The sequence below is a fragment of the Argopecten irradians genome, chromosome 11 (assembly GCF_041381155.1).
Source record: "Argopecten irradians isolate NY chromosome 11, Ai_NY, whole genome shotgun sequence".
NCBI lineage: Eukaryota > Metazoa > Mollusca > Bivalvia > Pectinida > Pectinidae > Argopecten > Argopecten irradians.
The window spans coordinates 35,875,868-36,016,673 of record NC_091144.1 but is presented as its reverse complement, the minus strand read 5'-3'; the positions used below and the strand labels follow the sequence as shown (position 1 = coordinate 36,016,673).

Genomic DNA, 140,806 nt, shown 5'->3' with positions numbered 1-140,806 from the left:
CTCTCCGACTGGACAGTTTAGGATCAAGTGTAGGTTGTATTTTTAAACAGTTTATTGTTTGTTTCGGTAGACCACCTTTGTTGCCAATGGTGTTTAATAGTGACTGAATGTAAGGTTTGGTGTCGGTGTGAGGTAATTTCAAAAGTGTTTGTGCTAGGCGAAGAGCAGTGTCTTAGCTGCTTTATCGGCCTATTCATTTCCCTTTATACCCACATGGCTGGGAATCCAGAGATAAATAATTTGAGTTTTAGAAGACAATCGAAATGTTCGAATCAAAAGATTTTGGATTAATGTGTTTCTAGGGTTTCTTGATTTCAAAGCCTGAAGAACAGGAAGAGAGTCGGAACAGATGATTGCCTTTTCAATGCGGTGTTCTTCGATATGGTCAAGCGCCAGACCGATAGCACATGCTTCCGCAGAGAAAATGGAGGCAACATCCGGGAGTCGGATAGAGGAGCAGTATTTAGATGTACAGCATGCTGCCGCAACATTATCGCCATCTTTTGAGCCGTCAGTGTAGATCTGAACATGATCAGGGAAAGCCCTAATGCACTTTCGAAAGGAGGATTTGTGTTCTTCGGGTAATGCACTGGATTTTGCCCTCTCATGTAGAGATAAATTGATATCAGGTGTTTGAATGAGCCATGGTGGTACATCCGATTCGGTATACTCGTCTATGGTGTCGAAATATATATTTAGTTCCAGCAAATATTTTGAAATTCTGATGCCAAAGGTTGGTATAAGCTTTTGATTTCGTGTAAATATTTCATGCTGTTGTGGATTGAATACAAGGTTAAATGCGGGATTTTGGGGTTGGATTTCAGTTGAGCAGCATACTGTAAGGATAATTTCTTTCGTCGATCGTCTAGAGATGGCTCATTAACTTCCACATGGAGACTCATTAACAGGTGTTGTTCGAAAAGCTCCAAGTCCGAGACGCAGTCCCCGATTCTGTATAGGGTCAAGCATCTATAGATAGGAGCTGCGAGCATAGACAATAGAGCCGTAGTCAAGTTTTGATCTAATCAGTGCCCGATAGTTACGTAGACGCATTTCACGGTCTGCATTTTGTTTGTTTGTTTGATTAATTAACGTCCTATTAACAGCTATGGTCATGTAAGGACGGTCTCCCATGTATGAGTCGTGTTGCGTGTATGTTGAGCGAGGTGCGTGTTTTGGGAGACTGCGGTATATTCATGTTGTGTCTTCTTGTATAGTGGAACTGTTGCCCTTTTTATAGTGCTATATCACTGAAGCATGCCGCCGAAGACACCAAGCAACACACCCCACCCGGTCACATTATACTGACAACGGGCGAACCAGTCGTCCCACTCCCTGTATGCTGAGCGCTAAGCAGGAGCAGAAACTACCACTTTTATAGACTTTGATGTGTCTCGGCCAGGGGACAGAACCCAGAGCCTTCCTCACAGGGGCGAACGCTCAACTCAAGGCCAAAAGTGAGGCGGTGCCAAGGGAGGCATTAGGAAAGATAAAGTCAGTTAGGAAGAAGAGAAAAGATAAGATCCTAAATTTAGTCGCCTTTTACGATCATGCAATAGGGGCAGCAGGTACAATTCTTACGCCCTATCTGCAGGGCCATCACGGTCTGCACCCCAATCAGAATGGGAAAGAACTCGTAGAATGTTCCGCGCCTTCGATTGGCCAAAACATTCAGTTATGCTGTTAAGTTTTAATCCAAAAAGTGTGGCGGACAGGATACCACCCTGAGGAACGCCCATTTCATGTGTTTCTGTTTTAGTTGAGCGTATTTTAACGTATACGCATTTAAAATAGCTCCGAGGTATTTGAACTGGTCTGCTCTATTCCAATCTGGTCGACTATTGCCGATATTGACCATGTGATACGGCTTGGGAGGTTCCAATCAATAAGGGTATCGCCGATGTCGATCACGTGATGCAACTCGGTTTTCCGATATTACCCGAAAGTCTAAATTCAAAACGCGTGATATTTCGTGCGACATTTACCTCTATGTCATTAGTATATTGGCGCTTTCATAGATCTGAATCATCATACATAAGCATTCATATTCACACATTGTCCTGTTAACAGAGATTTTGTGATGGTGAAAATTACCAGAAATACAACTTAAAAAGTAACGTCCTAATAACAGCCAGGGTCATGTAAGGACGGCCAGCTAGGCATATGGTGTGTTGCGTGTATGAAGTGTTGATGTGTTTTAGAAGACAGCGACATACTGCCCTTCTAAAGCGTTATAATGCTATATCACCGAGGCATACTGCCGAAGACACTAAGCAACACCTTCCGCCCCCTTTATGCTGAGCGCTTAGCAGAATTAGAAACTACCACTTTTAAAGACCTTTGCTTGTTTTTGTTTGTTTGTTTGATTAATTAACGTCCTATTAACAGCTATGGTCATGTAAGGACGGCCTCCCCATGTACATGTATGCAGTGTGTTGTGTGTATGTTGTGCGAGGTGCGTGTTTTGGGAGACTGCGGTATATTCATGTTGTGTAAGACTTTTGCGTGTCCCGACCAGGGGACAGAATTCAGAGCCTTACATGGGCCAGCTCTCAACCAAAGGCCAAAAGTGAGGTGGTGTCAAGGAAGACGTTGGGAAGAAGAGAGAAAAGATAAGATCCTAAATTTAGTGGGCCTTTTACGTCCATGCAAAAAGGTCAGCGGGTACAATTCTTACATCCTACCTTACATCCACCAATCTATAGCTACCAACTTGTAGCCTTGTGGTATTACAACGGAAGTTGGCTTTCGTTTTAAACGGTAGGTATACAAATGCCGTGTTTGGTGTGGAGCATTAATAAAACAAATTCAATATTTTTTTTTTGGTCATAACACAAGGCTTTAAGTTGGTAGATTAGTTGCCAAGAAAAAATCTCTATAAGATTTTACCTCTGGCAATTACTCACCAACTGTAGGCCGATTAGTATAATATTATAGTAGACCAAAATGAACACACATGATCTTTCAGCCAGATTCTCAAATGGATATCTGCAAATCTGCATATTTGTTTACTGAACTTATTAAATTGATAACTGCAAAATTTATGGTAGCCATTTTGTGTTTATTTGTTTACTGAAATTTTATTACTCTTGTGTTTGCAGGTAAATTTCTTCTGGATTGCCATATCATCAGGAATGTACATTTCCGTTTGCCTTGGAATAGCCGTGTAAAAATTTTACTCCTGGGGTTACATTTTACTGACCAACTCTATAATATTAGTGATAGCAGCTATAAGCCCATGTGTATATTTGTTTACTGAACTGTTGTCACTCTTGTGTTTGCATGTAACCTTTATTAGACTGGCAGTATTCACGGTAACATGTATCATCATATGCGGTTGCCTTGGAATAGCCATGGTAAGATTTTACCCCTGGAGTTACATTTTACTGACCAACTCTAGATCACATTATTCATTACCATGAAATAGACTCACACGCAGTGATTTTAAGTATCTACATTTTTTACCAGATGACACCAGTTTAGTATATTTTGTGTTAAGTGTAAAGGAGGTGAACAATAAGAATCATATTTTACATTTTACTGACCAAAATTTGTTTGGTAAGTAAAATGGTATTTGTTTCTTGCGGAATTTATTGAATTAAAAACTGTTGCATATGATATCTTACGATGTTGTGAACATATTTGCGATAGATTTGTGTAGTAGAGGTGTTTCCGGGAGTAGTTTCCGAGGTAAGTTCCATTAGGGATATCATATATAGATCAAGAGTAATTCAAGCCGTGGTATTTGACTCTCGACTGAATTAAGGTCTTTATTGATTAAAAAACACCTTACGATGTTGTGAAAATATTTGTGATGGATTGATGTGGTATAGTTTATTTGATTAAATGACGTCCTATTAACAGCCAAGGTCATGTAAGGACGACTTACCATGTATGCTTTGTATTGCGTGTTTTGGGAGACTGCGGTATATTTTGTGTTGTCTTCTTGTATAGTAGAACCATATATAACTGAAGCATGCCACAGAAGACACCGAGAAACACACCCCACCCGGTCACATTATACTGACGACGGGCGAACCAATCGTCCCACTCCCTGTATGCTGAGCACTAAGCAGGAGCAGAAACTACCACTTGTATAGACTTCGGCGTGTCTCGGCCAGGGGACAGAACGCAGTGCCTTACATGGGCAAGCACTCAACCAACCGAGGTGGTGTCAAGGGAGACGTTATTAAGAAGAAAGAAAAGATAAGATCCTTAATGGTCTCATTTTACGATAATGCAGTAAGAGCGACAGCATGTACAATTCTTACACCCACCAATCCACCAACTTACAAGGAACAAAGTTGGTGGCTACATCTGTTGAGTTGATGGCCGCTTATCTTTCGTTTTAAACGGTAGGCATTCAAAATGTCATGTTTTAATGGTGTAGAGCATTAATGAAAAAAAATAAAGGCTATGAGTTGGTAAATCGGTAGCCATGAAATTTGCTGCATAATATTTTACCCCTGGCAAGCACTCGCCATTTGAAGGCTGATAAGCATGATATTATACCAGACCACATGAACATTCATGATCTTTTTATTGTTTACTGAACTTTTGTCGCTGTTGTGTTTGCAGGTGGCGTATATTTCAATTAAACGTGTAACACAGCATTGACATTTCCGCTTGCCTGGGAATACCATGTTAAGATTTCACCCCTGGGATGGCTTTTTACTGAACAACTCTAAATCACGATATTCCTTACCATGAAACAGACTAAAATTGAGTGATTATAATAATGTATATTTTTTAATGGAAGGCACCAGTTTGACACATTTTGTATCGGTGTAAAGGAGGTGAACAATTAAAATCATCCTTAAAAATATCGTTTGTTTAATTATTTTAACGTCATCTTAACAGCCAGGGTCATGTACGGACGGCCTCCCATGTATGCAGTGTGTAGCGTGTGATAAGTGCGAGGTACATGTATATGTAAAATATTGATTTTTAACGTTTGTTTGTTTGAGGTTTACGGCTCATCGACAACTAAGGTCATTTAGGGCCAAACTACAGGGCAGGCATTAGTACCAGGATATAAACAAGGACTGTATCTAAAAGATAAGAATAAGAAAAAGGCAAGTAAAAACTAAAACAAAATTATAAATGTTGATTTGATAAAAAGAGTTACAGATTTGATAAAAAGAGTTACATAGGATAAAATAGTTTTGGCTAAAACACATGAGAAAACTCATGCACTATGTTGACGAAACGATGAGTGTTGCGTTGATATGTATTTAAGATGAAATGAGAAAACGTTCGAATTTTGTTAAAAATGCCGATCTCTTTGAGATAATTGAAAATACGATTGTCTCACGGCATGAAACAAAGTGTACATGTCGGAGACATCATAGTAATTATCTCGTATGTGTTTAAAATCAATACAATGCAATAAAACATGCTCCACTGTGAGAGGAGAATCACATGCATGGCATGTAGGAGGATCCTCCTCTTTCCATAGATAGGAATGTGTTAAATATTTGTCCAAGTCGGAGCCGAGAGAAAACAACTTCCTCTCTGCAGTCTCTCCGACTGGACAGTTTAGGATCAAGTGTAGGTTGTATTTTAAACAGTTTATTGTTTGTTTCGGTAGACCACCTTTGTTGCCAATGGTGTTTAATAGTGACTGAATGTAAGGTTTGGTGTCGGTGTGAGGTAATTTCAAAAGTGTTTGTGCTAGGCGAAGAGCAGTGTCTTAGCTGCTTTATCGGCCTATTCATTTCCCTTTATACCCACATGGCTGGGAATCCAGAGATAAATAATTTGAGTTTTAGAAGACAATCGAAATGTTCGAATCAAAAGATTTTGGATTAATGTGTTTCTAGGGTTTCTTGATTTCAAAGCCTGAAGAACAGGAAGAGAGTCGGAAAACAGATGATTGCCTTTTCAATGCGGTGTTCTTCGATATGGTCAAGCGCCAGACCGATAGCACATGCTTCCGCAGAGAAAATGGAGGCAACATCCGGGAGTCGGATAGAGGAGCAGTATTTAGATGTACAGCATGCTGCCGCAACATTATCGCCATCTTTTGAGCCGTCAGTGTAGATCTGAACATGATCAGGGAAAGCCCAATGCACTTTCGAAAGGAGGATTTGTGTTCTTCGGGTAATTGCACTGGATTTTTGCCCTCTCATGTAGAGATAAATTGATATCAGGTGTTTGAATGAGCCATGGATGGTACAATCCGATTCGGTATACCTCGTCTATGGTGTCGAAATATATATTTAGTTCCAGCAAATATTTTTGAAATTCTGATGCCCAAAGGTTGGTAAAAGCTTTTGATTTCGTGTAAATATTTCATGCTGGTTGTGGATTGAATACAAGGTTAAAATGCGGGATTTTGGGTTGGATTTCAGTTGAGCAGCATACTGTTAGAGGATAATTTCTTTCGTCGATCGTCCTAGAGATGGCTCATTAACTTCCACATGGAGACCCCCCCCCCCCCCCCCCTCATTAACAGGTGTTGTTCGAAACGCTCCAGTACTGCGAAAGTCCGAGGAGACGCAGTCCCCGATTCTGTATAGGGTCAAGGCATGCCTATAGTATAGGAGCTGCGAGCATAGACATAGAGCCGTAGTCAAGTTTTGATCTAAATCAAGCCCGATAGTTACGTAAGACCGCATTTCACGGTCCTGCATTTTGTTTTTGTTTTGTTTGATTAAATTTAACGTCCTATTAACAGCTATGGTCATGTAAGGACGGTCTCCCAATGTATGAGTCGTGTTGCGTGAATGTTGAGCGAGGTGCGTGATTTTGGAAGACTGCGGTATAATTCATGTTTTGTGTCTTCCCCTTGTCATAGTGGAACTGCTGCCCTTTTTAATAGTGCAATATACCACTGAAGCATTGCCGCCGAAAACACCAAGCAACACACTCCACACCCGTCACATTATACTGACAGACGGGCGAACCTAGGTCGTCCCCCAATCCCTGTATGCTGAGGCGCTAAGCAGGAGCAGAAACTACCACTTTTACTAGACCTTTGATGGTCGCCTCGGGCCAGGGACAGAACCCAGATCCCTTCCTCACAGGGGCGAACGCTCAACTCAAGGCCAAAAGTGAGGCGGGTGCCCAAGGGGAGGCAATAGGAAAGATACATGACATTATAGGAAGAATGCGACAAAGAAAAGATCCTAGAATTTTAGAGACGCCCATTAACGATCATGTGCCAATAGGGGCAGCAGGTACAAAATTCACTTTACGGGCGCCACTAGTCTGCAGTGCCATCACGGTCTGCACCCCAATCATAACGTCGAGTAGAATGTTCCTCGCCTTCGATTGGGCCAAACACAGTTCAGTTTATGCAGTTGTAATTTTTTTTTATAATCCATAAAGTGTGTGCGGACAGGATACCACCCCTGAGGAAACGCCAATTTCATGTTTTTCGTGTTTTAGAGGGTTAGCGTATTGTATAACGTATACGCATTTAAAATCGCTCCGAGGTATTGTTGAATCTGGTCTGCTCTTTTCCCAATCTGGTACGACTATTTTTGAGCCGATATTGACCATGAGTGAAAAAGCGGCATGGGAGGTTCCAATCAATAAGGGTAACGTCCGATGACGCATCACGTGATAGCAAACTCGGTTTACGCCCCGATATTACCCGAAAGTCTAAATTTCAAAACGCGTGATATTTCGTGCGAACATTTAACCGTCATAAGCGTCATTAGTATCTTGTGGCGCTTTCATATCGATACTGAATCATTCATAACATACTCATTCATATTCACCACATTGTATGTTTAAATGAGATTTTGTGATGGATTGAAAAATTAACCGAGAAATACAAACTTAAAAAGTAACGTCCCAAATAACAGCCAGTGGCATGTAAGTGTGGCCGTGGGGCCATCTAGTCATATGGTTGTGATGCGTGGTATGAAGTGATTGAATTAGTTTTAAGAAGACAGCGACATACTTCCACTACTGGCCCATCTAACAGCGTTTTATCAATGCTATAACACCGAGGCATACTGCCGAAGCACACTAAGCAACACCTTCCGCCCCCTTTAAGGCTGAGCGCTTAGCACTAGAATTAGAAACTACCACTTTTAAAGACCTTTTGCTTGATTTTTTGTTTGTTTGTTTGATTAATTAACGTCCTATTAACAGCTATGGTCCATGTAATGGACGGCCCTTCCCCATGTACATGTAAATGCAGTGTGTTGTGTGTATGTTTGTGCGAGGTGAGCGTGTTTTGGGAGACTGCGGTAAATTCCCCCATGTTGTGTAAGGACTTTTGCGTGTCCCGAACAGGGGACAGAATTCAGAGCCTTACAAGGGCCAGCTCTCAACCAAAGGCCAAAAGTGAGGGTGGTGTCAAGGAAGACGTTGGGAAGAAGAGAGAAAAGAAAAGATCCTAAGAATTAGTGGCCTTGTTACGTCCATGCAAAAAGGTCAGCGGGTACAATTCTTACATCCTACCTTACATCCACCAATCTATAGCTACCAACTTGTAGCCTTGTGGTATTACAACGGAAGTTGGCTTTCGTTTTAAACGGTAGGTATACAAATGCCGTGTTTGGTGTGGAGCATTAATAAAACAAATTCAATATTTTTTTTTTGGTCATAACACAAGGCTTTAAGTTGGTAGATTAGTTGCCAAGAAAAAATCTCTATAAGATTTTACCTCTGGCAATTACTCACCAACTGTAGGCCGATTAGTATAATATTATAGTAGACCAAATGAACACACATGATCTTTCAGCCAGATTCTCAAATGGATATCTGCAAATCTGCATATTTGTTTACTGAACTTATTAAATTGATAACTGCAAAATTAATGGTAGCCATTTTGTGTTTATTTGTTTACTGAAATTTTATTACTCTTGTGTTTGCAGGTAAATTTCTTCTGGATTGCCATATCATCAGGAATGTACATTTCCGTTTGCCTTGGAATAGCCGTGTAAAGATTTTACTCCTGGGGTTACATTTTACTGACCAACTCTATAATATTAGTGATAGCAGCTATAAGCCCATGTGTATATTTGTTTACTGAACTGTTGTCACTCTTGTGTTTGCATGTAACCTTTATTAGACTGGCAGTATTCACGGTAACATGTATCATCATATGCGGTTGCCTTGGAATAGCCATGGTAAGATTTTACCCCTGGAGTTACATTTTACTGACCAACTCTAGATCACATTATTCATTACCATGAAATAGACTCACACGCAGTGATTTTAAGTATCTACATTTTTTACCAGATGACACCAGTTTAGTATATTTTGTGTTAAGTGTAAAGGAGGTGAACAATAAGAATCATATTTTACATTTTACTGACCAAAATTTGTTTGGTAAGTAAAATGGTATTTGTTTCTTGCGGAATTTATTGAATTAAAAACTGTTGCATATGATATCTTACGATGTTGTGAACATATTTGCGATAGATTTGTGTAGTAGAGGTGTTTCCGGGAGTAGTTTCCGAGGTAAGTTCCATTAGGGATATCATATATAGATCAAGAGTAATTCAAGCCGTGGTATTTGACTCTCGACTGAATTAAGGTCTTTATTGATTAAAAACACCTTACGATGTTGTGAAAATATTTGTGATGGATTGATGTGGTATAGTTTATTTGATTAAATGACGTCCTATTAACAGCCAAGGTCATGTAAGGACGACTTACCATGTATGCTTTGTATTGCGTGTTTTGGGAGACTGCGGTATATTTGTGTTGTCTTCTTGTATAGTAGAACCATATATAACTGAAGCATGCCACAGAAGACACCGAGAAACACACCCCACCCGGTCACATTATACTGACGACGGGCGAACCAATCGTCCCACTCCCTGTATGCTGAGCACTAAGCAGGAGCAGAAACTACCACTTGTATAGACTTCGGCGTGTCTCGGCCAGGGGACAGAACGCAGTGCCTTACATGGGCAAGCACTCAACCAACCGAGGTGGTGTCAAGGGAGACGTTATTAAGAAGAAAGAAAAGATAAGATCCTTAATGGTCTCATTTTACGATAATGCAGTAAGAGCGACAGCATGTACAATTCTTACACCCACCAATCCACCAACTTACAAGGAACAAAGTTGGTGGCTACATCTGTTGAGTTGATGGCCGCTTATCTTTCGTTTTAAACGGTAGGCATTCAAATGTCATGTTTTAAAATGGTGTAAGAGCATTAATGAAAAAAATAAAGGCTATGAGTTGGTAAATCGGTAGCCATGAAATTTTGCTGCATAATATTTTACCCCTGGCAAGCACTCGCCATTTGAAGGCTGATAAGCATGATATTATACCAGACCACATGAACATTCATGAGTCTTTTTATTGTTTACTGAACTTTTGTCGCTGTTGTGTTTTGCAGGTGGCGTATTTCAATTAAACGTGTAACACAGCATTGACATTTCCGCTTGCCTGGGAATACCATGTTAAGATTTCACCCCTGGGATGGCTTTTTACTGAACAACTCTAAATCACGATATTCCTTACCATGAAACAGACTAAAATTGAGTGATTATAATAATGTATATTTTTTAATGGAAGGCACCAGTTTGACACATTTTGTATCGGTGTAAAGGAGGTGAACAATTAAAATCATCCTTAAAAATATCGTTTGTTTAATTATTTTAACGTCATCTTAACAGCCAGGGTCATGTACGGACGGGCCTCCCATGTATGCAGTGTGTAGCGTGTGATAAGTGCGAGGTACATGTATATGTAAAATATTGATTTTTAACGTTTGTTTGTTTGAGGTTTACGGCTCATCGACAACTAAGGTCATTTAGGGCCAAACTACAGGGCAGGCATTAGTACCAGGATATAAACAAGGACTGTATCTAAAAGATAAGAATAAGAAAAAGGCAAGTAAAAACTAAAACAAAATTATAAATGTTGATTTGATAAAAAGAGTTACAGATTTGATAAAAAGAGTTACATAGGATAAAATAGTTTTGGCTAAAACACATGAGAAAACTCATGCACTATGTTGACGAAACGATGAGTGTTGCGTTGATATGTATTTAAGATGAAATGAGAAAACGTTCGAATTTTGTTAAAAATGCCGATCTCTTTGAGATAATTGAAAATACGATTGTCTCACGGCATGAAACAAAGTGTACATGTCGGAGACATCATAGTAATTATCTCGTATGTGTTTAAAATCAATACAATGCAATAAAACATGCTCCACTGTGAGAGGAGAATCACATGCATGGCATGTAGGAGGATCCTCCTCTTTCCATAGATAGGAATGTGTTAAATATGTGTCCAAGTCGGAGCCGAGAGAAAACAACTTCCTCTCTGCAGTCTCTCCGACTGGACAGTTTAGGATCAAGTGTAGGTTGTATTTTAAACAGTTTATTGTTTGTTTCGGTAGACCACCTTTGTTGCCAATGGTGTTTAATAGTGACTGAATGTAAGGTTTGGTGTCGGTGTGAGGTAATTTCAAAAGTGTTTGTGCTAGGCGAAGAGCAGTGTCTTAGCTGCTTTATCGGCCTATTCATTTCCCTTTATACCCACATGGCTGGGAATCCAGAGATAAATAATTTGAGTTTTAGAAGACAATCGAAACGTTCGGATCAAAAGATTTTGGATTAATGTGTTTCTATGGTTTCTTGATTTCAAAGCCTGAAGAACAGGAAGAGAGTCGGAACAGATTATTGCCTTTTCAATGCGGTGTTCTTCGATATGGTCAAGCGCCAGACCGATAGCACATGCTTCCGCAGAGAAAATGGAGGCAACATCCGGGAGTCGGATAGAGGAGCAGTATTTCGATGTACAGCATGCTGCTGCAACATTATTACCATCTTTTGAGCCGTCAGTGTAGATCTGAACATGGTCAGGGAAAGCCCTAATGCACTTTCGAAAGGAGGATTTGTGTTCTTCGGGTAATGCACTGGATTTTGCCCTCTCATGTAGAGATAAATTGATATCAGGTGTTTGAATGAGCCATGGTGGTACATCCGATTCGGTATACTCGTCTATGGTGTCGAAATATATATTTAGTTCCAGCAAATATTTTGAAATTCTGATGCCAAAGGTTGGTATAAGCTTTTGATTTCGTGTAAATATTTCATGATGTTGTTGATTGAATACAAGGTTAAATGCAGGATTTTTGGGGTTGGATTTCAGTTGAGCAGCATACTGTAAGGATAATTTCTTTCGTTGATCGTCTAGAGATGGCTCATTAACTTCCACATGGAGACTCATTAACAGGTGTTGTTCGAAAAGCTCCAAGTCCGAGACGCAGTCCCCGATTCTGTATAGGGTCAAGCATCTATAGATAGGAGCTGCGAGCATAGACAATAGAGCCGTAGTGAAGTTTTGATCTAATAAGTGCCCGATAGTTACGTAGAAGCATTTCACGGTCTGCACCCCAATTGTTTGTTTGTTTGATTAATTAACGTCCTATTAACAGCTATGGTCATGTAAGGACGGTCTCCCATGTATGCGGTGTGTTGCGTGTATGTTGAGCGAGGTGCGTGTTTTGGGAGACTGCGGTATATTCATGTTGTGTCTTCTTGTATAGTGGAACTGTTGCCCTTTTTATAGTGCTATATCACTGAAGCATGCCGCCGAAGACACCAAGCAACACACCCCACCCGGTCACATTATACTGACAACGGGCGAACCAGTCGTCCCACTCCCTGTATGCTGAGCGCTAAGCAGGAGCAGAAACTACCACTTTTATAGACTTTGGTGTGTCTCGGCCAGGGGACAGAACCCAGAGCCTTCCTCACAGGGGCGAACGCTCAACTCAAGGCCAAAAGTGAGGCGGTGCCAAGGGAGGCATTAGGAAAGATAAAGTCAGTTAGGAAGAAGAGAAAAGATAAGATCCTAAATTTAGTCGCCTTTTACGATCATGCAATAGGGGCAGCAGGTACAATTCTTACGCCCTATCTGCAGGGCCATCACGGTCTGCACCCCAATCAGAACTCGTAGAATGTTCCGCGCCTTCGATTGGCCAAAACATTCAGTTATGCTGTTAATTTTTAATCCAAAAAGTGTGGCGGACAGGATACCACCCTGAGGAACGCCCATTTCATGTGTTTCTGTTTTAGTTGAGCGTATTTTAACGTATACGCATTTAAAATAGCTCCGAGGTATTTGAACTGGTCTGCTCTATTCCAATCTGGTCGACTATTGCCGATATTGACCATGTGATACGGCTTGGGAGGTTCCAATCAATAAGGGTATCGCCGATGTCGATCACGTGATGCAACTCGGTTTTCCGATATTACCCGAAAGTCTAAATTCAAAACGCGTGATATTTCGTGCGACATTTACCTCTATGTCATTAGTATATTGGCGCTTTCATAGATCTGAATCATCATACATAAGCATTCATATTCACACATTGTATGTTAAATGAGATTTTGTGATGGTGAAAATTACCAAAAATACAACTTAAAAAGTAACGTCCTAATAACAGCCAGGGTCATGTAAGGACGGCCAGCTAGGCATATGGTGTGTTGCGTGTATGAAGTGTTGATGTGTTTTAGAAGACAGCGACATACTGCCCTTCTAAAGCGTTATAATGCTATATCACTGAGGCATGCTGCCGAAGACACTAAGCAACACCTTCCGCCCCCTTTATGCTGAGCGCTTAGCAGAATTAGAAACTACCACTTTTAAAGACCTTTGCTTGTTTTTGTTTGTTTGTTTGATTAATTAACGTCCTATTAACAGCTATGGTCATGTAAGGACGGCCTCCCATGTACATGTATGCAGTGTGTGCTGTGTGTATGTTGTGCGAGGTGCGTGTTTTGGGAGACTGCGGTATATTCATGTTGTGTAAGACTTTTGCGTGTCCCGACCAGGGGACAGAATTCAGAGCCTTACATGGGCCAGCTCTCAACCAAAAGCCAAAAGTGAGGTGGTGTCAAGGAAAACGTTGGGAAGAAGAGAGAAAATATAAGATCCTAAATTTAGTGGCCTTTTACGACCATGCAATAAGGGCAACGGGTACAATTCTTACGCCCTACCTTACATCCACCAATCTATAGCTACCAACTTGTAGCTTTGTGGTATGACAACGGAAAATTGGCTTTCTTTTTAAACGGTAGGTATTCAAATGCCGTGTTTGATGTGGAGCGTTAAGAAAACAAATTCAATATTTTTTTTGGTCATAACACAAGGCTTTAAGTTGGTAGATTAGTTGCCAAGAAAAAATCTCTATAAGATTTTACCTCTGGCAATTACTCACCAACTGTAGGCCGATTAGTATAATATTATAGTAGACCAAATGAACACACATGATCTTTCAGCCAGATTCTCAAATGGATATCTGCAAATCTGCATATTTGTTTACTGAACTTATTAAATTGATAACTGCAAAATTTATGGTAGCCATTTTGTGTTTATTTGTTTACTGAAATTTTATTACTCTTGTGTTTGCAGGTAAATTTCTTCTGGATTGCCATATCATCAGGAATGTACATTTCCGTTTGCCTTGGAATAGCCGTGTAAAGATTTTACTCCTGGGGTTACATTTTACTGACCAACTCTATAATATTAGTGATAGCAGCTATAAGCCCATGTGTATATTTGTTTACTGAACTGTTGTCACTCTTGTGTTTGCATGTAACCTTTATTAGACTGGCAGTATTCACGGTAACATGTATCATCATATGCGGTTGCCTTGGAATAGCCATGGTAAGATTTTACCCCTGGAGTTACATTTTACTGACCAACTCTAGATCACATTATTCATTACCATGAAATAGACTCACACGCAGTGATTTTAAGTATCTACATTTTTTACCAGATGACACCAGTTTAGTATATTTTGTGTTAAGTGTAAAGGAGGTGAACAATAAGAATCATATTTTACATTTTACTGACCAAAATTTGTTTGGTAAGTAAAATGGTATTTGTTTCTTGCGGAATTTATTGAATTAAAAACTGTTGCATATGATATCTTACGATGTTGTGAACATATTTGCGATAGATTTGTGTAGTAGAGGTGTTTCCGGGAGTAGTTTCCGAGGTAAGTTCCATTAGGGATATCATATATAGATCAAGAGTAATTCAAGCCGTGGTATTTGACTCTCGACTGAATTAAGGTCTTTATTGATTAAAAACACCTTACGATGTTGTGAAAATATTTGTGATGGATTGATGTGGTATAGTTTATTTGATTAAATGACGTCCTATTAACAGCCAAGGTCATGTAAGGACGACTTACCATGTATGCTTTGTATTGCGTGTTTTGGGAGACTGCGGTATATTTGTGTTGTCTTCTTGTATAGTAGAACCATATATAACTGAAGCATGCCACAGAAGACACCGAGAAACACACCCCACCCGGTCACATTATACTGACGACGGGCGAACCAATCGTCCCACTCCCTGTATGCTGAGCACTAAGCAGGAGCAGAAACTACCACTTGTATAGACTTCGGCGTGTCTCGGCCAGGGGACAGAACGCAGTGCCTTACATGGGCAAGCACTCAACCAACCGAGGTGGTGTCAAGGGAGACGTTATTAAGAAGAAAGAAAAGATAAGATCCTTAATGGTCTCATTTTACGATAATGCAGTAAGAGCGACAGCATGTACAATTCTTACACCCACCAATCCACCAACTTACAAGGAACAAAGTTGGTGGCTACATCTGTTGAGTTGATGGCCGCTTATCTTTCGTTTTAAACGGTAGGCATTCAAATGTCATGTTTTAATGGTGTAGAGAATTAATGAAAAAAATAAAGGCTATGAGTTGGTAAATCGGTAGCCATGAAATTTGCTGCATAATATTTTACCCCTGGCAAGCACTCGCCATTTGAAGGCTGATAAGCATGATATTATACCAGACCACATGAACATTCATGATCTTTTTATTGTTTACTGAACTTTTGTCGCTGTTGTGTTTGCAGGTGGCGTATTTCAATTAAATGTGTAACACAGCATTGACATTTCCGCTTGCCTGGGAATACCATGTTAAGATTTCACCCCTGGGATGGCTTTTTACTGAACTCTAAATCACGATATTCCTTACCATGAAACAGACTAAAATTGAGTGATTATAATAATGTATATTTTTTAATGGAAGGCACCAGTTTGACACATTTTGTATCGGTGTAAAGGAGGTGAACAATTAAAATCATCCTTAAAAATATCGTTTGTTTAATTATTTTAACGTCATCTTAACAGCCAGGGTCATGTACGGACGGCCTCCCATGTATGCAGTGTGTAGCGTGTGATAAGTGCGAGGTACATGTATATGTAAAATATTGATTTTTAACGTTTGTTTGTTTGAGGTTTACGGCTCATCGACAACTAAGGTCATTTAGGGCCAAACTACAGGGCAGGCATTAGTACCAGGATATAAACAAGGACTGTATCTAAAAGATAAGAATAAGAAAAAGGCAAGTAAAAACTAAAACAAAATTATAAATGTTGATTTGATAAAAAGAGTTACAGATTTGATAAAAAGAGTTACATAGGATAAAATAGTTTTGGCTAAAACACATGAGAAAACTCATGCACTATGTTGACGAAACGATGAGTGTTGCGTTGATATGTATTTAAGATGAAATGAGAAAACGTTCGAATTTTGTTAAAAATGCCGATCTCTTTGAGATAATTGAAAATACGATTGTCTCACGGCATGAAACAAAGTGTACATGTCGGAGACATCATAGTAATTATCTCGTATGTGTTTAAAATCAATACAATGCAATAAAACATGCTCCACTGTGAGAGGAGAATCACATGCATGGCATGTAGGAGGATCCTCCTCTTTCCATAGATAGGAATGTGTTAAATATTTGTCCAAGTCGGAGCCGAGAGAAAACAACTTCCTCTCTGCAGTCTCTCCGACTGGACAGTTTAGGATCAAGTGTAGGGTTGTATTTTAAACAGTTTATTGTTTGTTTCGGTAGACCACCTTTGTTGCCAATGGTGTTTAATAGTGACTGAATGTAAGGTTTGGTGTCGGTGTGAGGTAATTTCAAAAGTGTTTGTGCTAGGCGAAGAGCAGTGTCTTAGCTGCTTTATCGGCCTATTCATTTCCCTTTATACCCACATGGCTGGGAATCCAGAGATAAATAATTTGAGTTTTAGAAGACAATCGAAATGTTCGAATCAAAAGATTTTGGATTAATGTGTTTCTAGGGTTTCTTGATTTCAAAGCCTGAAGAACAGGAAGAGAGTCGGAACAGATGATTGCCTTTTCAATGCGGTGTTCTTCGATATGGTCAAGCGCCAGACCGATAGCACATGCTTCCGCAGAGAAAATGGAGGCAACATCCGGGAGTCGGATAGAGGAGCAGTATTTAGATGTACAGCATGCTGCCGCAACATTATCGCCATCTTTTGAGCCGTCAGTGTAGATCTGAACATGATCAGGGAAAGCCCTAATGCACTTTCGAAAGGAGGATTTGTGTTCTTCGGGTAATGCACTGGATTTTGCCCTCTCATGTAGAGATAAATTGATATCAGGTGTTTGAATGAGCCATGGTGGTACATCCGATTCGGTATACTCGTCTATGGTGTCGAAATATATATTTAGTTCCAGCAAATATTTTGAAATTCTGATGCCAAAGGTTGGTATAAGCTTTTGATTTCGTGTAAATATTTCATGCTGTTGTGGATTGAATACAAGGTTAAATGCGGGATTTTGGGGTTGGATTTCAGTTGAGCAGCATACTGTAAGGATAATTTCTTTCGTCGATCGTCTAGAGATGGCTCATTAACTTCCACATGGAGACTCATTAACAGGTGTTGTTCGAAAAGCTCCAAGTCCGAGACGCAGTCCCCGATTCTGTATAGGGTCAAGCATCTATAGATAGGAGCTGCGAGCATAGACAATAGAGCCGTAGTCAAGTTTTGATCTAATCAGTGCCCGATAGTTACGTAGACGCATTTCACGGTCTGCATTTTGTTTGTTTGTTTGATTAATTAACGTCCTATTAACAGCTATGGTCATGTAAGGACGGTCTCCCATGTATGAGTTGTGTTGCGTGTATGTTGAGCGAGGTGCGTGTTTTGGGAGACTGCGGTATATTCATGTTGTGTCTTCTTGTATAGTGGAACTGCTGCCCTTTTTATAGTGCTATATCACTGAAGCATGCCGCCGAAAACACCAAGCAACACACTCCACCCGGTCACATTATACTGACAACGGGCGAACCAGTCGTCCCAATCCCTGTATGCTGAGCGCTAAGCAGGAGCAGAAACTACCACTTTTATAGACTTTGATGTGTCTCGGCCAGGGGACAGAACCCAGAGCCTTCCTCACAGGGGCGAACGCTCAACTCAAGGCCAAAAGTGAGGCGGTGCCAAGGGAGGCATTAGGAAAGATAAAGTCAGTTAGGAAGAAGAGAAAAGATAAGATCCTAAATTTAGTCGCCTTTTACGATCATGCAATAGGGGCAGCAGGTACAATTCTTACGCCCTATCTGCAGGGCCATCACGGTCTGCACCCCAATCAGAACTCGTAGAATGTTCCGCGCCTTCGATTGACCAAAACATTCAGTTATGCTGTTAATTTTTAATCCAAAAAGTGTGGCGGACAGGATACCACCCTGAGGAACGCCCATTTCCTGTGTTTCTGTTTTAGTTGAGCGTATTTTTAACGTATACGCATTTAAAATAGCTCCGAGGTATTTGAACTGGTCTGCTCTATTCCAATCTGGTCGACTATTGCCGATATTGACCATGTGATACGGCTTGGGAGGTTCCAATCAATAAGGGTATCGCCGATGTCGATCACGTGATGCAACTCGGTTTTCCGATATTACCCGAAAGTCTAAATTCAAAACGCGTGATATTTCGTGCGACATTTACCTCTATGTCATTAATATATTGGCGCTTTCATAGATCATCATCATACATAAGCATTCATATTCACACATTGTATGTTAAATGAGATTTTGTGATGGTGAAAATTACCAGAAATACAAGTAACGTAACTCTAATAACAGCCAGGGTCATGTAAGGACGGCCAGCTAGGCATATGGTGTGTTGCGTGTATGAAGTGTTGATGTGTTTTAGAAGACAGCGACATACTGCCCTTCTAAAGCGTTATAATGCTATATCACCGAGGCATACTGCCGAAGACACTAAGCAACACCTTCCGCCCCCTTTATGCTGAGCGCTTAGCAGAATTAGAAACTACCACTTTTAAAGACCTTTGCTTGTTTTTGTTTGTTTGTTTGATTAATTAACGTCCTATTAACAGCTATGGTCATGTAAGGACGGCCTCCCATGTACATGTATGCAGTGTGTTGTGTGTATGTTGTGCGAGGTGCGTGTTTTGGGAGACTGCGGTATATTCATGTTGTGTAAGACTTTTGCGTGTCCCGACCAGGGGACAGAATTCAGAGCCTTACATGGGCCAGCTCTCAACCAAAGGCCAAAAGTGAGGTGGTGTCAAGGAAGACGTTGGGAAGAAGAGAGAAAAGATAAGATCCTAAATTTAATGGCCTTTTACGACCATGCAATAAGGGGAACGGTTACAATTCTTACGCCCTACCTTACGGCCACCAATCTAAAGCTACCAACTTGTAGCTTAAACTAGCTTTGTGATATGACAACGGAAAAGTTGGCTTTCTTTTTAAACGGTAGGTATTCAAATGCCGTGTTTTTATGTGGAGCATTAAGAAAACAAATTCAATATCTTTTTTTGGTCATAACACAAGGCTATGAGTTGGTAAATTAGTTGCCAAGAAATATGCTGCATAAGATTTTACCTCTGGCAATTACTCATTAAGTGTAGGCCGATTAGTATGATATTATAGTAGACCACATGAACATACATGTTCTTTCAGCCAGATTCTCAAATGGATATCTGCAAATCTGCAAAATTAATGGTAGCCATTTTGTGTTTATTGTTTTACTGAAATTTTGTCACTCTTGTGTTTGCAGGAAAACTTCTTCTTGATTGCCATATCATCAGGAATGTACATTTCCGTTTGCCTTGGAATAGCCGTGTAAAGATTTTACTCCTGGGTTACATTTTACTGACCAACTCTAATATAATTTATAGCAGCTATAAGCCCATATGTGTATATTTGTTTACTGCACTGTTGTATCTCTTGTGTTTGCAGGTAAACTTAATGAGACTGGCAGTATTCGCGGTAACATGCATGAGCATTAGTGGTTGCCTTGGAATAGCCGTGGTAAGATTTTACCCCTGGAGTTACATTTTACTGACCAACTCTAATATAATTGATAGCAGCTATAAGCCCATATGTGTATATTTGTTTACTGAACTGTTGTCGCTCTTGTGTTTGCAGGTAACCTTAATGAAACTGGCAGTGTTCACAGTAACATGTATCAGCATTTGCGGTTGCCTTGGAATAGCCATGGTAAGATTTTACCCCTGGAGTTACATTTTACTGACCAACTCTAATATTAGTGATAGCAGCTATAAACCCATGTGTGTATATTTGTTTACTGAACTGTTGTCGCTCTTGTGTTTACAGGTAACCTTAATGAGACTGGCAGTGTTCACAGTAACATGTATCAGCATTTGCGGTTACCTTGGAATAGCCATGGTAAGATTTTACCCCTGGAGTTACATTTTACTGACCAACTCTAGATCACGTTATTCATTACCATGAAATAGACTCACACGCAAGTGACTATAAGTATTTACATTTTTTACCAGATGACACCAGTTTAGTACATTTTGTGTTAAGTGTAAAGGAATCATCTTTTAAAATATCACACAATTTTCATATTTCGGAAATGGCATGATATCTGTACTGATCATGTTTTTTTTATACCTTATTGTTAGGAAGAATAGGGATGTTCTTGTTTGTTTGATTAATTAACGTCCTATTAACAGCTATGGTCATATAAGGACGACCTCCCATGTATGCGGTGTGTTGCGTGTATGTAGTGCGAGGTGCGTGTTTTGGGAAACTGCGGTATATTCGTGTTGTATCTTCTTGTATAGTTTAACTATTGTCGTTTTATATAGTGGAAAATCTGCGATTTTCTATAAAACTTATATTTAATTAAAAATCAAATTATATTCATTTAAAACTTTGATTTTGAAATAAATTACAAAATGATAAATAGCAAATCAATGTTACAAATTAGAATTATATTTTTCTCTGTAATTTTCTAACAATTACATCGTATTAGTGTCAGCTTAAGGAATTCTGTGAAATTTCCATTTAGCTAAGTTCTCAAGTAAATAACTCAAATCTGTCTCTATAGACATAAGGATTTACCTGGTACCTGAGAACATCTCAAATAGGATGTGTAATCTGGCAAATTGTATAGAGTAACCTTTTTCTTAATGTATCTTTTGTACGCGTCACTTTGTGGCTTTTAACCATGACAAACAAGTTATTGTTTACGGTCGTTGAGAACGGACTGTCCACGCTACGTATTAAGTAATAAGCCAGTACGCTGGTCAATTAAGCTAAAGGTGTTAAACCCACGCGGTCTTATGATAACTGACCAATCAGATTCTCACCTGACCAAGATCGCAAGTTTGTATATACGCGTTCCTGGCCGAAATACTTCACTTCTTACCAGGACGCCAAATAAATTACATCAAACTTAAGAAGCTGTCTTGCTGTATTTTCAGATCAAAAAGCAACATAATAAGTTGGTGAGAGAATGAGCGTAGATCCCCGCGCCTAAACAGCTAAGTGAGAATTTTCCCCAAAAAACCGCAACGAAGAACAACGCCGCGTTGGACACCAGCATGGCACGCTCTGCAAGTTTTTGGAATAAACCAAGAATGGAAGGAAACCTACGTGTATGTGTAGATTTGGGACGACGTAATTGTTAAAGATGTGGAGGACAATTTCTCAACAATCATCTCAGCTTTTGTCTTGCAAAACACGTTTATTGTTTTCGATGTGGAAAGATTGGACATTTTGCAAATGTGTGTTTCACCCGGATTAATTCAACAGCGGTGAGTGAACAACTGTGTGACGTAAACACCCGTGATATCAGCCAGTTCTTCACGACCTTTGCAAAAACGAAAATCCCGCGCCAAGCAGAGGAGAGATTTATTGCGACTAAAAGAATTCAAAGAAAGAAAACAGGTACAGTTATTTTTACCTTTTCACACTCTTTCGAACGATGAATTTTTAAAAGTTATGGACACTGACCAATGCCAAATTCAGCTGAATTCTATCACGAGACAAAATACACTAATGAAAATTACAGTGAAAAGACTTTCGGACAAATGTGAAAAACTTCAACGAGAAAAGATTAACATGAATGAAGAAATATGTAAACTTAAACAGCAATTGGACAATTCGGATAACATAGAAAATAAACAGAATGCATGGGCAGCTCAACACAAGGAATTTGAGAAAACTATAGAGAAACGCGACAAGAAAACGAAAGCAAAAGACTTCGAAATAAGTATATTAGGAATAGATTTAGACCAGGCCAGAGAAGACAACGCTGGAGCCAGAAGGGAGAATGACAGATTGGCAATTGAAAACTACCAGCTTCAAGACGAAGTCGCATCTTTAAGAAGAAAACAAAATTTCCTTGTGATAAAGCATGCCGCCGAAGACACCAAGCAACACAACCCACCCGGTCACATTATACTGACAACGTCCTACAGTCAGGATAACAAAATGTACGCATTGTAATACAATGTAATGTACAAATAAAACGAGTTACATTTTGTGACGCCTATGTAGATTATTCCTATCCCCCCTGTCCACGTTTTCAAGAGTCTTATACATTTTTTACCGATATCAGTTAACTACATGAATATATATGATCATTATTTCAAGTAAACTCTTACTTCTACAGTTGTATATCCACCGCATATTGTGTTATACGCCTTTTATGGTTACTAAAATGTTGCACATGTTCTTGCAGTTTGTGTACTCCAACACAAGGTTTCAATGACCCGGCACCAGCAATAACACCAATTCTGCCCTCAGAGACATAGTACCGGACCAGGGAATTTCGCGAAAAACATTAGCTGTTCTTTATACCGCGAAGTAGTAGGTCCGGACAATGTTAGACAGCACTTTTCTTACTTTGGGGTGGCATACTGAGGAAGAAAGAACTAGATCCAATAAGGAAAACTACTTGACACGGTACGTATATTTCTTCCCTGAGCTGAAGGATGACCAGATGTGGAAATGTCAAATTGTACCAAAAAACGAGTTTCTTCGGCGAAAGTGAATAATCCCGTATTTCTGTGTACGTTATGAGGACACGAATATATAGAGGACAATTATTATTTGTACAAGCTTACATTTGTAATGTTTGTCATGTAAATTTTCACGAAAAGTAGTATTTAGTTTTAGTGATTACGCACTTACTTTATATTCAAAGAGATATGGTATATATGAACATGCTATTTTTGTAAATTATTTCATACATTTGAATGGTATTGTTATGTATTTCAAGTTGGTGCTAAGTATATATTAAAGGTGCTCCACCGCCGATAGAACTTTGTTTTGTTTGTTTGTTTGATTAATTAACGTCCTATTAACACCTATAGTCGTGTAAGGACGGCCTCTCATGTATGCGCTGTGTTGTGTGTATGTTGTGCGAGTTGTGTGTTTTGGAAGAATGCGGTATATTCATGATGTGTCTTGTATAGTGGAACTGTTGCCCTTTTTATAGTGCTATATCACTGAAGCATGCCGCCGAAGACACCAAGCAACACACCCCACCCGGTCACATTATACTGACAACGGGCGAACCAGTCGTCCCACTCCCTGTATGCCGAAAGCTTAGCAGGAGCAGAAAATACCACTATTATACACTTTGGTGTGTCTCGGCCAGGGGACAGAACCCAGAACCTTCCTAACAGGGGCGAACGCTCAACTCAAGGCCAACACAAACATTGTGCATTATAGTGTTTAATTAACACAAAAATACATATAAAATGTTTTGCTTTTGTTGTCTTGGCAATTAGTACCTAATTCCATATAAGGCATCAAGCCATATTTTTTCGGATTTATTTAATTATTGTAAATACATTTATTCTGAAGTAAAATAAGCTCAACCGTTAGCAATGATTAAAGTAAATAACCTTTGTAACTGAAAAATAGCAATAAGCGGTGTAACAACTTTTAACAAAAGGATAAAGAGAAGAGGGGGAAAATGGGGGCTCCTGAAAGCAGGGTCCACGGGAATACGTCAATATCTTGTGTAGCGGATGCTTTTGATCGTAGATAAGATTTTACCCCTGGAGTTACATTTTACTGACCAACTCTAATATTAGTGATAGCAGCTATAAGCCGATATGTGTATATTTGTTTACTGAACTCTTGTCACTCTTGTGTTTGCAGGTAACCTTTATAAGACTGGCAGTATTCACGGTAACATGTATCAGCATTTGCGGTTGCCTTGGAATAGCCATGGTAAGATTTTACCCCTGGAGTTACATTTTACTGACCAACTCTAGATCACATTATTCATTACCATGAAATAGACTCACACGCAAGTGACTATAAGTATCTACATTTTTTATCAGATGACACCAGTTTAGTACATTTTGTGTTAAGTGTAAAGGAATCATCTTTTAAAATATCACACAATTTTCATATTTCGAAAATGGCATGATATCTGTACTAATCATGGTTTTTTACTTTAATGTTAGGAAGAATAGAGATGTTCTTGTTTGATTAATTAACGTCCTATTAACAGCTATGGTCATATAAGGACGGCCTGCCATATATGCAGTGTATTGCATGTATGTAGTGAGAGGTGCGTGTTTTGGGGGACTGCGGTATATTCGTGTTGTATCTTCTTGTATAGTGGAACTATTGTCGTTTTATATAGTGCTATTTCACTGAAGCATGCCGCCGAAGACACCAAGCAACACAACCCAACCGGTCACATTATACTGACAACGTCCTACAGTCAGGATAACAAAATGTACGTATTGTAATACAATGTATTGTACAAATAAAACGAGTTACATTTTGTGACGCCTATGTAGATTAGTCCACGTTTTCAAGAGTCTTATACATTTTTTGCGGTTATCAGTTAACTACATGAATATATATGATCATTATTTCAAGTAAATTCTCACTTCTACATTTGTATATCCACCACATTGTGTTATGCGCCTTTTATGGTTACTAAAATGTTTCACGTGTTCTTGCAGTTTGTGTACTCCAACACAACGTTTGAATGACCCACCACCAGCAATAACACCAATTCTGCCCTCAGAGACGTAGTACCGGACCAGGGAATTTCGCGAAAAACATTAGCTGTTCTTTATACAGCGAATTAGTAGGTTCGGACAATGTTAGACAGCACTTTTCTTACTTTTGGGTGGCATACTGAGGAAGAAAGAACTAGATCCAATAAGGAAAACTACTTGACACGGTACGTATTATATTTCTTCCCTGAGCTGAAGGATGACCAGATGTGGAAATGTCAAATTGTACCGAAAAAACGAGTTTCTTCGGCGAAAGTGAATAATCCCGTATTTCTGTGTACGTTATGAGGACACGAATATATAGAGGACTATTATTATTTGTACAAGCTTACATTTGTAATGTTTGTCATGTAAATTTTCACGAAAAGTAGTATTAAGTTTTAGTGATTACGCACTTACTTTATATTCAAAGAGATATGGTATATATGAACATGCTATTTTTGCAAATTATTTCATACATTTGTTATGTATTTCAAGTTGGTGCTAAATATATATTAAAGATGCTCCACCGCCGATAGAACTTTGTTTTGTTTGTTTGTTTGATTAATTAACGTCCTATTAACACCTATAGTCGTGTAAGGACGGCCTTCCATGTATGCGCTGTGTTGTGTGTATGTTGTGCGAGTTGTGTGTTTTGGAAGACTGCGGTATATTCATGTTGTGTCTTGTATAGTGGAACGTTTGCCCTTTTTATAGTGCTATATCACTGAAGCATGCTGCCGAAGACACTAATCCACAAACCCCACCCGGTCAAATTATACCGACAACGGGCGAACTAGTCGTCCCACTCCCTATATGCCGAAAGCTTAGCAGGAGCAGAAAATACCACTATTATACACTTTGGTGTGTCTCGGCCAGGGGACAGAACCCAGAACCTTCCTCACAGGGGCGAACGCTCAACTCAAGGCCAACACAAACATTGTGCATTATAGTGTTTAATTAACACAAAAATACATATAAAATGTTTTGCTTTTGTTGTCTTGGCAATTAGTACCTAATTCCATATAAGACATCAAGCCATATTTTTTCGGATTTATTTAATTATTGTAAATACATTTATTCTGAAGTAAAATAAGCTTAACCGTTAGTAATGATTAAAGTAAATAACCTTTGTTACTGAAAAATAGCAATTAGCGGTGTAACAACTTTAAAAAAAAAAAGGATAAAAAGAAGAGGGGGAAAATGGGGCTCCTGAAAGCAGGGTCCACGGGAATACGTCAATATCTTGTGTAGCGGATGCTTTCGATCGTTTTCAATTGAAATAAAATGTTCTGGTGGAAGTAACTTTTGGAACTCTTGTTTTTAGTTTTAATGTGTACCGTTTATACTATATACATTTAATATAGTATCTTGTCTATCCTTTTTTTCCTTATTAACATTTAATTTTGGATTTGCATTCACCGTCAGTAAAAGTTATCATGTTCATAGTTAATAATGATATAAGTATTAGCCGGAATAGCTTGTGTACCGACACACAACCTGTTGTTGGCGAGGAGATGTCTTTCATCAGATCAAGACGTCCCCGCGGCTAGACAACCTGCTCCGGCCCCAGTAACTCTCCAAATATCTGAGCGAATTCGGAGAATAAGATAGCTATTGCCTCTCTGATAACAATCGGACATACTTTGAATCGTTGTTTGTTTATTTGATTGATTAAAGTAACGTCCTATAAACAGCCAGGGTCATGTAAGAATGGCCTCCCATGTATGCGATGTATTGCGTGTATGTTATGTGAGGTGCGTGTTTTGGGAGACTGCGGTATATTCGTGCCGTGTCTTCTTGTATAGTGGAATCCTTATTCTTTTTATAGTGCCATATCACCCAGAGCAACACATCCCACCCAGTTACATTACACTGACAACGGTCGAATAAGTCGTTCCACTCCCTTTATGCTGAGCGCTATGCAGGAATAAAAACTACCAAAGACTTTTGTGTGTCTCGACCAGGTTCGATCATGGTGACATATGTTATAAAATCAAAAAGCCTTATCAAAAAACTATAAGAACGTTTCTCACCAAGTATTAACACGAGGCATATTACTCGGGTAACGTAAGCTTTTAATAGCAATAACTAAACAGGTATAGATGTAAATATAGCTGTGTTGTGAACCACGAAACCTGTGACGTCAGCGAGTCCTGCGGACGAGGGTCACGTGTGGCATGTGCGCGCTCTTTTCTTACCTTGCTGGTTAACTGAACGGACGTTTGTTATTCCGGTGGGTCAATCACTGTGGTTGTTGATTATTGTTGTAGATGACATGCACTGTAGATGAATATGCAACTGTAGATAAACTTATATGTATCATTGTAAACCACGGTTTACAATAGCTGTAATAACTGAAAATGCTATGGAATATTCTATAGAAGAGATATGAAATATATATATATGAAGATGTTAATCTTCGTGGTGAATATGCTAAATGTGCATATAATGCCGATATGGGCAGTCGTAGTCTACGCTCACACGCGAGTATGGGTTCGTATGATACGCCCGAGTACTAGCATGACCAGGTGTAAACTACGCCGATAATGGTCACGGACTTCAGAGCATCATCTTTGGGCGAGTTGACTCCCGAGAGGTGAAAGCAAACTCCTTAGAACCCCACTCGCCCAGTGTTGATGCTGTGTTATTGTATCCAGTGACAATTGTCATTACTTGTCTGTATAATTTTCTTCTTCTGTGTAAAGTTTCAGTATTTTAAGGCCATCTTTTGCATTTTTTTTACTTAAAAACTTGAAGAAAAAAAAACAAATGTAATTTCAGTAATAAAAGATTATCATTTTTTACCAGAATTCATACCATGTTCAATATATATCAGTTGACAGAGATGTGTATACAATTTGAGTTTTATAACGTCGCAGGGTTCTGTGCTATGCCTAAATTGAAATTGCATAGGTGAGGTGTACGACAGGGTTCTCTTTTCTCTCTACAAACAGTTTCCCGATCAATCTACTTAATTGTATGAAATTAAACATACTCTCCAACAACATTCTTTCATTTTCTTTGTTGTCTACTGTCGTTTAAAGATGCTCCAGCGCCGACAGAGCATAAATGATATTCATCACTTGAACAATAACTGGTGTTTAATTCTGTATAAATATGCCTAATTAACACAAAAAATTATATAAAATAATTCATTTCGCCTTCGATGCATACGCAATCAATACTTCATTCCATATAGGATTTAGTGCCACGGATTTTTTTCGGGACGCAATTAATTATTTTCCATATCTTTAACTTCATGTAAAATTAGAAGCTCAAACTTTTCAATGGTGGTAATGGTGTACATTAAGACACTTTTGTAACTGAAGAAAACTACTAAATCGTCTGCTCCTGTTTTTGATGGTGAAAAATGCCATTTGTCAGCGGTGGATCATCTTTAACTTCAAATCGGTTAGTTTAAAACACCGCTTTTACTTGATCATTGTTTTCATACCGTTTGTATTAAAAACCAACCGTCAGGCTACTTGCCATCTGAATGCAAAAAATGAGAGTTCCAATTTCACAAGTGATTGTTATAATATTAAACATAGCGTATTTTAAATACGTTGAAATGGCTTCTAGCAAGAAAGAAAAACAAGAGACCCATGGGCCTTAACGGTCACCTGGTATTTGATACAAATTGGTCATGTAATTTACTAGCTAACTGATGTCTTTTGTTCACGAAATAGGAACATACATTTAATAGGTCTTTATACAAAGTTTCATTAACAGTATTCACAAGATTCAATAATTATAATTGCAAAGGGCAATAACTTCGTAAGTTACAATCTACTCAGGTCGATTTTCGAACTTCAGATATTTCTCCAATTCTAGTCTAAATACAAAGTTTCATGAAGCTGAGTGCATATTTATTCAAGTTATGTTCACAAGATGCAATTATTATAATTGCAAAGGCCAATAACTTCGTAAGTTACTATCCAGACAGGTCGCTTTTCGTAATTATCTGAGATCTTTCCAATTTGAGTTTAGTTACAAAGTTTCATGAAGCTGAAAGCATATTTATTCAAGTTATAGTATTCTTTGTTTGTTTGTTTGATTAATAAACGTCCTATAATAGCTATGATCATGTAAGGATGGCCTCCAAGTATGTTTTGCAAAGTGCGTGTTTTGGGAGACTGCGGTATATTCATGTTGTGTCTTCTTGTATAGTGGAATTATTGCCCTTTTTATAGTGCTATATCACTGAAGCATGCAACCGAAGATACCAAGCAACACACCCCACCCGGTCACATTATACTGACAACGGGCGAACCAGTCGTCTCACTCCCCGTATGCTAAGCGCTAAGCAGGAGCAGAAACTACCACTTTTAAAGACTTTGGTCTGTCTCGGCAAGGGGGCAGAACCAAGAGCCTTCCTCACAGGGGCGAATGTTCATCTCAAGGCCAAAAGTGAGGCGGTGCCAAGGGAGACATTAGGGAATATAAAGTCAGTTAGGAAGAAGAGAAACAGGACAGGTCCAATAATAAATATTAGTGCAAAGGGCAATAACTCCGTAAATTATCGTCGAATCAAGAGGATTTTCTAACTCATCCGAGATATTTCTAATGTTACATGCAAAAGCTCTGTTAATATTTACTTAATTTATCGCGTTCACAAGGTTCAATAATTATTATTGCAAAGGGCAATAACTCCGTAAGTTACGATCGAATAGGGTCGATTTTCATATATGAGAAACGCACATCAAAGCTGCATCCGTCGTCGGGTACCGACAACATTTGTTTCAAACAAACAACGGGAAAAAAGTATTGACGGTCTTGGTTTATACCACAAGTGGAAGGCGAATTCTTGTGACTCGGAAATAAAATAAAATGAAAAGCTCGACCAATACTAATTACTGCCCCGCTAGTTAATGCGGTGTATATTGGAATAGGACTCTCCGTCTGTCTGTCTATAGACACAAATTTGTCCGGCGAACTCCCCCTAAACCACCAAAGTAGTTTAGACAATCTGATTAAAATATAGATCCTTATAACCACTCCGTTCAATAGGTGACAATCTTATATCCCTACTTATAGACAGAACCGTGTGATAAAGGGGAGTTGATTAAACTGTATAGGGTTCTGCAATGTCCCCTATTAATGGAGAGGTATGACTAAATGCAGACGGAGGATTTTATCAGCCGGTCACTCTGGCGACAGTTCCTGGTTTACTCTATCGATAAACTTACCGAAGTTGTAACAACGATCATGGAGACTCCGGGCTTCATAGGTTACTTCAGAAATCACTCCCTTCGTGCAACCACAGAAACGAGGTTCAATAAAACTTATGGTCTCCGTAGCAACGCGATAACGACATACAAACGGACAAATATGACCAGGAAAAATATATCTCTGGAAAAAATGAAGCAAACAAAACGTGAAATACCACGAGACAGACGCGAATATAACCAAATGCGAAAATGAATCGTGTTCCTGGTTCTGCAGGAAGGGCGTTAAAAATGTACCTGTTGCCCCTAGTGCATGATCGTAATAGGCAACTGAATTTAATCTTATCTTTTCTCATCTTCCTAAATAACTTTCTTTTTTTCTGACGTCTCCCTTGACATCGCCTCACTTTTGGCGGGGTTCCGTCCCTTGACCGAGACACACTATAGTCTATTAAAGTGGTAGTTTCTGCTCCTGCCTAATGCTCAGCATACCCGGAGGTGGACGACTGGTTTACCCTTTGTCACGATAACGTGACCGTATGGGGCGTGTTACTTTGAGTCTTCGGTTGCATGCTTCAGTGATATAGCACTGTAAAAAGGACAAGAGTTGCACTATACAAGATGACACAACACGAATGTACCGCAATGTCGTAGAAATCGCTTCTTTCACTTCTCACAGGACACACACAACACCACATCCATCCTTAAATGACCCTGGCTGTTAAGAGAACGTACATTTAATAAAACTAAATGTAAATAGCTAGAAAAGAGCTACTAAGTATGTCGAACCTAATGTGAACACTTCCTTAACAAAATACACGGAGGTCTATAAAAGTGGTAGTTTCTGCTCGCGCTTGGCGCTCAGTGTACAAGGAGTGGGACGACTGGTTCGCCCGTTGTCAGTATAATGTGACCGGGTGGGGTGTGTTGCTTGGTGTTTTCGGCGGCATGCTTCATTGATATAACACTATAAAATGGGCAACAGTACCACTATACAAGGAGACACAACATGAATATACCGCAGTCTTCCAAAACACGCACCCCGCACAACATACATGCAACAAAGCATACACGGGAGACCGTCCTTACATGACCATATAATGTAGCTGTGAATAGGACGTTAATTAATCAAACAAACAAAAACAAACTTAACAAAATGGGCAACTTTGCTTGAAAAATCAATTTGTAATTCAAACAAGCAAAAGCCATTATAAATAAATATGAAATAAAGAATGAATTTTATTAGCTTAAACGTTACATGTGCCTTATTTTTAATACTCACGGATCAAGATGAGCTTTTAATATCGTATTCATCACCCAAAGTTACTAACATTTTGATGATTATTGTACTTTGAATGTTAAGGTTTTGATTTTACATGTACAAATAAGAGCTGAAAATGAATTTTAGCAGTACCGTAAAAAATTATAATTACATGTAGCCAGATTTTGGTCTACAATTCTAATTAACATTTTAGCAGTGTTATTAGTTATGGAGTATATTAAGTTATTTCTAGCTATATTTCCAACTAAACATACAAAAGGCATGAAAAACAATAATTTCAAAATAGATACTTTCTGTGTTGTAACTAACGTTTATAAGGTAATTGAGCCATTTAAATGATTTCCACAGCTGAATTCATTAAAACTTTGGTTTTCAATGAAGAAATTAATGAAGAAAAAATAACACGTTGATTTTTTTGTTCAAATACGGCACGTATCACGTAAAAAAAATATGTTCAAAAGGTGCCCCCTTGCCACATACCCAGAGTATTGCGAGATAACCTCATAAAGACAAAAAAAAATCAAAATCACACATTAAAAACTGCACTTAAACCATTAACACAGCACAATTTAAAGATGCTCCAACGCCGACAGAGCATAAATGATATTCATTATTTGAACAGTAATCCGTCCGTCCGTCCGTCTGTCTGTCTGTCTGTCTGTCTGTCTGTCCGTCCGTCCGTCCGTCTGTCCGTTTTTTTTCTTTTGCACATTAATGATGGAAGGGAGTGGAGTATTTTCCCCATATTTTACATGATGATTCCCCATCCATCCTAGATCTGCTTGGTAATTTTTCAGGCTGAAATTAAATTAAAAAATCGGCCATCTTGGATTTTAACATTTAAAAAAATCACAATGTTGTTGCTCTTAACTGATAAACATTTTGTTATAACATTATGATGCAAAGTTGTTCAGAATTAAACAAGGAGTTGACTGTCCAAAGGTAAGGTCATGGGCCAAGGTTACTAAGTCAAAGGTCAAGGTCAAATTTAAAAAAAATTATTTTCTCATGAACATTTTGCTACAACATTTATAATGAAGCAGAGTTGTTCAGAATTAAACAAGAAGTCAACTCACCAAAGGTTTGACTGACCAAAGGTAAGATCATGGGGTCACTGCATCAAAAGTTGACATTTTCCATTTTTGGACTTATTAACAATTTGTTATGACATAATAAATAAAATTATTCATTGCTTAATATATTAATTAAAGTCAATATGATTTGAATCAAAATGGCTACATGATATGATTAGATATACCATTCCACAGAGTTTATTTGCAGATACAACTCTTATGGATAAAAAACTTTTACATGATTAAAATATTTGAGCAAGACCTTTATTCCCTTCCTTTCACATTTGTTATGTGTTTCTTCAGCAAACTATGAGGTTTACCTTGTTTCAAAGGGGCATTTGAGTTAATTGTATGCTCTTAATGTAATGTTAGCTTGGAATCAGGATTCAAGTTAAATACTTGGAAGACTTTTTCCAAAGAATTATAATAATGTACCATCATCGGTTTCCCAATTAATGTTGACATTAATTATTTATTAGCAACATATAGCTAACACGGAAGAATTCGTTGTCAAAATACTACTTTTTCACTTAAGCACGTCAGACACATAGCGGGGCCCTTTCTGACGTGTCAGTGTTCTAGTTTGAACAGTAATTGGTGTTCAATCGGATGTATGTATGTCTAATTAACACAAAAGTAATATATATATTTTCATTTCGCCTTTGGTGCATGTGCAATCAGTACTTCATTCCATATAGGATATAGTGCGTCGAAATTTTTTCGGGATGCAAATAATTATTTTTCATATTTTTAACTTGACGTAGAATAAGAAGCTCAAACTTTTCAATGGTGGTAATGGTGTACAGTAAGTAATTTTTGTAACTGAAGAAAAATACTAAATCGTCTGCTCTTGTTTTTGATAGTGAAAAAATACTATTTGTCGGCGGTGGAGCATCTTGAAAAAAAATCGGGGGCGTTGGTTGATTTTACAACACCATCTTAGTCTTAACAATTCTTTACGAACCAACCACGTTCTTAGTCATCGCCGATACTCCATGGGTTCTTATCACTTACTCTGCACCCCTGGGATAGCTCAAAGTAAAACTTAAGGCATATTAGACAATAATCTGAACAGCTAGCAAATATTTCTTTTGAAGACTACAGAGAGAGTGACACTCAACTTCAAAGCCACACGGTCAACCTTGGTATACCGTTATTCGGCTCTTTTTATATGCATCAAAGGACTAGACTACTTTTTCTGTTCTGTTGCCTCTAGTTTAACTATGAGATAGTCCAGGGGTGAAGAGATCGTTAGTGATTGGAACCCCAGGAGTATCGAGGATGCTTCTAAGTAAACACTATTCAACATGATATGAACACCATGATAAAATCTGTTTGTGCATATAGTCCTCATGTTGGACCTGTTATTGCCCATACCTTATTATTACATGACCTTGGCTGTTAAAAGGACGTTACAATAATCAAACAAACAAACAAACTTATTAATGTATATGTAAAAGGAGCATTTGAATTTTAACTGATGCCCCCATTGCATGATCGTAAAAGTCGACTAAATTTAGTATCTTATCTTTTCCATTCTTCCTAAGTATCTTTTCTAACGACTCATTTGACACCTTCCTAACGTCTCCCTTGACTTTTGGCCTTTTCTTTGGAGTGCTCGCTCATGAGAGGTAGGCTCTAAGTTCTGTCTTTGTTTGTTTGATTTATTAACGTCCTATTAACAGCTATGGTCATGTAAGGACGGCCTCCCATGTATGCGGTGTGTTGCGTGTATGTTGTGCGAGGTGAGTGTACTGGGAGACTGCGGTATGTTCGTGTTGTGGCTTCTTGTATAGTGGAACTATTGCCCCCTAACCGAGACACACCAGATTTAATTAAAGGTGGTAGTTTCTGTTCCTGCTTAACGCTCAGCATACAGGGAATAGAACGATTGGTTCGTCCGTTGTCAGTATAATGTGACCAGATCGGATGTGTTGCTTGGTGTCTTTAGCGCAGCATGCTTCAGTGATATAGCACTATAAAAAGGGTAAGAGTTTCACTTTATAAACGACGACACAACACGAATATACCGCCTTCTCCAAAAACACGAACTGTGCACTACATACACGCTACGCACAGCATACATGAGATACCATCCTTACGTGACCCTGACTGTTAATAGGACGTTAATTAATCAAACAAAGATACCTTGTTTGTTTGTTTGTTTGTTTGTTTGTTTGTTTGATTAATTAACGTCCTATTAACAGCTATGGTCATGTAAGGACGGCCTCCCATGTATGCGGTGTGTTGCGTGTATGTTGTGCGAGGTGCGTGTTTTGGGAGATTGCGGTAAATTCATGTTATGTCTTCTTGTATAGTGGAACTGATTTTGCCAATAGGTTGTTTGGATGTAGTACAAATATATACACATAGGAGCGGGGTCGGTGTTGCTTGTACAAAGTGAATACAGTTTAGCTTTGTCACTCAGCTGGCAAAGCGTGCGTCATTGACTTAGTCGGCAGAGATAAATATCCGGAATCACAAGGGATGAAATATCCGTAAAGTATCTAAGCTACCACTTAATTTCGTAGAAACTGTTACACGAGCACTGGAATGACACCACCCGTTTAAACTGCGTACTTCTTAATCTTTCGCAAAGGAAAAGCATCAAATTTTAATTTTAAGCCTATGGTTACTCCCATGGATGTGTTTCTGAATGCTGTTTCCGTTGAGATAGTACACTTACTCGACTTTATTATCATTCTTGCTTCACGTCTGACTATCCGTAGGTCCTTACACGTTCCTTGGTGCATTTTAACACGGAGGGGTTTGTTGGTTCGCCAATAACGCGATTGGATTGGGTTGTTGGTTGTTGTCTTCGGCAGCATGCTTAACAAGTACTTAAATGATTTTCCAATTTGATTAAAACACCTGGGAGCCAGTGGGAGGCTGTCCTTGCATGACCTTACTGCAAATAGGACGTTCATTAATTAACGTAAGTCTACATGGGAGGCCGTCCTTACATGACCCTGGCTGTTAATAGGACATTAATTAATCAAACAACTAAAAAATAACGTAGACCGTCCCTTCTGTAACGTCATACGTTTGTAACGTCGCTTTCCGGATCCCGACAAACATAGTTTATTTCTCCGTACCCACCTATTATATCTCGCTTCGGATATCAGCAAATATTTCGTCTGTCAGCTTTCCGAGTGTTTACTTGACGTGTACCAATCTAAATGTGTGAACTGTGTGCTAATCGGTAAATATAGATAATTTTGAAGATCCGTGCATGAAGTAAATTCCTTCAGCGACCAGCCAGACAAAGACTACCTCAGTGTCAAGATCTCCTTTAGCGACCAGCCAGACAAAGACCACCTCGGTGCCAAGAGCTCCTTCAACGGCCAGGAAGACAAAGACCACCTCAGTGTCAAGATCTCCTTCAGCGGCCAAGAAAAGACCAACAAAGGAGTCACATGTACCATCAAACAATACTATTGACAATTTCTTGTCCAGTGGACCAATTCAAGAAATATTGATATATTGTGACAATTTGAGAATGCCACTACCACAAAGTCCCAAAAAGATGATGTATGCAGCACAGGAATCAGCATCCTTATCTTTCTACTTCAAGTATCAACAAATGTTTCCCTCTTTACTTAAAGAATGTGGTGACAAGCTTTTGCAATGGTTTATTGACCATGGAAATTCCATACCACTTACTCATCCACCAACAACTGTGATGCTGGCATCTGCTGTGTTAATGGCCATTGTGAGAGATGGTATGGAACTTTCAACAGTGTTTGATACATTGAGTGACATTCCATTTCAAAAGGAACACTGAAGTCTTTTCATGGATTCCAGATACCCAAACAGAAGTTTTCAGTCGGGAGCGTCACTTTAGACCCCTCTGATATGCGGACACTACTGCCAGGGAAGTGGATAAACGACTTGGTTACTTTTTATTCAAAATGTTAAAAATTCCTGAAAAAAAGTTTCCATCAGTTTCAGTTTGAAAATAATAATTCTGTCGAATGAGCAGTAGATTAAATAATTACCAAATCAGATAAATGTTGTCTGAAATGGACAACATTATTGTATCTTTAACGATAAAATATTAAGACTCCATGCAAGTGAAATGAGAAGTTAACCACTTTATATTTGTAAGATATTAATTTCTGCATATTTTTTAATGTTTTCAAACATAAATTTAATCGAATAATTGCAAAAACATATCTATATGCATACAATCTAATTAAAATTAGACTTGTTATTCCACTCCTACGCTGCCCTACGATATGCTCTAATACTAAGTCTAAAGTATTGTATTTGTATTGGGAGTGTATCATGGAATATTGAAGAAGAATGGAATTACAAGTCAAATTTTATTTTAGGTTGGTATGCATTAAAATAAGACCACTAGATCGAAAAATTGATATATTCATTATTAGTACTGTACTAATTCAGGTTATTTTTCACATAGGATATCCAGTTATCAGACATATTGCATTTTATTCTACACATTACACTTTTTACTTGATAATTTTGTGGATATATTGTTTGTAATTTTGTATCTTCTGCTTGATAGGTAATCCATGCCTACTTGGGTCTGTTAGATAGCAGTGCAAACTATGTTCTCCCAAGTTTCATTGCGGTTCACTGGGAAGCTGGAAATTTCAAATGGATTTATCCAAAGGTAATTAATCATCCAATGTTGATTCTGAAAAAAGGTGTTTTGTTATATATGAATGAAAGATGATATAATGTACTTGAAGCTTATCTGATCTTACGCCTGTCAAATCTTAACTACATATTTCCATGAAAGATAGTCAACAACAATATAATACCCGACTTTTAGGTCATTCTTTCCAATCAAACCAAGAGTTTTGGAACTTATTTTATATAATGCTCAAAATTAGTATATCACTTCATTAAAAAGAACTCCTCAGATGCACAGAACATCTTTTCAGAAAATAATTACTGGTTATATATAGCCTTCTCAAAACCTATTTAGGCCAAAATTAAACAAAAGCATCCTTACTTGCATTTAAAGTGAATTTTTAACTATTGCAGATCCCACTCCATCAATATGACCATGTGCTTGTGCCAATATGCCATCAGCACCACTGGCGTTTGCTTGTTGCTGACATGAAAACAGGAATTGTCAGTGTGTTCGACTCACTTCCGAACAACTCCACAGCCAAAAGATTTGTTGGTCATTGGAGGTAAGCTTACAACACATCAGAACAATGTTTTTACCTTCAATTACTTATTATTTAAAAACGTCAATGGATATGCAATTTAAGCAAAAATATATTTAGAGAATCAATTTACAGGCACAATGTTTTGTTATGTTTGCATCCATTTAACTTATTTCAATTTGAATCTCATATCCTGAAAAAGATAATGTTTCTCCTTCATCTGTGCCACTTTCTGATCAAAAATCGTATGTTATATGCATGATATCGGTATTAAAAAAGGTACCACAACAGCTTTTGATCAATCGCTTAAACACATGTCTAAAAACAACACACTAAAATTATTACTTCAGAGTGGTCTCAATCCAAGGCATATTAGCAAGTTTATGGTTCATGTGATTCTTTTTTTATGAAAACCATACTGTGGAAGTGCATAAGATTAAACATTATTATTACTCCATGTACAGTATTATTTGCATAGAAAATTCATGGAGACCAGAGAAGGAATCTTGAATGAGCCCCCAACAGCATGGAGGTTTGGAAGCAATGAGTCAGCAAGACGACAGCAGCTCCTGTGGTGTATTCCTACTGATGGTTAGCTTTGAATCTAATGTGCAACATTTAAGTATTTCATGTGCCAAGGAAATACTTCATAAATGTATATAATTATTATAAATTATTTATATCAATATAAATGCATATAGATAAATTCCACAAAAATGTTGAAAGTGACAAGGCATCCCTGTTTTAAATGAGACTAAACATTTATGCATGGGCAAATCCTGACTATTATGTTTTTTAATTTTTTATTTTTTTTTTTCAAAATTTATCTGTAATTATTCTATACATTTAATTTCAAGACCATAGAAAAACGTAATTTGAAACTACATTTATTCAATCCTGTTTCAGAATGCTGAAGCCGTATCACTAGGTAAACCAGCAAGCATCATGAGGCAATGCCATGTGGTAGCGTACCGAAAACATATCATTAGACAACTTCTTAAGTTCGCCAAACCACTTAAAAACAACTGGGACCTACTGTTTTGTCACAACACAGGAGATAGAAAATGTTTCAATGTTTAAGGTGCAACCGAATGTGCCACAAGGCATGTCTTGGTGTTTGTGATGGGGCCGACATCCACACATGTATCTTGTGTGTGTAATATAACCTACCAATATGGCTATTCACGCAGACAATGTTAATTCATCAAGAACTATGCTATTATCTATACTAAAATGTAATTTGGCAAGTTTATCAGTCTTGATAAGTGTGTTAAACTTTATTCACGAATTATTAGATAAATAAAAGCGATTGTTATTATTGACACTTAATTTATTTATCAAATGGACATGATATTTGTTGTTGTTACATTCAGTCCTACCTTAATTGTTGCAGAGACTTTCACTTTATAATAAATATTGCTGTTACAGTTTGTCTCATGTGGTGTTTTTTTACATATGTCTATGGCAACTTTGATAAGGGTTTATTTTACCATGGCTGTGGTATTTTCATACACATACACTCCTCCTTTTCCTCCAACAAACTTCTAACTATTGAAATCAAATAATCACAAAATTTCTATTGCACCTTATTGTAATCAGTTGTATGAATAGGCCAAATCAATTTGAAAATCATAGCCATGGTGATTTGAACACCCCTCCCCCCAAATAGTCCAGGAAAGATAACGTGTTACCCCAAAATAATTGCAACAGAATTTTTTCTTTGTTTTTCATACAGATCTGACTTTGTTTTATACAAGAAAAAAAGTCGCCACAAATAAAAAGTTGGGAAAGTGTATTTCTTGACCCCCCAAAAATCTGAAAAAATAGGGATATTTACATAATTTGCCAACATTGAAGCCAAATATCAACTTACATGGTTATCATGAGATACTAGAAAATTAATGTATGGCAAAAACGTTATAAGGACAGCACAGACTGCCAAAAACATAAGTTGATATATAAATATGAAATATTAACTACCAAAATGGGTGGTTTGCCAAAAATCTAAGTATAAAAACAATTCACATTGGCACGATCAGTCAACTTGACAAGTTAATATTTAGGTTTTTTCTAGCTAATGTATTATCGATCATGCATTAATATCAAAAGAAAATGTAATTCTTTAAGGCATAAAACATAAACTGATATAGTTCAGGGTAAGATTTTATAAATGTTTGCATCTAGAAAGAACAAAAACGGTAATGCTAGCTAAATTCTATTTTTGAGACGTTTTCATCTTTCTTCATTTCTTGGATTGACTGAAATTATTGTATCATTTCAACTTATTTGTACTAACCTAAAGTTTGTCTTACTATATACCAGATTTCATATTTCAAGTGTTGCAAAAATAGCAGACATTGTACTTTAAAAGTGATCAAAAGTGTAATTTCTTTATATTTTCTTATTTTTCGGGTGTTGAAAAAAACGACTTTCCGAACATATGATTTTTGGCGACTTTTTCATGGTAAAATACTAAGATCCTCCAACCCAAAAAGCAGAAAACAAATTCTGTTGCAATTATTTGGAGGTTAGGCCTCTATTTTTCGTATTTTTTACTGGATTTACATGTTAAGTGTTGTTACAAGGAAGAAATATTATTTAAAGATCCTTAAAATCCAGAATATTAAGTCGTTAATACATATCTCTAAGCAACCCTGGAAAAAAATAACCCGGTGATATATTATTTTTATGTGGTTTTTTATGACCAGGGTATACCTAAAATCAAAATATCAAAAAATGACCGAAATCCCTGAGAGGAAACTGGAAGGGATGATCTACCTTAAACAAATAAATATTATTGTAATACAGATTTTCACAACCATTCCGTTGCAATGTGAGGACCCAAAAGTTTCCCCGACCCCTGCGGCCATATGTCAGGGACATTAAAATAATATTTTGTTAAAGATGCTCCACCGCCGACAAAGCATAAATGATATTCATCAGTTGAACAATAATTGGTGATTGATCATGAATATATATGTCTAATTAACACAAAAAAATATAAAATAATTTATTTCGCCTTTGGTGCATGCGCAATCAGTACTTCCTTCCATATAAGATATAGTGACACGGATTTTTTTCGAGATGCAATAAATTAATTTTCATATTTTTAACTATAAGTAAAATCAGAAGCTCAAACTTTTCAATGGTGGTAATGGTGTAAAGTAAGTAACTTTTGTAACTGAAGAAAAATACTAAATCGTCTGCTCCTGGTTTTGATAGTGAAAAAATACCGTTTGTCAGCGGTGGAGCATCTTTAAATGTTAAAAAAATAGTCGTAGTTGTTCACACCGGGGACCCAGGTTCTATTCCTGGTCGGGGCACATTTTTTATACTTTTGTATATGTATGTTATTAGAACTAGAAACAATTAAAAGATCCTCATAGGTGAATATTTATAAAATGTATGTTTAAACATATTGATTTATATATTGTAATATAATATAGCACTATAAAAAAGGCAAAAATTCCACACTATACAAGAAGACACAACACTAATATACCACAGTCTCTTCATATACGCAACACCCTGCGTACATGGGAGGCCAACTTGCATGAACCTGGTTGTTAATTGGACGTTTATTTATCAAACGAACAAAAACGAAAATGTGAAATATTTCATGAGCGATTTTTGTCGACCTTAAACATTGAAATAAGATTTCCACTGACATATATGTGTGTCAATGATGTATTTGTGTTGCCTGTGTATATTGTATTAGTGTAGCATTTCCTTTGAAATGTCTAACCGGAAGTATATAAACGGTAAATATTTATTTTATTATCATCAATGCATTGCTTTATATAGACATCGAGTATATACTACATAACTATTAAAGGTAATTATAAAGTTCAGTATCTAGTTTAATCAGTGTGTGTCAATACGGATCTCTAGGACTGAGAGCCACTTCGTACCATGTAGCTGTTCTATCCACAAAGATAACATATCTAATCAAACGCCATCACGCTTGTATTACATGCACAAAGCTTTGTCATCTTACCCATTATAATTGTCCTAACAAAAAAAATTAAGCATCGTTTTCACTTTCTTTTCGTAAAAAGCATCATGTCAGCTAGGGATATGCAAGCAAGTCTTTGGTATTCTGTTACATTCATGTCACGGGAGAATTTAACAGAAAAGAAAATTTAACAATAATTTCAGAGAAGCGTACAGGTGAACAACGGTGATTTTCCCATGTGTAGTTGCTCCATTGCTGATAACATTTATAGCTACAACAGATATGAAGTACCAATATTAATTCAAGATGACAAATTACCAGCAATATTTCGCGGTTCAATTAATTGATTTTCACAACTGTATATGATCAGCGACAGCCTTTTCCTACCTTCCAGTTTCCCTGTGTGTGTTGTATGTGTGTATATAACCATACGAATATACTGACAAGTCGACAGTGACTGCAGTGCACAATTTCTCGCGACACGGGATTGAGTACAGTATACAATATCGTCTCGAAGTGACTCTTGAGGACACAGAGGATATACATATATATCTTCGGCAATTGACAAAAACAACTATCAGTAAGGAGCTACATGATGAACTTATTAAGTGCGAAATCGCCACCTACTGTTACTTCAATGTTTGTATGCAGATGGATACTCTACTGCAGATGGCAGCTCGATTTATAGTAGGAATTATTTCATGTAAAAAGTGGTAAGCAATTTTAATATTGTGTCTTTTTCGATGCTATGGTTAACTGGTTTATTTATTTATCAATTTATTGTGAAATACTTAAACATCTTTTACTTCATCGATACAAATATGTTCATATTTCAACTGGCTTTTTTCAAAATGCTTTCTTTTGTATGATTATTTATCAATACGTTATAAATTTGTATTACAATATTACTCGAATTACTAACTTTTACCCTAATATGTTTTAAAATTAAAAGCTTCGTTGTCTTTTAAAATTAAGTTAAACTTTAACAAACAAGCAAATGTTTTTTGCAATTCGTAGAGCATCAGACCAGTAGCCTTAAAATAGATAATCTGCAATAGCCTATCCGTGCAATTACAGAAAAAAAATAGTTTAGTCTGATGAAATGAACCGGTTTATCGTTATCTAGTTACTGACACAATGTAATTATCACTTCGTTCAGTATCACAGTATGGTAGCTATAAAAAGGCAAGTGTTCACTATTACAGTGAGACTCAAAACGAATATACATGTACCACAGCCTCCCAAAACATAGATATAAACACACTAAAAACTTTGGTTTGTTTATTACTTTACGTCCTATTAACAGCCAGGTCATTTAAAGGCTCTCTACCTTTCCAAAATGGCTTTTATTTTTTAAATGGGAATGTCAGGCTATCGATGTATTTTCTTATGTAATTAATGTTAAAAAAAAACTTTGTTTTGCTCTTGAATGATATTGGGCTTTTAAGGACTGATTCCCGTGCTTGTGTGAAGTGCGAGATGCGTGTTTGGAAAATAGTATATTCGTGCTGTGTTTGTTTGTTTGTTTGATTAATTAACGTCCTATTAACAGCTATGGTCATGTAAGGACGGCCTCCCATGTATGCGGTGTGTTGCGTGTATGTTGTGCGAGGTGCGTGTTTTGGGAGACTGCGGTAAATTCATGTTATGTCTTCTTGTATAGTGGAACTATTGCCTTTTTTATAGTGCTATATCACTGAAGCATGCCGCCGAAGACACCAAGCAACACACACACCCGGTCACATTATTCTTATATAGTGAAACTCTTGTACCATTAAACCATGCATACATTGCCTTGCATGCCATGTTAATTCAACGTTAATCTTATCAACCAATACACCACTATATCCAAGATGTATTATTAAATTTTGTGAAAGAGAGAGTATAACATTACTTTTCTTAGTATTGCTTTTTGGTAATTAAATATCAGCTTGAATAATAAGATAATAAAGAAGGCGCGAGGACCTCACCCTGGCCGAGACACACCATAGTCTGTTAAAGTAGTTTTTGCTCCTGCTTAGTGATCAGCATAACGGGTACTGGATCGCTCGTTGTCAGTTTAATGCTACAATTTGGGGGGTAATCGTTTAGTGTTGCAGGATACATGCTTCCATGCTGATGCAAGAATTTCCACTATCAACACGATTACTATAGTATGCCGTAAAAACATATTGCATACAGTGAGGCCGTCCTTAAATGACCCTGGCTATTAACAGGACGTAAAAACATCTAACCCACTAAAATGAATGAATAATATAGATGAAAAACAAGTCATAATTAAAAGTCAAGATACATACAAGTACCACACGAGGGTCAAGTGTCCTAAAAAGTAAAACATGAAAAAAAATGTGCACAATCTGTGTAGGTTGCTACATCGCCTTCTTCAACTACATTGTATACAATCTAGGTTAAATCGAGAACAAAACGTCGAACTCATTGTGTCGCTACCACTGTTTTTCTCATTAAAAAATCGTGTTCCATCGCTGGCAAATGGTATTTTTTCTGTATCTAAAACAGGAGCAGACGTATCAATATTTTCTTCAGTTACAGAATTTACTTAACATTACACCATTACTACCATTGCAAAATTTATTTTTTTTTTTTTTTTTTTATTAAATTCAACATTAAAATATTAAAAAATCATTGCGGACTGAAAAAAATCCAAGGCATATATCCTTAATGGAATTTTAAAACTAATTGTGTGCTTACACCAAAGCCAAAATAAAGTAGTTTGTATGCATTTTTGTGTCAATTAGACACATACTATCAATTATACATCAGTTATTATTCAAATGATGCGTACCGTTTATGCTCTGTCGACGGTCAGTCATTTTTAATAAAAAAAAAACACATTAGGAAGAAGAAAGTCAGTTAATTTGGAAAGAAAAGGAAATATGAATTTAGTCGCCTTTTCGCGATATAATGCATAAGGGGCAGCAGGGGTAATTTCTATGTTTACCTACAAAGCGAAAGTGATCTCTGAGGAATCCAATCTGAATGACAATTCATAAACACTCTATAAATATGATTGTTTGTTTGTTTGATTGTTTAATGAACGTCGTATTAACAGCTATGGTCATGTAAGGACGGCCTCCCGTGTATGCGGTGATTTGCGTATATTTTGTGCGTGGTGCATGTTTTTGGAGAATACGGTATATTCAAGTTGTGTCATCTTGTATAGTGGAACAATTGCCCCTTTTAAAGTGCTATATCACTGAAGCATGCCGCCGAAGACACCAAACAACACACCCCACCCGGTCACATTATACTGACAACGGGCGAACCAGTCGTCCCTCTCCCCGTTCTGCTGAGCTCTAAGCAGGAACAGAAACTACCACTTTTATGGACTTTGTTGTGTCTCGGCCAGGGGACAGAACCCCGAGCCTTCCTTACAGGGGCGACGTTAGGAAGAATAAAGTAATTGAGGAAGAAAGTAAAGATAAGATAAGATCCTAAATTTTGTCGCCTCTTACGATCATGCAATAGGGGCACCAGGTACAATTCTAACGCCTACCTACAGGGCTGACTATAGATATGAATGAACTAGATTTCACTTCCGCTTCCTGTACTCTGTACACCCGGGATGTATAAATAGTGCTGCACCAGTCCACATATCATATCGACACGTATAGAACCTAAAGATATATAATGATATGTAAAGTATTTTAATAAAACTGTTTAAACAATTAAAAGATATAATAAATATTCTCATACAGCATATAAAGTAAGAAAATGTCATTATTTCATTGTTAAAGTGTTGGCTTTTTCACCATTCCCTTTCAGGCTTTGCTACCTAGAATCATGTTGAAAACCATGTCTAATAAAAATGTAATTTCTGAAACATTATAATTATCTTACACTATATACCATTGCATACTATTAATATTATCTCCACAGACATCGAGTGAGGTGCAGTTGCAGTGGTTCCCAGCATCACCATGGAAACGTCCTACTTCAATACTTCTTGGTTCTACGGCATTCATGAATATGGTTACGGGAACTCCTCATTTTTCACCTTTATTTCGGAATTCAACCGTCCATGGCAAGGACTTCAATACATAGAAGCGTTCGTGTTTTCTGTGCTTTTTATTTTCTCCATGTTTGGAAACGTGCTTATATTTTACCAAATGTTCCAGACCAACAGCACCCGAACGGTGACTAACTGTATGATCGCTAATTTAGCATTGGCGGATATTATGTTTTCATTCGGAAGTCCGATCGTAGCTATAACACGTATAACAGGTAATTGGATTTTCGGAGATGCCATATGTAAGTTTTTTGTTTACTTTTTGTTTACTTGTGCAATGGTTATGATATGGACTATGACCGTAATCAGCATTGATAGACATATTTGCATCAACAAAACTAATTCTAAGAAGATGACACCACGTGTAGCAGTCGCCATTATCATAGTTACATGGATCGTCTGTTTCTTGTGCTTTATTCCACTTGCAATGTATTTCCATACCAGGTCATTTCCTTTCGGAAGAGACTACGTCACAATTTGTACGTTATCGTGGCCAAAGACTTCTGGATTTCGCGCGTCAATTTTCTTTACTGCTTTGAGTTGTTTAGTGGGATTTGTCATTCCAATAGCCATAATGAGCATTAACTATTTCAAGATTATCAGAAAATTTGTCAGATCACGACGCGCCATATTGAATAACCACAATAGGGTGGACGTGTTACATTCAAACTCACTGAAGACCCGGAAATCTCGGGATCAACGAGATGTGAAAGTGGTAAAAACGTTACTTCTTCTTGTGGTTCTATTTATACTCATGTGGCTACCAATATTTGTGGTCTTCGTCATAATTCTAATTGACGGAATTTACGATAACATGCAGGTACCATCTCTCGCTCTCGTTGGTACTTTGTGTCTCGCCTTGGCCAACGCTTGTGTAAATCCCTTCATATATGGTGTTATAAATGACAAAGTTCGACGGGCCGTGCTCAAGTGTTTCGCGTGCAGGAGCACTGTGTCGACAAGTGGAACGGGCTCTAATGGCAGGCATAGTATCCGCGCCATTAGCTACAGTCAGAACTCAAGCAATAGTGAGGTCAAGTAGGGTCTCGGATTAAACTTGGCGTCAGCCGAACGTTCCAAATACATTCGTCACTCAGAATGTGTATTTTTTTTAAAACGAATACTAAATATTAATGTGACAAAAACGTTAGTGAAATAAGATTCGTTTTGATCTTTAAAAAAACGCCTTTTCATAATCCGACTACAATAGAGACTTTCAGCGGAAGTATTATATACAATATAGTTACGATTAAAAGTGGCATAAATATATGAAATATTGTTACAATGAGTTATGAATTCATGTTACAATAACAATGAAAAAGATACTCCATGACTTTTCAAAGTAGATTAATTTACATGAATGTTATGAACCGTGGGAAATAAAACCATTAAAACAAGTAATGGTATTCTTCATTTTTACATATTGGTTCCCGCAAACTGTGAACGTACTTATTTTAGCGGTAGATTTTGAAGCGCTAATTCACGTACAGCGCTAAATTATGTAAAATGATCATCCCGGCATTGATTTATAATCGCGCTTATAAATCATTGTATACAGTTTTCTCCATTCGCGCTAAAATTTGACTGCTAAAATAAGTACATGGAAGGTATTTACGTTCAATATTTTAACTAAATGTTACTTGATAAATGTGGTGCTGACTAAAGCTCTTGATGACTAAAACACTTCCGGTGTTTGAAAATCCATTCCCATTTACGACAGGGAACGCAAAAACCTGAGATAGCATATAATTTTCACTTCACTGCTTTTATTTGATTTATTTAAGGATTTTAAACATTCAATATTATATGTATACGATTTTCACATATTGAAAAAAATATCCAAGTGGAAATCGTGGCGTATCGGAAACCATTCTGGAACTCAAAACAACCTCCGCAACTTCCGGTATAGCGTCATATGAATTGGCGCGGTTTTCAAAAGTATGGACCTACCTTAATGTGTATCTGGCGGCATGCTTTAGTAGGATAATGCTATAAAACATCAAATCGTTCCACTATTATAAGAAGGTATACCACAGCCTGCCAAAATCCATACCCATGTTCGTTAATGTTGTACCATATGAATAAAAATAAGAACATATGCTTATCCAAATGAAAGAAATAAAGTCGACGATCAATCATAAACCAATACATTCAAAACATTTATTTTCCAAATACCCGACAGGTTGTGAACAGTATGCAAATGTTAAACGTGATTATCGTTTCTTTGGGTAGTCACATGACGTCGTATATGTGTTGCATGAAACCTACAGATTGTTTTGATGCATCCTTTTCACGTGTGTTATATTTAATGTGTCCCCTACATTGAGTGTTTGTTTGTTTGTTTGTTTGATTATTTAACGTCCTATGATTATTTAACGTCCTATTAACAGCTATGGTCATGTAAGGACGGCCTCCCATGTATGCGGTGTGTTGCGTGTATGTTGTGCGAGGTGCGTGTTTCGGGAGACTGCGGTATATTCATGTTGTGTCTTCTTGTATAGTGGAACTGTTGCCCTTTTTAAAGTGCTATATCACTGAAGCATGCCGCCGAAGACACCAAGCAACACACCCCACCCGGTCACATAATACTGACAACGGGCGAACCAGTCGTCCCACTCCCTGTATGCTGAGCGCTAAACAGGAGCAGAAACTACCACTTTTATAGACTTTGGTGTGTCTCGGCCAGGGGACAGAACCCAGAGCCTTCCTCACAGGGGCGAACGCTCAACTCAAGGCCAAAAGTGAGGCTGTGCCAAGGGAGGCATTAGGAAGGATAAAGTCAGTTAGGAAGTAGAGAAAAGAGAAGATCCTAAATTTGGCCCTTCAGGTAGGGCGTTAGAATTGTACCTTCTACCCCTATTGCATGATCGTAAAAAGCGACTTTGAGTGTAGGAAAGAGAAATCTCCATCGGAGGAGGCGGTTCACGACTGTCTCACCCGAGACTCAACGGCAAAAGGATCTGTCGTGAATCTCTTCGAGTATAGATATTTTTGCCTGTCCTATTTGTCCCTGTCATTTCAAAAAAAGACTACAAATAAACAATTTTAAAAAAAAGCGAAACAAATATTTATTTACAGCTAAAACTGGATCAAATTTGAGAATATGTTTACTTTGTAAAACATTGTTAAGCCTGTTGCACTGTGAAAAACAAAGACTAAATCATTTTGAAATACTTTCGGACAACGAAATCTTAACAATTAGACTGCGTAGGTTATTCAGATTTATTTGCATATGACGTTTTAAAACTTCTAGATATTTGTTTGTTTGTTTGATTAATTAACGTCCTATTAACAGCGATGGTCATGTAAGGACGGCCTCCCATGTATGCGGTGTGTTGCGTGTATGTTGTGCGAGGTGCGTGTTTCGGGAGACTGCGGTATATTCATGTTGTGTCTTCGTGTATAGTGGGACTGGAGACTGCGGTATATTCATGTTGTGTCTTCGTATATAGTGGGACTTTTGCCCTTTTTATAATGCTATATCACTGGAGCATGCCGCCGAAGACACCAAGCAACACACCCCATCCGGTCACATTATACTGACAACGGGCGAACCAGTCGTCCCACTCCCTTTTTGCTGAACGCTAAGCAGGAGCAGAAACTACCACTTTTATAGACTTTAGTGTCTCGGCCAGGGGACAGAACCCAGAGCCTTCCCCACAGGGGCGAACGCTCAACTCAAGGCCAAAAGTGAGGCGGTGCCAAGGGAGGCATTAGGAAGGATAAAGTCACTTAGGAAGAATAGAAAAGATAAGATCCTAAATTTAGTCGCCTTTTACGATCATGCAATAGGGGCGGCAGGTACTATTCTAACGCCCTACCTGCAGGGCAATGAAAATCTAGATCTGTTTCGTTGTCGTTCAATGCGCCATTGCAAAAGTACCTAGTTTAAGTGAAACTTAGAGATGATGAATTTTCGTTTAAAATAATACCTAGTATAATATGCTCTGTTTAAAATCAGCGGATAAATCAAACATATCTTTGTGTAAAAGTGTATATGTACAAACATCATGTCAACCGGTGCAAATGGAACACAGGATCTATAGTTAAAATGTTCGATTTCCAACAATGTATAACATCGTACAACATTGTAATTTTTGCACATTGCATATAGGGCTGGAGGCGACATTTACTGGGTAGTAATATGCCGGGAGTTAAAGGGAAATGAAAATACACCTTCAAATGTCCATTTAGCTGTAATACGTAAAAAGAAAGTATATAACATTTTTGTTGTGTGAGGATTCCACAAGCATAGTTTAAAGTGAATAGTCGGGCAAAGGAGGGATGAAATCGGTAAAAATGGTGTTAACCAGTATAATGTTTTATGAAAATAGAAAAATAAAATATGCTGTCAATATCGGTCTGCATACGAAGAAGTTAATATATATATAGTCCTAACAGGTCCTCCCGACTGGCTATGTCCGTGTCGACACTTCCACGCCGTATCGGTTTCAAATATTTATTTTTAGAAATGAGTTAAATTTACACGGGGCTATTCTATAATTTCAATGGTTAAAACTGGACAACGTTAGCAGAACTGGACCGTCGTTTTGATATGTAAGGACTTGTGAAAGGTCGATAAACGCATTTAGACTGGTTATATTTGCCAGACTATTCACTTCATGTCTGATGAATGCTGTTTTGGTGACTAAAATCACATTTAACGACATCCTCCCAAAACACGCCCTTCACACACACACACACACATACACACACAGCCTACTGCATACACGGGAGGCCGTCCGTCAATTACCCTGGCTGGTAATAGGACGTTAATGTAATCAAACAAACAAACAGGTCCGACATTAAATTACGCTGTTTTAGACGTCACGTGTTGAATACTTGATCTTGATTCTGGACTTTTAGGGATCTTTCCATCTATCTTGATAAGGCGAAAAATTCAGTCGTCAACATCAGATAACTTAGATGTTAAGTAGAACCAAGAGCTCTAGAGTCAGCGTGTGCCTATTTACTGGTCCACGGCGTAGTAATTAATCCGTATATGGTAAAGAGGCATGAGAATGGCGCCATATCATCTGGCTGTAAGTGGCTAGCGTCTACTGTACTTGAGGTTCAGTACTATAAAGTAACGATTTCTCCAAAATAACAAACAGAAGCAAATCCATTTAATTCATTTATATATAATGCCCTGTTTAGTCCTAAACTGTCGTTACAATACTCTGCAAAGCAAAGTTCTGTGTTATTAATTGATATGCAATGCCTAGTTTAATAGTAAAGTGTGTGTACCATAATCTGTTTATATTCCATAAGAAGAGCAAAGTGCTGATTGTGCTGTTCATATTTGCAAATTAGATTTCCCTGCAATGTATGATATTACAGAAGGAAAAGACAATGTCCTCGAACAACTCATGATTCGCTTAACTCAGGAAGGCTTTTGGTTCTGTTCCCTGGCCGAGACACACCAAAGTCTATGAAAGTGGTAATTTCTGCTTCTGCTTAACGTTCAGCATACAGGGAGTGGGACGACTGGTTTGCCCGTTGTCAGTATAATGTGACCGGGTGGGGTGTGTTGCATGGTGTCTTCAGCGGCATGCTTCAGTGATATAGCCCTATAAAAAGGGCAACAGTTCCACTATACAAGAATATAACGCGCACCTCGCACAATGCTTGGTGTCTTCGGCGGCATGCTTCAGTGATATAGCACTTAGCAAACACGACACGAACATTTACACCTTGCAAGCTTGGACACGGGAGGTCGTCTTTAAAAGACTCTGGGTCTTAATAGAACCATGTGAATTGTAAACGGGATATATTTCACTATGTAATTAAATAGTTTCCATGTGAACTTATTTACCATTATCAGTAAATTGCTATCTTACAATAGGCCTACATACATATAGGGGAGGCCGTCCTTACATGACCCTGGCCGTAAATATGACGTTTATTAATCAAATAAATAAAAAATCAATTAAAAGATTGAGGCTGATCAGACGTTCCCTGAAAAAGTGTGTGTCCACTAATAAATACAGACCATCAAGCCCCAATGGTATAGCTCCTTGCACCCTGATGATTGAAATCATCGCTGCATAATGATGCAGGTTATCACGCCCAAATGTAGAATAAACTATTACATTGGCCAGTCAAGTGTACAGGAATATCTCAACCCGAGTGGAAGATTGTGGATGGACAACATGAGGCTCTTGACGAAGTCTAATGTTACACAAATGGATGGCTTAGATGTCGGTCAAGTTCATTGGTTGATGTTTTTCCCATACATTATGGAATTTCTGTTATTTTGATCATGAACAGCGCGTGTATTGATGACCTCACATATCTGTCCAGCGCGTGTACTTGCCTTGCATCCCTGTGTAAGATAACAATTCCTCTTTTACCTACGGGTGTATTACGAGCTTATCACGTGCAATATACCAAAGTCGCCTGAGGCGACCCGTGCGAAACAACTTCGTAACGTCACTATGTCAACTTTTCTCGATGAATTTTAATGTTATTTTCAAAAACTATTCTGGTTATACTATATAGAATGATATAAACAGGTTTTGCGTAAAATTAGCAAGCAGATCTCCTGTCTTGAGAATTGATTTCCGAAAATGGCTATCAAAAGGCTATCATATTTGTAACAAAACGTCAAGGTAATGAGAGCAAATACTCTTTATCGCAACATAATCAGTAACTTGTACATTAATGGGATACGTCCGTAAGAAAGTTTTACATTATGTATTTCCATAGTAAAATAATTACTACATATCAATATAAAATGGGACAGCAGTAAACATGATTATAACGAACACTTGCAATGATGATGAAGTTTCAAAATCACTAACAAACAGTAAAAGCCGATTTGGTGATAATATGTCACCTTGCATCATTCCAACATTTTTTCAAAACACAAAATTTGACGGTAGCATGTTCCCTCGTATGGCTAGCGTAGTAAGCTTACACTATGTGGAAAATAAGATTAATGAGTTGTCGTTTTCAATTACATTTTCAGCTGAATGCCTTTTGACAATCTTAGCAGCTTGTTTACCAAGTTGTTTACAACATATTTCGACTCTTGAAACTGTATTTTTGATCGATTAACAGCGCAAAAGAAAATTAATACAACTAGAAAGGAAAGCTAATATATAAAGGGATTAAAAATGCACACCTACCGGATGTTTCTGGGCTTTGTTTGATGTTGGAAGATTAAACTACTGGTAGTGGAAGTGTATAAAACCAAAGTTATTGATCACCTCACATCTCGGGAGGGACACATCAAAAGGAACGCTAATAATTCCATTTTCTTTCGCTCATAATCCCCCGTTTAGAATTTCGATAAAAGGAAAAAAGGATATCTGCGATTTACCCTAATAGAAAAGAAATAATATAATAGATCCGAAATGCCCACAATAAACTGCTAGAGAAGGTGATTCCAAAATTGATTTTTCCGCCTAGGTGATGTTCTACATTAATTTGTTGTACACAAGACTAAGTCAAAACCTTTTCATCTCTATCATTATATCAATGTATCCGTATGCGCAATGTATTGCATATTGTTTTAATTTAAGAGTAGTGGGCGTTTCAATCAAACTTTTCTTGTTAAACTGTTGAAAATTCGCTATTGTAAAGGACTGAGTGTGTACGAATAAAGGGAATTAACTCGTGTTAAATGTTGTAAGTCCTATGGATCCTATATTCTATAAAAGCTTTTAAAGGGACATGAACCTTAAATAATTGGTTCTGTATGCTTAGATATGGTTTTCAAATGTTTATTGAATATTTTATTACAATGATTGGTTATCTAAAACGACAGGAAAACGTGGGATATACCTACCTAAAAATGATAAAAATAGACCGTCATATTCTACTTTTGGAACACAAAGCGAAAGCGAGGTTATAATAAACAACCTTGCTGACTTGACAAGGAATATTAATTTTCCACATTTTAAAATCAGTTTCTAATTAACAATGGTTGAGACACGAAGTTTCAGCCATATTTGTTATAAAATAATTTGCATTTAGCGTAAGAATGATAAGTCAAAAGTCAAACGAGACTTTTCATTCGATCATGACAGGGCACCGCGAAGGGAGGTTTCTGACGTATTGCACATATGTACATCACGCAAGTATAAAATGGGGAGTTGCTCCCGTCTCTTGCATATCAGCGATTCATTTATATTTACCTACTTTCCCAATCGCGCACGTTACGGACTCTTGGCGTTCACTGTTTTCTATAGGAATTCGTTTGTGTTAGCTTCACCCACGTTTATGACCCACCATTTTGGTTTACATGCATTTAATTTGTGCAGTGCATTGTGGGAGGTCACTAAAGTTCAACACTACTATACTATCGTTTCAAAATTCGACCGGACCGGTTCAAAATACAGAAAGATGGAATTTCCATTAAATTATTTTATTTGACACATTTGCACAATAACTGATATATATTACTTAGTAAGGTATCTGACACGTCTTAAATATGTATTTACTCAAATTTACATTGTTTATTTAGGTTCATGTCCCTTTAACACAAGGTTAACAAAATCTTTAATTAAACCTTACCATGACACACCATAGTCTATACAATTGGTTTCTGCTCCTGCGCTGCACAAAGTGGGGCGACTGGTTTGCCCGTTGTCAGTATAATGGAACCGGGTGGAGTGTAATTGTTTGGTGTCTTCGGTGGCATGCTTCTTTGAGATAACACTATAAACAGGTTAAGTGTTACAAAACACCATAAATATTTTAGTTTCTCAAAAATATACAGATATTCACACAGCGCATTTGATATATGAGAGCTGTGCTTAAGTTACCCTAGCTTGAAGTTGAGGTGGTAAAGGATAGCCGGAGTAGCCTAAGAAAAAAACACCGGCCCATGTCAGTACCTGTTAACTGCCACACATAGGATTCAGACTAGTGACCCGGACGCAGAGAGATTCTGGCAATCTAATCACTCTGTCATCTCGGCCCCTGGGCTAGTTGCAAAATTAGTTCAAATATGTGTCATATCACAGATTTATATTGAGTTTTTACGATAGGTTTTTATGACATCAATGAATGCACAAGCAGTTATAAATTCTGAATTATAGCTATTTGTGCTATTTTTCCTTGTCAATATTTCTTGCATCATATGTGTTTAATTAAAGTTGTCCATAAAAAGGTTATAAAGCGTTATTGCTGTTTAATTATCAGTTAGCTGTGACTTTCTCACGACTTCGTTATAAAACAATAAATCACTAATTAAGAGTGTTCGGTAATCGATGGGGTTCTTAAAGCCAAATGTACACTGTAAATATATGATCAGATGGTTTAGATTATGATTTGGTCATATATTAATGAATATCTCAACCAATGATGAGACTAAAATTTACATTTTAGGTAATCCGTAAAATGTTGACTTATTTATTGAATATAAGCCATTAGCGCTACACACTGCATACATAGGAGGCAGTCCTTAGATGATCAACGCTGTTAATAGGACGTTAATTAATCAAACAAACAAGGTCATTAGCGCTCGACATAAATGGAGTAGGACGACTTGATTCCAGTTGACCGTGTTCATGTGTGGTGTCCCTGGTGGTATGCTTCATTGAGATAGCACTATAAAAAAGAAAGAGTTCTACTATCACAAGGAGACACAGCGCCAATATACCGTAGAATTGAGTGGAACGACTGGTTCGTCCGTCGCCAGTATAACGTGACCGGATAGATTTGCTTGTTTGGTGTCAAACAAGGAGATACAGCGCCAATATACCGTAGTTACCAAACTGTATAGGGCCGTTATCACGTGCAAAAAGGCGCAATACGAATATACCGCAGCCTCCCAAAGTTCATACATTTACACACGCAACACATGTCAAATACAGAAGGTCGTCCTTGTTCAAATTAATAACTTTGACCTTTATTCATAATCAGCTGCCAAATACTTTGTATCAAACACTTCTACTGAAGAGTGTTTAGAATATAATGATTTAATTTTTAGTTGAAGAAAAGGTGAATATTTTTGGTATATTTGTATCGTACCAGTAATCAAAAGGCCATTACGACCCATGTTCCTCTTGTGTTAACTAACTAACTAAGTATGCTCTTAGCTTTGATAGTTTTATTCGTTATAAATTTCAGAACATGCTCTAGCATGTTAGTTATTTCACGAGTATATGTAGAATGGCAAAACTGCAGTATTAAGCCGATACACATACCGATGAAGTATTCAATATTTAGTGGAAATTGGAACTGAACAATTCTTTCGTTTACGCTATTTTACAAATTCTGACTTTTGATTTTTTTTTTGGCAGGCTGCTTCAAGAAAAGGCCTCTGGAACCTCAAAAATTCAAAACTTCCACGAAGTAAACCGTTACTCATACATGATTTATATATTCTTGATGAAGCAATGTACTCACATGTTACCGATTCACGTTGATAGTCTCTACATTTGCCGGTTTAACTTTCAGTTTTCATGCTTTAAAATCATTTACAAAAAACACATCCATTTCCGCCAATGTTATGCCATATCGTATTTTCACATATGATTCATATTCTATTTGACCTGATATAGACAATATATTCTTGATAAAAACAACGTCAGAGTCTATTTTGAAAGAACATTTATTGTCGCATTCTTCAATGGGATTGACCTTGTAACGCGATTGGCATATTACAGTCGATAAAACATAAAAAAAACTTCGACTTCCTGGTTGGAATGTTCCACTCACGATGCAATACCTATCTTATATACTAATTTTGTATTGTTTAACGATTACAATACGATAGTTGTCAGCAATGTGTTTAACAGCTCGTGACCTATACTAGTATTGTAATACGTCCATGAAGACTTGTAACGTAATCACCCTGAGATCTTTAACAAAGCCAACATCTCATCAAGATAGGAAGTTAACGTCTGGATCTGTAAAATCTAGTTTCCATTGTCTTTCTATTGTTTCAGTGAACGGAAGTTTTGAGGAAAACGATACCTGATTTACCTACCAGTACATTGGATAAGCTGTATTAATTTATCTTTTTAAATAAGTAAAATGTATTTTTGAAACTGAAACAAGAATTTTAGTATCATCGATATGTATTATCATTTCCTTAAATATTTGATCCTCTCAACAATAATTTTCAAATGGGGGATCCAAATAAATTAGTATATAAATGACGTTTGCTTTTTCATTATAATTAATTATCTTGATCACACTCTGATATCGCACGGTTTTTACTTCAATTACCAGAAGAATCATTATATTCTTAAATGAATGTCAAGAGTAAGTATCACTTTTTTGTAAATTTTTAACATTTGCAATATATCTATCGTCCAAATATATTGCATTATTGTCATTCCATTGCATTCGTTTCCCTACATGTACCGAAATCACCCTCTCCATACATGTACCAAAATCACCTTCTATGCAACTCATTAAATGTGGTCAACTTATATGTTAGCTAATAATTTTAACATACAGTATTTGATTTTTTGATTGTTCTCAACTAGCAATGTCCTTTCATGAATCCAAACCATCTGTTTTAATAAAAGATAAATTTAATATTTGATATAGAACTTATGGCAATGCAATCCCTATTGGTAAAAATATTATACCGAAACCACATTTGTACATGGACTGTTTGGTTGTCAACTTTGAATGACGAGATCTCCGATTGTTCGAATAAGCTCGTAAATTATCAACGCGCCATTAACTAAGCATAAAAGGATGAACGTACATTCCTACCTATAATATGTTCCCTATTGTTTTAATCAAAATATGGCATAGGTCTAAATAGAAAACATATTTACAGAAAAATGTTAGAATGAACCGGATATAAATTTATGGACGAGGAAAATACCAATTTTATTTAAAGTTTCTACGCTCCTGAAAATTCCAATAAAGGTAAGCTGCCGTGGGTTGTATAGGGTTCTCCAGCTGACGAAGAGGTCTCAGATTGCTTTAATCTTGCTGCTTCAAAAATCTCTAAAAGGAATATTTAGAAGGAAAATTGGAATTTCCTCTTCTAGGCCAATAAATAGGGATTCTAAAATATGTAAGTTCATACCTTCGTTTCTTTCAAAACACAATGGCGATAATTTGTAAGTAAAGTTACGGGTGTATATACATGTATCTACGTGATAATGATTGAATCACTTGGGAATCGTTCTTGTCATTATAAGGTGAAAGTTATTCTTTGAAACCAATTTTGATCTTCATGTTTCAAATTTTATTCAAAATCTCTTGATTATATCTTATGTGAATATCAGACGGAGAATTATTATTAAATTAGAAATTATCGATTTGTTTGCTTTTACTTCAAAAATAATTTATCATAAAATATTAAAGTATCGTTAAGGTTAGAATAATGCGCCATCAAATTTTATCGCAAAAATTGGTTTGAACAGGTTATCAGAATGTATCCACAATTTAGCAAAATCTGTTAAATTTTTTGTATGAAAGTCATTCATGGAGATGCAATTCGAGCAATTATCGCAAAAGTTTCAGTGCCGAAAAGTGATCAGATATGATTGGCCCTATTAAAGTAATAATTTTGTACGTTAACAGTACTTGTCTTGCATTAATAATTAGAAACCTTAAATACAAAGTAATTTCAAATTATTATATCTCATATATCTTAAGCGTTTATTTATTTGTCTTTTGCATATCTTAGTTTAATAATATCAATTGCAAGGCACTATATTATTATACTTAATCAGTCAATATACTGAATGAAACATTTCATGTTATTAATTAATACATGTGTCATACAATGACCACATGATGAGTGCATAACTATTTTCAAATGAAATGTGGTATCTAAATATATATTGTAAACATTTAATATACGTGAACTCTAAATTAGGAACGCTTGTTTTAAAATCTATTGTTTATCATGCTATTGTCTTCTGGCATTCGTCATACACCAGTTATTTATTAAGCGGTATATGGAATGCAAGACAATCTCAGGATTCGTATGTCAAGCTTTACGAGTCAAAACAACAATTTTCACAATCCGTAGTATCAAACTAAAGAAATGTTAAATCATTTTTATTTTCATGGTCCCCGAAACTAGATTTAACATTTGTTTATTAATCAACATATCGAGTTGTCTAAATATTAATGAATGCCTTGAGTATTATATTATTTAAATTGAATTTTAACCATACACATTATGATTATTTTTAGCGTGCAAACGTGTTATAGTGTGCCTTAGTTCAAACAGACCGGGTCTCTTTCTGTAAATAAATGGCTAGGCATTACCTGGAATTATCGTTTCATGATATGGTTGTACTATCGACAAGGTTATAAAATTACATATTATGTAAATGCATGTTAGTTCTTCTGAAACTGTTTTTTTTTATTATTTCTATAATAAACTAATGTCAAATACATTGACGCATGGAAAAATAAAGCAGAAAAATCTTGAGAAAGATTGTATGTAATAAAATAAAGTGACACTTTCCCTTTAAGTAAATTTCTCTTTTTTTTTTTTTTTTTTTTTTTTTTTAGCATTTCAATTTCAACAAAACTTGTGCCGCCTAATTTTAAAATTAATATATTGATTCGCGTTAAAAATTTGAAATCCTACAAACGTGAAATTTAATCTCAGCGTTAAAATATTGGTAGACAGTAAGAGCTTCTGTCTGATTTTTTATTTTTTTATAAAATCTTTTGAAATGTACATTTTTATATTTTGCGCCAAATGTGTTAAAATTCAACAGAAAATGATGCTTATTTTATATCATTTATTATATTATTATATATGAAATCTTATGAATTGCTTTTCATTTTACGCCGGTTCATTCAAAGCTTAATCATTTTAATAAACCTGATAGAAATGAAAATCAATATAGCCCAATATGAATGAATGTATATATATTTACAGTGATCGTGACCCTACTGTTCACCCTGCTCGCCATATCGATACAGCTAGCGTCCTGTAGCTGCCCACACGGCCCTGAGTTTACCCATCAACGTCTCCGTCGCCATGGTTATGATGTTTTCACGACTGACACGTCACTATCCTGTCCTCAATCCTCGGGGATCACATCAGTACCCATATGTTATGTCGATTCTATAACAGATCTGATGTCTCAAGCTGTGGGTGTACTCAACGCCACGGCCAACGAACTAGTGAGTACATTGCTAAATAATAACATTTTGATAGTGGAGCACGCATGTTAAAGCATTTTTGATGAGTATCTTATCTCATGAGTTTATACCCATGTATTCATGCCTAGCCACAATTTTCTGAAAATAATGGAATATGCTTTTTAAAGACGCTCTTTTTATTGAAAATATTGTACATTATTTCTTAACTTAAAGTCTTTCGAAAGTTTGTCTTTCTAATTTACACATGTAATGGTGACATAGATCTGACGTTTACGGGTTGTGATTTCCATGTATACCAGTTAAACTGATCAGAACTGGCCATAAGCTGGTGTTAACAGATGGACTACTATATAGGACAGATTAAGATGACCGTTACGAATATATACCTTTGATTTCTTTAGGATAGTGAGATATCATGGGCAGGAGAAATATGTGAAAGAAGCCCTTACGATCACACAGACTTTCAAAGTGGAAATAGTATGGTAAGTTTCGTGACATCACAGAAGTACACAATACTGACATCACTGTTCTAAGTTGTGGGTTATACACTTTTGTTTATGAATAATCTCAAACTTTTACTACTTTTTGGATATAGATGAAAAGAAAATAAAGTTTCATTTTGTAATAAAAGTTGATAACATTCATAAAATAATATTATATTAACAGCTAAAATGGCACGAATATTCAGGGGTCTTGAGGTCTTGACCTCTACAGACTAAATGGGTAATAAGAAAATGAAGTAACTTTTTTTAACTTGCCAGGAGAGCGATACAGGTCATCTTAGGCATGTTGTTTATTTTATAGGTTACTGTTATACACCAGGAATTTGTCATCTTCCTTGTTTAATCTGTTCTATATCTCTTTATAGACGGATACACTTCATAATGGAGTTGAGCTGATTTCGGAGATTGCGTTGAACATGACGATCATAAATTGCCACCGCCATCGAAGGTTCTCGAGTGAGGGGCGTTTCAATGTCCATCAGCCAATGCGCACAATTATATGTGAGATGAGAAAGCTAATGAGATTCACAATACCGATTGAAAGAAGCAAGTTTAGAGCAAGTATTTCTCTGGAGTTCATGGACACAACAGACACCGCCATATTTACTTGCCAGAATTTGAGGAGAGCAATGTCAGCTGTTAATCATCTCAAAAATGACATAATCAGAGATTTTGAAAATACTGAAGGATAGATTTCTAGAGAACTTACATGTGTCAAGTTATGACATAAACTTGAAAACGGATTATAGATATTTACAAGTAATTCATATTGAATGAAAGGTATTGGGATACAATTCTCGACATATGTGTTGGGTTTCAAATTCGTGACCACCAGAGTTGACGAACTGGGACATCTTCCATAAGCCTTCGTAGTGTTTTTGTTTCTATAACTGAATGTATTTTAAGGTTCAAGAATCTGTAATATTGTGATTTTGTTTACAAGATGGCATTGTAGATTGTCTTACGAATCTCTTCGTTAAAAAACGAAATCTTTATTATCTAAATTAATATTTACAATATTTGGTGAACATTGAAGATTTTGTTTACGTTACATTTATACGTCTTTCATTTCGTGAAGAATCCACTTATGTATTAAAATAACGCATTATCATATAAAATCTATATCTTTTTGAATAATTTACATGTTTATTTTTGTTATATTCATATGTTTTATTTTGGTTTGTATCATTATTATCATTATTCACATTTATATAATCATTTCGATAATGCATTTATTGCATTAGGTGTTTATATATGTTTCATAATATAATCTTCTGTTTAATTCTGTGTTGATAAAAAACTGTTTTGTTTTTATTGTTTTTAATGAATGAAAGTTGTTGTTTTCTGTTGTTCACATTTTCTTTATACGTTCCTACTCGTTGTTTTGTTTCAAGTCATTGTTTTATAAACATTTTTATGATTGTCAATAAATTTTCAAAACTGATGCAACCAACTCTAGTTTGTTTGGTTTTTGCTTTAAGAACCAAAGAAATCACTATTTCTAAAAATAGACTAATATCATGGGTATATCTTTTCATGCGACTCGATTTGAAGCTTGAGTCTATAAAGGACTTTAATTGCATGTTACATGAATGTGTCACTTGTGATGTTATAACAGTGCATTATTTTCTTTTATTTACACAGTACAGTCTATAAAAGAGGTAGTTTCTGACCCTGTTTAGTGTTCAGCATAATATTGACTACTGGTTTACCCGTTGTCGGTATAATGTAACCGGAAGAGGTATGTTGTTCCGGGCGATGTTTCAGTGAGAAAGCACTATAAAAATTGTAAGAATTCGTCTACTACAAGGAGACGAAACGGGAATATAACGCAACCTCCTAAACATACAGACATCCACACACCGTAACATATCGCATACACTGTACATGGGACGCCGACCTCAAATGACCTTGGCTGTTAATAGGACGTTAATCTAATACTTTAAGCCAAACCAAAATGATGTAATACTTGTGAACTCGCCTGTCCCCGAAGCTGGTCAAGTTAATCAAATCTCTTGAAAATGACATTTAGTCTTGAATATAAAACATGTTTGGAAATAAGACACCTGTTTGTATTCAAATGATTAATATCCGATACATATTTTTTTAGTCTTAACGATTTTGCTACTAAACTGTTTAAGAGAATAGTTCAATCCTAAATTACATTAGCTTTCGATGGACCGTACTTCTATGTCGAAAAAAAAAGGTTGATAACTTGATATTTATTTTTAAAGAGTTTACAATCCGATCGGGCCAAATAAAATATCATTCAATGATCATTAAGGAACAGAGAGCTACAAATCTTTAATGATATAAGACGTTCTAAGGAAGAAGACTTCACTGAAGCGTAAGGAAATAATATGGAATCTCCACTGATGTTATCACTTAGCTTGTCATACACTTTGTCCGTTACTAACAATACACCCTTTATAATGGTATTGTATTAAGGCCTATCCTCATTGTCGTAGTATCATTATTAAAAAAACGATAAACAGGAACTAATTACAGGACATTTATTTAAAGGTATACTGGTAATGTCACAATTATTTTTGGTTAACCTTTTTTTGTTTTAAAATGTAATTAGCTAATGAACCAATCATTGTATATCTCTGTAATGAGGATTTTACAAGCTAAACGACCAATGGTGTTTTGTCTATAATCAGATTCCGAAGATGATTGGTTTGATTTGTTTATATATGGATGGTACTTTAGAATTTGTCTATCTGTAATTTGAAATAATTACGAAACAAGGTAAACCACTTATACGTTGCATACACTGGAACACTCCTGATCAGAAAACTAATAAACCAAAAGTAAGTATCCATCTATTTATGATATTTATTAATTAATTTAGCCTCGGGTACCATTGAGAAGTGTTAGTAATATCGTAGTATCCCGATTTTATCAATTATGAATATTTTACAAAACAGATTGTTACCGAATTATCGAACTCTTTTGTAAAGTTTAGTAGAGATCCATAATCATAGATTTTTCAATTTGAAATATCTCTATTAGGAGCTGTTTTATTGTCATGGTAAATAATCGAAGTCAGTAATAGGTGGAGTCATGTAGCCGATAAAAATAACTAACTAAAATGGGCATAGTTTGAGAGAAAGATGTTTCACATAATCTATTTATATTAATGCTCACTCACTCAGTACAAAAATGTATTAAATATGGTTGTTTATTTATGAATTGAATAATCTTGGATGTATACACTCAGGAATCACTATGTAGTTCAACAATGGGTTGACTGACCTAGTAACTTTTGTACGATAATCAACAAAGAAGGCCGTGTCTCTTTGGTGCCATTATTTTATAATACATCGCTGAGATCAGCATTAGTACATAATATTCGTTGAAATCGATTGTATTGAGGATAAAGATTCGCACATGTTTCCCTTTGAACTTCATATTTTTTATAAAATCAATAATTTTAAAATCTTTACTACATATTGTTAAATAACGGCGACTGCTAAAAGGACGTAAAACTTAAAAAACTAAACCAAAGTCATCAAGAGGACACGTTTGCAATGAGTATAAGTACGTGTTTTCTTTCGACTTCACCTATGTTAATAATATAAATAATTAATTCATAATCTAAATTGTTACCTAACCCTCTATATAAGTGAAGATAAAGTAATTTTGATTGTTTTCACATGAAATTGCTTGAAAATCGTTACAAATATACAAATCCTCAGAAAATATTGACCGGTCAATAATTTCTCATTGCAATAGATTTTGTTCAATTTAAGGTTAAGTGAATGTTATCAACTGTTAGGGTTTTTTTTTTCATTTCAGTGAATGCCATAACGAGTCTGTTAGCATTTTCCCTTTGCTTTTCGTTAACTCGGGCTCATTGTCCGGGCCAAAGAGTCTTTTCACACACAACGGACAATGAAAGCCAGACATACCGATTGGATACCACGGCGATGTGTGAGGATCATTCATTGGTTAATACAGAGGAACTTAATATTTGTGATACAGGTTCTCTAAACGGACAGTTGGACCTTGCGCAAAGACATATCCGGGAGGCTAGAGATGAGTTAGTGAGTAAAAGGTGTTTGTTAGTAGCATTTCATCACACCAATACAAACCATTCTGTTTCAAACATTTCCAGCATTTAATACATATCCGATGATCTTGTTTGTATGTAAAATACAGTCGACCTTAAACAATTCGAACGCCTATAGTGCTGAACAACAGTCTGGACAGAATTACCCTAATTATCGAGGGTTCTGTAAACAACTTTATCGTATTTAAAGATGTAATTGTCTTCTATGTTTTATTTACGTAGCATAACAGAGTCAGTATGAGAAGGAGTTTGTGTGAGGTAGATCCAATAGATAGAACTACACCAAGTGGACATAGTGTGGTAAGTATACATCTCGCAAAGGTTGTCGTCTTTCATTCACTTACAAAACGAAAAACGTCTTAAAGCTATGCCATGCTTCATATCTTTTTTTTTAAATTAGCCTCTTTTATATGGACTTTGTTATTGGTGCAATTTGGTCATGCAGTTATAAAAATAGCATTATTTCAGACATGCTTCAGTGATCTAGCGCCATAAAGGGACAAGCGTTCCTCAATTCAAATGAATATACCGCAGCCTCCCAAAACATACAGACATTCACACCGCAACATATTGCATACACGCCGTCCTTAAATGAACGTTAAATCTAAAACACACAAATAACTTCAGAAATTGATCATTTGAATCATGATACTTATTGCTAGCCATGCTGGTACGTGTAACAGTTTTACACGTTTTTGAAAATATGAAATATATAGCATCTTTAATTTCTTGATTTGATGAAGTAGAATTTATGCTGTAGGCGAGTACTCTCCGGAACGGCATGCCTTTGTTGTTAGAGATAGCCCTAAACCTTACGATCTCGAGCTGTCACGAAAGGAGCCTATCGGTCACAAACCTTTACCCGGTGATGAGAGACGTCGTGTGTCAGATGCAAAGGCAATGCAGTGATCTAATGCAAACTGGAGGTGTGGTGGAGCTGACTTTGGACCACATGGATAGGACTGACCTTACACTATTTACATGTCGAAACCTCCGGAGAGCACACACTCTTATCCACGACTTCAAACATGACCTAAACTCCGATATTGATAACGTGCCGGTTTATAGAAATGGTGACTAACAGATTAATGTAAATTCTTTTTTAAAGATGTTCTATTGTATATCAACCTGGTGAAACAGATATTTCTAATTTGTCTTAATAAAATGGAGCCAGCAATTTGAAATATATATATCAAATGTTACATATTGTTAAACATCGGTATGCAATGTAAGGAAAATATATTATGAAGCTACAAAAGTTCGAATAACACATTTGTAAAAAAAAATGTTCTAGAATCTTAACGTGACTTAAGGAGATATCTGTTAATTATATGTTAATCTTTTATAGCGGTTTCCCTTGACAGTTCTGGTCGTATACAGAAAGAAAAAGAAAAAATATATATACTATCGGTATGTCAATTTATATCTTGTTTTGTTGTTATAAACCTGTTGATATGTTAAGCAGAGAAGTTTTTGTCATTATTGGAAAGTCATTCCAAACAATTAATAAAGCATTAAACCCAACAAAATTCGTAAAAACAGAGCCCGTTCATAAATGGTTTTGGTTAAAATAGAACATGATAGTACCAGCCCACCATTTTTACCTCACCTGGCCCGAAGGGCCGGTGAGCTATTGCCATGGCGCGGCGTCCGTCGTCCGTCGTCCGTCCGTCAACATTTCCTTTAAATCGCTACTTGTCCTAGAGTTCTGGATGGATTGTAACCAAATTTGGTCAGAAACTTCCTTAGGGGAAGGGAATCAGATTTTGCATAAATGGTGACCCTGACCCCCCTGGGGCAGGAGGGGCGGGGCCCAATAGGGGTAATAGAGGTAAATCCTATAAAACGCTACTTGTCCTAGAGTTCTCTATGGATTGCAACCAAAATTGGCCAGAAACTTCCTTAGGGGAAGGGGATCAGATTTTGCATAAATGGTGACCCTGACCCCCCTGGGGCAGGAGGGGCGGGGCCCAATAGGGGTAATAGAGGTAAATCCTATAAATCGCTACTTGTCCTAGAGTTCTGCATGGATTGCAACCAAATTTGGCCAGAAACTTCCTTAGGGGAAGGGGATCAGATTTTGCATAAATGGTGACCCTGACCCCTCTGGGGCAGGAGGGGCGGGGCCCAATAGGGGGTAATAGAGGTAAATCCTATAAATCGCTACTTGTCCTAGAGTTCTGCATGGATTGCAACCAAATTTGGCCAGAAACTTCCTTAGGGGAAGGGGATCAGATTTTGCATAAATGGTGACCCTGACCCCCCTGGGGCAGGAGGGGCGGGGCCCAATAGGGATAATAGAGGTAAATCCTATAAATCGCTACTTATCCTAGCGTTCTGGATGGATTGTAACCAAATTTGGCCAGAAACATCCTTGGGGGAAGGGGAACAGAACTTGCATAAATGGTGACCCTGACCCCCCTGGGGGCAGGAGGGGCGTGGCCCAATAGGGGTAATAGAGGTAAATCCTATAAATCGCTACTAGTCCTAGAGTTCTGCATGGATTGTAACCAAATTTGGCCAGAAACTTCCTTAGGGGAAGGGGATCAGATTTTGCATAAATGGTGACCCTGACCCCCCTGGGGCAGGAAGGGCGGGGCCCAATAGGGGTAATAGAGGTAAATCCTATAAATCGCTACTTGTCCTAGAGTTCTGCATGGATTGCAACCAAATTTGGCCAGAAACTTCCTTAGGGGAAGGGGATCAGATTTTGCATAAATGGTGACCCTGACCCCCCTGGGGCAGGAAGGGCGGGGCCCAATAGGGGTAATAGAGGTAAATCCTATAAATCGCTACTTGTCCTAGAGTTCTGCATGGATTGCAACCAAATTTGGCCAGAAACTTCCTTAGGGGAAGGGGATCAGATTTTGCATAAATGGTGACCCTGACCCCCGTGGGGCAGGAGGGGCGGGGCCCAATAGGGATAATAGAGGTAAATCCTATAAATCGCTACTTATCCTAACGTTCTGGATGGATTGTAACCAAATTTGGCCAGAAACATCCTTGGGGGAAGGGGAACAGAACTGTATAAATTTTGGCTCTGACCCCCGGGGGTAGGAGGGGCGGGCCCAATAGGGGAAATAGAGGTAAATCCTATAAATCGCTACTTGTCCTAGAGTTCTACATTGATTGTAACCATATTTGGCCACAAACATCCTTTGGGAAAGAAAAACAAAACTTGTATAAATTTTGGCTCTGACCCCCCGGGGGCAGGAGGGGCGGGGCTCAATAGGGGAAATAGAGGTAAATCCTATAAATCGCTACTTGTCCTAGAGTTTTGCATTGATTGTAAAATTGGCCACAAATATCTTGAGGAAGGGAAACAAAACTTTTTTGGCTCTGACCCCTGGGGCACAAAGGGGAAATAGAGGTAAATCCTAAAATCCTTTCCTAGAGTTCTGCAAGGGTAACTAAATTTGGCCAGAAACATCCTTGAGGTTAACAAAAGAATTTGTATACATTTTGGCTTTGACCCCCTGGAGCAGAAAGAGTGGGGCCCAATAGGGGAATTAGAGGTAAATATTCAAATTTCTTTAGAAAAGAAACAATGAACTTATATTCAGAACATTACATAGCATTACAAACCAGGTGAGCGATACAGGCCCTCTGGGCCTCTTGTTTTCATTTCTCATTTGCAAATCGTATTACAAGTAATGCAAACAATATCTATTAGCATTTAGCAATCTTATTAAAATACAGATACTTATTATCACTACGTTGGATTAGAGGATCTGAGAAGATCCCATTAGGGATCATGTCCAGGTGACCTTTAAAAATGGGGTCATGTCCAGGTGAGCTTAGGAAATGGCAAATCAAATTGTTAACAGTGAATTTTAGGGGAAGAAGTAGTTTGAAAATGTGTCAGAATTATTTCCGTGTAAGTAGTCAACTCGCCCAACGAGCACAACAAAGCTAAACGCATATGTATGTTGGGGCGAAATGGCGTTGTTAATTAAAATATTAACGTGAAGAAAATGCATTTGATCTGAAGTACGCGTGGTAAAAAGGTCATCCGAACATGACCCCTAATGGGATATTGTCATTAATTTCGGAACAACATTATATTTTGTTTCATGTCCCCGCCACGAAGTGGAGTTGGACCATGTATAATATCAACTATAAGTGCATTAGCTGCAGACACCGGAACATGAATATATTTATTTTGTTACACTTTTCTAAAATGACTTCAGACATTACAGTCTGCAGGGAAACTTGGATAATATAAAATTTAAACTTCTTACTACAGTAACAAAATAATGTTCACTTTAAATTTGATATTATACATAACATTCGCAACGGCTTAGCTTAATTTCATAACGCTCATTAAAGGATTTTAATGATCCTATCATTAAGTGCATATATACATTAGTTTTCCTAAAGGACTATACTGTTTATTTGTTTGTGACAAGCTGTTGTTTGTTGTTACGCTCTAATAAACAGTTAATCCACCACTAGCACACGAAGTATAACACAAACTCGGATCTGGGCCCTGTTGTTCAAAGCATGATTAGCTTAATCAAATGATTAGTGGAATTTTCATTTCTCATTTATTGCAAAATTTGTAATTATATGTTTACTAAACTCAGTAAGTAAGTAAAGAATAGAGTTTTTAAGATTCCAGTAAAATTTTGTAAAAATTGCTTTACCAGAAATTATTTTATCTTGATTTGAAAATTGTCGTTAGGCTGTGATTAGCCTAAATCACCTTTTGAACAACTAGGCCCTGGTCTTTAAATGTATGTGAAGCCTTATCCAAAGAAGATCAAATAAAATGACATCAATAGGGATATAAAAGATTAATTGCTATATCGGATAGTCAGTTGTTCGATATCTATAAAGGGTGCACAATGTCTTTGTAGGTAGATATAAAGAACTTAAAGAATTAACAAATCAAAGACAATGTTTCCTCTTCTTATAAATTAAACTCTGTTCTGTAAAATTCTCTTTTTCAAAACCCGAAGTAATTATTACTGTAATTGTTCTTATGTTAGCGGTGTTCTTATCGTAGTGAAATCTGATAGATAGGCTTTTGGTGAGGAAATAAGTTCCACACTTACCGTCTAAATTTCCTACCGCAAATTTTTTGGAACCATCTAATGCATGAAGGGAAATTCCCGGTTTTTTTTTCAATGGCCGCACACAACTTCGAAGATCAAATATTGTTTTTCATACTATCAAACTTATGTAGAAAACTTAAACTACAAACTCGGAATATACCCATTGTGACATCATATTTTGTAAACGTTATTCGCTTCTTCGTTTTAGATATGGAATTGGAATTATCTATACAAAGGGTAGCCACGTGCTTGTATATCATTAATACATTTAGGTGTTGTCATGCATACGATGAGTTCAATGAAAAGATGATTATAAGACAATAAGAAAATATTAATTTGTACTTAATTAGGCAATCGAACACCTTCAAAAACAGATTTCTGTACGTGTACAGTAATGGATTTATTCTGGTTCTTTTTTAATCAATAGACATAGAATTGTCTTTGATTTATTTGAAATTCAAAATATCTATTTGACATGACAAAACAACGGATTTTCTATTGATTGTTTCAATGAAAATTAAAAAAACAAACATTTAAAGGTATATTTAATTACTTCACCAAACTGATTCTTTCCCTTACAGGGTTGACATGACACATTTTATGCAATTGCAATTACATTGTTACGTTTATTATAAGGACATTTTATTGCGGTAACTTTTTATCAAACACTTGAATTGGGTTATATTTTTTTGATATCACATATAACTCAAAATATATATTTGACATGACAAAACAATAGATTTTTATTGCTTTTTCCAATAAGAATGAATAGAATATCCAGCAGAGATTCGAACGCTGAAATTTATAACACACAGTCCCAACGCCCCAACCATCAAAGCTACACAAACATACATTGTTCTAGTAGTATTTGTTCTGAAATGGATTCATACGCTTTTAGCGGATATTGATCCTATAAGTTGGCGAATCGTTACCTGCCAATCAAATCGCACGTGATTTTGTATAATTGTGTATTTTACGATGTTTGATCCAACATTGAATAGGTACACGTACGTTTGCGAGCACAAAGCACATCTTCACACTGCTGGCAATCAGCCATTGCAATTTAAAATATAACATACTACATGTACATGGCAAGATGTTGTCCCTAACTAACGACTAAAAACACTGTTTAAGTTATTATAAATGTCTTATAAAATACCTTATAACCCGACAAAGCACACGATGTTAAATATCAAATTCATATATTATTAATGAAAAGGATATGTGGTGATATATTTAAATAATGCCAGGTGACCTTTTTTTTAATTTTAACAAAAATCTTTTTTTTTAATTCATTTCATTTCAAATATTCTACACCATAATTACATCGCAATATACTTTTCAATTTTCACAATAATTTATATTATTTTTTCTGAATAAATATTTAGAAAAAAAATTTGAATATATATCGCACTTTTATTAATATTCATATATTCATTAGATATGTTAATAGGAAACAAGTGTTAAACACTTATATATAGTACATCCGCCTCCCGTAGTAATTTTGTAATTTTTAATTTTGATTTAAAATTTAAAAAAAAACCATCACAATAGCTCAAAAAGTGAGTATTTCTCGTGGAAAGATATTGTGTACATAAGCTGTACATAAGCTAAATATCTTCAGATTAATTTGAGGTCAGTCCAATTTCCTGAAAGAGCAATCACGTCAATTCAGGTGAAGGAATTGACCTGTATACCTAATGTCATCCGAAAAAGGGCTGATAGTTCATCCACACGAAGATGACCTTAATATCAGGTCATTTTAGTTAAATTTCAAATCAATTTCAGATGAAATTGACTTGAAGATTATGTTGCCTGTGTAGAAAAGTCTTTAGAACCAGTACCGATTGAATTCCAAATTGTTTTTATCGAATGAAAATACTTTGCTTTAAATGACCAATGATAAATTTGCGGAAATTTATTAACGATATATGGATGGTTTTAAAACTTGTTAAAGCCAATAAAATAAGACATTTTACTAAAGATTATAAATATAAAGATTAATGTGTTATTTAATTTGTTACATCGACGACAAAGTTACTCAATGATTGGAACGGACTAGGGAAGGGGAAAATGGACATAAGATTATTTTTGATAGAATGCGAGACCATCCTTTTTGGATAAGCAGGAACAAATCGATTTGGATTAAATCCAAAAACTCATTATTTCAGTAACGGAAACACGAGTTCCCTTAACATTTGAAACATTCACGGAAGAAAAACCTGCAGAAACAACAAGATAACCGGAATAGAATATTTCTGTAGCATTTAAATATGATATTTGGAATCGTGGTATGTGCATGCAAAACCGCATGGTATTATCTCATGTCTAACTGTCCATAATACAACGCTTTTCAATCTAGTAACCCGGAACATGATTTAACGATAATTCTGAAAAGATGGAAAGGTTCATAGTCTATGGGCAATACATTTTTATTAATAAATTATATAAATTATTGAGTTGGAAAGACACGAATTCACGAATGTGGTGTTCGACAAATTATCTACCAATGAGTTTGTGTATCCACTGAACATATAGTGTATACAGTGTTGGTAGTGCTTATATATATATATTCATTTTAGACAATCCGATAATGACTGCGATAGAAGTTATATCGACAGGCATGTTTGGTTGTGCCTTAATACCAATAAGCGCCAGTGTACTGAAGTGCACAAACATCTAAATAAATTGTCTAACAAATATATCGACAAGAAGATAGATATCCGCTAATCTTTAGTCTGAAACATTTCGTGAGCTCCTCTGGATTTGCATTTGAAATATAAGTTATGACTGTCGTTATGAGTCAAACTTTGTTTGTTTGTTTGTTTGATTTATTAACGTCCTATAAACAGCTATGGTCATGTAAGGACGGCCTCCCATGTATGCGGTGTGTTGCGTGTATGATGAGTCAAACATCCTGAATAGAACTGAAATTCAAGAAGAGTTCAAAATGACGATGCTCTTTTGTATCCACAGACGTTACCATTCATTTACCTGATCATAATGATATTACAACATCTTATCTGTGTGGTTGACGTAACGCACTTGTATGAGCCAAGACGTGTCTGTTTTAACACTAAGTTGTTTAACACTCATTTGTTTTGCTATTAAGTCAGTGACATTGTAGTATATGTGTATGGTATACAATAAAGAATCATTCTTTCTTTTGTGTAACTGATTTAGGATATCTCTTTTGTGGAGATTCGTCATCTTAACTAAACAATACAAATTTACTTGTTTTATCATGTTACCATTACAATACAAAACTTTACTTTTTTATTTCTTCAAAGTACAATAAGTACATTGTTCTATCAATAAGACTCAAAGATATTCTTTTTCACACAATTAATTTTTATTGTAATTAAAAATCTAATCTAATGTGCACTAACTAACATAAAACCATTCAGTACCCACCAAACGTTGTAAGTTCTTGAAATAAGTTTAACCTCATGATAATCATATTAGATATACAGAATAACTTACCCAAAACCGGATGTCATTCCTTCCGGCATATTTGACCAGTATAGACAGGTTTCCAAAATATACAGGTTTTAATTTCTATATTTTAAACGAAAACGTTTGTTTTAAGTCGGACTAAAAAGAGGTTACATCATGATTAGTGTTTTCTTTTTTTTTCAGTGGACGTTTCTATATGGTTGTTCATATTTGTCGTTTGCTTTCATCATCCCGAGCCCATTGCCGCTCCCCATTTAGACCTTAGTGTTAAAGTTTCTTAAAGTTTTGTAATGTATTATTAAAACAAAGGAATAGTAGTAAGCTATTGTGTTCTATAATCTTTTGTTTGTTTGTTTGTTTGTTTGTTTTTGATTAATTAACGTCCTATTAACAGCTATGGTCATGTAAGGACGGCCTCCCATGTATGTGGTGTGTTGCGTGTATGTTGTACGAGGTGCGTGTTTTCGGGAGACTGCGGTATATTCATGTTGTGTCTTCTTGTATAGTGGAACTTTTGCCCTTTTTATAGTGCTATATCACTGAAGCATGCCGCCGAAGACACCAAGCAACACACCCCACCCGGTCACATTATACTGACAACGGGCGAACCAGTCGTCCCACTCCCTTTTTGCTGAGCGCTAAGCAGGAGCAGAAACTACCACTTTTACAGACTTTGGTGTGTCTCGGCCAGGGGACAGAACCCAGAGCCTTCCTCACAGGGGCGAACGCTCCACTCAAGGCCAAAAGTGAGGCGGTGCCAAGGGAGGCATTAGGAAGGATAAAGTCAGTTAGGAAGAATAGAAAAGATGAGATCCTAAATTTAGTCGCCTTTTACGATCATGCAAAAGTCTAGATTCTCATATAACACTAGATAGAAAAAAGTTTGGGTCATTCAGCTCAAACTCCAACAACGGAAGCGATATTGAAATCAGGCGCATTTTGCACTAAAAACAGTGAAATTCTAATGTTTTTACCTATTCATTATAAAAAATTGATATTTTGAACCTAAATCTCAATCTGAATTTCCAAATTCATATCATGGGTATCAAGGAATAATTACCTGTCAGGAAAAATTTTTTACTTTTGAAATTCATAATTAGCCAGCCAATCAGCGGCGGGGTTAAAATTCTATCCTGGGCTCAATCTTGTATATGCAGGGGCCATTTCGAAGGTCTTTTTTTTATTTAGTTGGTTGTTCCCTAGAAAGACCTTAAATGTACTGAATCGGTAATTCTGACAGAAAATAATAAAATGCTGAACATTCTTGTACGCCAAATACCACATCACACAATCGACTATGCAGTTAAGTGGTACTTCGTTATCAGAATATTAGGAGTGATCTGATTGGCTAAAGAAAAGAAGAGGGGCGCTATCAAATTTTTGGTTAACTAAACCGAATGAACTTGATGACTTATAGCCATCATGCATCGTACGTCGCCGTGCAGCGTCCGCCGTTTTCACATATTTGACTTCTTCTCAAGTTTTACCAATATCATATGGCTAAAACTTGCCTGAAATGATTTTGACATGGTCACGATCAAGTGTTGTTATTTTTTCGGCTGGATTCGATATTCAAGATAGCCGCCAAAGCAGTCATCTTGAAAACACATTTTGAACTTCTCAAGATTTATCAATACGATTTGGCTGAAACTTATCTGAAATGATCCAGACATGGCTCCGATCAAGTTTTATTATTTTTGTGGTTGTTCCCTAATCCAAGATGGCAACGATGACGCCATAAGTAATTAATATCCTTTACGACTGGGGACAACGTTGTCAGATAACCGTTAAGTCCCTTGGGCATCTTGTCTTTTTAAAAAGAATTTTGTGTTCATTGAGCCTTAAATAGGTTAAGAATGGGGCATAGAATGTCATTCCATTTAAGTACTGAAGATTGAACCAGCATTTTGTTATGGAGATAAGCCGAAAACTGTGCAGTATGTGGGGGGGGACTTTATTGCCAAGATTTGTTCTTTCTCCCACATATTGTACAATTTGAGGCTATCACTAACTTAAAACATAGCAAGTCTTTGTGTTTATAATGTACATTTTTTAGATATAATTTGGGAGTTCATTAAAGTACAGAAACAACAATAATAAAAACATTAGATGACATCACAGATATGTCTCAATGTTAGATATGCAGTCATGGTGAGATGAAGTACGGACTGTACGATGACTTTCAGCATGTGAATACGACGGCAAAATCCATGATGTTATATCCAGTAGATCCCCATGAAGACATAAAACATTTGCATTACTACAGACATTGCACAACAGTATAGTCCGCACTATACTTATGAATCCGGACTGGTGAGTACAAATACAGTTATAAAAACCCGTTCTCTGACATGTCCGTCCAGATTTTTAGGCTACCGTCGTCCGGATAACAGGAGCCGCCTCACTGTATTCCGAATTCAAGTGACACGAACTCGTCAAAGGGCAGTTGTATTAGCTTACGGCTCGGTAGTTTTTAAATAAATCTATATTAACATCATCTTGGAGCTCTTCAAAGGAACAAACTCCTCGTGAGATATTGGAAAAGATTCCCAAACCATCGCTGTGGATTCTTGATTTCCATTATCTACCATATATTGACCGTTGAGGTTAGCAGAAAAACAAGCATTGTACCACCATCCTCCTCGAAATAGCTTAGAACAGTGATGAAGAAATGCTTTGTCATTATCTCGGTCGAAAGTGCTGAAGTCAGAGTCGTTCATGTACTTCAAAGCATCGACTAAACAGAAAGAAAACATCGTAATACAGTCATAACGGCATCCTCGATACTCCAGAGGTTACTTTCACTGACGTCATATCCACCCCGGGACAATTTCAGAAAAAATGCAGTTCATGAGACACAGATCATTTGATTCTTTGATGTACATCAAAGGCATTGAGTAATGGTACACTGTGGTTGACTATGTTGCTTTGACGTTGGGCGTCGCTATCTCTGTAGTCCTAAAGGGAAGTCTTTGTAGGCCTGTTATTGGTCATTCTTGTTTCCTCTGAACTGCCTCCAGTTTTACAATGAAATAGTCCAGGGGTAGATATGACGTAAGTGATAGTAATCCCTGGAGTATCGAAAATGACATAACGGGAGTGATGAAAGTCTTTAAATCAAATAACATTTGACAGGTAGTTATACGTAATTTAGTATCTAAAGGGGTCATTTAAAGTGATTTTTATTTTTGTGACCGTATTTGTATTAAGGTCAAAGAACGGTTGTATTCCAGATCACATTGGTTCCCTATAAAGTCTGTAGGATACGAATTACATGAAGTGGTAAATATGGAACAAGGAAATAATTCCAACACAAATGGACAAAATATTGTAGAGTTTTCGAGGCGATCTGCTCCTTTATCAAGACTCAAAAATAACAGATAAAACGACGGTCACAAATGTTCACTTACACATCAACACGCACAGAACATATAAATACCTTTTATCTGTATTTACATTGAGTATTTACATATCGCGTGATGTGTTGCAAAATATGCTTACCCCAATGTAAATACACTTCGATGCAGGTAATTAAAAACCAACAGACACATGAATTATGTTTATACCTAATTACTACAATAACTGTAAATTAGTGACTAACTAATTACCCTGATACCCCTTATTTCAGACCATGCATGGCAACATTGCAATTGGCGTTATTTTGAAGATCTTAACATAACATTCGTTTTTATGTTCTTTTTAACGTTTCATTTGGTATTTATGGCATTAAATGACATTTGAAAAATATGATCATTGTGTTTGTCATCCTTTAAAACTCATGTATAGCAATTTTCATTAAAATCAGAACAACACCAATTGAAATTGACGAAAAGAATAGTAATGAATTCACTTAAATATGCTACACTACTGACAAATAGTATTTTGTCTATAAAATACAGAAAATGAATTAGTTTTTTTCATAAGTTACAAAAATTATTTACTTTGCATTATTACCGCCATTTTACATCATTACCACCATTGCAAAATTTAAGTTTCCAATTTTACTTCAAGATAAAAAATATTCGAAAGAATTAATTGCGTTCCGAAAAAAAAATCCACGGCAGTATGCCTATATGGCATAATTAAAGTACTGATTGCGCATGCACAAAAAGCAAACTAAATTATTTCACAATATCTTTTGTGTTAATATGTATGTCCATTCATATGCAATATATGTATATATAACTATTGTTCAAAATATGTGTAACGTTTATGCTCTGTCGGCCGTGGAGCATCTTTAAGGCAGCAATTGAAAGTTCAGAAAAAGTCAGAAGAACTCACAAATGTTTCCGGAAAATCCCGTTAAGAAAATGCGGTAATTGCGATTTTCATTTGCCACCTGGAAACCCGAGTATTGGGCGTATCCCGGTGTGCCATCCCAAGCCTCCAGTTCCACACGAAGTGTTCGTGAGGTTGTGGTCAGGAGATGGAGGTTGTCATTTCCTTGTATATTAATAAAAAAAAATAGAGACTTCTTTTTATCTTGCTATTTTTGCAAGTACGAGGAGTGTTCCAACCAAAAGTAATGTCAATTGCCTTATTTCTCCAAAACTATGAGTGTTTTGATCATTTTCATTTTCCATGTCCTTCAAAAAAGTCACCAGCTGCGTGAACACACATTTTAGCAGACCAATTTTTACAACAAAAAGAGACGGTTCTAGAAAACAGAGTGGATACATCACATTCGTTACCAAAGCTAACTAGACAGACAAAAAGCCAGTGGATGAAGGAAGAAGATCGTTACCTGTCCAGACTATAAAAGATAAAGGGGAATCTGAGAACGAATTCGTTCTTCAGAATCCAGACGATGACAAAGACATTAGACCACAGCTTCAGACCCTAAAGACTGACCTCAAACAATCCAACTTAGGGTCTCATCGTTTCAAACAATTTTCTATTTTTTTTTACGCAAGGCCTATGGAAGAAAGTGAAACTTCTTAAAAACATATTTTGAAAACATTGGCAAGCCCAATATCTCACTTTCCGCATCGGAAGTTGAATGAAGAAAGGAGAAACATGGCTGTAGGAGACATTGTGCTACATGTATTAAGGGACAAGGATGTTGGCAGAAACAATTGGTCTCTTGGTTATATCACCAGGGTCTTCACAAGCGAGGAAGGTCTTGTCCATAAAGTAGAAGTCATGACAACCCCTAGGTAAGGTAAGCATTTGTTCTATGTACGCCAAATTAACGAACTTATTCTACCCATTGGAGACTAATGACAATTACTTTGCTAGTATTGTATTCTTTTAGTGATATTCGGCGCGGCCTCCATTATTTAATGTTGATTATCTCCCTTTAACTCTCTTTATGTGTCAATGTTTGCCCTTTTATTTTGTTTTAAATATGCAACAGCAAAGACGGTTTTGAGTACAATCGTCACGATTTGCACAAAATAAAGGCCAGATGACATTATTTTTGGAACACCCCTCGTATATTGATCAAATGAAATATGTGGTGATTTTTTATCTTTAAGAAGTTGCTATTTGTTATCGCCTTTGATATTTTTTATTTATTTTTTTTTTTTTTTTTTTTTTTTTGCAACTGCTGAAACGGATTTTAAAGAAAAGACATTCATTCGCAGTGCAAAACGGTGCACAAATGGAAAAAGCAGACAAAGCAATGCTTAGTGTTAGACCTTTATAATAGTAAAATCGCCATGTTTTGTCCAAAATACTATCACACATGGCTTCTGATATCCAGTGACATTGTCCATGTTATATTTTTGTATATGTATTTTTTCTATGATCATTTGTTAAATAGATAAAGCTATGGTATATATGACAATGAAAGCTACATAATAGTTTCATCATTATCTGCAGGCTTCATTGGAAACAATTTTTGTTTTAGTATTCACACAAAATTAAAGAAATGATTCTGAAATATATTGGTTAATTGATTAATCAAAGTGTTTACCAAAAAGTCTTAGTATCAGGTCTACGATATGAAGGATGAGGTCTGGAGCAATTATGGGAGTATGAATGCCAACTGGACAACGACAAAGGACAAGGGACGTTATGACCAAAAACGGCCCCATTTTATGAAAAAATGACAGATCTATTTAACTCCATCTAATATATATTTTAGACTGACGGATATCCAAGGTCTCCAAAACAATGTTTTGTTTTTAGGAAAACCGTTCTGGACAGCGATTAAAACGCCGGTAAACTCGGTCAAAATAAGCGTTGTTTAAGAATTTGACTGTTCTGCATGATGTTTTTCTAATTTTAACATTGAGCACACGTAACAACAACACCATATCTGCACATGAGAAACCCCATTAAAATACAAATATGATGTATTAATAGCTTTTTGTTTGCCAAATGCGCCCAAAGTAAAAACTTCGAAAATCTGTGCAAACGAAACGGCACTCCCCTAGCCGTGTCGGTACAATAAACGGAGGCGGTCAGCAAAGAGTAAATCCGGAATTAAAATAACTAACTGATTTTATCCAGTCTTAAACTTATTTTGTCACTTTGAATTAATTATTAATTTATTTGTATCTGAAGCTTTTAGTACGATAAAATTCATGGTTTGTTGTCTATCTATATTTTAAAATACTGTCGTCAAAATAGTTCCGGATACGTAGTCCGGTTTCTGTTTTGTGTGTCAGTCACGCCCGTTGACACTAACATTTTTCGAGACGGTTCACCCTTCGTGTTGAATTTGCCGCTGTCTAGTTGGCACTCATACTCTCATAATTGTTAGCTAGTTACAGTTTCACACTTATATTTACATTTGATCAACAATTTTATGATAATATCTCAAGAGCTTGCATCTATAATGACGGAACAGTCATTTGACATCTTCCGTTATCAATTTGCACGGCAATTGTGACTTCACAATGACGTCATAATAAGAGGATGAAAATTCATGGAGTGATAAATGTCAACTGCGTTTGGTAGGGTTATATAGTGGGACCTCAGTAGAAATGTAATTATATGTCATGATATTCTCTAATTCTTACGTACCTATCCAACAATCCTTTTCTAGATTACCAAATCCAGACTTGTAATCTGCCCAGCTGCGGGTGAAATTCAGATTCCCGTTTGTTCGTCTCTGTATAACCTACGGGAATTCAAATATCATAGACGTTTTAGATGGAATACATGTAGATCGACATTAATGACTACATAAGGATATATAATTATGAAAAAACACAATTACCTACACAATATTAAAAAAAAAGAAAATTCAAAGAGATCAAAGTACATGAGAAGAATGGAAACATCTATTTCGGAAATGTTTAGAATTAAATTTTCTCTGTTCTTTGACAACTACATGCTACTGTTAAAATATAATTTCAGTTTTTCCTTAATTTTAAATCATTCTGTTACATGTACAAAATAAAAATACGGCGGTTTCGAGATCCCAAAAATGACGCGGGTAAAGTACATTTTACCGTCGATTAGTCGATCACCATCTGGTGATTATGACGCTATTATTTGAAGCGATTTTTGTGACGTCATAATCACCTGGAGATGGGATTAATCGACGATAATATTTTACCAATGGCAGTTACTTATTTCTTAGATCGATAGTTGTTCAATGTAACATCAGGAGTCTCATCTCTCGTCTTCCAATAATACTGCGTTTTATTTATTCTAATTTCCCTTAAAATAAAGATAGCCGATTGTTCTGATGAAATAAAAAGAACAAAAATAGCAGGTTTTTTTCATTAATAAATTATACTCACGATCCAGGATGATGAGTTATCTATGTCGCATGACCATGGAACACCAATTCCTTCTGTTACGGCAACCGTAGTGCTTTCAGCATGGGCTGCTTGACTTGCCTCTTCGTTGTTACCTTGAACTAAAAAGCACATCAAATTACAATATAGACAAGTCTTTATAAAAATAAAATTTTCTGTAAATCTATAATTAGACACAACAATTTTGACGTCTGACAGTTCGTGCACTGATGAATGCCAACTGCATTTGGTAAGGTTACATAGTGGAATTGCAGTGAATATGTAAATATAACTTTATAAAACAGCAAAATTTTAAATAAAATTTTCTTCGATAATGATTTTCCCATGAGAATAGCAATGCAAATAATTTCAAACTATCATTAGATAGTTTGTTTGTTTGTTTGATTAATTAACGTCATATAAACAGCTATGGTCATTTAAGGACGGCCTCCCATGTATGTGGTGTGTTGCGTGTATGTTGTGCGAGGTGCGTGTATATACTGCGGTATATGGCGCCGAAGACACCAAGCAACACACCCCACCCGGTCATATTATACTGACAACGGGCGAACCAGCCGTCCCACTTCATGTATGCTGAGCGCTAAGCGATAGCAGAAAGTACCACTTTTATAGACTTTGGTGTGTCAGTTAGGAAGAAGAGAAAAGATAAACTATGATGTAATAGCGACCGACCGGGTGGACCCCAGACAATATGCAGCGATCCCGCCCCAGGTTTATGTATGGTGTTTATGGGATTTCACATACTAGAATTGACCAATTAGAATACTCGATATTTCATTCTGCTCTTTAATTGTACAGCGGAAAACTATCCTGGATTTCTCGCCACTTTGTTGATAACTTAAAACATATTGGATTGTAAATAAAAAGTATTTGTGATATTTACACAAAGTATTCACTGCTAATGAATCATGAACACGATAAATAAATTTTGATTTCAGTCGTCAGATCCTAAGGAGCGCTACGTCTGCCAAAATAATAACAACAAAAAAGCCCACTTGATATATTTTCAATAAAACAAATGCTGAATCGCAAAAATACGCAGTAATTATTCCAAGCTGTAGGAAACGATTTTAATCATGCATTTGAAGGCCTAGTTAAAATTAGACAAACACGCTTACCGATATCCTTCGTGAAGTACATAGTAGAATTGGACAAGTCAGCATTCTCCTCCTCGACAAGTGCCTTGGCGTAGGTGTCACATCTTCTGTCCGTCTCCGTGTAGGAGAAGGACAAACACAAATATTCTTGTTTACATCTCATGGCACACATTCCTCGACTTTGGATTTCTGTATTCGAAGTGACTGGATCAAAATTGGTCGGTATAACGTGGTGTATTCTACTGAATAAGTTAATGTCGTATACCATGGTGGATGCGATGGCCGCTGTACATACCAAAACGAAGAACTGCAATTTCATTGTCTGATATATAAAGATGTACATATGTAATAGTACAAATATCTGGACGTCTTTATATCAAACAGTGTTTATGGATAGTTCTCGTAACGCCTTGTGATGACACCCACCGTTCTAGTTTATTGGTCACAGCTTTTGTTTCTATTGACAACTGTCATCGTATGTCGACTGATGCAAAACAACTGATCTTTCACTCGTAACTACTGACACTCAATGCACATATTATACTTAATGGACCATAAGCGGCAAAGTAACAGTTGGCTGACTAAGAGCGAATGTAATATTTATACCAAGGGAAGGGTATTTGTGTCTATGTGATGCGTAATTCATTTAGATCATTTGCCGATAATTGTATACTGGCACCCAAAACATAAACGCATCATGAATTTTTATGTTTCTAAAGGTGGGCATATCATCAATAAAAATATCTCTATGTCCAATAAATAGGAATGTTTAGAGATCGAGAATGTTTAGAGATCGAGAATGACGCGGAAACCCTACGTTGTCGTGCTGTCACAATAAAAACATTGACGTTGCGTATTGATTTGGAAAAAAAATTCCCTTGGACAATCAATGGAATGATCAATCATACGTGTGAACGTACTTTTATTTTATCAAGTAGTCAGGAAAATTAATTATAAGCAATGATGTAAATATTTTTTAATTTCATCTGGGTATGAAAGAAATTTTGTTTGGAAACTTTGTGATAATCCGCTACGTGGATTCACAGTTTGTAAATGAAATTTCTTTCATACCCTGATTAAATTTTAAAAAAATGTGATATCAATGCTTAAATATAACAATTGCAAACACAAAAACGTGCGATGTTTTATAATTCAATATAGTGAACCCTCCATAATCCGGACACCTATGACTCCCAGCCTAACATCGTCCGGACTGAAAATTTTCCGGATTTTCTGCGGAGTACTCTTCGGCAATGCGTTGTACATGGAGATGTCACTGTCGGGAATCACTTGGTTTGAAGTGGTGGGCCCATGCACATAAAAAATGTCTGCCAAGAGGAAATCCGAAGCGGTAGAGAAGAAACAATTTAAAGAGGTAAGTAACTTAACTTATTGGACCTCACAAGTCAAATAACAGTCTATAGACACCAGACATCTGTGCTAAATCTACTCATTTTCACATGACTGCCCAACTCTACATGGTTTTCGCAAACATTCACATAATTGCGAGTCTGTTTTAAGAAAAAAAATATTGTTGTTCTCTGGTGTATGAACGTCATTTTTGACAGATATTGTTAATGTCAGGCTTCAGCGCATCATGTTGAAAATCTGTCAAAAAATAACGTTCATACACCAGTGAACAACAAAGAATAACAATTATTTCTTATATTTACATTTTCGAAAGGTTTATCATAACAACGCTTGTAATCGCAATGAGATATTTATTATTTATTTGAGGCTATACGCATTGTTGGAACAGCCTTGGAAATGATTTAATAATGTAACAGCCTATCCAAATTTGACGGAAAATGTGTTTATTTCCGGAGAGCATGAAAAAAGACGTCGTTTTTTTCCCCTATCTATGCAATGTTACAACCATGTTCCAGTTATATATTTATTAGAGTTTGATCTTTAGGAACGACATAAATGAAGGTGTGTATTTTACCGAATAAGCGCCTTGATCTCATTCACTGTTAATGTATAAATACGCGTCAAAAGTGACGTTCATTCAAGCATTGGCTATGGATGCCAACTGAAAGACGTTCAATGCTTTTATTTACATTTGGTTACAACTTTATGATGTAATCCCAAGGAATTTTGCATCTTTAATGAATTAATCATTCGTTATCAGGATGGAACAGCCATTTGAACAGCCGTCTTTCGTGATCGCTGGCACGGCAATTGTGATGTCACAATGACAATGGCGTCATGATAAGTGCTTGAAGTTCTTTGTCTATAACTGCCCACTGCGTTTGGTAAGGTTACATAGTGGGACTGCACTGAGAATGTAAATATATTTGAATGACGTAATTTTCTCGCGGTTTTGTTTAGTGAACCCCACGAATACAGTACGTTTTATACGTTTAGAGGAGAAATCCGTACATTAGCTATGCGTTAATACGTGATAAGCATATGTTCTTCTATGCCAGCTCTTTGTCGCAGCAATGCAGAAACTGGTCCCTCACAATCAAATCTTTCAATCCGTCGAATGACGTCTGCATGTTTGTCATCTCAACCCACTTTTTCAAATAACCATCTAGCCTCGTCATAAAATGACCAAACGTCTCACCGGGATCCGTTCTTTCTCATCTAAAACTTTTCCGAAATCCCTCTTCCGTCTTCTCAAATCACTTTAAAAACGCTTTCTTGAGAGTGTCAAAGTTCAACGAATCCCCTACTGACAAGCGAGTGAAATCATCTAAAGGTCGTCCCTTAGGTAATGCTCCGAGGTTAGCTCCCCACTGCTCATGAGGTCAACCCTGTGCTGACGCATATCTGACAAACCTCTCTATATAGGCATCTATGTTGTCCTTTCTCTCTTCGAAAGATGGAAGCTTAGGTCCTCTGGCACCTTCTAAAATCCTGTTGTTATCTTTGACCTGCGGCTGAACTATTAGGAGTTGCCTGTAGAAGCTCTATCTTTCTTGGACTCTCTAGTTTCACACATAAAATTTGAAGTCTCATTCAGAATAGATCATTCAGAAACAATTTCGAACACAATCCCAGACGACAAGAAGGTCTACTTGTCATGTAGATGTTATTTGATCAAAGAAAGTTGGTTTCTGTTAAATGTGATATGTTTGGCTTGATAAACATTCAACAGCTATAATGTCACTCAAAGATGGATTATTCTGTGAATTTTCGTTAACAGCTTTGTTTGCCATATATGATATAAAGTCTGAAAGCTTTTTTTCTATGTTTCACTGTTCAATGCAACTGTCATTTATTAATTCCTCGTGCTCTATCCTGCTGTTCTGTCTTTCTCAGATGCACGTCGCAATAAGTTGCTATCTTTTCGTTGGAAAACTTTTCTCTCTCGTCTTTTGCCTTCTAACAAATCATGACAACACTGCCAAGTACTGGTTACTCTTCCTCCCCAATATATTCCCAATGAACGGTAATGTCTTTTTGATCATTGCATATCTTTTCTACTCCATTCCATGATTTTGCCTTGTTTTATGAGCTTATGCTTATATTATCAAAGTTTTTTTCGTGGAGAGTTTGTATAATGGAATGTGTCTGCCATTACCTCATCTGTCTTGTTTATTTTTTATTTCTTTAAACCATACACAAATACTGTTCTTATTAGAATTTTACTTGCTGCACCTATTATATAATCGTAAAAGACGACTTAATTTAGGATATTTTCTTTTCTCTTCTTCCTAACTGACTTTATGTTTCCTAATGCCTCCCTTGGCACCGCCTTACTTTTGGCCTTGAGTTGAGCGTTCGCCCGTGTGAGGAAGGCTCTGGGTTCTATCCCCTGGCCGAGACACACCAAAGTCTATAAAAGTGGCAGTTTCTGCTCCTGCATACCGCTCAGCATATAGGGAGTGGGACGACTGGTTCGCCCGTTGTCAGTATAATGTGACCGGCTGGGATGTGTTGCTTGGTGCATTCGGCGGCATGCTTCAATGATAAAACAATATAAAAAGGGCAACAGTTCCACTATACAAGAAGACATTTCATGAATATGCCGCAGTCTCCTAAAACATGCACCTCGCATAACATACACGCAACACACAGCATACATGGGAGGCCGTCCTTACATGACCATAGCTGTTAATAGGACTAGTCCAGACGTTAATTAATCAAACAAACAAAGAGACTGACCTTACAATCTGAGCTCGGTAACCCTGCTGATGTTGTTCAAGTTCCATATATACCCCGAATTATATCTCGCTTGTTTGCCTCTTAGTCTTAATCTAGTACTTCATCCTTCTTTCGAGATTCCTTTATATTGAGCAAAGGAAAGAGTTGTTGTTTTAGGCCATCGACTTTGTTTGTTTGATAAATTAACGTCCTATTAACAGCCAGGGTTATGTAAGGACGGCCTCCAATGCATGCTGTGTTTAGCGTGAGTGAAGTGCGAGGTGCGCGTTTTATGAGACTCTTTACCTATTTATACCTATCTAATAATATCAATTATATATATGTGTTATGATAAATGGTCATATTTAACAATTCTTTATATGTCATAAAACAGATAAATTGTCATATTTAACAAATTGTTAGAAAGGAAAGAAACACGTAATATAACTAGATGTTTATTGTTTTTATACAATAAAAGAAAAAGAGTTACAAAACATAAAATAGTGTACCCATGCAAAAGACAGAGTAAAGCTAATATAATAATTTATACTATTTAAAGTTGTTGACGATCTCTTGTTGAATTATGTTTTCAAAGGAACCATGAAGCCCCGTATTCTCTGCTCTCAACACCTTCAACATTTAACTTGTCGACGTTCACATAGATTCACTGTAATTCTCTAAAAATTCGGTTTATGTCCATTTCCAAAAATCTAAGGACTTCGCGACCTGTCTCAAGACTAGCGCACGTGAATAACCCGCGATCTGTCCTGTCCTCCATCAAAGCATGAGTCATCGTTGCGCTAAAAATATTGACGTCATAATCGACGAACATGAGCATGCGCTTCATCTCACATATGACGTCACCAAGCGTCTGATGGACAGCAGAGGAGCACTGACCGGTAGAAGAGCAGTTGCTGAGCGATATGTTCAAAGCAACCTGTGTCAGCATCTGTATTCCATTTTGGAGAGACGATATCTGAAAATAGACAAAATGTTAATTTGAAAATAACACTCGCAAATTATTGTATTTTTTACTCTTTAACAAATTAGCAGAATACACAGACAGTGAAACTAAAATAAGGTATAAAATAGTATACAGTTGTTTCATGCCTTTTCAATCAGCAGTCAAAACTCTTTTTCTGAGGTGTTGGGACTAACCCGATGAACCCGGAAAACAGTTCATCGGTTTGGTCCCAACACCTCGGGAAAGAGGTTTGACTGTTGACTGAAAAGGCATGAAACAACTGTTTTGTTACCTGAACCGAAATCTTAAACTAATCACTGAGCTTCTGGTGAGAAAGACTTTCACCGAAAGAATACCGGTATTTGGGGCGATCTGGAGCGCCGCTGATTTTTTTTTTTTTTGTGCTCAGCTATTGAGCTCATTACACCTGTATCTAATCTCATTCATATAGTCTCAGGCGCCGGTGATTATGACGTCAACAATTAATTATGAGGTCAACAATAAACGCATGCAAACGTTCCGCCCCGGTCAACAGTAAAACTATTGACCGGTCAATAGGCGAAATTACTTCATTAACATTTATATAGTTAGTCAGGTAACATACCATGTGTTACCCATAAACTATTTGTAGGGTCCTAAATAAACGTTCATTTCGTATGAGATTTTATGAAACAAGTCTAAGACGTTTTTGTTTTGCGAACATTGGCGAGCAAGAATCAAAACTTTGAGATGAGTTTCATAAAAACTCATACGAAATTAACAAAAAAATTGGATTTTTTTATAACATCAACCTACATGTCGAAGAATCTCTTACTCAAAATGACTTCGTAATGATTTTCAATTAATATTTTCTATAATAAAAGTGTGTATATCTTTTTACTACTCAATGTTCTATAGTCATACTTTCCTAATACCGAACTTTTATTCCTTACGATGTATTCCCTCAAAATACGTACATAATATTAGCTGGAGAGTGCAGAAATGTATTTTCCAATAGTATGAAAAGATGTTATGAATCAAAAAACTTTTTCAAACAAAAACAAATTCCGTGAAGATGAATAACTTACCAGATCGGAAGTGTCACTGGACACCAGAGCTAGTCTATGCTGACCAGAACAGTCCAATTGACCGGCAATTGGGGTTAACTGAAAAGTTAAAAGTGTAGGATCAATTTCTGACAATTTCTTATTGCCTTTTGAAAGTATTTCTTTCATCTTGCCATTTTTAACGAATAATTTTACGGGATTCAAAAGAAATTCTGCTCAATAAACTCGTTGCCGAAAAAAAGCTTACAACATCATCGATTGCGTGCGTTAGTTTTCTTTCGAACAATTTATGGTCGCATTTTAGAGCATTTCTTTCATCTTATTATTTTATTCAATAAATTTAGTTTTTGGGATTCATAAGCAAAATATTTTTTATACATAAACATTGTCGTAGAAGAAAAACCATTTCAAAACTTACAAATGCGTCGATTGCGTGTGTGAGTTGTCTTTCGGCGTTTCTTATTTTCCAATTCAGGGAGTCGATAGAACAGGTCGGAGGGGATCTGTAACCCTCTCTATTACAGGAGCAAGAAGTGTCAATCCTAACGGTCTCTGTCAGGCGAACTACACATGGCAAGGTGGAAGTCACATACGCAACCAAAGCGATGAAGGTAAAGAGCCCTGCAGGTCAAGTTTTGTACGACAAATATTAATTATAATTTATATCTTAACCCCGTCTTTGAAACTTTTCTCAGAAAAAGATTTATTCAATATCTAAAGCCGGTCTTAGATATTCATGTTTCATGAGACAATGATTAATTTACTATCTAAATACCATCTTTGAAAGTTTTGTACGACAAAAATTAATTCAATATAAAAAGCGAAAAGGTAACATTGGATTTTCGCATTTTTGCGTTTTTCCAACAATATAAAAAGCGAAAATGGTACAAATCAGCCACCACACTAAAGCACATCTTTGAAAGCTTTGTAAGACAAAAACTAATCCAGTATGAAGCCCCCCTTTGAAAGTTTTGTGCGACAAAGATTAATTTTATATCTACAGTCTTATAATCATGAACGAAGACGTAAGAATCTTTCCTCCTACGTTAACTTAGTACTTGTTGTGTATTTAAAAAAAATATAGCCAACGAATAGTGTTGAGTATATTGCATTATCGTTACTTACGTAGAACAGCCATATCAAATCTTATTGTTGCAATGGTCAATTTAGAAGTTAACTGTAATACCACTCTATGAAAAGTACTGTATTTATTAGAAAATTTTTTGGTTTTCCATGGAAAGATTTTTGAAAATCATCATTTGTAGACATTAGATAAAATTACGAAAGCATCATAAATCGTCTAACGGTTATCAATCATGGGTATCCCTACCCTCACTTTTTAAGTTTGAGTATATTGGATTTCTATCTAGACTTGGATTACCGATACCATAAGATCGTTTGTATTATCAATAAAGATAGGTAGGAAAATCGACCCGACTGTAAAATTCAATCATCACTATTATTTTTCCGGAAATATAAACATAACATGACAATATGCTCTGCCACAATAAGAAATATCGTTTCCTGAGTTCACAAACTTCATTATCTATAAGTCGCAATTATTTCAAAGTTTAGTGAGTCCAAATTTAAACAATGGCAAAGATATGTCAAACGGAAGAAGAAGGTGCCGGAACAAAATAATTACGTTTAAACTTTATTTTATTTTCATTCTAATTTATTTGTTAAATGCCAATAATGGGATTGGACACTCATTTTCAGGTCTTTCACAAATCCCAATCATTATTTTGACATTATCAGTTGTTTTGACCAAACAAACTTTTGTAGACTCTTTGATATCAACGTCGAGTAATGAAACAAAAGACTTGCGTCTTGCAACGCTTTCTGATTGATGACAGTATACTGAATGCATATAGTTTGATTTTACCAAAACCATTTCATAATTTTGTATTTATGTCATAAAACTATTATCAATGAAAAATACTATTTTATCGAAATCACGCTATCATTGATATTTAACTCAAAGTGCGATTCGTTTCAAACTACTGATATAGTATATACAAATACATTTATTATATGACAATCATTGACGGCATTGTCGCGAAAATAGCAACGTAAATAATATATAAAAAATATAAGATAACGTTACTCTGCCGATTAAATACATATTATTTTGTTCATATTTATTTATTCATATTTATATTTTTAATTGTAATTTATTATTAACTGAGGAACAAATAATAAGGTCTATCATATTACGGAAATACGATTTCGCAGCCACCAAAACAATAGCCTTTGTCTTGTGTGGGCATGGGTATTATAAGTTTTCACACGGGTCTAGAGTAATACACACGGTTATCTTGATTCCGCGTACATCACAAGTTGACATCTAGAAAGACAAAGGCTTTTTGTTATGACGTTTTGTTACGAAATACTACATTCGAATACGAAACTAACCTAGAGGATATGTTAATTGTTAAAAGATTTCTATACATGGTTCACATAAAGCTTACCTAATGACAAGGGAGAACATCTTTCGACAAAGCAGGAAAACCAAAATATCAAATAGCCATACTGAAAGGTTATATCCGGCACTGTACACACTCAAATCATAACAAGCCGTAAAGCCATTACAAATGGAAATAAAATATTAGCAAAAGCAAATAATGTGACACGGTTGGGGAATTAGCTGAACTCTTTTAGCTTCACCGTGACACGTAGTGTACCTTTTAAATATAAAGAGAAGTCTTTAGTCCAAAGTTTATTGCTGTCGTCGAAAAGGAAAGTTGTCTACACATATGTAGTCTCCTCCAGGAATGTATTCTTTGTCGACTTATCCATTAAGTCATGAAGGTCACTTGAATTTACAGTTGATTGGGTGCACTATTACATTTTCTGGGAATACTCGTTTCCTAAAATTGCAAATAACATGAAAGATTGCTTGATACCCCATATGTATGAAATGATTATTTAGTTTGTTATGAACACACTCCATTGTACATTATGTGACGAACTCAAAGATAAGCATTACCGTGTCACTACCACCATTTTACTCAATTTGATCTTCAACATACTTTCTTTGTGAATCCTTATTTCAATTTAGTATAATAAAAAAGTAACTATCATCCATACAACACGACTTCAAATTAAATAAAGTTCAACACAGACGAAGCGATCAAAGACCATGACATGTATTTAACTCTTACAATAGAGGCAAACTAATCCGGATTAGTTTACACCGACTATTTACTGTTTGTGTAAAGACTAACCTAATTTTACATGATCTACCGTGTAAAGCCGATTTAACCTAAGGATGAATGGGGTATCGGTCAACAATCAAGAATTATAATATTTCAAAGTCTATATGTTCATTTCAGTTCGTCCATTAATTTATTAATGTGTTTTCCCTTCTGATGCCTCGATATATTTACCTGTTTTTCTAGTGACCTTAACTGTCCACGACTATGGGAATGTTTATCATTTATTGATATAACAGATTGATAAACATATTACAAATGGACTTATTACCAAGTATTGGAAGAGCAATGCAACATGTGAAACAGTTATGTGCTTGGATTGTGTCTTGAATATTCACATCGAACACATTGGAGTATAGATTCCTATTGCGTCTGTGATTTCAAATTGTATTTATATCAAAGAGTGAGATATTCCTTCGGGAAAGTGAAGTGTTCTTTCATTACAAAAACCTGTGAAATATGTTTAATCTTGTATACTTTGATTAATTAACAACATGGCGGCGGTTAGATTGGACGGGATATGGCTAGGGTGTCTTCTCGTCCTGGTGTCGGCCGCGGGGGTCGGAGTAGTGAGGGCCGGAATCATAACAGATAGCTACGGTAACACAGCCTGGGGGAACGGAACCGTTACGTGGGGGACACCACCATCGGGAATATCCTATAAAACGGTTAATTCTTACTCTGACGATGGCCTAGGATTGCTATTCGCCTTCACGAGAAGTTTTATCAACACTGTACAACCAAACGATTTCCCCTTTAGTAAGTATCGTCAACGAATTGTGCTTACAGTTATTTTTTTTATAATTATGGTTTCTGACAAAAGTATGATTTTATAACAGAAATGAATTGTTCAACGTTTAATGTCATAGTAGCAGGCAGAGTTGTTTTCAAGTCCACTCATGCTTTTCTTTATTTTACATTGTGTCCCTTTTTTGATAATTATAACACTCTGTCATGTTCAATATGCTTTACTTGTTTGCCACTTTGTCATGTATATATGAAATGTCACCATCTAGATGCCAATTCACACAAATGCAATATTTGCTGTTGATGTGACAAAATGAAGAGTGCAAAAATATTTTTTTTACATTTACTAAGAAATCTTATTTATTAATAATTTCTAATATTGATTGATGAAATGGATATGTTGAGCAATAGAAATTAACATTTTGATATCTAGTGGATCTACTTATGAACTGAAAAAACCCAGATCGTTATATAAATGTATATCTTTTCGTTAACATAGAGGTTTATATTCTGGAAAATTATGAATGAACTGAACATAGCACGTGTTATTCATTTATTCGCCAGTTATACATTTATACTTTCAATATTTTATAAATGTAATATATCACATAACTGAACCGTTCAGCCACGACGTAAATATCGTAAGACACATGTGTAATACCACTATTGTGATGTCAGAGGTAAGAATGACGCATTATCAAAATATGACGTCTCACGATTGTCTCGGTAGACGGCAACGTCAAATCTGAGCCTCATTTCACCACTCATATATAATAACGATATTGAAATTTTCATCTATATTTCCATAACAATTGGTTTTGTGATGAATGAATCTTATACTCTTGACTATGTGAAATGCAATTTGTTAAACTCGTTAAATAATTTGATATAAAAGTATTAAACTTGTTTAATAAACTTCATATTACATAGTCATTCATGTAAGATCCTCTACATATTCAATAGCATATGAGATTTATCAACAATAAAAGGTAATTATGATTCATTACATATATATTTTGTCTTCATTTATCAACAGCTCTGATCAAAGATGTCTTAAACAATAACTTCGATATTGGAGAACGCTACATGGAGGTAAGTAAATATAACTACAATCTGGCGGATATGTTGATCAGTTAGGATTGGATATGTTATCAATTAAAAAACAAGAATAGGGGTTGTCAACAAGGTGAAAATGCATCAGATTGATATTTAAACAAATGAACTTTATCACTATTTCAATAAAAAAATATCCATCAGGCTTTGATCACATTACTGAAGAAACACAATACTTTGTGTAATCTTGAAGATAGGCTCCCAAAATATTGCGCTTTATTTCTGTTTTTCCATAAATACATCTTAATTTTTGCTCGGTTGTATACGTCATAAGCTTGCTGCTCATTGCAGTATCGGTAATGTGCAACTATTCAATTAGTATGACTTAAGTTCTTGTGTCTGTAAAAGCACTTATTTTAGATGCAGTTTTATTTTAGCGCTTTTCGCGCTGCATCTGTATCATTAAATAATGTACAATATTAACTGTTGTAAAAAAGGTATTTCCGGTAGTGAATCTGATGAACTTTGAGCAATGCTTACTATTTGTAACGTAAAAAAAGAGAATAAAATGTGTTCAAGGAGAATGAAAATTAATCGCCGATACCAAAAAAAACTAATGGCGGACTGAAATTCCATGAAAAAGCACCAGAATGAAAGGACTAAAGCACTATCCTGTAACTAACGATTACATCATTATATTGAGTCTCCTTTTACATGTTTTAATGACTTATGATGAAACAGATTATTTTATCTCTCCACAGCTCGTTAACTATGCCATGGGCTTTGGTATCTGTTTTGTCCTCGGATTACTCTACGTTATATTCATGCCTCTGTGTGGCTGCTGTTTCTGCTGTTGCCGATGTTGCGGTAACTGTGGGGGCGATCTGAAACAGGTATGTACATTTTCGTTTTAAGCATTGACGTCATCATTTTGCAACTCATGGGGCTATGATTAAATCCAAATGGTTTGAATCAATGTAGTGGTTTACATCGGGTTCTCGAGTCATTCTCTGATCTTTTTACAGAAAGAAAATATGAAAAAGAATGCAATATTTAATTATTTATTAATAGACAAAACAGTATGTGTATAAAGTTGCAATCAAAATTTCTCCGTTTATTTTTTTTAAAATACGTGATATGTAAATCAAATAATGTGTCTAGATTGATATCCAAAGAGACATACTATTTTTGGTATATAATTATTTTTCATAATTCAAGCATTCAATTTGGACATTTAAAAGCAAGATACAATGATTTGCAAGATAAATCATATGTATTTGCTTGGTGGTTTTTTATAATTAACAAAAGAAATGATAATAGATAATGCTTGCATCAAACGATATTTGTAAATTGTTCCAGGTTTATGACGAAAATGAAGGTTGCAAAAGAATGGGATTTGCGCAGGCGCTCTTCCTTCTATCTGTTTGTTTATTGTAAGTTATACTCTTGATTATAAATTCAAGCTATTGGCACCTCCAAAATAAGATTTATTAAAAGCCCACTACATCCGAGACAAAACTTTCTTAAAAACAATCATAACATAAGAAAATATATATCGATGACATAAGATGAGGTTACAACACCAAACAAAAGTTTCCCTGTGTAATTTATATATGTTTACAGTAAAGATCCATGGCTGTTTTGCCGTATACAGCAGTGTTAGTCAACTAACGTGCGGTGATTATGACGACAGCGGGAAACATAAATCGACCCGCGTTTTGATTTTTTTAAAATTATAATTGAATTGTTTAGAAGGTGATAATAAGTGTAGTATTGACGGTAACCTAAAACGTTTTCAACTCTACAAAATTAACAATCTCGTTTTACATTCAAAACATTAAAAGCTGTTTTGGAATGGTAGTGATCATTTAAATAATGTTTTATTTTTAGGGCTTCTGCAGCTTGTGTATACACTACAAACGACCGGTTTACTAAAGCGCTTGATTACGCTGATGTCACTATAGCGGATAACTTGGATGATTTAACTTCTTACGTCAACAATTCGGCCGGTGTGAGTACAGGTTATCCCCCTTTGTAAAGCTCAATAACTAGCATTGTACACGGCTTACACACATAATGTTTGTGTAAACTTTATTTTGTGGCAATTCATGCGAACCCTTTTGTGTATAGACAGTACAATGCAATGTAAAATAGAACCTTCAGAGGTATAAATTGTATTTTTAATCTCTGTTTTACAGCAACCTCAATATAAATAAATACACCGGCATATATAGACTATATATACACTGTAAGTGCGTCATGTCACAGATTAAAACATATTTTTCAGTATAACAAATGCGTATCATTTTTCTACATTTAAAGCTTTAATGGTTCACATTCATACGTTATTGAACACATTCTGTATTTTATGTTTCAGGAACTTACATATATCGCCTTGGATATGTACGATATAGTTAGTCGAGCTGTCATATCAGATATAGGAGGTTAGTTGACTGTTATACATGCAAACATTGCTATCATACACAGAATATTATATATATATACTTATGAGTAATGCATGAGCTCATTACATTAAAGATTTAAGATTTTCAAAGACGATTTTCTGCATTCAAGTGGTAGAAAAGTCAAAAATAGTATACTGTTAACCAACTTATTTTCGCGACGATTTAATTTCGCAACCGATACATATTTTGCCCTACTTATTCTATAAATTGCGTATATGAAACATGAACTTATAGTCAAAACTTTTTGCGGTGATTTATTTTTGCAGAATTTGTATCGGCCACAAAATCCGCGAAATTAAGTCGCAGGCGACAATATTTTTTCATACTAAATCCGACTTTCTGATTAGCAGATTCTTTTTAAAATATCTGAGGATGTCGCTAAAACCCGACGTCATCCTGACGTCACAATAGAGACGTCACGTTGCGTACTGATTTAGAAAAAAAATCCATTGGAAAATCGATGAAATCATACGAATAAACGTATTTTAGATTATCAAGTAGTCTGAAAAATTAATAATAAGCATTGATAAAACTTTTTTATCGGGTTATAAAATGAATTTTGTTTGCAAACTTTTGTGAGAATCGTACGCGGATTCACACAGTTTGCAAACAAAATTTCTTTTATACTCGATGTAGTTAAAAATAGTGACACCAATGCTTAAATAAATTGGTTTATAGTATATTTATAAATGATTTTATGGTATCTTAAAAAGTTTTATTGCAATGTAATGACAGATAAATCGTTACAAACATAATGTTGAAATATATCACATCATCAAAAAAATATATATATGGTATATCACATCATCAAAAAATAATATATGGTATATCACATCATCAAAAAATAATATATGGTATATCACATCATCAAAAAATAATATATGGTCTATCACGTTTTTGAGCTACCAATAAATACAACGTACTATCCATTAAATCGTACGTAAGCGTAAATACTGAAATATGTATACTGGTATCTTTTAATAAAATCCTAATGTTTTATAATGCTTCAGATCTTGGTCCGCTGGTGTACAATTCTATAAGTTCCACCCTTGATATCACCACCGTCATCAACGCTGTCCTGACGCTCGACACTAGTAAGTATGAAGCAGGAAGGTTATTGTACGTTAAAGATCTGTTCTTCGATTTAAAATGAAGTGATTACACCAGGACGCGGTCACTCGGAGCAATCAGTTAACGAATAGTACAGGTATCCATCCCTCGACATCAGTCTATTGAATATGTTCATTATGGTAACAAGGCTATCAAAGAGTAATTTAGTTCTCGGGTAGAAAATTATTCAGATTAATAAGTTATGATATAATACAGATATATGTTGTTGTAAAGTTTTGAAATAGTATATCCAACAACGAAACACGAAAAATATAACAGTAAGCCTATTAACATCGAATCAAATATTTTCTCCCATGCGAACCCTTCGGATTTTTACATTACTTTTTATAAACAAGAGGCATCCTCGATACTCCAGGAGTTACTATGACGACAGTGATAATAACCTCTGGAGTATTGGGGATTACAAAATTCGTGTGTTTTTATTTATTTTTTATTCGCTGAAGCTATATTATTCTTAGTGTTTTATTTCAAATTTAGATTTGAATTCGTATTTATAATATTTTATTCTCTGAAGCTTAAACACTTATAGGACTTTATTTAAATTTGTATTTTTTCAGCCCTGAATTCCATCAGTACAAATATGGCCCAGGTAATCAGTGACATAACGGCCCTAAAGAATGCAGCCAATACCTTAGACTCGTCCCTAAGTACCTTATCGTCAGACATCGCCACCACTAAGTCCATGTGTTCCAGTGACTGTGTCCCCACTACCGCCTGTGACAGCTTCTCCACGTCTGGTCTTAGCATGAGTGCAGATTTCTCCACAGTACGTTATTCATCACAAAAATATTTTGTAAAGTTTCCAAAACTATAAAATATATTAGCAAAAAATTTAACTCATTTGTTTACTTAATTATCTAGCCAGTGTGCATCTATTGAGTATTGATTTTGAATTCGCCATGGCGGCTTCCAAATCACTATCCAATGAGGAAAATCGAAAGAAACAAAAGATATTTGCAAAAGCGGGATATTTGGATATTAAAGCGGTAAGTGGTAGATCGGTCATAAAAGCGATAGACTTCCGCATAAAGCGGAAGAGTGAAAATGTCTGAAGTTGTAGGGTAAGAAAAACTGTTGATTTTATATTTTCTCATGTGCTATGTACGTAATAAATAGTGTTGAAGCTCACACACTTTTGTCCTTCGTAGCTACCAGACTTGACCTCTACACAGTCGGCTGTGGACGCCGTTGTCGCTCAGAACCTCAGTGGTATCGCCAGTTCGGTAGGTCTTTTTGGTATATATATTGTTGCTAAGAAGAATTGAAGACTCTCCTATTTTATCCCTTTCAAACAAAGTGTTATTGATTATTTATAGATATCTTTGTAGAATAGCATATCAGCGCTTTAATTTCTTTCAAGATTCGTTCAAAATATTTTGAAAGATATTTTCAGCTTATCATTTTTGTTCATTCTAATAACACGTATTGTTCATTGTCTTCTCGTGTCTTTACACACATTTTACACATATAAACATGGCACAGTCCAAAATACTAAGTTTCTAAGCAAAGATTAAAATCTTCAGTAGACTACCATACACTCTCCATTTCGTCTCTATCAAAATTTGATTGAGAGGATTATTACAGTTATACTGTATATGAATAACTATTAACAGGCAAGTTCGGCATTGGACGGCATAGCGACAACAGTGAACGACTCAACTGTAACAGTACGAGACTGTAAGTAAAACACACACACTTTGCAGATCTATGTTATCCTAGGTATTAATTTCCCAGTACACCGGGTGTCTTTTTTGTAAAACACCGGTAGAAGGTCAACCTCATCCCCGTCTTCATATCGGTGCTTAAAGTTATATGTGCCGTATTTTTCATACTCGCGAATCAAGATGAGCTTTTAATATGTTATTCATTACCAAAAGTAACCATCATTTTGAGAATTACACTACTTTCAATCCATAGGTTATTTTACAAGCACATATAAGAGCTGAAAATGATTTTTGGCAGACCAAAAATTATTATATTTACATCTGTAGTGAATTGAAATGAGTACATACAGTCAGACCATGAAGCCAAATTGTGGTCTACAATTTCATTTCACATTTTTACAGTGTTATTAGTAATTGTCAAGTGATATCTGCAGGTATATTTCCATCTAAACATACTTAACGCATAAAATACAACAACTTCACAGTATATAATGTATGTGTTGTCAGCAAATATTTATAAGGCATATTAAGTCATTTGAATGACTTTCACAGCTTAATTCATCAAACTTTGTGGTTTTCAATTGATTAATGAAGAAAAAATAACATGTCAAAATTTTTGTCCAGTTACGGCACATATAACTTTAAATATTAGAAAACATGCATCGACATTATAATAATTGGTTTTATTGATACTGCAAAAATAATTTTTTAACTTTCTAGTTTCCTTTTATAGCATTTTAAGTTAAAAATTAAGTCTGAAATGACCAGGCTACAAGATCATGAATAAATCGTAGATTTAAGGTTTAGCTCAGCCAATCAAAACTAACGGAATTTTTTGTAATGCCATCTTCTATCGGCTAAACTTAAGTCTCATATATTTTTTTTCGTGATATTGAGGCCAGGTATCGAATAGTAATTTACTTGAAATAAATGTTCTGGCATGCATTCGGTTTTGTATAGCCTTTCATTTCTGATAAAGATGCTCCACCGCTGACGAATGGTGTTTTTCACTATTAAAAACAGGGGCAGACGATTTAGTATTTTTCTTCAGTTACAAAAGTTACTTACTTTACACCATTACCACCATTGAAAAGTTTGAGCTTCTAATTTTACTTCAAGTTTAAAATATGAAAAATAATTAATTGCATCCCGAAAAAATTCCGTGGCACTATATCTTATATGGAATTAAGTACTGATTGCGCATGCACCAAAGGCGAAATAAATTATTTCATGTTATTTTTTGTGTTAATTAGGCATACATATACACGATTAAACACCAATTATTGTTCAAATGGTGAATATCATTTATGCTCTGTCGGCGGTGGAGCATCTTTAAAACGTTGATATCTATCAATAATTGATCTTTGTTATGGTCTATTATGGATATATTATATACCGCTTTGGTGGAATTAAGTAATGACCGAGGGCATTATAATAGATTCTATCAATGAGATATAACACCATATTGACCGAATCAAACGTCCTTAATTGTGCATTAGATTTGTCAAAAAACTTATCCGGTGTATATGTTAATTAAAAGAAGAACGATGGTCATAGGACGTCACCCTGTAGAACTCAATATTTGGGTAATAACGACACAGCATGAATATTGACTATTGTTTCATAAGATATTGAACTTTACGTGACCGTATATTAGCCAATGAAAATTGGGAAAACTAAAGCTTGTCTAATGTTTAGGAATAAATTCACAATAATTTGACACAATAATGAGTTTATTAACTATATTTATTTTAATTCCAGCTCTACAAACGACGATGAACACCTTCAAAAGCACACTGAATACCATGATAGATAGCCTCATGAGCAATCTTGATTCCGTAAATGTTTTATCTATTTTTTATATTGTATTTCTATCAAAACGACGGTCATTATTTTTTCTATTGTTTAGGGACAATTTGTACATGTGTTTATTATAGGTTTATATAATAATTATACGATATTACTTTGACAGTAGTATGTCATGAAAACACATTAGCAGAGTAAAAAAATATTTTTTCTGTGAACTCATTTTACGCAAGGAATGCATTTTTTACGATAGGATTCTTAGCTGTTAGACTCAAAATAGAATATCGAATGTTTTATGGATAATGGTCTCTCCCTTTCCAATATGTAACCGCATATTGCAAGTACCACATTAACAAACTGCTACTCATTTCAATCGTTCACACAAACTTGCCTTCGTTATTAATTCCAGTCGTTCCCGACTGATAAAATAAAGGCAGACATGAAAACCCTATTTACAACTGCTAAGGATTATGATCTGTACAGGTGAGTTGGTTACAAGAAAAAAAAATTCTGTATTTGCATGTTACAGAGTAATCTGCCCTTGCGGGTGGGTATTAATTGTGACGTCATGTGTTTGCGAGCGTAGCATCATAGTTTTCTGAAAACGACGTGAATTCTGCTCACAAAATAATGACGTTACAATCGATACCTACTCACAAGGGAGCTAACTCTGTAATAAACAAAGACGGAATATGTAATATTAGGTTGATGCTGGTGTTCTGCTAATTCCTATTTTTCTTAACACATCAATAGATTCGACAATATGAATTTTGACAAAAGATTTTATCTTGAATTGAAACCAAATACGAAGAAAGCGAATTGATATTTTAACCACCAATCTTTTGATGTTCCAATGTCTGTTGATAATGTTTACCTAAACAAAGCCATATAAATTCACTGTCGCATGTGCCCGTAGAGTGTTAAATAATTGATAGTTTTGCTTATTGGCATTATGTATAATTGACCCGATTTATCCCTGGTATGCTTATTTTTGCGCGCAGAAATTATATTTGGGAGAATTTATTTCGGGTATGGTTTAATAACTTGCCTACTTTTATTTGACAGGATTTATTTCGGATATGGTTTGATGGGAGTATTCTCCTTAGTTCCCCTGATGTTTTTGATTGGAATACTGTGTGGCTGCGCATGTCTAGGAGAGAACGTCCGGCCGACAGAAAGAGGCTGTATTCCTAGCTGTGGAGGATGTCTCATGATACTGTAAGATCGATTTACACATTTTATTACTATAAAACGGACAACGCTTACTAACAGAACATAAAGTTTTAAATAATCCAGCAATTCCGTATTTGTCAAGAGGTATCCATCCTTGCGTTTAGATACAAATTGTGACGTCATATGTTTGCAAGCTTCATATATTTCAGAGCAAACGACGCGAATTCCGCTCCCCACTTAGGCATTGAACGTCTTTCAGTTGGCATCCATACCCCATATGAATGCCAAATGGACAGAGGCAAATTACATGAAGAGCGCTGCTCTTTTGTTACAAAAGAAGAACAACGAAGAAAATAAGAAAATATAAATGCCAACGGTCGAAATAAACCGATATTCGATAAAAAAGTTAAAATCAGTAAACTGCTGCGTTCCGAGCCGTACGTTATAATATTTGTCTGTGATTTCAGTGCCACAGCGATTATCTTCCTCCTGGGTGGTCTCCTCATGTTGCTAACAACACTCTCATTTATGATTGGTGGAAACTTGGAAAAAATCTGTCAGACAATGATCGACCTTACTATATTCAAAGATGTAAGTATACAAATATATCTCTACTAAGCCGTAACCAATAGTTGTTAAATATAACTGTAGATTACTGTCAATTTTCAGAGGAAACTGCCCTCAGTTTTCCTTCATTTCAATGATGAAAAAAAAACATTATAAAAATAGGAAGTTTAATCGTCTTCATTCTTAGAAATACGGATACGCTATCTGTTTTAGAAACTTCGCTATCCAGGTTTGTTTTAATGATAGAAAATGACAATAGTTTGTATATTGTTTACGATTGATTATTGTATAGTCATTGTGAACAGTTATTCCTGAAACATAAAATAAAATATAATAAAATAATTCAAAGATAAGTATTTCGGTATTACTGTAAACGTACTAATTTTTAGCGCTGTCAAATTTTAGCGCCAATGAGAAAAAATGTAAATCATGATTTATTAGCGCGGTATTAGCGTAATTCGGTGGTTCAATAACGGAAATATAATTTTACAAAATTTAGAGCTGAACATGTATTAGCGCTTCAAAGACAGTGCGAAAGCGCTAAAATAAAACTAATGCTCAAATAAGCACTATGATACCGCTGCATCACGAAAATGTAAACCAATTTCATGGAAAGTTCATGTATTAATTATTAATTTTTATTTCTATTTACTAACTATTAATCAACTGTGTTTCTAGTTTTTGGATTCCGGTGCACTATCAAGTTTTAATATGGGAGAAATGTTGTTGAGTAACGCATCAATCACCATCAGTATGTACAGTCTTCTTATGTAAGTATATATGATCATTTTCTTACCGTTAAAGATGCTACACCGCTGATGAATGGTATTTATTCTCTATCAAAAACAGGAGCAGAATTAGTATTTTTCTTCAGAAACAAAAAGTTACCTATTTTACACCATTACCCCCATAGAAAAGTTGGTGCTTCTTATTTTACTTGAAGATAAAATTATTGAAAATATTTAATTGCGTCACGAAAAAACTCCGTGGTACTATGTCCTATATGAAATTAAGAACAGATTACGAAGACAATAAAGGCAGAACAAATTATTTCATTTGATTTTTTTGTGTTAATGAGACAACTATGTATATATACACGATTAAACATTAATCACTGGTAATCGATTGAAATGGTAAATAATGTTTATGCTCTATTGGCGGTGGAGCATCTTTATTAAGTATACAAGATAAGATAATCAACTGAAATCGCGATAACTACATATGTAGCCTCTAAAAACCATCGCTACATTAAAAGTTATTCAAATAAATACGTTGTATAACCAATATTGGTTAATAATACGTATTTTCTTACTTTATCATATTTGTTTGCATTGCCGGCATTGAGCTCCTAGTAAAAGTAAAACATACAAGTAAAGCATTTTCAAAACATTAAATATCAATATCACAACTTCATATGATCCTGAAACGCTTTTAAAGTCTACGAAAGAAAGTTCAACAGAAAACATACACTTAGTAGGCAGTGGTATATTGTTGAATCAATTCCAGTGTATATATTAAGAATGTGATAAGATGTTAATGATAATGACAAAAGCTGTTAGTATAGTCTATCACTAACTTTGTTTTTAAATAACTCTGGGTAATATGTTCCACGTTTCAGAGGCTGTCGGGCTAACAAAGCGCCATTTACTCTGTTACATCTAGATGCTATACTACCTTTAGATACTGCCCTCAACTACTCACAGGTAAGCCCTCAACTACTCACAGGTAAGCACTCAACTACACACAGATAGGTAGGGCAGGTTCCTCGAGAAGTATACATTATGTTAAGTTGTGTAAAACAATTTAAGTGAAGGCTTACACTGACAAATGTTAATCAAACGTCTCGAATGTAAAAATGGATCTAACCACGTCGCATATATAGAATATCACATAACTGGCCTGTTCAACCATGTCATACGGTCATGACATAAACACACGATTGTTTCGGTTGACGGAAATGTCAAATCGGAGAATGTTTCACAACTTTTATCAAAGCCCTCCACCTCTGGGTCTCGATTTCAAATCCCACACGGGGCAGTTTCCAGGTACTGACCGCTGGGTCGATGACTTTCCTCAACCAACAAACCTGGTATGTCCTCACATTACCCTGGCTGTTGATAAGACGTTAAATTGATAAAACCCCTATAAAACTATTTTTCCATGTGATACACAATTTGCAAACAAATTTTTTTATACTCCGTTGAAATTATAAATGTGTGACATCAATGCTTACAATACTAAATTATCAATGCTTAAAATACTTTTTATGAGATAAATGGAATATTATACTCTTGACTACGTCATATGAAATTTATGAAAACTCGGTTAAATAATTTGCCACTCACATAAAGGCTCGTGGCATTTCATATTATACTATTCACGTGTTTACAGCTCTCTAACATATCATATTTTTAAGTTTATGCTTATAATTCAATTCAATCCCAGGGAGATCTATATTTCTTGATGGACTATTTTGTCTATGAAAACATAACGCCGTTATTTCAGCCAGCCGTTATTTCAGCCAATCAGAGACAACGTTACAAACAGAGTCATTCTTTGTTTTTATATTATGAAATAACAACATATTTTAAAGCCAATGAAATGCTTGATACAAGGAACAACGTATAATTTGGAAATAACCCTTTTTCAGTTTTTTTGGAAATGGTTAAATAGACTTTATTTATTTAATGCTTAATGCCAAATCCATTTGCTTTCTGCACTAAGTTTTTTGAAATCGAAATTTGTTTCAGTATCTCGGAGACATTGACTCGCAGCTAAACGATATGACCAACAACGTAGATCTTTCCAACTTTAAAGTACTAACCCCCGACATGCAGAGCAGTCTGACCGACTTCAAAAACTCCGGGATCGACTCTATAGACTTTGCTACCATGAATTCCACGGTTTTGTACATTGCATTTTTATTTCTTAAATTCTTCGCATACGTTATTTCATTATAACGAAGATTACTGTAGCATGAATTTGTAGCATTTGGTGAAAGGATAATGAAACATAGTCAAAGATTAATGTCTAGTAAATTAGACAATTAAATTCTCTTGACTTTAGTTAAAAGTTACGTTAAGTGGTTTCTATTCTTAAGTTCATCTTAAAACTTCTTTCTCGATGTACATTCGATACAATCATTCTACTTCTTTTTGGTAATCTACGTGGTTTCTGATTGCAGTAAAATTCGTGTCAAATGTATTAATTTTTCAGCAGTGTAATGCCTATATAATAAAGATGCTCCACCGCCGACAGAGCATAAACGATACTCGTCATTTTAACAATAATTTGTGTTTAATCGTGTGTGTATATGTCTAATTAACACAAAAATAATATAAAATAATTCATTTTGCCTTTGGTGCATGCGCAATCAGTACTTTATTCCATATAGGACATAGTGCCAGGGAATTTTTTGCGGGATGAAATTGATTATCTTTAATATTTTTATCTTGAAGTAAAATTAGAAGCTCAAACTTTTCAATGGTGTCAAGTAAGTAACTTTTGCAACTGAAGAAAAATACTAAATCGTCTGCTCCTGTTTTCGATAGAGAAAAAAATACCATTTGTCAGCGGTGGAGCATCTTTAAGGAACCAAACTGAGTCATGTTTTAAAAATAAATTCGCCATATTTCAAAATGTTAAAATACATTATGACTCATTTGTATACCTTGCTTACAGAATTATAATAATTTACATAAATGTTATATGATGATTTGTTGTGACTTAAAATAGAAACAAATGCAGATGCCGTTTCTATTCCATCTGTAATTGTCATGTTCTCTAGTTCAGGGCCTTGTCATAATTAGAATGCGAACACACATTTGACTTAACTTATAGTAGAGACATATGTCACATAACACATGTTTTAACATTTACAGCTTGCCCAGACCATTACCACAGTTGACTTCACATCCCTTATATCTGCAATGACGTCCATTAAGAATCTGTGTACAGGCACCACACAGGTAATTTTACTTTATTTGATTGATGTGAATGAAAGCCTTGTTGTAAACGTCAAAAATAATTGACGTTTCTATTAAGTATCAAGAAATCTGGACTTTATTTTAAAGTTATATGTGCCGTATTTTTCATACTCACGAATCAAGATGAGCTTTTTAATATGTTATTCAGCACCAAACATTACCAACTTTTTGAAAATTACAGTGCTTTCAATGCATAGCTTTTAATTTTACATGCACAAATAAGAGCTTAATGATTTTTGGCAGTACTGCGACACAAAAAACGACACCATAAAAAGAGCTGTCATATTCATTTAGAGTAATCATCTCGCCCAGAGATCTCAACATAGCTAAATGTATATGCTGGGACGAAAATGTCATTTTCAGTTAATAAACTGATGTAAAGGTCACCACAGTGTGACCTTTTATGTTTTCAGATTGATTAAACAGATTTTAAAAAATCTATATTTTGATCAGATTAGAAAACAACACCAGAATTTCAAATTTGTTATTTTGTAGTCAAGATGGCAGAACCACATAAGTACCATGACAACTATACGGGATGTTGAATTACCAGCCGTAGAATCAGCAAAGGTAAGTTAAGTAAACTATACATCAAAGGTAACGCAATCTATATTATACCAATTTAGATTCAGAGGTAACGCCATTGATACTTTACTAGATAATTACGCTTTATATCGTGCAGCAATATCCCATGAAATTGTTTATAACATTCATAACCATTTCTAATGCTGTTTTATTTTACAGACGACATTGCAGACTTCATTAAGCGCTCTGGAGAATTCTATTGGAGGTGTTACTGTAAGTATTAAAAATTTATAACGGCCATCTTGTTTAACGGCATATCCCGTATTGACACATCATCTATACTCCAGGGATTACTATCACTGACGTCATATCCACCCATGGATTATGGCATAGCAAAAATAAAGTCAACACAGCACACTGGTAATGTGGTCCTTTGATGTTCATCAAAAGAATCGAATCACGGTACACTGTGGTTGACTACATGGCTTTGAAGTTGAGCGTCGCTCTCTCTGTAATCATCAAATGAAGTCTTTGCTGGTCTGTGATTAGTCAGTTGTTTTTTCTCCTGAACTGTCTCCAGTTTTACTATGAGATAGTCCAGGGGTGGATATTACAGTGAAAGTAGCACCTAGAGTATCGAGGATAGTATTAACAGTGTTAAATAGTTCTTGTTTCATACTTATATCAAACAGCTTGTACCGGATTGAAGCATAGGCATGGCATTGCAGTTTTCATTGATGAATTATTGTTATAATTTGGGCAGAAATTATTCGATGTTAAAAATCATATTAAGATTACATTTCTTTTCATCTTATGTATTTTGCTAAAACAAATATGCCATACTGAATTGACCTGCTATTCCGGTTGATTAACTTTGACTTTTTCATTTATATAGGCACAGATTGATTATGTATTAGCAACGGCTGCGGCAGCAGACGATCAAATTCAGAACAACGTCACATCCGTTTTGAGTTCCGCAGCTGTATCCTTCAAGAACCAAATGTTATCCTATGTTGACTGTTACATTCTAAAAGTCCGAGATATGGTAAGATTTTGTCAACAAATCATGAACCCAGATCAGTGATCCTATTGGTTAGAGTTTTTTTTGGAATTTTCCATATTTTGGAGACGTACATATATTCTTCATGGTAGAAACAACAGATTTGTAAACAAGTATTTAACACTAACAATGGATCAATTGTGTGTGTGTTGTATCAGACCTGCTATTCTATGATAGTTTGGTGTCTGAATTATTTGTCATATTTCCTAATTTGCAGATATACAACGACTTTGCTAAATGCGAACCTCTATGGACACTGTACGAGTCCATGACGACCATGCTGTGCAGTTACACTGTAGACGCTTTGGTATGTATGAGATATGTAACTGCCTATATGTATGTGCCATACAAAAATATTCGTGATAACGATATACTCGTTTGCGAGTATTTTGCAACAAAATATATCTGAAAATGAGGTAAATAATAATTATTTGATCGTAAAAATGGCTCGTATATATAACATGTAAATGACAAAATAACAAAACTAAGACTTCTCCCTAATGCCTTCTAGCCTTCAGATGCGTCTTGAGGCGGACCCCCCGACGTGATTATTACCTATATCATAGCGTTTCGCTTATTATTGCTCAGTTTCATAGAAGAAATGTACAGTTCTTCTAATTGAATCAAATTAAATACTAGATTTTTCAAACTAAGAACGATTGATATCTTTCTTTTTACAGAATGGGTTTTGGTTTGGACTTGGCTGGGGTTTATTGTTCGCCGTTCCTGCCGTTATAATTGCTGTAAGAACATCTAAATATTACAGAAAGATGAACGAGGATGAAGGCTATGATGAGTAAGTACTATGTACTATTGAGATATCGCCGGTTGTCGATCAAACTGTTCGGGTACCGCACGTAAATTTGCACTTTGTACTGTGTATGCTACGACGTTTGCTATGACATTCCTTTTAGAAAATGGTGTTCATACAAGGCTGGTGGTTTGTTATGTCCTCAAAACCTGTTTGTTACATTAAAATGTATTCCAAAGAAGAAATATGGTTAAATTGTTATACACGTGCTTCATGTCCGTTTGAAATTCCGTAAAAAATAATCTAATACATTTATATTAGTCTTATATTATTGTTCTTTGCAGATTTCCTTTTATATCTTTGATTTTTTTATTAGCACTTTTTTTGATACATTTACCTTTAATTACGATTTTTGTTGATTTATTATCCCCCGCTTTCCCGAAACGGGGAATATTAATTTGGGTTTGTCTGTCAGTCTGTCCGTCTGTCTGTCAGTCTGTCTGTCCGTCTGTCTGTAACAATTCGTTTCCGTACAATAACTGTAACAAATGTCAACCAATTTTCTTCAAACTTGGTGAAAAGGTTAAATGCCTTAATGACTCGGCCAGGTTCGATCGCCACTTTCAACGCACCTTATTGAGCGGAGTTATGGCCCTTTGCTTAAATATGAAAAGTCAGTTTCTGACACTTCCGTACAATAACTGCAATAAATATTAACCGATTTTCTTCAAACTTGGTAACAAGGTTGAATACCTTTATTGCCTGGCCAGGTTCGATCAACTCTTACAGCGGATGTTATTTATCAGAGTTTTGGCCCTTTGATTTACTTCAAATTCCATTTTTCTGCAGTTTCTGTGTAATAACAAACAAATGTTAAAACTAATATTGTTAAAACTTGGCAACAAATTTAAATGCTTTAAGGGCATAGCAAAGTTCGATCGGCACTTTTGGCAGATCTTAATTAGCAGAGTTATGGCCCTTTGATTTTATAAAAAAAAGTCATTTTATGCCACTTCCATATAATAACTAATAAATATTAACCGATTTTCTTCAAACTTGGTAACAAAGTTAAATGTCTTAAGGGCTCGGCCAAGTTCGATCGCCACTTGCGACGGACCTTATTTAGCAGAGTTATGGCCCTTTGATTTAATAAAAAAAAGTCATTTTCTGTCATTTCCATGCAATAACTCAAATAAATATTAACAGATTTTCTTCAAACTTGGTAACAAAGTTAAATGTCTTAAGGGCTCGGCCAAGTTCGATCGCCACTTGCGACGGACCTTATTTAGCAGAGTTATGGCCCTTTGATTTAATAAAAAAAAAGTCTTTTTCTGTCATTTCCATGCAATAACTCTAATAAATATTAACAGATTTTCTTCAAACTTGGTAACAAGGTCAAATGCCTTAAGGGCATGGCCAAATTTGATTGCCACGGTATGTTTCAACCAAGGTTAAACCTAACCTCAATAATGTTTACCTACAATATGTCCTGAAAGCGGGGTGTGGAAATTCCACGAATTTGCTTGTTGATATTACAACATGTCTATGTTTATAATATCTTTGTGTCGTTTGTTAAATCATACTGATATATACATTTTCTTTCCTATAGAGTATATATGTAGCTGCAATTACATGTGAATTTTTGTTTGTAATTGTCCAATGTGGGATAACAGTATGTACATGTATGTCATATCTTATCATTAACGTTGGCATTATATCATAAATAATGTTGCCGCCATTTCTTCTTTCAGTGACGTTAAACCAGAAAATGAGGAGTAAGTATCCCAAACATTTATCGACAATCTTAATATCCGTTTATCTTAGCAATTCATATTAATACAAGGTGGCACAAATAATAAACAAATATCTTAACGGTAATCACTGAATGCGAAAACAAGACAATACACACATGAAAAAAAATTCTTCAAATAAGCGTCATATTTTCTTAACGTTTTGATTTTTTTATCACTTATGCCGGTAAAATAAGCAAGATGAGCATTGCTCATATATAATCCAGTTGGGCAGGTTGGATTCATCGGTAGGTTCTGTCTCCATTAACGTCATGACAAAAATGATCATTGCTTTTAATATGAAAACATGATATTTTCCAGCATTGACTACTTCGAGGTTCGATACAACGCTATGAAAAGGTAAGAACATGTGACTTGTAATAATCTCATCAATTCGGTTACTATAATTACCATCTCCACAGTAGTATCCCTTTGCCTCCACGAATTAATACGGTAATGTTCAACGAAATTATGACATTGTTTATTTCCTTTCATTCTATCTATACAAAGAACGAGTGGTACTGTATAGGTAATTCATTCTTTCTGTTAAAAACTTGCAGGTACAACAATAGAAGAGTTGCGCCGGACTTTTACGATTGATACTGAAGAATAGCCCTGGACAAGTGAACAATGGATCCACGTATTTGGACTATTCTTTGATTTTATTGCTCATGAAAATGTCTCTAAAATTTATTTTAATAATAAATAATTCGTATAGTTCTCATACCTTTCTGACATATTGTTGTATAATGATATATTATGACGATATGAAAGATAATATTGATGTCAAAAGCTCACGCAGTAAATAGATGTAGGAAAGACGTTCTATGAAACCATTATTATTCGCGGGGATTTAATTTCATTGGCTTTCGTTTTCAGACCATAAGGTATAAATTCATTGATTTTGGCCTAAATACGAGACCCAAGAAATTTAAATTCCCGTGAAATTTTATCAGTTTTGTAAATGTATACATGTATGCATTGTTCATAATTTATCCAGTACATTTAAGCAAAGTGTATGTCAATAATAGTAGAGGCAGTTTGTCACACAAGCTTACTCTCCTAGATCACATTATAACAAGCGTAAACTTCTGAAAACTACTCATGTGATATCGTTGATCGGTCCAAATCTGTAGTTAAACAAATTACGGCATTTACGACAGTTCACGACTATCGTAAATGGGTCATTGTCTTTTCCATTTTGAGTTATAATTTATGTAATGATCACGTGATACGATAGGTAATTGATGATTATATGTGCTGTTTATGTTATGTCCTTGGTTTTATATTTGGTAAAGAAGTGTTTATTTCTTTGAAATGAAACGCCGTTACGTTCTCTAGGTTGTTGTACCATGTATGTTTCTAATTTGATAATGTGCTACCAACAGAATATTCAAGGTCTACTTCACGAATTAAGTGCCAATGAAATTGTAAAATATCATAATCCACGAAAATTGAGTCGAATGAAAATAAATGATAACAAAGTTATACTTAAATCTGTGAAGATTTGTTTTTATAATACATTTCGTTGTCTGGCAGTAATGAAACTTTATGCTTTTGTCAATTTTTCCGAAATGCAATTGGTTCAAAACACTTTCTATCACTTCATAGCGTTATATGTTAATATATGTGTGTCACTTTTATAATTGCAATATAAAGTCGATTTCTGATAATTGTGCTTTCCTTGATAAGCTGTTTCGACCATTCAATTTTATCTTTTAACAGTGTACGATGAGAAGGTACTTCAATGATTGTGTTTTATTTAGCATAAAAAAGAAAATTTTGTTTTGTTTTACTTTACAATTGAACAATACACCGATTAATTGTTTTATATCCCCTTTATTGCTGTAACTATAAATAATTTGGTTCGGCGCGCTAATTTATTCTACTCATCTCCGTCTTGAAGAATCAGAAGTTGGTGACTTCCCTCTGAAATGAAAAATAACAGAAAGTGAGATTATGGATAATACAATCTGATTAAACTACAGACTTATGTTATCACTTCGTTCGATAGAGGATCTGACAACATCCCTATAGGGGGCACGTTCTGGTGACCTTTCGAATTGGTCGATGAAGGTGTTGCTTCCATCATCTTGGAATTGAATTTCAAATGACGAAATAATTTAGAAGAATTGTCAGAATTATTTTCGTGAACTTAGTTATCTCGCCCAAAAGGTTCAACAAATGTAATTGTATTTATCTAATGGGACGAAATGTCGTTTTCAATTGATGTAGCTAGGTGTATAAAATGCATTTGATCTTAATACAGATGGAATTAAGGTTACCAGAACGTGACCCCTTATGGGATGTTGTCAGATCCTCTATTAAAAGAGTGGTTATAAGGATCTGTATTTTAATCAAATTATAATTTTCAAAATAATATATATCTGTTGTTTTGAAAGAACTGTAACTTAGGAAATCATTCACAACGCATCACAACCAATAATTAACTGTAAATGACTTGAAAGATGAGGGGAAAAAACATTAAAATCATCTGCAAAATTTACTTGTTTCATTCCTTTTAAATTACACTCTATATTAAAGAGTTTGAATAACAAATTATTTAGTAAATAACAGTTTCCAGTTTTCCACTGTGTTACCTGATATATAATATCTGCATTTCATCACGTTGTTCAGTGATTATTATAATATTTACAAAGTTCATTAATGTATTATCAAATCAGTATAACAAGATATTAATCCAATGGTATGCATTGTATGTAAAAATCATTCGTTAAGTTATTAGTAATTGATACAGGATGACCCATCTCTTTAAAGAATATATAGTAATACTTTAAAACTAAATTCTCTAATTGAATATCGTCTACTCTAATTTCAAGATATTTATAATGTACAGTATTCTAAGTATACATATTATATCTACAGAAACTACCAAACCATATACATTCAAGCTATGTCCGGCATTAGAAAGACTTCAAATTTTTCAGCTGCATTTGATATTTTTGTTCTTTCAGGTATTAAAAAAATGAAAAACAATGGGCATCTAAAAATAATCCATATAAATTAGCAACTAATTCGATTTTATTTATTATTCAAGGAGTGTTTTCCTGGGCCATTGACTTGACACCAATAAGATCACTTTGGAATTGTGATTCAAGTCATGGTGGTTTTTCTCCTAGCTATATAATAAAGCATCTCAGCTATATATAAAGCAACATTTTGTGAATTTCAGACATTTTAGTAAGGAATCTTAACTTTTACAATAACCTGAACTCATTGGCGAATTTCAGTTGAATAAGAACCTTGACCTTGTTAGTATGTTATTGTTCTAACACATTCACTAAATGGATAAATATGGAAAATATTCGCAGAAATACTAATCTATAAACTAGTATTAAATTACAGAAAGAAGCATGTGGTTTTCCAAGGCTATGATATATTTCAACATTAAGAAGTCAAGAAAACACTTTTTAAGTTGAATTGTCCTAGAACGAAACAATTATATTCACTAACTACAAAATTATACGCATTTTTTACCGAATTCCTTTATCTCAGCGCTTGTCTGAAATTGTGTACGATTTTATTACAACATTTAGCAGGGTATGTTTTACTATCAAATAAACTGTAAAGTCGGAGTACAATTTGAAATGACATACAATTTGGATCCACGTATAACATATACAAGAAGCAATTACATGAATGTTATGTTGATATAGAAAAGAGACAGGTTTTTATGCTTGCCTGGTATATATATATATCTAATATAAGTAAGGGATAAAGACGTAAATCGTACAGTTTGGGCAAATTCATTTTCGAGACGATCTTCTTAGTAGAAAAGTAATGATAAACAAGAAATATAATGTAATGAGAAATGATTATTTGATTAATTAGTTCAATTTACCTGAATTTGGTAAATATATATAATGGAATGCAAGTAACGGTTACCAATGTTAGTGAATAGGTATTTCTTATTGGAATAGGGAGGTCAAAGGAATGGATGAATGGAATAATGAAAAGATAACGGTTACCAATGTTAGTGGATAGATATATTTTAATGAAATAGGGAGATCAAAGGAAAAAGATTCATGATTATTGAAAAAGTTGCATGGTTACATATAAAATACATATTATCGCCCATGTCAATGTTATTTGAACTACGGATATGGGATGATCCGGACCCGAAGCTTACCATACATCAAGGCTGAGAGTTAAACACAGCAACAATACCATCAGTGTTACAATTGCACATATAATAATAATCATCATGCAAAATTTGTTTACAGATTACAAATAAAAATGTTGATATGTATTGATGTTTGATTAAGTCAATGATGCACCGCAATATATGATAGTTTATCATGGCATTCTGTTAGAAAACAAACTGTCATGTAAAATCAAAACCTATTTGTTACATTATTCTGAATAATTCCTTCAAACTGTCTTGCACTACACGACAAAATTGTGACAGTTATCGTTTTTCGGAAAAAGACCAAGCTGGGAATTAGGATGTACATGTACCCATTGACAATTGTTACAATCCACACAGTTTTTGCTATAATTGTAGCATTTTCTACCTAATAGCAAATTAATACGAATGAATCTATTCCAATTCCAGATCTAACATGTAGCAAAACCACCATATCTATTCCTGTAATTTTTTTTTATTCTATGAAGTTATGTATTTATACAACATAATGTGACCAGTGACATTGAAAAAATAATGAACACTTTCTCGTAGTAAATTCTCAAGAATATGCGGACGATTCTTTAACCGACATTGTTACCTTTTTGAATATGTGATTGCCATCAATTTAATTTCAAATTATTTAGTATATAGACACATTTCTAGGTCTCGTGGCAGCAGATCTAAACAAAAGATGTAAAGACACCTACCTGTAAAACTCCGAATTCTTGCATGGTTTTCTTTTCCATATCTCTCTGTTCGGTTGGTATTTCCTCCTCGACTTTGAGTTGGAGTGTTCTCCCCTCGGTACATTCCTCAATGTCAAACACCCCTCCACACCCCTTAAACACCCACCATTCCGTGCCACTAGTATCGATTCCGTATTTATCCTCAGCCGGTTCACATTTGTAGTAGGAATGTCGCTCAATCAATGTCACATTGGTAATTATGGAATTTTGATAATGGGACTTCATATAGAACGGTTTCTTAAATAATCCCTCCGCGCTACTGAGGTATCTTATACATTCCCCTGAAAACGAAATAGATAATCAGTTGTCTGCAATGGCAATATTACTGACAATTTGAACATTTCCGGATATTCTTTTTTATTAAGAATGGGAATATATAATAGAACAATTCTAATTTCCGAATATTATCTAAAAAGTTATAATGTAAATACTGCAGTATATATAGATAACAGAACAATCCTAATCTCCGGAAATTATTTATTTTAAGAACAATAGTCGCAATGATGTTTTAATTCGAAATTCGATATAAGCGTTAAAATAATGTATCGCCAAAAATGTGTTTCTACAGTAAGTAGAGGAAACCAAAAAACTACCAAAGCAAACTAAGAACTTACTTTGGGCCTCGACAACAACTAAGACAAATGTTGCTAGCGCCAGCCATTCCACAGATGAATTGGTTAGTCTCATGATGATATGATCTGAAATAAGAAAATAATAGATCAATTATCATTGACCTTTATTTCTTCCAATATTGAAGAATTTACAGAAAACATAAATCGATAAATAAAGAAACATTCTAATATACACATGTTACACACATATATGAATCATTATCAGAATTTCTCCAATTTCAGATTGGGCAAAAATGCAAATGCATCATCGATGAATGTTAAATTTTATTGAACGAAAATTAAGAGCATGTAGATCTGTCAACAGTTAATTATTTCACATTCGTAACTATGAAATATCATCCGCGTGGTTGCCATAGAAACATAAACAATGTCCGTTATGTTACCAATTTTCAAATTATTAATTTTACCAAAAGCAAAAAAGAAAAAGGCATAAATTCTGGCATTACTAAATCAGAGAGACTTTGTATAAACATTATTTATAGCTTTCTTATGCCAAATAACAATTTTAGACATCAAACTGGCCATTTTTAGTAAATTATACAAGAGCCACGGACAACAGTGGGGGATTTGCGATGAAAATAATTCACTTTTTAACAAGTACAGATTTTGAAAGTTAAGAAAAAAAACTCTTTAGATAATTGTTGTTAAAATGTTAACTGTGGTGGGAAAAACTGGGAATAAAAAGTTGTTATTTAAAGGAAAATCAAAGTATATTGTATTACGCATCTTTGATATTGACTTCATTTACTAACTGTGATATCATCTACTTTTGTATATTTTATGTATTTATATATTTGCAAGCTGTCTGTTGAATTAGAAAATAAATACATATCAAATTCTTCTCTATTGCCATATCGATAAAGTTAGGTTTTGCTAAAGCAAGTAAATTATTGTGGTTCGTGTAAGCCGATGATTATAAATGATTGAAGATATAGAATATAGTTTAGTCTATTAATTAAAGTTATTGCTTCTAGACCCAACAAGTATTATAAAATGCCATTTCATTTTTTTTTTCTTTCGTTCACTGAATGTGGTATGTTCTATGCTTTAATTAATGTTGTATATCTCCTAGTTACATCATAGATTTACGAACCTTATTGATGCAATGAAATATCACAACTTTATTCCATGTATTAATATTATATGATTTTTACTAATTAAGAACATAATTTTGCCCAAGATCTCTTTCTGTTATTTTCTGTATAAGGTCGATTAATGAACGTTTACCTGATGACAAATTTCATAGAAAGCTTAAGTATAATAATTCACTTTTGCGTTTAACGAGCATTTTCATTGGCTAACAATTACTTAATTATTCCATAAAGGACAAAAATGACATACACGTAATTACATTGTCGCTTCTGATTGGCTGATACAACTGCGTCGTAATTTTATATGAAAATGGGTTCCTCAATAAATTTTAAATTTTGAAGATATGATCTATATTAGATACTATATGTTTTATGTTATTCGCTGAGTTTGCTGGGTACACTCAGATTAGGTGTTATATCGCCATAACATATTATGAAATAATCAATGAAATATTATGAATGCGCATTTGCCTATTGTGGAAAAAGCCAAAATGCGGATCACTTACCACTAAAATAAAATAGTCTAAAAAATTTATCCTAAGTATTATTTAACTCCGTTTACTTTATATTTATAAAGTTGTCTATAAAATGAAATTTACATTTTAGCTGTTAATGAGTTAAGTGTATGATAAAAAGGGGACATAACTGTTGTATTAATTCTACAACCCTTCACATGATCCCGTGGGTAAAGGTTAAGAGGAAGTGTATGTCATATACTGAGACATTAATCATCTCCGGGGACAGCCGTGTTACGCTCCAGTGAGCACATGACCTAGTGATCTACACAATATTCCATGAGTTGATAAACTCATTATCGCTTACCAATTAATTATACGAAACAATTAATTAGAATCCATGCCTAAGTTAGCATTTATATAACCACAGCAAATAACTGCTATTTCAATTAATGAAGCATTTATACATAGTGGGTATGGAGAGTCTTATCAAATTGTACTGGATCAAACCGCTAAGATGTCATCGGTGACGTTTCCTAACTTTGACATTACTAACTGTATGTATATAATGTCCGAGATAATTACGTTTCATCCATAGGATTTTACCACATACACGAAACTGATGTTTGGGGATTTAAATCCATGTTATTACAATAACACGTAAATATTTCTCTGTCGTGGATATAAAACTGGTCTTATAAAGGTGTGTCCCTTATCGTTCCCCTGGGGGTGTTGCCCAAAGGTCATTGGATACGACAGGAAACTAGAACATATGTCCCGGCCTGTTCATTGGTTTCTATTTTAGACAAATCATGGCGGACATAGACATATGGAGCCCTACTGTCTTTTCTCAGTTGGTTGATGTTGTGCCAACTTATCATGTTGTATTACATATTTCGATGCATTGTTATTTTACAGGTTTTTTTTTTTTTTTTTTTTTTTTTTTTTGTATTGATTAAATATAGAAACACTTTGTATAAGGAAACAACAGAGCTTGAATGGCAAGTTTCACAATATAATATATAACAGGGATTTAATCAACAAAATATCCTAAAGAGCGCTCGGGAAAAGAGATTATTTCAATATTCATATCGTATATGACAAATCTTGCAAGCATTTTGGATATTGATATACATGTATAGGGATATTTTACCTACATTCATCAGGTCTGTCAAATTACTTATCAATTTCACTACAACGACCAAGACAGACTGAAAAAGAAAACGTGCTGAAATTTACAGAATTTGCGCATCTCAAATGCCTTGCAACACACCAATGTCATCGACAATAGCTGAAATTTTTAAACTTGCGTCTGATCCCATTTGTATAATACAAATAAATTATGTTCTAATCAATCTGGGGGGAGGGGGGGGGGGTTATGAAAAAACACGCATATGCTAAAACATAAAATGGTCGAATAACACTAATTTTCAGATGTGTTCATGAAACAATGTATTTGAAAACAAACTGTTGCTAATATCGATTCATATATTGTGATATACAAGAAGACACAACTGAATGGAGTACTGTATTGGGTTTTTTTTGTGTTTTTTTTTTTTTTGTATTTTTGTATTAATTAAGCATCCCGATTCATTTGACTGCACTATGCAGAAAAAGTAAATATCATTTGTATAAAAATACCAACTATTTATTTCTTTTAAAATGATTACTTTGGTTTGTTAAATGTTTAATTTGGTTTTTAAAAATGACCGATTTGGTCTACATATGCATATAAATGAATGTATTGTAATATTCACAAAAACACAAGTGAATGAACAGTGTGTCGTTTTTTGTATTAACATACATGTAATTTATTAACACGATGAAAACCACAATGTGCATTTAGCATAATTGTTAACATAAAATATCAATTTAGAGGTTATGTTAGACAAATTATAACATCCACTTACGGTGTGTGGTTTGTGGTTTAGACATTTAGCATTTAGTCGTGACAATATCATCAAAATCATAAGTGTATTTGCTTATACATAGTGAACCTTGGTTTAACATATATTGTATATTTGATTTCATGAAGACATGTAAGGAAACATAAACATAGATATGATGATGAAGAAATGAGTACTAGTGTACATATACAAAGTCCTTCTCACTATGTAATAAAACAAACGACAATACATATATGTATTAATAAATTATATATATTATATGTAAAGTTTTACTTAGCCTATAAATACAAAGATTCTAGAAAAATCTGAGTAATACCAAAGTGGGGTTCCAGCGTAATAATGAAATAAAGAAAATGAAGGGGGAAAGGTCGACAGTAGATAGTTGATGATGTTCATGAAGATTAATACGAGGATGAGTCCGGTGAGATAGTACTGCATTATGAATGGAAGAAAGAATAGTGCACCTTAACGTATACCGTGTATAATAGGTCTGTATGATGAGTTACACAAAATGTAATGCAATGCCTAACATAATGGTATATGACACCAGTATTGGTGTGTTGTTATGAATGGAGATCATGTGTGGTTATGCCATTCGTGTGGAATTGTGAGGTTTGTTTGTTCTTGACCGAATCGTCTGTCTCTTAAAATTAGTCACACTTACGTCTTGTTTATTGATATTGCCATTTTAAATATAAGGTGTTTTTTTTAACTTTTTTATTTATTAGTGCTTATATTTTTTTCAAATAAACCACTGTTACTTTTTGTTTGTTGCTATGTTCATTCTGCTATTTCTAAAATGACCATATCAATAAGCTAAATGTAAAACTGGCTCATTTTAAGAGACACTCATAGATGATTCAGAGATATTTTAAAACGAACTTATCATGATCAATAAATCAAAATAAATGTTGCCCATTTTAAGAGACAGATGATTCGGTCAAGGTTTGTTCGTACTCTGCAATACACTGACTTATCCAAAACATGTTTTTTCTCTATTTAATAAAGTTTCAGTTCGTCCTTTTGATGTCCTTTGAAGCCGTGATAGGAAGCAGTAATACACATAAACATTGATGTTGTTACTAATGCCATGTATAGCTATAAAAGCCAACCTGATGGGCTATTGATCATACATAAACAAATCTTTTCTACGTATACAGATGGCATTGAAATTGTAACACAGGGACCTGCACAAATTACAAGAAAAGCATTGACCATAAGACAGTACCCTGAATAACTCAACGTTTCAACGTTTGAGCAATAAAGTTCACAAAGGAATACATGAACTGGATGTTTCTAAATATGGAAGATGTTTCTAAATATGGAAACACCGATTTGATATGTTCTATATCGAACTCCACGTGATACGGGTTAGCCAATAAGAATGCTTGGAAATCATGGCATACCTAATATAATTATATACTATATAATGACCGTTAGTTGAAAAATCATGCCAAGTCCCTGTGATTACTTATGCTTACATAGACAATACCAATATCTGTCTCAGTCTAAAATAATGATATGAATACTATTGAAATACACATCTTTGACGATCATAATTAAAATTCTATTAAATGATGTCTTATATTGCCAAAAGCTTTGTGAACATCATGGCAGACAAAGTGACAATATGTAATGTGAAGTAATATCTTACACCATTAAATAAAGCATCATTTAGAGCGATAATATATGTATAATTATATACGGTGACAATTTAATCAGATATGATTTGTTATGGACAAAAACATGCAATTTCTGCTCAAGATAAAGTGTACTTCAGTACATATGTAGCTAATATTCGTGTCTATGCTGTTGTCAGATATGTAATCTATGGTGGCTTTTTAAACAAATGTACATGTTGACGTAATTATAGTCAAAACTTAAAACATTAATGATTAATTACACAGATTTTAGACTTTAAAATAAATCTTGGTCAGTAGTTTTTGTTTGATAAATACACAAACGACGTACATCATGCTGCAACCTCGACACAACGCCATTTTTCCTATTCAAATGAGCTTTTCTGGTTGAATATTGATCGTCAAAAATAGACGCAATCAATATGTCTGTAAACTTAATTTGAAAATCATCATGTCGATAATTTAATGTGTTCTTAATATACCAATTCAGACGTGAAATAGTGTAAAATACGGCAGAAAAATCGACTTACCTTTTGTGTGTATGTGGCTTTTGTCAGTAAACTTTCCTCAGCCGTGACGCCGGAGGGGATGCCTGTCAAGAGGTGAATAAGCTTGCTTACAAACGATGCTACACTTGTCATGGCAGACGACAGCTCCCAGCCATCATAACACATTTAATGGGCCGTTTTTTCTTCCTATACATAGCGGTTCTACATACCTTAATACGTAATTGGCATGTAACACATGATACAACCAACAATGAAATGCTCTACAAGGCAGTTTACCACGCACTATGACGGGTAAAAACTTCAATGATGAATCCATTTTAATTTGGATTCCGCTGTCTGAGATTCACGGCGATGGCCAAAGTGGACTTCTAACGTTATTGTAATAAATATCAATGAAGCTGATTATTTTTTCATATATCTCTATATAGAGTACATTTGACAATATCATTTACTTTTGGATTTTCACATTATCGTAATAAATTCTGTTGAAATTTAGGTTGAATATTTCTGACATGTGACGATGTCTTTATATCAAAAACATTTGAAAATATTAATTACGTTCAATTTGGTTGAATTATATCATGTGGCGGAGATTTAATTATGTAATTATATAGACCTCTAAATATTATTTCAAATGACCTTTGTAAGGCAACTTAACTTGCAAAAGTTGGTTCAATATTTCTTTGATATTAACTAAAACTATGCTGCTAGTATAAGTTCTTTATTATCTTATTATCAGTATAAAAATTCATTTCCTCATAACTTATACAACACAGAAGAAAATTGCAACAAATATGGCAAGTTTGCGCTAAGAATGAAAATTAATTCTACACGCAAATGTTAGACCAAAATCCGTTTAAAGATCTCATTTTTTCATAATAATATGCACCGAGATATATCGTAAATAATTATAGATACACCTTAGTCTCCAAAAATATCCAGATTAATATCAATTTGTTTGAATAGAAATAGAATTGTACATCTCAGCAATTTTAGTTTAACTAGTGCATCGTATAAAAGTATTTACAATATGAATGATAAACTCATATTATATGATACTAAGATTAATTAGTAATTTTTAATGATGCATGAATTGACTTATAATCATGAACATGCACTTTGGACAATAAATCAGTCGTGGTTATTTCCTATATAAACTATAAAAGGTACAACGCCCCCACAAAGATATGTCTATTTCACATAAACAATCAATTATTTGTGCGTGTCTTAGACACTTTTATCTAATGTGCGTGCAGCGTCCCATTCAAGCGCGTATTAAATTTATGCTACATGCACGAGCATTTTATAATTAACCAGCAATTGAAGCATATCCTATGATCATTAAAATTATTGATATAGGTAGTGTTTCGGTTGGTTGGTCTGCAGGTGGTACATGGCAGTCGAGATGTGGTAGTGTATAATGGACCACTTGACCTTTTTAGTGCGGTCACATTGAAGCCATTGTCAAAGACACCGAACAGATGATCCCGACAAATTATATAATCAGTATGTAATGACATCAGGTAGGCCAGTCGTCCCACTTCCTTTATATGCTGAACATAAAGCAGCAGCAAAAACTGTTTTATTTTTCAGTCTATTGTACTATGTCTTGACCAGAGGAGAGCCTCCATTATATTAAGCTTCCTCGCGGGGCGAATGGTCAATACAAGGTCAACAATGAGCACATTAGCAAGAATGATATTTTGGAAGACTGTAAAAAATTACTCAAGACTAGATGTTTTTAGATCCAGATCCTATATTTATCAAACCCGTTATTTAGTGATTAAATTGATGAATTTCAATTATTGAGTTAATCCTTGATTCAATAGTGTTAGAATTATACCTGCTGTCCCTATTGTATGGTCGTAAAAAGTGACTAAATCTAGGACTTTATGTTTTCTCTTCTTCCTAACTTAATTTCTTCTGCCTAGCGTCTTCCTAGACACCGCCTCACTTTTGGCTAGATTGAGCGCTCGTCTCTGTGATGTAAGCTCTGGGTTCTGTCTGTTGGTAGAGAAACACCATATATAGTCTATAAAAGTGGTAGATTCTGCTCCTGTTTAGCGCTCGTCATTAAGGAAAAGGGACGATTGGTTTGACCGTTGTCAGTATAATGTGATCGGTAGCGTGAAAGGGCACAGTCAAGGTTGAAACAATGTGGATGCACTGTTATTCCCTGACTTATCCCATCCAAAGTAACTTGCCCTTGTAAACTTTATGTGGTTACATTATTTACATGTGTTCCATGATCATTATACCCTCATAACCTCAACAAAACAAAAATCTATTCCTTAAATATTAAAGATGCTCCACCGCCGACAGAGCATAAATGATATTCATCATTTGAACAATAATTGGTGTTTAATCATGTATATATATGTCTGATTAACACAGAAAATAATATAAAATAATTCATTTTGCCTTTGGTGCATGCGTAATCAGTACTTCATTCCATATAGGATATAGTGCCACGGATTTTTTTTTCGGGATGCAGTTAATTATTTTTCATACTTTTAACTTGAAGTAAAATTAGAAGCTCAAACTTTTCAATGTTGGTAATGGTGTAAAGTAAGTATTTCTTGTAACTGAAGAAAAATATTAAATCGTCTGCTCCTGTTTTAGATAGTGAAAATGTCATTTTTCCGCGTAGCCCTCTTAGCTTTTTGGGAAACTAATACTTGTGATACTAGTGATTACTACTATACGTACCGACCCCTGTAATTAAAATATATAGCGCCATCGTTAGCGCGGCGACAGTGGATTAAACAGGTCTGTGGTAGTTTGGCTTGTTATAATAATAATATGTGATGTATGAAGAGTTAACTCAAAACCTTGATTTACGTGTATCATAAATTCGACGAGTTACACGGAGGAATCATTACGTAACATCACACAGAAGTCTAAATTTAGTGGTCACATGAATATAAGTCAGTGATAGTAAAGATGAAATACAAAAAAAAAAAAAAAAAAAAAAAACAATATCCGCAGACAACAGGGATGATGAATGTGGTTGGTAATGTCTGGAACATTTTTTCCAGAATCGGTCGTGAACGCTAAAACCACGAAAGACTTTGAAATTCATGAGTGCTGGAAAGCCATGTAAAGGTAGTATATATATAGTTTGTATGGTAATTATAGATACTTGTTTAGACTCCAAATATACTTTGCCATTCACGACATATAATATGTGTAATATGGACATAGAGACTGTCCGTCTAAATTAAATGTACAGTCGGTACCATATCATCTTCGCTTCCGATTATCTGCCGAACCCATTTTGACGATCGTCGTTTATCTTACAGTGGAAGCATACATTTGATATATAACGAAATCTCATGTTCAACACACTATAATTTGCGATGCATGTAAAAATTGTATTCCTCATAGATTTTGTGTATAAACGTTAACTTCATCCGAGGCAATATTTCTTCGCGTGAATCTAACGGGAATTTTTTCACATGAAACTCTTTTCGCGTGAATTTTTTCACGTGAAATTCTTTTCACGTAAAATTCAAGTGAAGGCCCTTTCACGTGAATTTCATGCGAAAAAAATAACGTGAAATTCACTTTTTTGACCCAGTTCACGTGAAATTCACATGAAATTTTTCACGTGAAATTCACGTGAAGAAATATTGCCTTTGTACAGAAACCAGTCTTCCTCACAGTTTACGAGCACTCAAAATTTAAAGTGGGCGGTACTAATTATATAGGGGGGGGGGGCGTTAGGGAGCACGAGGAAGATAATATCCTCGCCAAACACGATCATGCAATAGGGGTAGCAGGCACGATTCTAATCCTCTATCTGCATGGCAATATTTCTCTCTAAACATTAAATTTTTCAATTATATGGTTTTATGAAAGAATTACTCTGCTGGCAAGATCCATTTTATTCTAGTGGTTATTTTTTTTTTAATTACAAATATTCCGCATGAATGTCGTAATATTCGCCCCTGTACTACAAAGCTATTTTGAATAAAATCAATTATTTATGTACACTGTATATACCTTTTCATCTTTCGCTGGACTAATGTTGCCTAGCTTTGGGATCATTTAAAGAAAGAGCATACACGGACATCGTCGAGACTTACTGATAAATCCTTGGAAATTGGTATGGTAAAAATAAAGCAATGGATATAACCATTGTTAAAATTATTTTCTGGAAACTAAAATTGTGTAAATTACACATTTCTGACCGAACCATTAAGTTCTTTTGCGGAGTAGTGAAATTCGTGAGATTGAAAAAGACATACACGAATCTGTTTTACCAGTCTTTAGATATATACATGTACATGTACATTGGAGAACGATTCATTTAAATATGAATATACATATTGTATTTATCACTAGTAATGTGTACTGTAACATTTATTTTATCAACTCCTAGAATAAGAAAGACTCTTAATGTATTTATCCACGCTTAAAATGCACAGGTAATTTACAGGTAGTTGGCATGGCCTCGTTGTAAGACTGAAGACTTCTGATGAGACATCGTATAATAAAGGTTCCATAGGTCCTATATAGGGAAATTTTTGTACGCGTAACTAGTTCGTCTCAATATTTTGTTAATTTAAAGGTTAGGTGTTTAAACCCGATATTTCATTGCCTATACTAATATTTGCAATATCATCACTATCATAGGTTTATCAGAGATTTAAATAAACTAACAGTCTAAATCTCTCTGTTTCAGTTACACTCTTATATTATCTACGTGTTTTTCTATGGGTTTTTTTCCACATGCACGGTGCACTTTTTCGTCTCTGTTTGAGCCTTAAAATAAATTCGGTATTAATTGGATTTATTCTAGTAATTTGTATTTATATATTCGTTTATATTATTTCAAGTTATTTGTAGCGATTTCCGGATAGTGACATTCCGTTTTGAATATTAGCATTGCAAGCGTCAATTTTACCCAGACAGCACCGTCCGCCAGACGTTTGAATCGCACGGCTATACATCGAAGTACTGTGGCAGAAACCTAAGATGGACGATCAACTTTTGATCGTGATAACGTTGTTGTTTACTCCACTTTGTCTCTTGATAATTCTAGCCATAGTGCTTGCTTCACTAGGAAAGAGTCTAGGCTTGCGAAGAAAATATGCTGACTTAATGCTAAAAGTATTTCAGGTAAATTTTTACGATGAATATCCTGCACAATCTTCAGATGCTGTCTTCCATGTCTCAAATTCAGCTGTTGATAATCGAGTTTTTTATTACAATTTTTTATCGTGACTTTTCACCATTTATTCGAAATTCAAGAGGGGGCTTTTGGCATCATATTTGTGTTGGTGGAGAAATTGCGATTTTGGAGTATGTGGCTGAAATTCGAAATAATTTCTAATGAACTGCAGTACTTTTACTAATCTGCTTACAGTAGTGTTGTGCACAATCCTTTTTGAATCCTGTGCAGTATACTATATGTATCAATCCTGCATTTAAGTAACCGTTATCCATTTGAGTAATCATTTAGTTACTGAAATGCAGGATTATGTTAAATGAAAATGTATGAAGCTGTATTAAACATTTTTAGGTCATTTCAATATATAAATGTAGCAGTCATAATGTTTTGTCTGTTGTCAGCAGTGCACCATCCGTAAACTTTTCACATTTTGAACTTCTTCTCGTGCTCTTCCAGTACGATTTGACTGAAACTTGCCTGAAATGATCTTGACATGGTCCCAACCAAATGTTGATATTTTTCAGGTCAATTCGAAATCCAAGATGGCCGTCACAGCCGCCATCTTGAAAACACATGTTTAACTTCATCTCAAGTTCTATCAGTGCGATAGTTGAATAAAGTCTGTTTCAGTTTTTCACTGCAAGAAAATGGGATGAAGAGAAAAATATTGAGAAAAAAAACCTACCTACTGACCCTTCATTTTTAAAGGATGTTACCAGAAACAAGAATATTTTTTTATTTGACCTAAACTATTGATTTCTATTGTCTCACTTTGTAGTAAAATGGCAATCACTGTCTGTGCTGTATAGCAATCGTGATTGACATGTCATTCATGAAACATCAGTGAAAATGTCATGGTTGATTAACTTGATTCAGATTTTACACGAGTTCTATTTTAGCCCTATATATATAGTAAGCAATGGAAGTGATTTGCTAATTAATTTATTTATTAATCAGATTACTCAAATGAGTTAAGTTACTCAAATGGATGACTGTTATCCTGTTTTGTGTTGCATGTGTCTAACCTGATTAAAATATACAGATGAATGGGAAAAGTCTAATTATATAGAATTTCCCAATTGCAATAAGCAATGAATATAGAAATTGTCCTACCATATTCAAGTTATTCAACCAAATAAGCACCCCGGTCCCTATAAGCGTTAGCACCTCTTACCCATTTTTAGGTTTCAATTTCAGTGACATTAACTTAAAAGCATACTGAAACTGAATGCTTATACACCCAGAAATAAATTCAGAAGACCAATAAAATCAGACGAATTCCAGCCATGCTCAATATTTTGCATCAACTGTGATCTAGATTGTTTCAGATTGATAATCTCACAATATTGCTGGATTGCCATCAATTAGTTTATACTCTATTAAACCACATTATTTTTTCCAACATACATCCGACTCATATGTTAAACAGATGTAATTACAAAAAGAACTTAACTTCTGATACTTTTTGTTTTGTTATCTATAGGATTATTGTTAACATAAACTGAAATTATTAGGATTCTCTCACCTTATTTTGTTCTTCTGTTACTTAGTGGGGACAGGAGAGGATAGCCTTGTACAATGAAACTCATAAAAGACAGTATGGTCGATCAGAGTCTGAAGAAGAAGAAGAGGAAGAGGAAGAAGAACAGATCAACAGAGAAAAAGAAAATGGTAATTTGCCATTTTGTACCTAAGTACCGTCAGCTCTTTGATTTCAAACCTCTTGGGCCAGAAGTGAAAAAATGTTCGTTTGGACAGATTGACTCAAGAGAATGGCCAACGCAAACAATTTTGTAGACATCTTTCTTTTCTAATATTTTAAATAATCATGGAAAAAAAATTCTCAGTGTAATATTAGCTGGTCTCAAAAATGCATAAAATTGCAGAAGCTTTTGAGAGTGTTCCATATTCAGTATAGTTGAAGGTTATAATGGACCACTTTTACCTATTTTGGAAATGAAATTAAAAAAAAAATCCTTATCAACCAACCCACTTTCAAACAGGTGGCTCAGTTAATCCCAAATAGAGAATATCCTTATTACAAAAAGAGATGTTTATAATATTATGTAATATTCAAATTTTTAGCAAATAATTTTTTTATGATTTAAACGTTAAAGTTTCTTTTGGACCATTTGGTTAACATATTCATTGAATTTGTAGATTATTATCAGTGTCAAATTTTGGATTTATCCCTCTGATCAATACAACTGTATAGTACATACTTATTTGTTTGAATTATGCATAAATTGTACAGTAATAACTTTTCCATTCCCAGGCCATGATAAACAAGTGATCCGCCGTGATATCTCCATCTCCGCGATTGGAGGTTTAAAGATGCCATCAAGAAGACCAGAATATGACATTACAGATTTAAAAAAGGAATTCCATGTTTCTGACATCATGTATTTTGCAAAATGTGGAGTTGAAGTAAGTAAATTTACTTAAAACCCTTATATATCAATTACTGTATTACCCTTTTCTTGAGAAGTTATATAAACGCCTCCATTCCATGGATATCACAATGTTTTATAACTGTGTAATGCTTATAACATTGGTATTGTATTCTATATATTACATGAAATTACACATGTGAAATATAACGTCGATATAATCATGCATCTCATAGGAAAAAAAGGCATTTGGAAGTTTACTGTAACAGATTATTGTTCCATGAGTACAAAATTAAAAGTGTTAAAATGTGGCTTAATTTTCATAGAGTTTTTTTTTATCACAACTTACATTATCGTACAGTAATAAGCGCTGTAATTAACGATCAGTTGTCATAGTGCGTTATATATGACTAAGTTTATTCACCCCTGAAGACACATTTGAGCTCTTCTTAAAGATGCTCCACCGCCGACAGAGCATAAATGATATTAATCATTTGAACAATAATTGGTGTTTAATCATGTATATATATGCCTAATTAACACAAAAAAATAATATAAAATAATTTATTTCGCCTTTGGTGCATGCGCAATCAGTACTTCATTCCATATAGGATATAGTGTCACAGAATTTTTTCGGGATGCAATTAATTATTTTTCAAATTTTTAACTTGAAGTAGAATTAGAAGCTCAAACTTTTAAATGGTGGTAATGGTGTAAAGTAAGTAACTTTTGTAACTGAAGAAAAATACTAAATCGTCTGCTACCGTTTTTTATAGTGAAAAAATACCATTTTGTCAGCGGTGGGGCATCTTTAATCAAATGCCGGAAGAGTTCATTATGGATTTTTAAGGTCAATGAGTTAAACATATAGAAAAAAAAAGACATTTGTAATGTATTATATTACAAATTTACCGAATTCAATTTAGCAATTTTATTTTCATTCCGAAGGGATGTAAACAGATAGTCTGTGTTTTGATTGTAACGAATTCTTTTTGATTTTCTCAAGGCGATCATTGAGGATGATGTAACACAGTGCTTTACAGCTGAAGGTAGGTAAACTATTTAGTATTCTTGTCAGATGGTTTATCTCGAAAAAAATAGTCTTCAAATAAATATTTTTACTACAAATTCTAAAGACCAACTGAGTTAACGTGATGGGTTCAAAGCCATTCATTTGCTACTTTTGGTAAATAGTGATATATTTCTGGGATTCAGATGTATTGTTTTGGTTTTCTTGCAGAGCTCAAAAGTTGGAATTTTCTCACAAGAACAACACTGGGCCACCAATTTATCAGGTATGTTTTATTGTCACGGAAAGAGCTCGATGATAATTTGGTTCAGTGTAAGTCAAGTGTGCTTGGTATGTTTAACAAGTGTCCATCATTTGCGAAATTTTTGACAGTGTCACCACGATTCTGATAATACTCAAACTCGCTATGTGAAGTCATCCACGTCCTGACTAATCACTATTTTCAAGATTATTCCATATTGTAGGATGGTAATCACCATTGCAACCAACTTTGAACTTTGAACTTTGAACTTCTCCTTTTCCACTATCATAAACGAGTTGTAAAGTTAGTTAAAAAAGTGTTTGTGATAAGTGTTTAACTGTACATCACCAAATGATCGATGTTGCTATTCAATATTTTATTCATTACCAAATGGTGTTGCCAATCAATATTCAATTTTAAGTTACCAGTAATCCTGTATAATTCTTTACACATTACCCATTAAATGTTGTTTCTGTTTTTACAGTGTACGCCTAACCATTCTCTGGTCGTTGGGATGTTTTGTGCGATACTTTGTCCTCTTACCTTTTAGGTAAATTTAACACGATGTAACTTATTTCAAAATAAAGATATTTAATCATGCAAAAGACCACTACTAGTCCCATGTCTCATGAAAATCATAAATTCATACAAAAGACACTTAGTTTACTGGTTTGATCTAGCTATTGTTCAGAGGTCCTGGGTTTGAACCCTGATCTGGCCATAACATTTTTCTTATCTTCTGTTACATACAAAATCATGCAAAAGATACCACTTATCATGTTTGATCTTGATTGCCATTTTGTATTTCAACCACACACATTGAGAGTGTTATAGTGTTGAATATTGTCGTTTCAGAACACTAGTCCTAATTACCGGGCTGTCCTGGTTAATTCTTTCGACAGCAGTTATTGGATATCTACCAGAAAACGAGTAAGCTAACACAATGAATAAGTAAGAAATAAGCTTACACAATGAATAAGTAAGAAATAGGTAACACAATGAATAAGAAAGAAGTAAGCTAACAAAAAGAATAAGCATTCTATTAACAATATTCTCATTTGGCTGTAATTAATATCTATTTCAAGTTTATCCAACACATGTTTAAGAAAGAATAGAGTGTAATCCTGACTAATGTTTTTTTTTGTGGAGAATATGTATTCACTTAAGATTCATCTTTGTTCAAAGATACGCTCTATTATTTCTAGATGAAAAACTTGGCAGAAGATGTTAACATTTGCATAGTATATGCATCATTAGAATGATAACAGTTACCCTGATTACAACTGCAATGATACACAATTATCATACAAATCGTTTTGGAAATATACTGGATATTTGAAATTCGACAATTTAATCACGAAATAACAGGTTTGAAAACTTGACATAAACTATATATTGCTTTGTGCAAATACATATTATGACATATGTAGAATGTGAATTTTTACAAAACTTTTTTGTATTTCTACAGTCTAAAGAAAAGACTGAATAAGCGTGCCAGTCTGATGTCTCACCGTCTGCTAGCCCGAGCTTGTTCTGCGGTGCTGACCTTCCACAACCGAGAGAACATTGCCAAGAATGGGATATGTGTAGCCAACCATACCTCTCCTATAGATATCATTATCCTCTCCTGTGATAGCTGTTACGCTATGGTAAATTGTCAAGTCAAATAACTGTAGAACATGAAATAATCGTTTTGTAGAATTCTTTGTTGTTTTTGTGGTTGCTAATGAATCATGAATATTGAAACAAAGACAATTGGGTTTTTTTACATTATTCAGCGAATATTTTTCTAACCATCAAAAGATTCTTAAATTCAATATTATGAAATTAAGTACCTACGAACATTTTATGTTATACATTACCATATTCTTCAACTAACTTACCGATCTCTTTATGTGCAATTCAACTTTGAAACTGACAACAATTATTAGTTAGTTGTCATGACAAAGTCTACTACAAGTTTTATAATATAGAACTTTTCTAAAATCCTCAAATTTAGTCACTGTGTTGATGGATTATTAAACTCTTGGCTTTAAGGCTTACAGTTATGTGTAAATTAAGTCGTTCACATGAAAATACAGAATGAAGTATGGTAACATCGAAAATACTAAAAATATTTATGCATATCTTATAACATTATACATGATCTGTAGAAAATGTAACTGGAATCATATTTGTACAACTGTATAGGAAATACAAAATGGTGCTATACCTTAACATGACTCGGGTAAATTGTTTGGTTTAGGATTTTAAATTTATAAAAATCATTTTATCGAGAAATGGATCATTTTAATAAGCAAACAATGTACATCAATTCATGTTAAAACATCATATCCTGATTGCTCAATAAACACAATTAAATTCAGGGAAGTCGAGCATGATATGAATCAAATAAAATTAAAATTCTTGTACATCACAGGTAGGACAAGCCCACAATGGATTCCTTGGTATAGTCCAACGAGCTCTATCTCGGGCTACTTCACATATCTGGTTCGAGAGGTCGGAGGCCAGGGATCGTCACCTTGTAGCTAGAATGTAAGTCTTATATATAAGGGTTATATAGTTGTTAATTGTGTTACAGCCATAATGACCACTCAAAAAACAGATTAAAATGTTCTATATACAGTGGACCACCGATAATCTGGCCACCGATTGTCCAGAAAACTTGCCGTCTGGACGAAAATGTCTAGGAACAAATTAATGTGACTTTATATATGGATACATAAGAACACAAAACTTTTACGTTCAGAAAAGAATTTTTAAAAGAATGGATAACAGCAAACTTCAAAAAGTCGTAATGTTCAAAACGGTTTAGGCTGGGATCGGAGGTGTCTTGATTATCAAATGTTTACAGCAAATTTAGAAATGTTTTTTTATAACATACCAAATTTTGTTGAAATTGACCATTTACGACTCAAAAGTTGGTCTTGTAAAAGAGGTGGTCTCTTCTCAGAAGTGGTCAATCACTAAGGCAGATTTTTCCCTAAAATCTCATAATGGACTGGTCTAGTCTTTGATTTAGAAGACCCTAATGTGTCTTTGTGGGTGAATTAGTTGATATCTGATTTTTATTTTACAGATTAAAAGAACATGTTGACAATGAAGATAAACTGCCAATATTGATATTTCCTGAAGGTGAGATATGCAAACATAGAATTGTGTAATTGAAAGGAAGAGAAACAGGGAAAAATTCTGACTGAGAAATTATACATATTTATATTATATGTTGGTGTCAAAATCTCCCTGGGATCTTGAGGTCAATTTTTGATGCAATTATCTCCCTTGTACCTATAATTATAAATTAAAAGTAGCGCACAATAATTATTCTAATGTTTTCTGAAATAGAAAAGGATTTTACCCATATCTGCCTCTTTCCATTTTATATGGAAGGGTAGAGGGAGATCATTAATAGCATTTTTTAATTAAAAGTCTGGGTAGAGGGAGATCATTAATAGCAATTTTTAATTAAAAATCTTGAGGACATTTGGGTTTTTTTTTAATTTACTTTAATGGCAAAGTACAGCGACTGTTTATCTTTGAACTCTAGCAATAGCAGATATGTTTATATACAATGTTTTCTGAATGTTGTATCTTGCATTAGTAACACATGTTACGTGGCTTTAAAGCAGAGGTATCAATAGGTTTTATGTTATTATTCTGTTACATTGGATGTTGTAGGTACCTGTATAAACAATACGTCTGTTGTGATTACAAGTGGATGTTGTAGGTACCTGTATAAACAATACGTCTGTTGTGATGTTTAAGAAGGGTAGTTTTGAGGTAGGATCTACAATATACCCAGTAGCAATAAAGGTAGGTATATTGTAATCTGTTGAATGTTACACGTGTGTTTTGTCATGCTAAATTCCCATAAATTTGGTGATAAACTTTCCGTATACATAGCGCTATAAACTTGTGGCGTCTATATTTCGCGATTTCATAAATGGAATCTATTCGCAGAGGTTTTATTTTGTCGTCAACCAATTCCTTTAAATGCAATATTCACAGATCAATAAAGTTTTGATGTCAATATTGTTTTCTTTGCAATTAACTTTGAGTACAAAACTTGAGAATTTCATGCAAATAGGCGCACAAATTTACTGTTTTGTGAATAGCTGGAGTCTTCTGTAGATTCGATTTTGAGAGATGCCACTTTAGATATAAGGTACAAATTAAATAAAACTTGTGTCGAATCCCTATTGTCAATAGTTTATAACAATAAAAATATGTTTGAAATCAGTAAACAACATTCTGGCAATAGTAAATATTTCTCTTGACTATGAATGGATCACTCCTGTATTAATTTCTTTGTAATCATATTATGATGTTGATCTTCCCTATCTGTGTTTGTGTGACAGTATGATCCACGATTTGGAGATGCATTCTGGGATAGCAGTAAGATGGGTATGTTGAGTCACGTGTTCCAGATATTGACGAGTTGGGCCCTTGTGGCTGATGTGTGGTATCTACCTCCAATGGAGAAAAAAGTAAGTTTTTGTTTATAACATGACTTTGGGGCTCCTGGATTTCAGATTTTAGAGTCAAGTATATATAACACGATTTTCCATCCAACTTTTGAACTACTTTAATAGTTAGTTAGTTAGTTAGTTATTAGAAATTTGAGAGTCAGGTACAAACAGGGTTTTTCCATACAGTTTTGACTCTAAGGTTGGAAATTTGAGATACTAAAATATAGGAGTCCATTTTGTTAAAATTACCGCAGATTTATTCACATGCTCAGGTATAACTTCTACTGTAGCAGTAATAACAATGACTGCTATTTCATTAAAATATATATATATATCAAAATGCTAATAAATGCTGGTAGTTCATTTGATTTGCACGTAGCTTTTCATTTTAGATACATGTACCATTAACATTAAGCCCCAGTCACTCCCCATTATCTTATTAAATTTGCCTTTTGTTTTACAGGAAAATGAAAGTGCAGTTACTTTTGCAAATAGAGTGAAAAAGGAAATCGCAAGGCGAGGTGGATTAGTAGATTTAGAATGGTAGGTCTTAGACTGCTTTTCCTTATTTAATAAAGCTAGTTTGCTAAATGAATTCAAAATCCTTTGCTATACGAATACATTAAGATTCTTCAATAAGCTTATAAACCACCAAGCTATATATTTAGTTTGATTTTGAAACTGTTATACATGATTTTCTTACTCAATAATTTCAGGGCCTGTACCTTTTCACTTGGGAAAACACTAAATTGCATCTTTCTTGAAACATGAATATTTTAGAGATTTTTTCTTTATTTGGGAAGATATTTACATATAATAGGAAAAATACAGCAAAATTTCTTTAGGGGAAGTGGCCATTATTTTGCTCCAAAATGTACCTAACAGTTTTAACTTTAAGGAATGTCCTTAATTTAAGAATTTTTCCTCTACTTCTGTTGAGAATTTTAAGTTAAAATTTTCCTTAAATTTAAGAGACAGGTAGCAGCTGATATCAGTTACATTTAAAACTTCTGACTCATCTGAAATTGTTGAGAATCTTTATCAATTGTAATATTGTCATGATGCCTTTTTCAGGGATGGACAACTTAAGAGGATGAAAGTCAAAGAATCATGGAAGTTAAAACCACAAGAAGAATTCAGTAAACTTTTGAAGGTGGAGTAAAAAGTGAATGATCGAGTAAATTGTTTAAGTTATTTGGAGAAAGGTGAATACAGAATATAAGCTTGGCATTCAATTTATAAGAACTTGTGATATTTCTCTGAATATTAGTGCTAAAAATGTGTGTTGTTAGTGTCTGTTGTTAGTGTCTCCGACCTTGATGCCGCCCATTCTCTGTACTGTAACTTTTAGTATCGTATTCGCCATAATTAGCACCCAGGGTTCTTAAAAATTATTAAAACAAGTGGTGCTTATTTACAAAAATGTAAGTTGTGGATGAAACATATCTGAAAAAAGTTAGATAATACATAGGAAGGGAGGGAGGGGCGTTTATAAAACTTCAATTTCTCCACAAGAAGGGAGAAGGGCTTATAGGGGGAGGGGTGCTAATTACAGCGAATACGGTTTACTTATACATGTTGGGCATGAATTAGATCTTCTTAGAAGCAGACTATCATATGTCTCCATCATTTTGGCATTTAGTACTAAATATTTTTGTAAATTAGTATCCACATCACACATCCTACAACTTTTCTACTAAAGTATTTTGATTTAATATAATGATAATGGATGAAAAATGAGGAGAGAAAAATATACCTGGGATATATCTAGAGAAAATTTATTAGGGCAGCTACTGCATGATCCCTTGATCTTTTTTCTATTGGGGAACATACCATAATGGTAAAATACTGACATTATTTTACCAGCATTTTTGAAAATGACAATAATAAAGTAAATATGAACTCTTAGTCTTACTATTAACCTTGGTTTTTTTGGGAATTTACGAGGCATGATTATAGGCCCACAGGGTAATTCAGTTTTCTGTGACAACTTTTGATACTCTACATTCTATTATAGTTCGTCATTGCATAATACAGAGTTATCTACCCTTGTGACGTCAATACTCTGTCTTTGCATATTACAGAGTTAGCTCCCTTGTCGTTAGTTATCGATTGTTGCATCATTATTGTGTGAGCACAATTCACTTTGTTTTCTACTAAACAAGTGACGTTACGCTTGCAAACACATGACGTCACAATCAATACCTACCCACAGGGGCAGATAACTCTGTAATATGCAAATACTGAATAGAGTTCATGTCATACTGTAAGAGGGGAAAATAACGTCATTTTCACTAAAAAAAAATATGATGTTTCGCTCACAAAATAAGGATGTAATAATCAATACCTACCTGCAAGGGCAGATAACTCTATAATATGCTAACACTTATCATATTACTTGCACATATACATTTTAGTAGCTAATTTTCCTCACTGCTCATGAATTACTACTTCACACAACTACAACAACAAATCCATCATAATTGCAAAAATATTGTCTTCACAAAAATCACTTGCTTTGATTTAAAACGGATAACATTTAACCTGGTAAAACTTGTACTGTTTACAATAGTTAATTTCTATTTGTAAATTTCTAAATATTTTAGTACATAACATCATAGCCCTATTAATATTGAGGTTTGTTTCATCATTTGTAGCATAATTTTTTGTGGTCTATTTTACACTTACAATCAGAAAAACATTACATGTAAATCATAATACTATTTTGGGTCGTATTATTTGTTGTCTGTTTTGTCTGTTGATTAAACCTCTTGATCTCTTTCGTATCAAGCTGAGACCAATCAGCTAATGGTCACAATATCATTCCTCTGACTTTTGTAACACTAGTGTACAAACACGTGTATAAAGATGAGACAACAACAGAATGCATTTTTATAAACATCTAAAACACTTGTCTTAACTATAATTTATGCATAGAAGATCGGGGGTGAAGGGGAGGGGGTTGATTTTGATTATTCTGATGTTTCAGTATGAATTTGAATTGAAAAGCTCTTTGTTACAAATTTTAAAAGGGTCGAGTTAAGAGCAACTAAAATAATGTAATATTTCCTAATTGATACATGTGATTAAGTGATATTTTATACACCAAGAGCTCACATCGACAATGTACTTTATTTTTTTTTAATGTATTTATAGCCAGAGGTAGGGGGACAAAAAGGTTCATTCACCTGAAAATAAGAGGTTTCCTGAGGGCCAGCTAGCTGAAGAAAAATTATAAATATTACATTTTGGAGTATAAGAAAGTATTCATGCATTGCTCATACTTTCAAATTCACTAGCTAATTAATTAAATTTCTTGAAGAAATCACTGGTTTTAACCAGAAGCAAGAAAAATCATTCCATGTCTGTCTCGAACTCTTATGAACTGATACATGGAAAATGACATAACATTTCTCAAATAAAGAAAATGGCATTCCGTTTTCAATCTTTATAAACATATTGTGTATTTGCATATTACAGAGTTATCTGCCCTTGCGGGTAGGTATTGATTGTGACGTCATGTGTTTGAGAGTGAAACGTCATATTTTTCGGAGAAAACAACGTGAATTGCGCTCACAAAATAATGACGTAACAATCGATACCTACCCTCAAGGGAGCTAACTCTGTAATATGCAAAGACGGAATAAGTTATTTAACTTTTTGTTTTGGTTGCCTTTTCATAGATACAATGTAATATTGCAAACAATTTCTTATAAATCAGTTTCTTTGATGAATTAAGTTTGATATTGTGTTGCCTGGTTTAAAATTTTCTATAAGGTATCAACTGAAAGTCAAACATTACCTGGTTTAGGGATTTCAGACTTTTTTTAAAACAAAACTTTAATAATATATATATCGTTTTTCTCAGTAATAATAGTTGTGATTATCTTTGTATGATTAATTGATTGATTTATAATTTTGCTTACTTCCGTAAATTCCGAAACATGCAGCAGAAGTATGCTAAATAATGTTTGTATGTTATATATATCTCATCATATTTGGTTTGTTACATGCCTGTCTAACAGAACAGATTATTGGAGAGGGGTTGGGAGGCATGTAATTGCCTACATTCGCTGTGTCTCATTTCATCATTGTGTCCTGTCTTGCTTTGAAATGTTTGTGGAATGAATAGGTGTTATGGTTTAGGATATGTAGCTCAATTTCTTATATTGTTACCATATAGTCTTACCATGTACCTCATTTGCCCATTAGAAAGGCTAATTTTCTAGTGACTCTCTAAACAAGCTAGTCAATAACTTGGCAAAATCAACTCCATTCACAAACATTAAACAGTTTTTACAAGAATTAAAAAAAAAACATATCAAGCTCATTATCATCGCCTGAGACCCTCGGTTGTTTGCACAACGCTACGCTACACTTATCACAGCGTTATGTAGTGCGATCAACCATGGATCTCTGATGATGGCTCTTTTTATGTTTTTACAGTTTTGAAATTTGAAGTTTTCCAGACTATCACTATATCTGGATTTTCACTATTATATAACTTATTCACCCCTGAATTTCTAAAATGGACTATTCCAGCCTTTGATTTAGATTAGTCTAAGTGCATCTTCAGGGGTGAATGGGTCAATAGTGCAGTCAGCCTCCAATAAATTCAATGATTAATGGTATATAAAATGATAGCTCACTTCAGTGCAATATAGCAGTAGAGGAGTAGAAACTGTATCAGTCAACATGTGCCATTTATCATGTGTTCATTTATAGATTAATTTCTCGTGTATCATATTGTATTATATTGATAAGTTATAGGATTTTGTAATTTTGGAAGCATGTTGAAGGTCGGGGACTCTTCTCTTTTTTTCTTATTGATTGTTGAAATTTTGTATGTTGGCATTTAATATGAAGTCTAAAAAGTGAGACTTGCCACTGACAAGTGTAACATATTATACCTAAACAACTGTTTAAACTTTTAGTCCAGCAGTTTTTGATGCACCAGTAAATATTTGTTATAAGTCTCTATATCAAATGTGAACTGAGTTTGCAACCAAGCCAAGAATATGCTTGTTACATATACAGAAGACAAATTACTGTAACGTGTTTAGACGTGATACCAGATACTCTGTGTGTTAAAGATTGGATACAGATAGACGATTATCAATATTATGATAGACATTTTTTATGTTAATATGTAAAAAATTAACTGTATGAAGTTTGTTTTCCTTTATCAGTTTACTATTTGTGCCATTGGATAAGAGGGGATTCCATTTTACTTACTTTACATTATTACCACCTTTGAGTTTGAGCTTCCAATTTTATTTCAAGATAAAAAATATCAAAAATAATCAATTGCATACCCGAAAAAATTCCGAGTTTTGGCGTCACTCATCTCCTATAAGGACACGCGATACACGCTAATGATTTGTGCATGCGACCAAAGGGCAAGAAATAATAAATAATTTTATATTTACTTTTTTGTGTTAATCTATACAATATATAAACACGATATTAAACACAAATTAATTGTTCAATATTGTGAAGACATCGGTTTACTGCTCGGCTTTCCGTGTGGGTGAACGGTGGAGCATGTCATCTTAATAAGGATCAATTGGTTAGCTTATTATCAATACCATTTTATCAACTAAAAAGAAATCAAAATAATACTAACTTTAAATCGGTTTTAGGTTTTAATATATTTTAATGTTAATTGAGGCTTCCGAAAAAAGGTGAGTGGGCACCTATATTGAACTCGAAGTTATATATTGGTTTTATTAGTTAATCGGCTATTATATTTATAAGAACTCTAGTCCCAAGGAGAGACCAATCAATTGTCAGAAATATAATCCATATGGCGATTTTTAAAACAAATACCTAGGTGAGACCCTATTAATGAGATTTAGAAAACCACCTTGTCCATGAAAAAAAAAAATATTTCATTAAGCTGAAGAACAGTAGTTTCTTAAGTCTTGATCAATATTCATATACGATGTAAATTTCATTTATAATAATTAAGATGGAGACGAGACATTGGTATATCCAGCCAGGACACTTAGTTATTCTCTGTCTTTTGCACATTTTAACGAGAGTTAGACTCTCCTTGCTAGTTAGTGGTATCTCAATTGTGTGAACGGTTCTATTTTGTGTGAGCAAAACTTAACTTCGGTTTTTCCGCCCTAGAGGGAGTAGAAAATGGACACATTCTACGATACGACTTGATTTGTTACAATTCCTTACCTACCTTGCAAGGGCAGAATAACTCTGTAATGTGCAAATACAGAATAATATGCGATTTGTGAAAAAGCATTAAATCTATGTAGTTTGTTGTGTGGATAAAAACAAAATACTCATAGCATGCATGCGTTTGCATTTATGTCATCAATTCAATTTATTGTCATGCATAATTTCAGAAAGGGTTTGTTTAGAATATTAAAATTTTGAATTTATGTTTTACAGGTTATTTATTCATGATGCACATTCCTTCAAAAATTCTATAATTTACACATTTTTGCGTAATACAGAGTTATTGCTCTTGCAGATAGGTATTGATTCATTAATTTTGTGACGTCATGTATTTGCGATTTTAAACATCAGGACTTTTCAGAAAAAATGACCCAAGTTTTGCTCACAAAATAATGACGTCATAATTGCAAGATTCACAAGGCAGCCGTAACCGTCTTATAAACATTCATGAAATTATGTTGGGATCGGTTTCTCAAGTTCTACAACTCGTGCGAT

General features: G+C 35.1%; 8 protein-coding genes and 1 pseudogene across 10 annotated transcripts; 6 read left to right on the top strand and 3 right to left on the bottom strand.

The window, feature by feature from the left end:
• The first annotated feature begins 35,195 nt into the window (after positions 1-35,195).
• Positions 35,196-38,868, top strand: LOC138334602 (uncharacterized; annotated as a pseudogene).
• Positions 38,869-41,979: 3,111 nt separating this feature from the next.
• On the top strand, positions 41,980-47,271 carry LOC138335426 (free fatty acid receptor 4-like). Its single transcript, XM_069284514.1, has 2 exons — positions 41,980-42,376; positions 45,561-47,271. Exon 2 carries the CDS (start codon positions 45,602-45,604, stop codon positions 46,730-46,732), a length of 1,131 nt encoding a protein of 376 aa, XP_069140615.1. The 5' UTR covers positions 41,980-42,376; positions 45,561-45,601; the 3' UTR covers positions 46,733-47,271.
• Positions 47,272-57,449: 10,178 nt separating this feature from the next.
• Positions 57,450-61,189, top strand: LOC138334204 (uncharacterized). Its single transcript, XM_069282811.1, has 4 exons — positions 57,450-57,531; positions 59,516-59,763; positions 60,144-60,224; positions 60,611-61,189. Exons 2-4 carry the CDS (start codon positions 59,719-59,721, stop codon positions 60,935-60,937), a joined length of 453 nt encoding a protein of 150 aa, XP_069138912.1. The 5' UTR covers positions 57,450-57,531; positions 59,516-59,718; the 3' UTR covers positions 60,938-61,189.
• Positions 61,190-62,829: 1,640 nt separating this feature from the next.
• Positions 62,830-65,712, top strand: LOC138334203 (uncharacterized). The gene is made up of 4 exons (XM_069282810.1): positions 62,830-63,058; positions 64,047-64,294; positions 64,543-64,620; positions 65,081-65,712. Coding segments are annotated over exons 1-4 (648 nt in total). The 5' UTR covers positions 62,830-63,057; the 3' UTR covers positions 65,402-65,712.
• Positions 65,713-75,316: 9,604 nt separating this feature from the next.
• LOC138334601 (angiopoietin-related protein 7-like) lies at positions 75,317-81,913 on the bottom strand. The gene is made up of 5 exons (XM_069283244.1): positions 81,667-81,913; positions 80,531-80,649; positions 79,806-79,902; positions 77,115-77,276; positions 75,317-75,570 (listed from the first exon to the last, which is right to left on the bottom strand). The coding sequence occupies exons 1-5, from the start codon at positions 81,911-81,913 to the stop codon at positions 75,317-75,319; spliced, it is 879 nt and encodes a 292-aa protein (XP_069139345.1).
• Positions 81,914-86,248: 4,335 nt separating this feature from the next.
• On the bottom strand, positions 86,249-88,909 carry LOC138334202 (uncharacterized). The gene is made up of 4 exons (XM_069282809.1): positions 88,873-88,909; positions 88,166-88,368; positions 87,769-87,846; positions 86,249-86,713 (listed from the first exon to the last, which is right to left on the bottom strand). Exons 1-4 carry the CDS (start codon positions 88,883-88,885, stop codon positions 86,402-86,404), a joined length of 606 nt encoding a protein of 201 aa, XP_069138910.1. The 5' UTR covers positions 88,886-88,909; the 3' UTR covers positions 86,249-86,401.
• Positions 88,910-91,161: 2,252 nt separating this feature from the next.
• On the top strand, positions 91,162-111,415 carry LOC138335423 (prominin-1-A-like). The gene is made up of 26 exons (XM_069284510.1): positions 91,162-91,721; positions 92,746-92,801; positions 93,524-93,655; positions 94,122-94,195; positions 94,653-94,773; positions 95,140-95,206; positions 96,238-96,321; positions 96,916-97,124; positions 97,507-97,581; positions 97,972-98,035; positions 99,784-99,860; positions 100,238-100,311; positions 100,894-101,046; positions 101,469-101,592; positions 102,247-102,338; positions 103,187-103,271; positions 104,319-104,471; positions 105,450-105,536; positions 106,050-106,124; positions 106,299-106,352; positions 106,975-107,124; positions 107,357-107,446; positions 107,820-107,935; positions 109,642-109,665; positions 110,002-110,040; positions 110,241-111,415. The coding sequence occupies exons 1-26, from the start codon at positions 91,457-91,459 to the stop codon at positions 110,278-110,280; spliced, it is 2,580 nt and encodes an 859-aa protein (XP_069140611.1). The 5' UTR covers positions 91,162-91,456; the 3' UTR covers positions 110,281-111,415.
• Positions 111,416-111,499: 84 nt separating this feature from the next.
• On the bottom strand, positions 111,500-120,958 carry LOC138335425 (uncharacterized). 3 transcript variants are annotated; one of them, XM_069284513.1, is made up of 5 exons: positions 120,829-120,958; positions 115,188-115,271; positions 114,535-114,854; positions 113,831-113,842; positions 111,500-111,609 (listed from the first exon to the last, which is right to left on the bottom strand). In XM_069284513.1, exons 2-4 carry the CDS (start codon positions 115,258-115,260, stop codon positions 113,837-113,839), a joined length of 399 nt encoding a protein of 132 aa, XP_069140614.1. In that variant the 5' UTR covers positions 115,261-115,271; positions 120,829-120,958; the 3' UTR covers positions 111,500-111,609; positions 113,831-113,836. The 3 variants fall into 3 exon arrangements, with proteins under 3 accessions (XP_069140614.1, XP_069140612.1, XP_069140613.1); XM_069284511.1 differs by lacking the exon at positions 113,831-113,842 and adding an exon at positions 113,179-113,203; XM_069284512.1 differs by lacking the exon at positions 113,831-113,842.
• A 4,797-nt stretch (positions 120,959-125,755) lies between these two features.
• LOC138335422 (glycerol-3-phosphate acyltransferase 4-like) lies at positions 125,756-135,407 on the top strand. Its single transcript, XM_069284509.1, has 14 exons — positions 125,756-125,931; positions 127,534-127,654; positions 128,259-128,410; positions 129,380-129,422; positions 129,614-129,668; positions 130,129-130,194; positions 130,500-130,574; positions 131,113-131,293; positions 132,064-132,179; positions 132,724-132,779; positions 133,372-133,457; positions 134,003-134,131; positions 134,577-134,656; positions 135,188-135,407. The coding sequence occupies exons 1-14, from the start codon at positions 125,788-125,790 to the stop codon at positions 135,273-135,275; spliced, it is 1,392 nt and encodes a 463-aa protein (XP_069140610.1). The 5' UTR covers positions 125,756-125,787; the 3' UTR covers positions 135,276-135,407.
• The last annotated feature ends 5,399 nt before the right edge of the window (positions 135,408-140,806 follow it).

Bases quoted from the DNA above. Each gene is read 5' to 3' on its own strand.
- LOC138335422 (XM_069284509.1), top strand. From the start codon at position 125,788: ATGGACGATCAACTTTTGATCGTGATAACGTTGTTGTTTACTCCACTT. The intron at 129,669-130,128 runs GTATGTTTTATT...CTGTTTTTACAG, and splicing joins CTGGGCCACCAATTTATCAG to TGTACGCCTAACCATTCTCT. The intron at 134,132-134,576 runs GTAAGTTTTTGT...TTTGTTTTACAG, and splicing joins TACCTCCAATGGAGAAAAAA to GAAAATGAAAGTGCAGTTAC.
- LOC138335426 (XM_069284514.1), top strand. From the start codon at position 45,602: ATGGAAACGTCCTACTTCAATACTTCTTGGTTCTACGGCATTCATGAA.
- LOC138334203 (XM_069282810.1), top strand. The intron at 64,295-64,542 runs GTGAGTAAAAGG...TTATTTACGTAG, and splicing joins GGGAGGCTAGAGATGAGTTA to CATAACAGAGTCAGTATGAG. The intron at 64,621-65,080 runs GTAAGTATACAT...TTTATGCTGTAG, and splicing joins CACCAAGTGGACATAGTGTG to GCGAGTACTCTCCGGAACGG.
- LOC138335423 (XM_069284510.1), top strand. From the start codon at position 91,457: ATGGCGGCGGTTAGATTGGACGGGATATGGCTAGGGTGTCTTCTCGTC. The intron at 107,447-107,819 runs GTATGTATGAGA...TTCTTTTTACAG, and splicing joins GTTACACTGTAGACGCTTTG to AATGGGTTTTGGTTTGGACT. The intron at 107,936-109,641 runs GTAAGTACTATG...TTCTTCTTTCAG, and splicing joins GAGGATGAAGGCTATGATGA to TGACGTTAAACCAGAAAATG.
- LOC138334202 (XM_069282809.1), bottom strand. The intron at 87,847-88,165 runs GTAAGTTTTGAA...TTAACTTTTCAG, and splicing joins CACACGCAATCGACGCATTT to TTAACCCCAATTGCCGGTCA. The intron at 86,714-87,768 runs GTAAGTTATTCA...GTCTATTTTCAG, and splicing joins CCAGTGACACTTCCGATCTG to ATATCGTCTCTCCAAAATGG.
- LOC138334601 (XM_069283244.1), bottom strand. From the start codon at position 81,913: ATGGTATACGACATTAACTTATTCAGTAGAATACACCACGTTATACCG. The intron at 80,650-81,666 runs GTAAGCGTGTTT...TGTGCTTTTTAG, and splicing joins GTACTTCACGAAGGATATCG to TTCAAGGTAACAACGAAGAG. The intron at 77,277-79,805 runs GTACGTAAGAAT...TTAATATACAAG, and splicing joins AGAAAAGGATTGTTGGATAG to GAAATGACAACCTCCATCTC.
- LOC138335425 (XM_069284511.1), bottom strand. From the start codon at position 115,260: ATGAGACTAACCAATTCATCTGTGGAATGGCTGGCGCTAGCAACATTT. The intron at 114,855-115,187 runs GTAAGTTCTTAG...TTTCGTTTTCAG, and splicing joins AGTTGTTGTCGAGGCCCAAA to GGGAATGTATAAGATACCTC. The intron at 111,610-113,178 runs GTAAAAAATGCG...TTTTCATTTCAG, and splicing joins CGCTGAGATAAAGGAATTCG to AGGGAAGTCACCAACTTCTG.
- LOC138334204 (XM_069282811.1), top strand. From the start codon at position 59,719: ATGTCTCAAGCTGTGGGTGTACTCAACGCCACGGCCAACGAACTA. The intron at 59,764-60,143 runs GTGAGTACATTG...TGATTTCTTTAG, and splicing joins ACGCCACGGCCAACGAACTA to GATAGTGAGATATCATGGGC. The intron at 60,225-60,610 runs GTAAGTTTCGTG...ATCTCTTTATAG, and splicing joins TTCAAAGTGGAAATAGTATG to ACGGATACACTTCATAATGG.